The sequence below is a fragment of the Panicum virgatum genome, chromosome 5K (genome assembly GCF_016808335.1).
Source record: "Panicum virgatum strain AP13 chromosome 5K, P.virgatum_v5, whole genome shotgun sequence".
Classification (NCBI taxonomy): Eukaryota; Viridiplantae; Streptophyta; class Magnoliopsida; order Poales; family Poaceae; genus Panicum; species Panicum virgatum.
Genome location: NC_053140.1, coordinates 44950196 through 45067666, shown reverse-complemented (window position 1 = coordinate 45067666; position 117471 = coordinate 44950196). Strand labels below are relative to the sequence as shown.

The 117471-nt window shown below is 46.0% G+C and overlaps 7 protein-coding genes, 1 long non-coding RNA gene and 1 pseudogene across 17 annotated transcripts; 5 read left to right on the top strand and 4 right to left on the bottom strand.

Annotated features, from left to right (window-relative positions):
• Positions 1-23774: 23774 nt before the first annotated feature.
• Positions 23775-25846, top strand: LOC120707727 (UDP-glycosyltransferase 88A1-like). Its single transcript, XM_039992724.1, has one exon. It carries the CDS (start codon positions 24104-24106, stop codon positions 25547-25549), a length of 1446 nt encoding a protein of 481 aa, XP_039848658.1. The 5' UTR covers positions 23775-24103; the 3' UTR covers positions 25550-25846.
• An 11882-nt stretch (positions 25847-37728) lies between these two features.
• LOC120707728 lies at positions 37729-44996 on the top strand. 3 transcript variants are annotated; one of them, XR_005689073.1, is made up of 6 exons: positions 37729-38196; positions 39188-39248; positions 39350-39563; positions 39634-39708; positions 39892-40052; positions 43750-44996. It is a non-coding gene; the product is annotated as an uncharacterized LOC120707728 (long non-coding RNA). The 3 variants fall into 3 exon arrangements; XR_005689072.1 differs by having other exon boundaries at positions 39188-39563; XR_005689071.1 differs by having other exon boundaries at positions 37729-39248.
• LOC120707726 (ABC transporter B family member 9-like) lies at positions 40038-46733 on the bottom strand. Of its 2 annotated transcripts, none has more exons than XM_039992723.1 (12): positions 46364-46733; positions 45227-45281; positions 44564-44739; positions 44233-44454; positions 43887-44125; positions 43274-43799; positions 42908-43181; positions 42167-42806; positions 41842-42070; positions 41513-41659; positions 41050-41313; positions 40038-40941 (listed from the first exon to the last, which is right to left on the bottom strand). In XM_039992723.1, the coding sequence occupies exons 1-12, from the start codon at positions 46655-46657 to the stop codon at positions 40297-40299; spliced, it is 3711 nt and encodes a 1236-aa protein (XP_039848657.1). In that variant the 5' UTR covers positions 46658-46733; the 3' UTR covers positions 40038-40296. The 2 variants fall into 2 exon arrangements, with proteins under 2 accessions (XP_039848657.1, XP_039848656.1); XM_039992722.1 differs by having other exon boundaries at positions 40297-40941; positions 41393-41659; positions 46364-46657.
• Positions 46734-53818: 7085 nt separating this feature from the next.
• On the bottom strand, positions 53819-92426 carry LOC120707723. 4 transcript variants are annotated; one of them, XM_039992719.1, is made up of 5 exons: positions 92129-92426; positions 91603-91802; positions 57375-57875; positions 57177-57287; positions 53819-54424 (listed from the first exon to the last, which is right to left on the bottom strand). In XM_039992719.1, exons 1-4 carry the CDS (start codon positions 92334-92336, stop codon positions 57249-57251), a joined length of 948 nt encoding a protein of 315 aa, XP_039848653.1. In that variant the 5' UTR covers positions 92337-92426; the 3' UTR covers positions 53819-54424; positions 57177-57248. The 4 variants fall into 4 exon arrangements, with proteins under 4 accessions (XP_039848653.1, XP_039848654.1, XP_039848651.1 ...); XM_039992720.1 differs by having other exon boundaries at positions 57409-57875; positions 92129-92419; XM_039992717.1 differs by lacking the exons at positions 91603-91802; positions 92129-92426 and adding exons at positions 58164-58363; positions 64571-64876.
• LOC120707722 (two pore potassium channel c-like) lies at positions 54423-56946 on the top strand. 3 transcript variants are annotated; one of them, XM_039992716.1, is made up of 3 exons: positions 54423-54955; positions 55793-55882; positions 56648-56946. In XM_039992716.1, exons 1-3 carry the CDS (start codon positions 54807-54809, stop codon positions 56790-56792), a joined length of 384 nt encoding a protein of 127 aa, XP_039848650.1. In that variant the 5' UTR covers positions 54423-54806; the 3' UTR covers positions 56793-56946. The 3 variants fall into 3 exon arrangements, with proteins under 3 accessions (XP_039848650.1, XP_039848648.1, XP_039848649.1); XM_039992715.1 differs by having other exon boundaries at positions 54819-54955; positions 55446-55882; XM_039992714.1 differs by having other exon boundaries at positions 54423-55882.
• On the bottom strand, positions 83725-84681 carry LOC120707725 (transcription repressor MYB5-like). Its single transcript, XM_039992721.1, has 2 exons — positions 84479-84681; positions 83725-84365 (listed from the first exon to the last, which is right to left on the bottom strand). Exons 1-2 carry the CDS (start codon positions 84568-84570, stop codon positions 83840-83842), a joined length of 618 nt encoding a protein of 205 aa, XP_039848655.1. The 5' UTR covers positions 84571-84681; the 3' UTR covers positions 83725-83839.
• LOC120707721 lies at positions 89041-91603 on the top strand (annotated as a pseudogene).
• A 1217-nt stretch (positions 92427-93643) lies between the features above and the next one.
• Positions 93644-95159, bottom strand: LOC120710146 (myb-related protein Zm38-like). The gene is made up of 4 exons (XM_039995808.1): positions 94882-95159; positions 94312-94759; positions 93800-93847; positions 93644-93667 (listed from the first exon to the last, which is right to left on the bottom strand). Exons 1-4 carry the CDS (start codon positions 95157-95159, stop codon positions 93644-93646), a joined length of 798 nt encoding a protein of 265 aa, XP_039851742.1.
• A 9489-nt stretch (positions 95160-104648) lies between these two features.
• Positions 104649-115690, top strand: LOC120707720 (ABC transporter B family member 4-like). 2 transcript variants are annotated; one of them, XR_005689070.1, is made up of 13 exons: positions 104649-104941; positions 105026-105080; positions 105356-105531; positions 105764-105985; positions 106076-106314; positions 106523-107048; positions 107142-107415; positions 107512-108145; positions 108238-108466; positions 108571-108837; positions 108925-109188; positions 113069-115033; positions 115309-115690. XR_005689070.1 is itself a non-coding variant. In XM_039992713.1 (12 exons), exons 1-12 carry the CDS (start codon positions 104705-104707, stop codon positions 110017-110019), a joined length of 3765 nt encoding a protein of 1254 aa, XP_039848647.1. In that variant the 5' UTR covers positions 104651-104704; the 3' UTR covers positions 110020-110102. The 2 variants fall into 2 exon arrangements, 1 of the variants encoding a protein (XP_039848647.1); XM_039992713.1 differs by lacking the exons at positions 113069-115033; positions 115309-115690 and adding an exon at positions 109378-110102 and having other exon boundaries at positions 104651-104941.
• Positions 115691-117471: the final 1781 nt, after the last annotated feature.

Below are 117471 nucleotides of genomic sequence, written 5' to 3'. Positions count from 1 at the left end.
TTGGCCATAGGGGCAAGTATTGGGGGACTTGTAATGTTGAATTTAGAGGCCACATGTCCCGCGTCCACTTGTTTCCGTACAAACCTTGCTGCACCACCAGTTTTGAATTATTATGATTTCTTTCAGATTTGTAAGGTTTGTTGACTCTTGTATTTCGGGGATCACCGGATCAGTAATTGATATTGACAGAGCCACATAGGTACAGTGCAAATCATCATGGCTACTTTTCGTATCTACATGGAGTCCACCGTTCAAAATGTCAACCGAATGCTTACAGTGATGCGGAGAGAAGTTTACTCTCGAAAATTCTTCGGTAAATTCCAAAGAATTCATAGCACACCAGAACTATAAAATAAATAGAAGAATCAAAGAAGATGTACAATGCCTAGTGATCAAAACAAAATTCTTAACCTAGGTACTATAATGAAGCTGAACGAAGTTCAGCTAACGAAGCATAGAGTCCATCTTTGATATTCATCAGCGTCTCATGTCTTCCTTTCTCCACTATCACACCATCCTTGAGAACTGCAATAATATCTGTATTTTTTATCGTTGAGAGGCGGTGCCCCACAATAATTGTGGTCTCGCCAACTATGACATTATTTTTCGAATCGAAAACTGACCAACTCCATTCCTAGTCACAAACAATGGACGTGTTTGGAGAACTAGCTCTTAGCTATTTGAGCTAAAGCTATTTAGTCCAACCAAATAATTGTTTAATAAAATAGCCCTCACATGTTTGGATCCAAGTGCTATTTGGCTTATAAAGTATTTTTTTCAATTATTTGGCTGCTAGTTTTTCAAGAGAGAGTGAGAGAATTAGTGGGGCTCATCCGAAATGGCCCAAATAATCACTCTTTGGATGTGAAATAATTTTTTGAGGTGGACTATTTGCCAACTAGCCCTCATGCTTGTAAAATTTAGGCTATTTTGGGCTAAAAAGAGGCGTTTTTTCTATTTTTATATTTTTTTAAAAACGCTTTTTCAGAAATATATTTTTGGTTTCACAATTTACAGTTTTATACCCAGGGGGCGGCAGGGGGCCTACCGCCCGTCTGTGGGGCGGCCGCCCCCCTGCTGGGCGGTAGGGACCTATATGTAATTAAAATTTAAGTTTTATCGCATGGAGATCCCTACCGCCCGGTGGAGGGGCGGCAGGCAGGCCGACCGCCCGGCAGGGGGGCGGCAGGCTCCCCCAGTATAAAAGCTGAGGTCCCTCCCCCACCTGCATTTGTAGCAAACAACATCCATAGAGGGAAAAATGAGAGACGTGGGGTGAGGGAGGGAGTTGCAACAGCGAAGCCCTGCCGGATTTTAAATCCGAACCGCAGGTAACCAATATTTCTCAATTTTGTCATTTTAAATTTTTTATATTTTTAATTCTGTGATTAGTGTTTTTTATAATTGTAACCGCTTAGGGTTCGGATTAGTGGTTATAATTGAAGCCGTACTATGGTTTTAGAAACTGGTTTAATTAAAATTAAGTCTTTGAATGGCCAGATATGTCGAGTAAGGTGACGTTTCAAATTCATTACGGTGATTTCTATAGAATTACTCATGATTCCTATGGAGTAAATCTATCAGCATTGGAACGAAGATAGTGCAGTCTAGATAAACCCCTAGAGGGGAGTTTTGGTTCCGTACGCAAATTTTGACAACACCATCTCTATCGTACCATCCACTAATACATCCAACTTCTTACTAATTACAAGATGTATCATGATCTCAAGTATTATACTAGATTTTTCTTCGGTCCATGAAAATCCTCCAAATTTGGAGGCAGCCATTGCCTTATGCTGCAATATTTAGAAACAAGTTTAATACTATATTTCACTATCCAAAACTTAATTCTATTTTAATTTATAATTAATTTAGAAACAAGTCTGTATTACTGAAATGAAATTTTAATACTATAGCATTAATTAAATTAAATTGCTTTACAATATTAATGGATTCATACGTAACTTACCTGCAGATCACAAGTGCGAAATCCGGCAGGACTTCGCTGTTGCAACTCCCTCCCTCACACCACGTCTCTCCTTTTTCCCTCTATGGATGTTGTTTGCTGCAAATGCAGGTGTGGGGGAACCTCAGCTTTTATATTGGGGGAGCCTGCTTGCCGCCCCTCCACCAGGCGGTAGGGGCCTCTATGCGATAGAACTCAAATTTTAATTACAAATAGGTCCCTACCGCCCGGCAGGGGGGCGGCAGGGGGCCGGCCGCCCCGCGGATGGTAGGGGTACAAAACTGTAAATTGTGAAACTAAAAATATATTTCTGTAAAAAATATTTTTAAAAAATATAAAAATAGAAAAAACACCTAAAAAGTGGTGAGCTAAAAATAATCTCTATGATCCATATGCCCAATGTCTCTCGTACATATTGGGCCGCGCTATTCTTGCGCTGAGCCCAAAAGGCGGTGCTGTCCAACTGTCGGGCTCTCTTACCCAGTCTAGAAACGCCTGGTATATTGTTCATGGAGTGGCGTGGTAGTGATATTTTTTATTTTTATATTTTTGTAATCTAGTTTTTTTAACAGCTCACCTCCACTCCGTGTTAGTCCACACAATAGTAGAAATGATAAAGAAGGGAAAAACATTTTTTTTGTCACGGGACTGTTTTTTTAATTATTATTATTATTATTATTATTATTATTATTATTATTATTATTATTATTATTATTATTATTATTATTATTATTATCAGCTTCACTAGCAAGGTGGCGCTTTGCTTGCGCGGGTAGTTAGTTTTTTGTTTGCATTTTTTATCTTTTAACTTTAACTGAAGAGATGTATTAGGCGTTAAAATTGCCATCTGTGAGGAACCGCCCAAATTATCTCGATTAAACTAGGTTATTGTCCATTGATCAATCCCAGCTTTAGCGAGATAATCCCGGAAGTCCCCGGTATGCGCCTTGAGCAACGCCCAGGATCAACCCGCATACCGTTTGTTCACATCATAGCAACCATCATAAGAATACATATGAGAGCAAAATTTTAAACTTTTGATTACAAGTCTTAATCATCTTACAAAAATGCATAAAGTTAACTATAGCATAAGTAATTAAACACAAGAATTTTCAGCATCTAAAGGTTCTTTACAAACTAAGATGTATCTTAGGTCTAAGTGGATAACCTACCATGTTTTTCTTATGATTCAGAGTCTAAACGCAGCGGATATTTAGAGAGTATTAAGTAGCAATAATGATGTCCTTGCCCAAGACACCACTTGCATTAAACTTTGAGCGAGTTCCACCGTTCATCCACTTTGCCGGCTCTGGCGGGATGAATGTGGCGGTTACTCCTTAGGAGAGAACCTGCAAAACAACTTAACAGGAGCACCGTAAGTACATTTCGTACTTGCAGGACTTATACATAATACTATATATTTGGTGGATGCAGAAGGCTAGTCAAGTTTTAACATTGATATATAAAATGCGAGCATAGTTGTCAAGTGTAAGAAAAAAAACATGGCATCTAATAATTCTATATCAAGCACCAATACAGCTGCATAAGTAAAATTATCATGTAATCATGAGCTCAATCTTCCATGAACTCCATCACGAGACTCTACATTGGAGCGAACCTCAGAGAGCGTGCTCCATGACCGAGAGCGCGGCTATTGCAATAGATTAATACCCTGCAGGGGTGTACAACTTTTCCCATACGACACGAGACCATAGGCCATACTACACGTCGGTCCGTAAGCAATGATTCACGTGTGAAAGGATCTTAAGATGCCTAGAGGAGGGGGTGAATAGGCAATCTACAATTTAAAAACACTTAACAAAAATGTCAGACACAGACTAGCCCGGATACTCCGGGTAAGAGCCCGGATACTCCGGGTTTTGTGATCCGGAGTATCCGGAGATATATCCGGAGTCTCCGGGTATGAACGACCTGAAAGAAAACTGCAAGAATCTATATATGAAAAGTAGATCGAGCTAAAGTAAGAGTACCAGGGGTTCCTTAGGATTGATATTCAACAAACAGAACTTACTAGCAACTCATGAGTGAGTAGATCGAGCTCAAACCCTAGAAAATAAGTCTCACAAGCAACTAGCAATGAAATCAAGTAAACTAGCACAAAGGAGACAAGGATTTGTTTCCCGAAGTTCACACCCAAAGGTGCTACGTCTCCGTTGAGGAAGGATTCAAGAGACGGTGCTCAAGAACCCCTATGCTCCTCTTCCAAGGGCGAGATCACCTCTCAAGCCCAAGGTTACTTACTATGGATTCCTCGGCGAGGAATGGAGCTTACAAACTTCTTGTGCAGCTCACAATCTTGATTGAGCAATCACAAGCATGCCTAGCCGTCTAGAAGCACAAGGCTCCAAGAGTAACAAACTTGAATCCGCGGGCTTGACCAAAACCAAATGCTCAAGAGATGGGAATGAGGCTCACTTGCACTAATCCTTGCTCTTGCTTGCTTCTTACTCAAATCCCTCAAGGGAATCACTCAAGAATGGAGAAAAGGGAGTGAGAGAGCTCTTTCTTGGCTTAGGTTTGAGTTCAGCTCGTCAAAGTGGCAAGAGAGAGGGCTGAAGGGGTATGGTGGGGGTATTTATAGTCTTCGGCCAAAAAATAGCCGTTGGGCGAAAGGGTACCCGGAGACTCCGGGTATATGCCCGGAGACTCCGGGCAACACAAGTTTTTCAGCCCGGGAACAGCACCCGGACACTCCGGGCAAAGGGGTCCGGAGTATCCGGCCCTATACCCGGAGTATCCGGGTTAGGCAGGGAAACTTCGATTTTTGCTCTCTTGAATTGTTTTGTGGCTCACAAGTATTTGTCTAGGTTCTCTTGAGCACTAGTTTCAAGTCAACACCTTTGAATTAAGTCCCCCCTTGATAGTACGGCGTCCCCATACTCAAATTTCAAAAATAAAATCTAATTCCATGAGTATGCTTGAACACCGCCTTTTTCATTTCCTTTTTGAGGGGCCATACGCCATCACTTGATTCACCTATACATATTCATCACCTGCACACATGCTTAATTACACAATTAAATATACATGTGTTTTGTCATTATTCACCAAAACCCACTTAGGGGCCTATATCACTTTCAATCTCCCCCTTTTTGGTGATTGATGACAACCCACATGTAGCTCATTTGATTAACATAAAATGATAAACCTCTAGCATATAAGAGCTCCCCCTTAATGTATGCCATGAACTTTGAATTTCAATTTTGACTTTACATGTCAACAATTTTGGCATAAATAACAAGAGAACCACAAAAGCTCTTATATGTTTTACAGTGGGGTGAACAGGTGAGTGCAAAAACAAGTGTGATGCATATGATATGTTATCCACTCAATCCACTTCAATAAAAAGTGTGTCTGCCAGCAAGACCCGGAGACTCCGGGCAGGGAATCCAGAGAATCCGGCATGTAGCCCGGAGTATCCGGCCCTTCTGAACCAGAACACAGAAAAACAGTCGCCAATCAGGGAATGAATTTTCACCCTAGCACAACTTCCTTAAAACAGAGATAAACAACACATCTAGGCACAAAGTAGTATACATTACAAATGTTCTCACACCACATAGTCCTTACGCACAATCGAGGAAGTTTGAAATGGAATGGAAACGACATAAGTTCGATACAAAGGCAACACAGGCCCAAATGAGTACATAAATGACAGTTTCACTCCCCCTTTGTCATCAAGTGCCAAAAAGGGAATGAAAAGAAGCATGAAGTCCATCTACTCATCATCTTCATCTTGGGCGGCATCCTCGGAGGTATCCTCATCTTCATCGGAGTCGGGGTGCTCACGGTAGTCTATGGGCGCGTCTTCCTCGGTCTCCTCCTCCTCATCAAAGATTTCTTGGCCACTTGGAGGAGCACGGCGAGAGGAAGTAGAGGCACGACGACGAGGAGAACGGGCTTGGCGACGAGCACGAGGAAATGGGGCATGAGCAGCAACAACAGCAGCCTCATCGGCGGCATCCCACTCAGCAAAAGGATCATCAAAGTCCGGGAGCTCGCGGTGAGAATCCAAAGGAAGCCCCAAGTGACCCCGAATTTCATTGATCGACCTTGTGTTCTCATGAACATCTTGTGCAATGTTCCTGCACATTCCAAACAAGCTGCGGAGGGCCCTCTTCACAAAAGAGTCATGGTGACAGTGATGAGACAATGAAGAGGCACCCACAGAAGATGGAGCAGGATCATGCCTTGGGTTTCTTGTTGCATCGGCATGAGATGGAGGAAGAGGTGGTGCATCACCAGAGCGGGCACGCAGGTGAAGAGGTTCATACTTGACTGTCTTTGGAAATGTAACCTTTGTCACCCTCTTTATCATGTACATAATGTATGGTGCTGCAGGAAGTGACTTTTTGGCCTCAATCATAGTCCTTCTTAGCTCATTCAAAATGAAGTCCATGATGCAAAAAGGTCTTTCACTGGGCAAAGTACGGGCTAGAAGGTTTACTGCATAGTATCTCAGTGCCACGAAGTCACCATCCTTTGCATCAATGGTAGCTCTGAAGAATTGATTCATTGCATAGTATACCGATAGAAGATGGTTAGCCTTTCCTTCTTGAGCACAAATAAGATTGTAGAACAAGGTAGGTACTTGATATGGCTTTAGTTGTTCCTCAACATGAATGTGATCTCTTTTCTCATCCTCAGTGCCAAGTCCAAGTAACCTAGAGAAGGTCATGTAATCCACTCCATATTTGGCTCCCTCGGTGGTCCAATAGAATGCAATCTCCATTTCATCATAGTACAAAGAGGAGTGAAATTGAGCTAGGATCTCCTCATTCCAATCATAGCGAAAACCCATGATATCATAAAGACCCATCTCCTTGCACTTTTCCATAGCCTCATTAAAGAATGGATCCTTCATATTTTCATAATATTTCCAATCCACGTACTTGCATGGGACAATGGGAGCACGAGACTTACGCATCACTACTGAGGAGTAGAAGTCTTCATGAAGCTTGCACCAAAAGTGCCTCTCAAGACCTTCACACTTGTCATATTTGTAGACTTCCTCCTTGCGTGCCTCCCTAAGTGCCACATCTTGCTTGTAGTAGTTTCTTTCCATCTCAACCACAAAGCCAGGAACAATTCTAGGACGATGAAGCCTTGGAACTCTTGGATAGTTGCGCTGCTCAGAGGAGTACTCAACTCACAAGCGAGGAGGGGTTTTAGGACAAATGTCATGAGCAATACCCTTGCTTGTTGGAGTTGGACGGGATTGAGGAGCTGCGGGTCGGCTTTGCATAATGTAAGGAGCTTTCCTTGGCTCCTTTCCTGAACTGCTGCCAGCGGGTTCCTTGACCGCACGATGATGTGGACGCAGCTCCCTTGGAGGATTTCGAGGGGGATCCTCCATTTGAGTGCGAGGATCATGACGCCGCTTTTGCCTTCTTTGTTCCGCGTCCTCCAAGGACTCACCAGCACGTGGCCTCACCATGCCTAAAGAACAGTTAACTGAGATCAAGACCAAGGTGGATAGAATCAGGAAGAAGAAGATGTGCCAGTGGTGACCTAGTCCGGAGACTCCGGGTATATCCCCGGAAACTCCGGGCCAGAAGGTCCGGAGTATCCGGATGTATATCCAGAGTATCCGGACTTGAGCACCTGAAACCCTAAGTTTCAAAAAATCTAAAGATTTGACCATGGGATTTGAATGAAACTTGAGCCAAAGATTCCTACACATGCTAGGAAGAGATGCCCTAAAGATCTTTCAAAGAAACCAACGGCATTTGGAGATCAGGCGATCCGAAGTTCAAAATACCTTTGAGACTGTTGAGAGCGCGGGAACTTCAAATCCAAAGCCTCCCCGGAGTTTCCGGAGGGGAGGAGAGCCTTCCTTCAAAGATTGACGAGTTCGTGATGCTTGGAAGGTAGAAATCGCTCCTAGGGTGAGAGAGAGGGAGAGGAGAAGGGAGAGGGTGGCGTCGGCAGTGAAAAAAGAGGAGTTACAGAGTTACCCCCGACCCCCCTCGCGGTATATATAGGAACATTTTACTACCCGGAGTATTCGGTCTTAGGGCCGGAGTATCCGGACAGTCCGGAGTATCCGGGCCCTGAGCTGGAGACTCCGGCTCCCCCTGAGACTGAGCAAAAATATGTTCAAAAGACCTTGATCTAGATGGATTTGGTATAGATAGATTTTGAAGATCTAATGGTGTGAGAGAAATTACTCAACTCGAGATCAGCCAACAGTCAATCAAAGAGAACAATGATCTCAAGTGAGTAAAGTGAAGAACCAAGCCTTTTATAAAACAAAAGTCACCCAAATTTTGAATGTTTTTCAAGATCTTTTCATTTTGGAGAACCACTTAATCTAAGATCATTCAAGTGTATGCAGTAATTCAAGCTAGGTTACGGGAATTCAAGATGTTTAGTTCACTTCTCAAAGCACAAAACCTTGACTCATCTAGAGGCTTAGTGAAGATATCGGCAAGTTGCCCGTCGGTGCTTACATGTTGTAAAGCAATATATCCCTTAGCCTCATGATCCCTTAAGAAGTGATGAAGGATATCTATGTGCTTTGTTCGGGAGTGTTGTACTGGGTTGTTTGCTAACTTGATTGCACTCTCATTGTCACAAAATAGAGGAATTGCATCAAAATGACAACCAAAGTCACTCAACGTTTGTCTCATCCACAAGAGTTGTGCACAACACGCACCGGCGGCGACATACTCGGCCTCCGCCATGGACAAGGCAACCGAATTTTGCTTCTTAGAGCTCCAAGCTACTAAGGACCGGCCAAGAAATTGACAAATCCCCGTAGTGCTCTTTCGATCCACTTTGCAACCGGCATAATCCGAATCGGAATAGCCAAGTAAGTCGAAAGATGAGCCCTTGGGATACCATAAACCAAGGTTAGGAGTGAAGACCAAATATCTTAGGATTCTCTTAACCGCCATCAAATGACATTCTTTCGGATTAGCTTGAAATCTTGCACACATGCACACACTAAGCATAATATCGGGACTAGATGCACAAAGATAAAGAAGGGATCCAATCATGGAGTGATATACCTTTTGATCCATGGCCTTTCCATCTTCATTGAGGTCGAGATGCCCATTGGTTGGCATGGGAGTTTTGATAGGCTTGGCATTTTCCATGTCATACTTCTTGAGCATATCCTTGATGTACTTGGTTTGACTAATGAAAGTGCCATCCTTGAGTTGCTTGATTTGAAATCCGAGGAAGAATGTCAACTCACCCATCATAGACATCTCAAATCTCTTTGTCATAATCCTACTAAAATCATCGCACCAAGTTTTGTTAGTAGAGCCAAATATAATGTCATCGACATATATTTGGCACACAAAGATATATCTATCAACTTTGCGAGTGAAAAGAGTAGGATCAGCTTTGCCTATTTCAAAGCCTTTCCTTCAGAGAAAGTCCTTAAGACATTCATACTATGCTCTAGGGGCTTGCTTGAGCCCATAGAGCGCCTTATGGAGCAAGTAGACGTGGTTTGGGAATTTGGGATCTTCAAAACCCGGTGGTTGCTCAACATATACTAATTCAGAGATTGGACCATTAAGTAAAGCACTCAAAATCCAAACCTTCGATTTGTGTGTAGCCTTGAGCAACCAACTTTGCTTTGTTTCTTGTCACCACGCCATGTTCATCTTGTTTGTTTCAAAAAACCCCACTTGGTTCCAATTATATTTTGCTTGGGTCTTTCTACTAAGGACCAGACTTCATTCCGAGTGAAGTTGTTCAATTCCTCTTGCATAACCATCACCCAATCCGTATCATCTAATGCTTCCTCCACCTTAAGAGGTTCCAAGGAAGAAACAAACGAGTAATGTTCACAAAAAGTAGCCAAATGAGATCGAGTGGTTACCCCTTTACTTATGCTTCCAAGGATATTATCCACGGGATGATCCTTTTGAATTATGTGATGAACTCTTGGATGTGGAATGGAGGATTGATGTTGGATTAGTTCAGCTTCTCTATCATCTTGAGACTAATCTTGATGTTGAGTTGATGCCTCGGCTTGAGTAGCCCGAATACTCCGGTTTGAAGTCCGGATACTCCGGTCAGTATGTCCGGAGTCTCCGGCTTCATATCCGGAGTTTTCGGGTTTTGCAGCGGATGTAGAGGTAGATGGTCCTTGAAACATCATCTCGTCATCATCATCATTATTCATTTGTTCTTGAGGCTTTATTTCACCAATCGCCAACTTCTTGATGGCTTGACTTGATGATTCTTCCATTCCTACAACATTATCAACTTGCTCCCCTTGAGAGCCATTAGATTCATCAAATGTCACATCACACGCTATTTCAACACAACCGGAGGTTTTGTTGAAAACACGATAGCCATGAGCATTTGAGGCATAACCAAGAAGAAATCCTTCATCAACTTTAGGTGCAAATTTAGAGTTCTTGGGCTTCTTGTTAAGAATGAAGCACTTACTTTCAAAAACTCTAAAGTAAGACACATTAGGCTTTTTACCAAGTAGAAGCTCATATGCCGTCTTGTTCAAGATCTTGTGAAGATATAGATGGTTGATTGTATGACATGCCGTGTTGATTGCTTCCGCCCAAAATTGATCCGAGATCTTGTACTCATCAAGCATTGTTCTTGCGGCCTCAATGAGAGTTCTATTTTTTCTCTCAACAATTCCATTTTGTTGAGGAGTGTATGGAACCGAGAATTCATGACCAATGACCTCTTCATCTAAAAACTCTTCTACGTTAGTGTTCTTGAATTCGGTGCCGTTGTCACTTCTCACTTTCTTGATCTTAGTCTCAAATTCATTTTGAGCTCTTTTTGCAAACTTCTTGAAGGTCTCTTGCACTACACTTTTGTCATGCAAAAAGAATACCTAAGTGAAACGAGAATAATCATCAACAATGACAAGACCATATTTGTTACCACCAATGCTAATGTACGCCACCGGACCAAAGGGATCCATATGTAGAAGTTCAAATGGCTTGACGGTGGTGACAATACTCTTCGATGGATGTGGAACACCAACTTGCTTCCCGGCTTGGTATGCACTACAAACACGATCTTTCTCAAAAGAAACATTTGTTAGTCCTAGGATGTGATCCCCCTTTAGAAGCTTGTTGAGATTTCTCATCCCAACATGAGCTAGTCGGCGATGCCATAACCAACCCAAGCTAGACTTTGCTATCAAGCAAGCGTCAAGTTGAGCCCTCTCTTGAGAGAAATCCACAAGATAGAGCTTTCCCTTGAGCACCCCCTTGAAAGCAACGGAGTCATCGCTTCTTCTAATGACGGTTACACCCTCGTTAGTGAACAAACAATTGAAGCCCGAATCACAAAGTTGTGAGATGGACAACAAATTATAACCAAGTGACTCAACTAAAAGAACTTTTGAGAGAGTGAACTTTGAGTTTAAGTTAATGTTACCAGTACCAAGCACTCTTCCCTTTTGATTTCCCGCAAAAGTAATGAAATGATCTCCACTTGATGTGGTTATAGTTTCGAACATGCTCCTTTCTCCGGTCATATGATTTGTGCACCCACTATCAATCACCCAAGTTGATCCACCGGAGGAGTATCCCTACAAAACAAAGTTACTCTTTTCTTTTAGGTACCCAACAATACTTGGGTCCTTTAATGTTAGTCACAAGAATTTTGGGCACCCAAACATGACTTTTTACTTTTGTGTTCCATGTACGATGTCCTACAAACTTGGCAACCACTTTACCACGGTGGTTCCTTGTCAAAACATAATCGGCGTAAAATGATACATGAGATGATTCTTGTGCCTTGATCTTGGTTGAGTTAGAGGCCTTGAACTTGTCTTCTTTGAATGAAGATGCAACAATCTTCGCACCCTCATCACATGTTGTGCCTCTCTTGATGAATTTGACATGACCACTTTCTTGAATCACATCATTTGTCTTGTGAACGGGAGTGGTCATGTTTACTAGACCTCCTTGAGCACCCAAGGCGGTCTTGTCCTTGTTCTTGGTAAATGGAATGGCATGTGGAGTACCTTGCCCATTCCTACCAAGTCCCTTACCTTTTTTGAACCCAAACTTGCTCATGTATCTTGACCCAAATCCCTTGGTGTGTTTCTCAAACTCACCTACCCTTGTTGAGGGATTTTTCTTTGGGACTTGAGTGTGTGGTGAAGCTTCTTCTTGCAACAAATGAGTAAGTCTAGAAATTTCTTTCTTCATTGCATTCATCTCAACAAGGTTAGCAGCACAAGTTTGAATATCAATATTAAAGCACCGTGCACATCCATTACTAGTAGAAGGACTAGATGAATTAGATGTCTCTCTAGTCTTAGAAGTACTTTCCCAAAGAGTATTAAATTGAACTTCAAGTGCCGTGTGATTAGCTTGTAAGCTTGTCATGCTCTCTTGAAGTTTCTCATTATCCTTCCTGTCGGTACCCTGCAGTTGGGGTACCCACTCCTACTGTGCCAAGACTCGCGTAGTTATCTGTACCTACGCCTTAAGGAGCTGAGCAGCCGGACCCCTGGGGTCCAACTCCATCTCACCGGACCAACGGTCCCGGACCCGCTTCCCTCCCGGGGACGGGTCCGGTGTCACCACGTGTCCTAGAGGTGGAAATGCTCAGTACCTGTGGCCGCGGACCCGGACCCCCGCAGCTGGGTCCGGGACCTCCACGTGCCATCCGAACTGCCGCAGATGGGTCCGGGACCTCCACGTGCCTATCCGGACCCCCGTGAGCTCTCGGCTCAGCTAGCTGCTCGGGAGGGGTCCGGAGTCGCCAGGGGTCCGGAGCCGCCACGTGTCACGCAGACGCGGGCGCGGGCGCAAGCCTTCCGCTGGAAGCTCCCTCACCCACCCGCATTAAGTGCGAGTGGTCGAGGCAGGCTCTGCTGCCTCTGGGCACGGGGTAGCTTTTGTCAGTCCACATTGTGGATCGCCAGTTACCGAGGTGGCTTGTCAGTTACCAAGGCAAGCATTAAAAACTCAGCGCCGCGCGCATGGGCGACGAGTCATGATGACCAGCTACTGACTGGAGCAACAGTGCACGCTGCTACAGTGGACTGAGTCAGTAGTTCGGCGCTTCATCATGACCTCGACGCGCGGCTGCAGAGGCTAGACTCTACTCCGACAGGACAGCTCACGATCATCCCTGGTCAGAAGCTACGCACGAAAGCCGACGACAAGATCTCCGGATCTGAGGCATTGAAGGCCAAAATGTAGTTTATAATACATCGCCTGGTCCACATGTCGGGGCCCCGCTCAGTGTACGTGCTCCCCTTGGACATATAAAAGGGAGAGCACGCCCTCCTTCTAGTGGAGAGATCTCAGACAGACTCTAAGCTCTCCAGACACACAAGCTCTCGCGAACTCTCTCTCGAGGGAAGGCAATACAACACACAGTGGACGTAGGGTATTACGCTCCGGCGGCCCGAACCACTCTAGTCCCGCTGTGTTCATCGTGTTCTTGAGAGAGATCGAACTAGGACTAGCTAACCCCCGAGTACACACCCTCTGGGCTTAGGCGGGTGCCTTCCTCCACCTGACTGTGGTTTGCCACACCACGACATTTGGCGCGCCAGGTAGGGGGAAGTTAGCTTGTCGTAGTTCATCTCTTCCTCGTCTCCATGGTTCGTGTGGACGACGTGGAGATGACAGAGGGGGTGGTATCATCCGCGCCACATTCCTCTCGCCTTCCTGCTCCAGGGGCAACCGTGCCTGTGGAGCAGCCACCGTCGGCGGCGGCGCGTGCTGCTCACCGGCAAGAGTCAGGGCACCCATCAAGGGCCCCCTCACAAGCTGCGAGCGGCGGAGCGACAAATCCCAGCTCGCAGCATACCTCACTCATGTGAGGAAGCCCACTCCGGCGGAAAGCCGACTCCGGTCGCACCAAGCCCGCTCCGGCGGAAAGCCCGCTCCGGCGGAAAGCCCACTCCGGTCACACTAAGCCGACTCTGGTGGCTCTCTCCGACGTTAAGCCGACTCCGGTCGCACCCCCGACTCTACATCTCTATAAGTCCTACCCTTAGAGGCCCAGCAGGGAATAAAACATTTTCCTTTGTAACTAGGTAGTACTTCCGTGTGGTCCAGTCCGGTGAGCCTCCCCCGTGGAGGGGTCCGGACCTCTGCAAACCAGGTTCAGGGAAGCGTACTCACCCTCCGGGGAGGTCCGGAGCCGTGTAGCCGCTTAGCCTGGTTCCGTACCCTAAGCCTGCATGCTCTACCTCCCTAGGGCGAGTACCGTAGTACCTAAGACTGGGGACCCGGAGGTTCGGACAGCTCCGGCCTCATAAACCCGTGTTCTGGCTTACATCGTACATCTCATGTACATCTAGTTATAAAGGAAAAGTTTATTCTCAGTTCGCCTCTAAGGATATTATATTCCAATTTCAATCTACGCATTCTGTTTGCGCTAACCCCCACGTGGCTTCTTACTCTTGTGTGGTGATTGTGGTCCGAATTGAGTTGGCTAGTTAGTGACTTAGCTCGAGACCCCTCATGGAAGAGAGGGGTTCGGACCCCTGGGAACCTGCAGGTTCAGGGAAGCGCACTCATTCTCCGGGGAGGTCCGGAGCCGTGTAGCCGCTTAGCCTGGTTCCATACCCTAAGCCTGCACGCACCACCTCCTGTGAATGAGTGCCGTAGTACCTAGGACTAGGAACCTGGAGGTCCGGATTTTCTCTTAACCTAAAGGCCGGCCCGTTGAGCTCCGTTCACTGAACCTAGCTGTCTACCTCAAAGGATTACAGCCAACATGATTTGGGACCCGTGGGCACGCTACTAAGCATCTACCTTGAGTCATGTGCAGGTCCAAACGTGATGATGCAGCAGGTGACCCAAAGGATGGACGACGCAGGACAAAACCCTTGCGGCGCGCACCGCTGGCCGCCAGAAGCAGCCAAGTTGCTCACAATAGTGGCCCACCTGTGGGTTCGTTGCCTCTCCCGAGGCGGGCCCGGGGCCCTCTGTCGGTACCCTGCAGTTGGGGTACCCACTCCTACTGTGCTAAGACTCGCGTAGTTATCTGTAACTATGCCTTAAGGAGCTGAGCAGCCGGACCCCTGGGGTCCAACTCCATCTCACCGGACCAACGGTCCCGGACCCGCTTCCCGCTCGGGGACGGGTCCGGTGTCACCACGTGTCCTAGAGGTGGAAATGCTCAGTACCTGTGGCCGCGGACCCGGACCCCACAGCTGAGTCCGGGACCTCCACGTGCCATCCGGACTGCCGCAGATGGGTCCGGGACCTCCACGTGCCTATCCGGACCCCCGTGAGCTCTCGGCTCAGCTAGCTGCTCGGGAGGGGTCCGGAGTCACCAGGGGTCCAGAGCCGCCACGTGTCACGCAGACGCGGGCGCGGGTGCAAGCCTTCCGCTGGAAGCTCCCTCACCCACCCGCATTAAGTGCGAGTGGTCGAGGCAGGCTCTGCTGCCTCTGGGCACGGGGCAGCTTTTGTCAGTCCACACTGTGGATCACCAGTTACCGAGGCGGCTCGTCAGTTACCAAGGCAAGCATTAAAAACTCAGCGCCGCGCGCATGGGCGATGAGTCATGATGACCAGCTACTGACTGGAGCAACAGTGCACGCTGCTACAGTGGACTGAGTCAGTAGTTCGGTGCTTCATCATGACCTCGACGCGCGGCTGCAGAGGCTAGACTCTACTCCGATAGGACAGCTCACGATCATCCCTGGTCAGAAGCTACGCACAAAAGCCGACGACAAGATCTCCGGATCTGAGGCATTGAAGGCCAAAATGTAGTTTATAATACATCACCGGGTCCACATGTCGGGGCCCCGCTCAGTGTACGTGCTCCCCTTGGACATATAAAAGGGAGAGCACGCCCTCCTTCTAGTGGAGAGATCTCAGACAGACTCTAAGCTCTCCAGACACACAAGCTCTCGCGAACTCTCTCTCGAGGGAAGGCAATACAACACACTGGACGTAGGGTATTACGCTCCGGCGGCCCGAACCACTCTAGTCCCGCTGTGTTCATCGTGTTCTTGAGAGAGATCGAACTAGGACTAGCTAACCCCCGAGTACACACCCTTTGGGCTTAGGCGGGTGCCTTCCGCCACCCGGCTGTGGTTTGCCACACCACGACACTTCCTTAGGAAAGTGTTAGTGTCATTGAGAAAAGAAAATTTTCTAATCAAATCATCCACTATTTCTTTTTCGCTAGAGAGTGACTCTTTTAAGTCAAAAAGAGTGCCATCCTTGACTTTGATTGAGTTCACAAGCATCTTGTTTTCCTCCCTTTCACAGGCGAGGTCCTTTTCAAGAGCTTTGAATTTTTCTCTCTCAAGTCTAAGCAATTCTTCTTGTGTTTCAAGAGTCTCATCCGCTTCGTCTAGTTTCATAACTAATTTCATCATTTTAGTTGCGGCCCTTTTACCATATTTCTTGACTAGTTTAGCAACTTCTACTTCATTATCCATTTCATCATCCGATGAGTTTGGAGGTGTTACCTTGGAGTTTTTAGCCATGAGGCACATGATAGGATCTTCATCCTCATCGTCGATGAGATCTTCAAACAAACTTGTAGGATGTGGAGATGATGCCTTGAAAGCCATGGTTGCAACATCTTCTTTCTCGGACTCACTTTCTTGTTGTGAATCCCATTCTTGGCCAAGATGAGCTTTTCCGGCTTGCTTCTTGTATCTTGATCTATCTCTCTTGGATGAGCTTTCTTTGGTGTCTTTTTTCTTTTTCTTTTCTTCCGGGCAATCGGCAATGAAATGCCCAACTTTGTTACACCCGAAACATGGCTTATTAGATCTTCTACTTGGCTCATACTTCTTGTTCTTCCCAAAGTTTCTAAAGTTGCTCTTCTTCATTACTCTTGTGAAGTTCTTGATAAAGAAGGCCATTTGCTCATCATCAAGCTCATTATCATCATCACTACTAGTGCCTTCAATTTTTGAGGATTGGTTTGCCTTTTCTTTTCCTTTTGACTTAGCTTGAAGTGCCAACCCACTATTCTTGGCTGCTTGTTCTTGAAGCTCGGCTAGATCTTGGTTAATCTTGACTCTCTTCAATTGATCATGGTGAGCCTCAATTCTTCTAAGAACATTCTCGACGGTGAAGTGCTTGAATCCTCTTTCGGCTCTAATCAAACTAGGTAGAGTAACATCCCTAGCCATATATACGGTCAAGAGCTTGTCCACGATCTCACGGTCACCCCACTTGTCACCAACAAGAGATTTGATTTGATTTGTGATTTTCTTCATGCGGTTATACATCTCTTTCACACCTTCATCCTTCTTCATGGAGAATAAGCTCAATTCATCTTCCAAAGTTTTGATTCTTGATTCACGTACTTTTCTTGACCCTTGATGATTCACTAGGAGAGTGTCCCAAGCATCTTTGGCGGTTTGTGCATACTCTATCTTGTCAAACTCTTCGGGACTCACGGATGTGTGCAGGATGTTTAATGCTTAAAAGTTCCTTTGTAGCACATATGCTTGAATCGGTGTTGGAGTTTCATCTTCATCCGGAATTCCACATCCAACCTCCACAACTTTCCAAAGATCCTTGTGAATTGCATTCATGTAACCGAACATCTTAGTCTTCCATTGGTTATATCCAGTGCCATCAAAGAAAGGTGGCTTGCCCATATGAATTGATGCATTGTGCTCACTAGGTAGTGAAAATGTGTAGTCATGAGCAACTCTTCGATAGTCACCTTTGCCTTTTGACCTTGATGAGCTGCCCTTGTTTGAAGAGCGTGAGGCTCTTCTCTTGGGATCGGTATCGGAGTCATCACTAGAATCTATGATAACTCGGGAGCTAGACTTTTTCTTCCTTTGCTCCTTCTTCTTTTTCCTCCATGCCTTCCACTCCTCATAAGACATCTCATCATCGGATGTCTCTTCTTCACTTTCTTCTCCACCATTCTTATACTTTCCCTTCTTATTGTTGTTGGATGGCTCTACATTTTTGTCTTTGTCTCTTTTATCACTAGGATCACCTTTTTCACCTTCATTAACCGAATTCTCTGGATTCTTCTCATCATCCGACATCTTGACCTCTCCGGACGGTTAAGTCCCTTGAATGGAGAGCCTTGCTCTGATACCAATTGAAAGGATCTTAAGATGCCTAGAGGGGGGTGAATAGGCAATCTGCAATTTAAAACACTTAACAAAAATGTCAGACACAGACCAGCCCGGATACTCCGGGTTTTGTGATCCGGAGTATCCGGAGATATATCCGGAGTCTCCGGGTATGAACGACCTGAAAGAAAACTGCAAGAATCTATATATGAAAAGTAGATCGAGCTAAAGTAAGAGTACCAGGGGTTCCTTAGGATTGATATTCAACAAACAGAACTTACTAGAAACTCATGAGTGAGTAGATCGAGCTCAAACCCTAGAAAATAAGTCTCACAAGCAACTAGCAATGAAATCAAGTAAACTAGCACAAAGGAGACAGGGATTTGTTTCCCGAAGTTCACACCCAAAGGTGCTACGCCTCCGTTGAGGAAGGATTCAGGAGACGGTGCTCAAGAACCCCTATGCTCCTCTTCCAAGGGCGAGATCACCTCTCAAGCCCAAGGTTACTTACTATGGATTCCTCGGCAAGGAATGGAGCTTACAAACTTCTTGTGCAGCTCACAATCTTGATTGAGCAATCACAAGCACGCCTAGCCGTCTAGAAGCACAAGGCTCCAAGAGTAACAAACTTGAATCCGCGGGCTTGACCAAAACCAAATGCTCAAGAGATGGGAATGAGGCTCACTTGCACTAATCCTTGCTCTTGCTTGCTTCTTACTCAAATCCCTCAAGGGAATCACTCAAGAATGGAGAAAAGGGAGTGAGAGAGCTCTTTCTTGGCTTAGGTTTGAGTTCAGCTCGTCAAAGTGGCAAGAGAGAGGGTTGAAGGGGTATGGTGGGGGTATTTATAGTCTTCGGCCCAAAAATAGCCGTTGGGCGAAAGGGTACCCGGAGACTCCGGGTATATGCCCGGAGACTCCGGGCAACACAAGTTTTTCAGTCCGGGAACAGCACCCGGACACTCCAGGCAAAAGGGGTCCGGAGTATCCGGCCCTATACCCGGAGTATCCGGGTTAGGCAGGGAAACTTCGATTTTTGCTCTCTTGAATTGTTTTGTGGCTCACAAGTATTTGTCTAGGTTCTTTTGAGCACTAGTTTCAAGTCAACACCTTTGAATTAAGTCCCCCTTGATAGTACGGCGTCCCTATACTCAAATTTCAAAAATAAAATCTAATTCCATGAGTATGCTTGAACACCGCCTTTTTCATTTCCTTTTTGAGGGGCCATACGCCATCACTTGATTCACCTATATGTATTCATCACCTGCACACATGCTTAATTACACAATTAAATATACATGTGTTTTGTCATTATTTACCAAAACCCACTTAGGGGCCTAGATCACTTTAAACGTGTCAACCGTTCGCATACCCACTCCCAACGCTGAGACGAACGGACGGGATGGACAGGTGCAACGGGAACCGCCGACTACACCCCATCACAAATCGCGCCGAATCCGCTCAGTGAAGGGTGCGCGTATGGTATTGAACTTACCATTCCATTATAAAGCATGTGGTTTGTACGAAAAAGTGCTCAAGAAACCGGCATCCAAAGAGACGGTCCTTAACCAATTCAAGCAAGCCTAAACCATTTGGATTCCACTTCCAACATGGCCCTACCACACTTGCTCAAGTCTCGATCCATCATTCATACCTTGTTCATGTTTTAATCTTTCTCATCTACTCAAGTATATTTAAGCAAACATCCTATAGCTCGCGAGTGATAGTGACCTTGCCATCTCTCGACTTCTACCGTAAGCTAAGCATGGCTAAGTAAATTAATTCGAGAAGTCTAAACATACATACTTTACCTAGTATAAGTTGTTCTAGAGCTATAAGGGAAACATGCCGAGTGGGTTCTACTCAAATCACATGACTAGATAGGGTTAAGCCCATGCACAAGCAATACTTTATACTAGCAATTTAAGAATTCAAAAGTAGGGTTTGAGATACATAGGTGCCTGCCTTGGTACTCCGCAACCGCGACACTCTGGAACGTCATCCTCTAAGAAAGTAGAAAATGCATGAATTAGAAAAGATGCCAATGCATATGCTCATGATAAATTAGAAAAGATGCCATGAATGCATATGCTTATGAGATGCAATGACTTAGGAGAGATAAAGGTTAACATGATTCAAGTTCATGAAGTAAGCAAGTCAATGAGGTAAGTTAGGGTACACAAACATTGCATAGGGTGGTGCAAAATAATTATTCATACAAGCACACGCTCTACAAGACAAATTGTAACGTTAGGATGCCATCAACACTAGTTGTGCTATTACTAGTTGTCACATAAATTCAGAATAAACAACTCACACAACATCAAGCATCAGCCATGGAAGTTAGTTCATGATTGCTATCAACATAGAGTGCTAGAGTCTAGAGTAAGCTCATACAAGTTAATAATGTTATTTAACTAAATTTAGGCAATCAAGACTTAATGGGTAGCTGCTAACAACATCACATCTTGGTTAAGGTAAGATCATCATTATATAGGAGAGAAGCTAGCAAATCATGTTCTATTTAATTAAGACAGCATCATTACTCAAGTTATTTCATGGAGGTTACTAACCACAAAAGCATATCATATTTATTTTTCATTATGAGAGAAAGTTTGATAGCTCACATGAGCACAAGTGATTCACTAGGCATTTTGCAAGTAAATTAATCCTAGAACAACATATATTCAAATTTTTATCCATCTACAAACATCTAATGAAAGCTAATATTTACAACAACTTATCAGGGTTATAGGTAATTAACAAGAGTGTTTCATGATTTTAGAAGAGCATCATGAAATAACTAACCATGCAATCAACTAGGGAATAAGCTCTTAATTAATAAATTAGAAACTATATGAACATACAACCATTTTATAGATGTTATCATTTTTTGACAGTAGATAAAGGTTGAGCATAGTAAATAAAATTGGATTCACAATTTTTGAGGCACATATGCACTTGTTGTGGAATTTACTAGTTAACTAGGTTTAAATAGATATAGATTAAACTGTACCAATCTAGAAAATTCACACAAAACAACATGTCTAATGGATAGTACACATCATAAGGAAGCTAGCAAAATTGGTTTCATAATTTTTGGACTGACAGGGAATTAATTATGCAATTAATAAGATAAACACATATTTAATTAAACTGGAAAATAATATAATTATTTTGGGAGCAAACATATTTTTAAAAGGTAGAGGACATCAAGACGAAACTAACAAAATTTGTTTCACATCAATCGGAGTTATATTCAATTTTATATGAATTATACAAGATGATGCATGCTTATGCACTTAAACAAACAGGGCTGCTATTGCGCTGCTACAGTACAAGCCCGAGATGAGTTCCAGAAACACATCGGTTCTGTGTGGAATTGGGAAGTGAACTGCGAACCGTCCGGGGGTGAATGACAGACTGTCCGCCGTAGAAAATTCTGGGGACGTGTTTTTGTGCAGAGGCTCGGTGTTGGAGGCCACGACTCGCGGACTGTCCGGCCGTAGGTCGCGGACCGTCCGCTCGTCGGCCGAGGTTCACCGGCGAGGTCGCCGGCGGCATCTCGGCATCGGTTTTGAGTGTGGTTTGTTTCTATAGGTTTCTAAGGACATGGGGAATTTATTTTGGCTAGAAGATTTAACATGCATAGAGTTTCTAAAGCTCTAGGTCATCAATGGTGAAGGACCATGAATGGGCTAGGGAGCTCGATTTAGGGCAAAGGAAGGGAGATGATTGACAAGGGGAGCTCACCGGCGACGAGTAGAGCACGAGCAAGGGGCCACTTGTTGGAGTAGAGCGGCGTTAGTGTAGATCGGGTCGAATTCATCCTTGAGGGCTTGGGGAAGATGAAGAAGAAGTTTGGGGATGTCCTTCTCCTTGGTCTCTGGCGAGGAAGTGGTGGCCGAGGTGGTGGAGGAGCTCGTCGGCGTCGTCCTTCTCTAGTCCTCCGTCGATCTCCAGTGAGGGTGGGGTGGATTTGGTGGGAGGGTGTGAGTTCTTCCTCCATGGCTTGGTTGGGGGAAGAGAAGGGAGAGGAGATAGGTGTTTTGTGGGGAAGAGAGGCAACGGGAAGGGGAGGGGGCGCTGGTGGTGGTGGGGCACAAGTGGGGCCGATGAGGATACGTGGCATAGCTTCTCTGTGCAGGCGACACGCAGGCATGGGTCTCTCACGGACCGTCTGCGGTAGAGGAGTGGACCGTCCGGAGGGGAGGGTTACGGACCGTCTGCGGTAGAGGAGTGGACCGTCCGGAGGGGAGGGTTACGTTATAGGCTGGTTCTGTACAGAAACTTATTCCTTTACTTCAACTCCCAAAACTGATCTTCCAAGTCTCCAAAAATTCCACCAAATTTTGTGTTGATACTAGAAATCAAGAGCAACCCATTTTTCTTAGAATTGGTAGAAAAACTATTGTGGATTTGAAATGAAAATTCTTCCCGAAATGCTATTTTTGGGTTTCCGGCTAAGCTGTTTGGCTTCGAGATGGTTTCCTAAAATCCGGAAAAAATCACCTAAATTCAAGTTTTTCAAAATAGTATTTTATCAAAGTAATTCCCAACATAAGTCATATAATGAAAATGCAATTTGCTTCACAAAGCATGAGTTCAAGATGCATTAATAATTCAAAATTAAATTCAAATGCATTCAAATGAAGTACAAAATTTTTATAACACTAACAAGAATGTTCATGATGCAATGCTTAACATGATAATTACATTTGGGTAGTTACACCATCTCTTTAGATGGTTCACATCTTTTTACCGTGCCCACGAGGCAACGATGAGGGCCACCTACAAACGCCAATGGCATCCCAAAGGTTCTCCAAATTAAGATGGAAAGTATCATTTGCGTGCCAGCACCTAAAACGGATTCTATTGCCGGATGAACAAAGCAATGACATAAAACATAATGCGCACAAAGTCACAAACCGTGCAAAAGCACTGTTGATCTTTTTTACGGGTATGTTCGACATCCGCCGCCACCAAACCTCACCAGCTGGGTATCCCAGTGCACGTTTGGATCCGGATCCACTCAGGTTATAAAAAGCTAGCATATTTAGAATATAAGCTGGACTAAAAGCTGGCTTATTTACAATATCTAGCACTCTTTTAAAAGCATGAAATGGTAATAAAAAGGTAAGAAGAGACAACTTGTGGGATTTGCAAAAACTGGATTGTAAAGCTAGACTGTTTTGGTCAGCAGGAGCATTTCAAATATACATTTCTCGCAAAAAGATTAAATCCAAATTTCTCGCAAAAAATCTTTCCTACTAATTCTAGTGCATTCTCTTGCACCGGAGGGTGGCCACGTCAACCCAAATCGATGACCGTCGATCAACCAATCCGAATGCCAGAAACAGCTGGAGATGTAAATTTTGCAACTCTCCGAACTTTGATGAAATTAACCCGCAGTCCATGGACAATAATTTTGTAAAAAAGCACTCAAACTTTGTGAATATCAATTTTACAAAAAAACCCCTAAACTTTGAAAAAATCAACCTACTAAATTTCACCAAAAAATTAAACCTAAATTTCTTGATAAAAAAACTAAATTTCTCATAATTTGGGTGGACCCAAATGTACCCCTTACCTGAGCTGGGGGAACATATGACACGTGAGACATACCGCGATCCCATTTTGTCATCGATGACGAATGGTGCGCGTCGCTCTCGCTACGCTCTCTTGACTTCCCCGCGCGACCCGTCTGTGCCCATCATAGGACAGGAATTATTATGCTGGCCAGAGCATGCGTGATCGGGTCGTTCAACTGCTGACGTTCAAAATGCTGTGGGGATGCATGCCATCGAAAGGCAAAGGCTGGCATGCTGTAGTTCCACTTCATGTGGCTCGCTCTGTGCTACAAGCTCTACCAACTCCAGCGGTCGCTGGACCAGCCCGCGCCCACCGCTCGATGGATCCGGCGAGGTAGCTGCCGCGGACGAGGGCCCGGTAGGTAGCTGCCCGGTCGCAGCCAAGGGCTAGCTCCCATGCTGCGGGAACAGGGTCCACTGGCCAGCGGCTGCGTCGCGGTCGCGCGCTCCTTTACAAAGTGTCCAGCCAGCCAGTGTCCAGCGCGCCGGGCCGCACTTGCCAAAGCGAGCGCGCGGATCTTCCGGGCCTCCGGGGCGAAACTAGATGGAGGAGGGCGCCGCCGCAGCTGCGGTCGGGGGGCGGCCGGTGGTGCTGTACCCGTCGCCGGGGATGGGCCACCTGGTCTCCATGATCGAGCTCGGCAAGAACCTCGGCGCACGGGGCCTGCCCGTCACCATACTCGTCATCGACCCGCCCTACGACGCGGGTGCCACGGGCCCCTTCCTCGCGGGCGTCTCCGCGGCCAGCCCCTCCATCTCCTTCCACCGCCTGCCCAAGGTGGAGCGGCTCGCCCCGGTCAGGACCAAGCACCACGAGGGGCTCACCTTCCAGGCCATCCGCGCCTCCAACCCGGGCCTCCGGGAGTTCCTGGCCGCCGCGTCCCCGGCGCCGGCGGCCCTCGTCGTCGACTTCTTCTGCAGCGTCGCGCTCGGGGTCGCCAGGGACCTCGGCGTGCCGGGGTACTTCTTCTTCACCTCGGGCGCCCAGGTCCTGGCCTTCTTCCTGTACCTCCCGGTGCTCCACGCGCGGGCCGCGAAGGACTTCCGGGACATGGGGGAGGAGCCCGTGCGCGTCCCGGGCATCGCGCCGTTCCCGGCGACGCACGGCATCCTGCCGCTCATGGCGCGGGACGACGCGGCCTACGAGGGCTTCCTCAGCTCCAGCGCCGAGCTCTCCCGCTGCGACGGCGTCATCGTCAACACGTTCCGCCTGCTCGAGCCGCGCGCCGTCGAGGCCGTGGTCGCGGGCCGCTGCACGCCCCCCGGCCTCCCGACGGCGCCCGTCCACTGCATCGGCCCGCTGATCAAGTCGCAGGAGGTGCTGGGCGAGGGCGGCGAGGCGTGCCTGGCGTGGCTGGACGCACAGCCGGAGGCGAGCGTGGTATTCCTCTGCTTCGGCAGCATCGGCCGGTTCGGCGCGGAGCAGATCAGGGAGGTGGCGGCGGGGCTGGAGGCCTGCGGGCAGCGGTTCCTGTGGGTGGTCCGCGCCCCGCCCATCGACGACCCGGCGAGGAAGTACGACAAGCCGCCGGAGCCGGACCTGGGCGCGCTGCTCCCTGAGGGGTTCCTGGCCCGGACCAAGGACAGGGGCCTCGTCGTCAAGTCGTGGGCGCCGCAGCGGGACGTGCTGGCGCACGCGGCCGTCGGCGGCTTCGTCACGCACTGCGGCTGGAACTCGGTGCTGGAGGCCGTGATGGCGGGAGTGCCCATGCTGGCGTGGCCGCTCTACGCGGAGCAGCGGATGAACCGGGTGTTCCTGGAGGAGGAGATGCGCCTGGCCGTGGCCGTGGAAGGGTACGACAGCGAGAGCGGGCTCGTGGCGGCCGGGGAGGTGGCGGCCAAGGTGCGGTGGCTCATGGAGTCCGACAGCGGGAGGGCGCTCCGGGAGCGCACGCTCGCGGCCATGCGGCAGGCGCACGACGCCCTGCGCCAGGGCGGCGAGTCAGAGGCCGCACTGGCCGGGCTCGTGGACGAGTGGAGACGCGCTTGACGAGGTAAAGGTGCGAGATGGTTCTGATTCTACGGCGACGGGCGTTCAGCAGGCATCTATCAGACGATCACGACATGGTCGTCACTGTGGCGTTGCGTGCGTGTGTGTTTGTGTGTGTGTTTGGGGGTCAAGACTCGAGTGTGTTCCTTTATTTGGCTGCGACTGTGGAAATGAAGAGTATAAGCGTGAGTCTCTTACCTGTCTACTATTCAGATGTAAGCAGGATGGATTCTTATATGAGCCCGCAAACCCGCCCTGCAAAACTGCTATTTACAACGGATATTATCTAACTGCAAACTCTTTGTACAAGCCTGCAAAAGCCCTCAAACAAGAGGACAAACCCACGATAATCTGCAAAAAAAAAGAACCACAGCTTCTCCCGGCCGCTGCCGTAACCACCGTCGACGTCCACCTCCTCCACCATCGACGTCTACCTCCTCTCATTTTTTACAGAGGCGACTGATCCCTTGTGGTGGAGTGCACCAAGACCAGTTCCCGTAACCTGCAGTTCTTGAGGTAAACTCTCCTCTCTTCATCTCTTTTTTATTGTCTTGTGATCGTCCTCTGTTTTCCAACATGACTGAGGATTGCTATGGCTATCTAGAACACATTTTTATGAGGGTTTGGTTTGAATGAATCATGTTGAATATCTAGCTGTTCATTTTCATTGGACTGGTGATCTTATGAATAGTGGTGGCAGTGGCAGATATATTCAAGGTGTCACTGTGTCGGACGTTAGAATCGCTTGCTCTGAACTTGATTGATCTCAGGCTACCCGCACCGGCGCCCTGGATAGCATCCTGCAGTACCGGGATAGAGGAAATATCCCTGTAGCGGGGTACAGAGCATCCGGTACCCTCGCGTCCCTCCCCATTTCCTCCAAATTTCTACGTATCATTCCCCACGGCTCCGTGGCCTCTCAGTGTGTCCACGTCGTCCCGAATTTATGTGGCCGCTTGATTTTACATCCACGATGTTCATATACCTAGCTGATCTCTCGTATTTCCTCCTACCGGTCTTCTTTTCACATGGCCTTTTCAGTTTTTTGTCAGCGCCGCCTTCCGTTCTCGCCGGTTCACACCACTGCCCCCGCCGTTTCGTCTTCGGCCCTGTTCACTTGTCTTTTCCCGGCTTATTTCGGCTTGTTTTGGCTTATTTCTTCTCACATGGTACTATTAAATCAGCTGAAATCAGCCGGCTTTCCAACCAGCCGAACAGCCCTGAGCTCCCTTTCCCATTGGTACTTCCAGGAAGCTTCCTACCCATATATTAGAAAAATCTCGCTGCATCCTCACGGTCTTCCACCGGGTCGCCCTGCCCCGCCCCCACCCCCGCCCCTCTCTCCCGCACCGAGGTGGAGCTCGGCCACGGCCTCCACCGACGGGAGGCGCTCGCCCGCTGCTCCCGGCGGCACGCCGGGCGGAGCTCGGACCGGACCGGTCCCCCCCCCTCGCGCGGCCGTTGCTCCTGGCGGCGCGGCAGGAGAACGGGCCCGGTGGCAGCAGCTGCCTGATCCGCGGCCCTCCTCCTTCTGGCTGCGCCGTGCTCCTGCGGCCGCGGTTACTGCTCCGACCGGCCCTCTCCAGCGGCCGATCGGGAGCACGAGCTCCACGGCCTCCCTCGTCGGCGCTCAAGCTCGATCGGCCTCGAGCTCCGTGGCGGCTCGGCGGCGACGGCGGGCTCAGCCGGCCTCCCTCCTCAGTCCTCCTCACTTCACTCGGCGGCTCCCCCTGGGCGTGCCTCCTTGCCGCGCCACCTCGCCGCGCTTCCCTGCTTCGCCCTAGCCGTACGTCCTTGCGCACCTCCTCGCCGCATCTCTCTCGCGGTCGCGCGGCGAGCGGGCGGTCCCCGCGCCACGCCGTTCTGCAGCGGATCCCGTGGCGGTGCGCGTGGCGCTTGAGTGGGCGCCGGCCACGCTACTGCTCCTCCAACTACGGCTCTCCACATCCTGCTCCATGCTCCTCCGACCCCTGGCCATGGATCTGCCAGGCACCAGATCCGGCTGCCGCGGACCCACATCCTGCGGCACGGGCGCACCGCGCACGGTCAGGCAGTTTGGTGTGGCAGCCCCCCACGGCGGTGATGGAGCTTGGAGACCATGGCCACGGCAGTCGAGTCCGTGCGACACAAGGAGCGGGCGACGAGCGGGAGGGCGTCGCGGCGAGCGAGACTGCCGGAACTGCTCCTGTGACCGCGGCCGCATCTCCCCTCATCATCCGCCCGCGATGCCTGCAGCGCCTGTGTCCAGGTTCTCGGCCTCCATTCAAACTCTGCATCGTGGAGACGACGACGGCCAGGAATAGGTCCATGCATAGCATCAGCTTCTAATTAGTGGTGACCTCTTCTCTTTTGGTCCTCTGCTCTTTTGATACCCGATTCAGATTCGGTGTTCGCCTGTGTCCAGGTTCTCGGCCTCCATTCAAGCTCTGCATCGTGGAGACGGCGACGGCCAGGAATAGGTCCACGCATAGCATCAGCGTCTGGCATCAGCTTCTGATTACTGGTGACCTCTTCTCTTTTGGTCCTCTGCTCTTTTGATACACGATTCAGATTCTGTGTTCTGATTTTTTTGATTTGGCCCAAATGATACAATTAGCGATGGTATATTTTGTATGCTTGTCTGACCAGTTAAAGAGGTGTAACCAATTTTGCGAGTAGAGTGCAAACTGTCTTTGTGTTTACGCTTCTGATGCTTGACAATGTAGGTTCACCAAGAACATGAACATGAACCCTTGGAAAAACAAGCTTGTGTGAAGGATATGTGCAATAATTAAAAATGTGTTAACCAATGTCGAAAAACCTCCTGCATATTGTGCATAAGTTTCTTCTGTCAACCCTTTTTTTTTTATCTAAACTTCAAATAGTAATAAGTAACTCTGTTTCAAATTTCATTGTAGTCTAACCATGTCATTTCCTAAACAATATTCCTTCAACAGGTCAACACCAGATCCTATGAGAACCCAAAAGTAGCAAGATCAACTGAAGCTCCACTAGCTAGCCATCAAACAAGCTACGGTACGCGCACAGTCATTCCTCAATGGCTGACAGGTTGGCTTTCCCTAATCTCTCCTCCTCCGTTGTTGCCTTTTAGAATTTTACCACTGTTTAGATAGAAGTTTTGATGCTCCCTGTGGATATTTGATTTATCATAGCGCCAACTCATGAAAGGAATCCTCATGCTATTACTTTTTCTCCTGAACAAACTAATTAAGTTGGTCTATTAGGTTCTTAGATTTGCTGTCACTAAACAGTATGTATATCTCTTGCAGGTCATTTCGACTTCGTTTAAATATTTTCTCTATTTTGAATATTGATATTTGCACCTGTTTCAATGATCCTGAGCTATCCATGTCTTGAAGGCATATGATACAATGACAGTAAGCTGAGTGGGTTACATTAGTATCTAGATAAAAAATGTGGTTCCTATCTATTCTAGGCAATAATATTGAATGGTATGTTTTAATTAAATACTCAAAATACAGAGTAAACATGCTACTGATTGAGTAGATGGCAGCAACATTGCTTTGCCTGTGAGATAATCTTTCAATATTAATTATAATGCAACAATGGTACTTTTACCTCTTATGTCCGCAGGCCACCTATTTTTCCTCCTGATCTTGCAAGTTGGTAGCTTTGTTGTTCTACAAGCTTACACTGATAAGGATGTAAGAAAGACAATGCCTGATGCCTGTTGTTGATAATCTAAGTTCGATATAATGTGCTTTCTCTAATGCTCCTGCTGTCTATTTTAAATTACAGAAGGATGAATATTCTGCACTCTAAGTTGGGCTCCAGATCATGTTAATGGCTCACCTTAGCAGCATCAAACAATGGGATCGTTCGGTCCATCAATTATTACATCCTGGAGCTTGTGAATCTGAATTTTTTTTCTTGTGTTTATACATAGATTGGACCTTGACAGGACATGAACAAGTACATTTTGTTTTCTTCATGTTCACATTTCGATCAATGAATAAGGATAGTTGTTTTCTACATGTTCACACGTTGGCCAGTATATATGAAAGGCAGGAAGAAATGAAACCATTTTACCATTTGTAATTGTAAAATGGTTTTCCCAGCTGTTATAAAGTAGAACCATCATGACAACCACTTCAGGTACGTTAATTTGGTTATTGATATTTTGGAAATGTATGCCAACCACTAGAGGCTCAGTACATGATAACTGGAAAAAAAAATAAGCATCCTAGGATTGAACTGTGAGTCCCTATACTTGGTTCTGCACTGAGCCTTGTAGCTTCACTACCTGTTAAAGAATGCATAAAGCAACTGTTTGTACAAAAACAGCACTAGCTGTACAAAGCCATGACCAAGGATCACCAATAGCACTTGGAGTGCCTTAGTAAGAATTAATAGTTATGAGAACTAAACCTCTAGCTAATGCATATTAAGTATTTAAGTTCTTTGTTCCATATTAGAACTGCTTGTTTAATTTTGCGCAGCATTTTGAAAATAAAGCAATGGTGCATGTCTGTATGGCCAACAAGAGAGCACAATTCCATTGCAAATATTTTGCATCTTGCTACCTTAACCAAATGTGATTGATCGGGCTATTTCAGCAAAATTATCCTCGAACTATTGGAATGCTAATCTGTATGGACCATTTAGTTACTTTGCCCATCTTATGACAATGATAACTCTACTAAATCTTTAATTAAACAGTTATCGCGCTTTCTGAAACAAAAAGGCAATCACCTAACTCTTTAACGACCAAAAATGCTCCTTGTGCTGCCTGAACACCTTACACTATCATACATGCACTCCTTAATACTTGGGCTATACATCAGCTACCTGGGATGTTTTGCACAAACTGAGACCCGTTATGATCTTATTTGGTTACACCTGGAAAAAAAATAGAATTTTCTAAAACTTTAACTCACTTCTTGTTTCTCTTTTCCCCGTTAGATCTTATAAAAAAAGATGTACATACCATTTTCATAAATGTACATTCCCCTGCAAATGAAAATATCTTTTACTACCATGATAATTACCTCTAAGATTAAAAGGGAATTATGCGCGCAACTCTTTTCAGACCATCCCAAAACAGCTGCAACTACAGCTCGAATTTAGATTATGTACTTGGTAGTTTCTAGCCTTTTACTAGAGCACCAAATGTGTTTTGTTGTACATATAAAAAAAGTGTTTTGTTGTAACATAAATGTAATCTATTGTCTATTATAATTCCCTACAAATAATGTATAATATTAATATTATAGTTACCTACTGTGAGTTCGTACCTATATGCATTTTGTAGCACAAAAGCTTAATTAATTACATTAGCTATTTATAAAACTCTAAAAAAAGAAACAAATACACGATAAATATAAATGCGCGCACATATCTTCTCCAACCATATTGATTATTGATTTAATATAAAGAAATTATGAGCGCGCGCAACGCGCGCGCAATCCACTAGTCTACTAGGATAGAGCACCTCCACTATATGCCTACATCAGCTCATGAGGCCCGGCAGCCCGCCCGCCGCTGTCGTCCTGCCTATGTGCTCCACCCTGCCCTCGCGCCCGAGCTCGGACAGCACGACGGCACCGCGCCCGCGTCACCGCAGCTCGCCGGCGGAGAGGCCAGAGGAGGGGCGGCGTGGCTGGAGTAGGGAGGAGGGGCGCGGCATGGCCGTCGCGGAGGCGTGCTCGGACCCGCCATGGCTGCCCGGGGAGCACCCGCCATGACTGCCGGCCAAGAAGGGGGAGGGAGAGGGGCGCCAAATCCGGCCGTGGTGGAGCTCGAGGAAGGCGACGGGGAGAGATGGGGAAGGAGGGACGAGGCCAGGAGGGGAGGGAGGAAGGTCAGGCGCCTGCTCTGCCGCGACCGGCGAGCGCGAGTGCAGTTCCTCCGCGGCCGGCGAGCGCGAGTGCAGCTCCGCCGCGGCTGGCACGACAAGGAGGTGGAGGCCGGTGGAGGGGCGTGGGGAAGAGGAGTGGCGAGCTAGCACCGGCGGAGGAGGGAGGGAGAGAGGAAGGGACCCGGGAAGTAAAAAAATCTCACATGTGGGTCCCATTTGTGGTGGTTGGTATAAAAGGAGATATAGAGTATGGATAGATACGGAAGAACTGAATATAGAGAAGAGAATCTCGATGGCCAGAACAGAATATTTCTTTGAGAGGATGAATATAGAGGATGGTGCCTAAATTTTGTCAGTGTTTGCTTGAAATTTGGGCTCAATCTAATTAATTTTGGCCCGGACATCAGAATCTTGATTGGATTAATTTAACCTGGAACTATATCCTGGTAGCAAAACTTTAATAACTCTTTTAATTTTCTTGTTACGATATAGTCAACTCACGGTTGCATCTAAAAATCCATATAAATAAGTAATAGCTACAAACCACATAAATCATATGGAGCACAGGAAAATTTAGATGGTTTGTCATCTACGACCCGATCATTCTAGACTCCGCTCAAGGTATATGAGATGGGATGACTAGCGTACAGGTTTCATTAGTTAAGTGGTCGGTTTGTATCAAGTAAAACTTAAGGGATAAAAATCACATTTTTGTAATACTTGAAGCAGATGAAAAATACACTTTTCCCCGGATTGAAATGGGGTCGCGAAGCATCAAGCAAAATGGACAAGTTCATCGGAGAGGAGATAGTAGCGCGCGGTCGGAGAGGAACTAGGTAGTGTTGTGACCAGGGTTTTTTCCCGACCGGAACCGGTCTGCAAACCGCAGTAACCGGTCAAACCGTTCCGAACCGGTTCCGATACCGGTCGGTTTTAAACCGGCCCAAATTTAAAATTTGAATTTGAATTTAAAAAAATGAAAAAATTCCTAAAAATACTTCAAGTTGCGACGAATTTAATGATGTCAAATTTTTTTAAATATTCGTTCATTTAGTATACTTTGCGGGCATTTGAAGTTAAACAAAAAAACGTGCATACAAAAATATACAAATATAATGTAAAACATGTTATCCGTTGTATTAATGTAAAAGTAGTATAAAAGAGAGTTGGATGGTTCATTTAGACTAAAACATGTTATACAACACATTCAAATTTTGAACTAAAGTGGATTTTCCATCGGTTTTTTTCAACTCCCGATTCCCACTCAAACCGGACCAGTTTACCGGTCAGCTAACCGGTGGAAACCGATTGAACTGCCATCTAGAGTTTGAAATTTGAATTTGACCGGTTTTTATCAGTTTCCGGTCAAATCGGACCGATTTACCGGAACCGGAGAGCGGCGGTTTCGTCGTTCCGGTCGGTAAAGAAAACATTGGTCGTGAGTCGTGAGTCGTGACTCGTGAGCGCCTGTGGCACTGCACGGTGCTGCTGTCGTCGCTGCAGGGATGCAAGCACTGCACGGTGCTGCTGTCGTCGCTGGAGGGATGCAAGTATGTAACGGCGAGTCCTCCGCATCCCCACTAGAACATAAAGCGCACAACGCGCTCTATCATGATCAAAATAACAGAAATTATAAAAAAATTATATCTACCCAGCATCATATGCATCAAATAGAATTATGTAACTTTGTAACATGATTGAACATAATATTTAGCATGATGCTATGCGCAAAACCACACAACCTACTATTGTGTGAGCTACTGAATTCAAACTTATTAATCTGCTCATAAAAACAGCAGAATGCATTTATTAATCTGCTCATGAACTCGTTTGAGTTCATATATTGGCATCTCAAGTAAAATGCTCTGATTTAATTAGATAGTATAATGACTTCGTCATTAAACACATCATCATTGTTACAAACGGGAAAAACTTCATCGCATCTTCTTGTCCCATAGACAAGCACCAAGATATTTCAGATCTAAATTGCCATCGAGTGTAGGAAAATATTGTTGGTCTGCAGAGTCTGTAAGGGCAATTTATACACTTAGATAGCAGTAATAGAAAAGAAGTCAGTATGAAAAAAAAAGGAAAGCAGAAGGAGCTTTCTTTTTGACAATAGTATGAAGTTTATGTGTGAAATCATTCTAATGAGATTCTGTATGAAATCATTCGTGGATATTAGCCAATGATGCCATCCATCAGAAAGTGCCATGGCTACACTTTAATGTTTTCAACCATCTGAAACCAGGACATATCGTGAAGGAGTAGAGAGATCAGAAACAAATAACGTAGAAGGATCTAGAAGCTGATTTACTTTCAGAAGGAAGATCATGTTCAGTACTGAATGGTGAATGCAATCGGCCAGTCTGCAGTAATTCCCGTGCCACAACCCAAAAGGTATGTGCATGAATGCATTCTTGCTTGCAATGCAAATGTAAAGGTAAAACTTACCAGAAACATGTACAACGAAGTATGAGGATCTAGGCAGCAAGTAAAATGGTGCAAGGAAAAACCTAGAACATCTAGCATGCTTCACCAGTCGTACCAGGCATAAACATTAATTGGAAATAATATACTCATCATTTGCCAAACTCCCACATTTGCAGGAAAATCATATGCAATTTAGAACAACTGCGCAAAACTACATTCATATTTCAGATAAGCTCTCGAGCTTCAAATGCCAAGTTGAGAAACAATAATTGGTGCCATGCCTTTCAGCTTTGTAACCACAGCATCAACAACCATTGTGGTTCTTACAAACAAAAGGTAAAAAAAATGAAAGTCTGTCAAAAGCTGTTTTTTTAAGACAGGAAACAAATTTGTCTTCTACAGTTGGCCCACAACATAAAGAACAACAAACGAGAAGCTAGCTAATTATGCCTCAGGGTGGATAAATCGGAATGAAGAACTCATACACAACAAAGATAGATATTCCATCATTGCTTCCTGTGCTTGCTTCCATGATCATATCACAGAAGGTGTCTTTTCTTTAGGGGAATTTACTTGAATTACCAGTTGTCAAATTGATTACCATAGCCTGTGCAACATAGGCGACGCAGGCATGAACACATGCAACACTCTAGCACACAAACAGTGGTAAAAAAAATCATCAAAGTAGCTAGCTACGCTCGTCGACTTGCCTCATGCTGTCCGCCTGTCCGTGGGGATGAGTTCTGGCGCGTCGCGCCCATCGCCCTGGTGCCGCTCCTAGACGCAGCCGAAGTGTCCTGCCCCTTGAACGCCAGCAGCCGATTGCACATGGCCTGCTGGGAGGAGCTGACTGGGAGCACGGGGCATCCTCAGATGCAGACCCGCTCTCACTGGCTCCGAGGGGATGCCTCGTATGAGACTGTGAAGGAACTCTGGCCATCACTCATTGCAAGGAGGGAGGGAGACCGCCGCTACGCATCGTGGTCGCCAGCACTGCATAGCTGCCTCTCCCTACCTCAGGAACCACCACAGATGCTGCCGGAGGAGGCTAGGAGGGAGCTCGTCGTGTTCAGTTGCAGACGAGCCGCTGCTTGAGGGTGCTAGATCTCCAGCAGGCAACGCCGCGTTGACTGGATCTAGAGGGATTGGGCAGCCGCTTGTTCACGGGAGCGCTGTCGGTGGCGAGCAGATCGGGTGGAGCTTGCGGCAGGGAGGTCTGGTCCAGCCGCCACACCTCACAGGCCTTGAGCTTCAGCCATTGGCCGACTGGCGGACCGTATGCAGCCCCTGCGGCACCAGATCCAATCGAGCTCACTGTCGCCGCAGCTTGTGCTCCACTTTTCGTTACCGCAACACCGGAATGCCGCTCGACAAGAACACAAGGAGTTATGGTGGTGTTGTGCCTGGGTGGGGTGGGGAGTCGGCGAGAGATGCACGCGGCGACCAGCGGCGGCAGGAGGGAGAGAGAGAGAGGAGAGGAAAGAGAGACGAATGAGGGCTGTGTTCAGTTACAAAATCTTTCTCTCCAAACTTCACTATTCACATATCACATCAAATCTTTTGTCTCATGCATGTAGTACTAAATATAAATATATGTAAATAAAAAAACTAATTGCATAGTTTTGATGTACATTGCGAGACGAATTGTCAGTGCCCTGACCCGGGGGTCCGGATCCAAAATAGTAAATGCTGCGTGTTTCGTCGTCCCAGATGTTGATGCAAGAGGCAACACAGTAACGCACGGGTTTATCCTGGTTCCGGCCGCGGGGCCGTACGTCCAGCAAAGAGGGTGTGCGAGGGCACTGTATTATCTTGCACCCGGAGTGCTTGTAGTAGGGGGTACAAGCGAGGCGAGAGAGGGAGGGAGACTCCCAAGTCTCTGCTAGAAGAGAAGTTGAGCGTGGCGAGTAGCGATGTTGGGGCTAGAAGCGAGTGTGTGCTCTATGAGCGGTGTAATGCCTATAGAGCCGACCAACCCCCTTAAGGGAAGCCCGCCTCCTCCTTTTATAGACACAAGGAGGGATGGGTACATGTCTAGGGGATCGCGGAAGTCGTCGTTTCTCCCCGAGCTGTGGGGATACAACAGTCGAGTACTGTGGGAAGTACACTGTGGGGAATGGCGTCGGGCGTGGTGGTCGTCCTGGGCATCGTCCTTGACCTTGCGAAGATTGCGCCGGCGTCCTGCCAACCCCAGCAGGCGGCGTGGTCGTTGCTGTAGGGTGTACAATCCTCCAAATGTGGTGTGATGGCGTTCCGTGGGCCCTACAGGTCAGGGTCTTGCGTGCTCCAGCGGTAACGGGGCACGTGGCGATCCCGGTCCCCGCTGGACAAAGTGCCGGCGTGCGCACTAAGGAGGTCCGAAGGTCGCGTGGAGGTCCCGGACTCCTCGAGGGGGGAGGTTCGGGCCTCCGGCTGCTAGCGCTGGGCGCCCCTCTCCGAGGGGCTCGTGGTGACACCGGACCCCTTCTCGAGCAGGGGGCGGGTCCAGGGCCATACGTGTGATGAGGTGGAGTCCGGACGGTCGGAGTTGGTAGAATAGTAATGGAACTGTGCCGAGCGCGCTTCGTCCCGCGTTGCAGGTCCCACAGTGTTGCCACAGCGTCCGGAATGGCGGAGCAGGGACTAGAGTTGGCGGATGGGACTCCGGTCACAGCCACTGTGGGGAATGGCGGCCTGACGCCGTCTGTCCTGGGTGCTGTGGAGGAGTGGTTGGCACTTAATGCCTTCGTACGGCGGGTAGGTGAGCGGCAGGGCCGTTTGTCCGTTACGCCGAGGGGTGGCCTCGAGCGAGGCGGAGATGAGGTGCCCGCTCGAGGGTAGGTCCGCTACCTTCGAGCGAGGCGGAGATGATTTGTCCACTCGAGGGTAGATTCGCTACCCTCGAGCGAGGCGGAGATGCGGGGCGCAGTCGAGGCCATCGAGCGAGACGGAGATCGCCCCGCGGGTCCGAGGGGGGTGCGAATGGGCCGCATGCTGGGCTTCTTTGAGTTCTTTCATTTCTTCCAGATTGGAAGGAGGCCGTGGGCCTTCGTGGGCCCAGTTGCCCTAACATGTATTTACGTTTTTTAGGGTGATCTTAGTATCCCGATTAGGGTATCCCTAATCGTAGTACCCGACACAAATTTTTTGAGCCTAGTTAGTTTATGGTAGGATAATATTTACCACAAACAAACGAAAAGTGTTACAGTATACTACAGAATTCGATGTGACTTTTTTAACCAATTTTTGCCGATCTAAACACAGCCGAGGATTATGGGGAGTTTTTTCTCCGGCCAGTAGCAGCCTTATCGCTGCATGTGGGGCTAAATTCGGCCCAAGACCCACTGTGCAGCTAGCTTGATGTAGCCCAGTTGCTTTTTTTGGCGTGCAACAAGAGCGTCTGCGCGTGCAGCAGAGCCACGACGTGGCGCACTTTGAAGAATTATAGTTCTCGCTCGGGTGTGGGTTCCGCGTGCATTTAATGCACGGCAGTGAGAATGGCGTGCCTCTCAACCAGCTCTGAGCGGACAGATAGCGAGACGTCCACTCGCCTCTCTCTCCACTGTCACGCAGGATCCTGCCGGCTCTCCGCTCGCCCACAATGGTCTTGGGTATGCTAGAAAACTAGTACGTACGCATTTCGAAAAAAAAATCTCGCATGCATGAAGCACTAAATGAAATTTATTTGCAAAACCTTTTTAGGTATGTGTGTAACTTTTCGCGACGAATCTAATGGTGGTAATTAATCGATGATTTGCTACAGTGATACTACAGTAACTATCCTTTAATCGCGCGGTTAAAGGCTTCATTAGATTCTTCATGACCACTAGCGCATGAGTTCTGAAGTTGGTTTTGTAAACTGACTTTGTTTGACACCGTAATTAACGGTCCAAGTTGTTACTATTCACTAGCGCTATAATTGGAGCACAAACCAAACAAGCCGTATCTGTGAAATCGTACATGCCGTACATGTGAAATGCTCTCAAGCGCCGAGGAGGCACCTATCTTTAAGAAACCCGATGTGCCAAACATCTCCCCCGGCCACGCCGCCGTCCCCGACGAAGCCCCGCACCATCCAGTTCTTGTCCTTCTCCCTTGCCTCCTCTCCCTGCGGGACGCCACCGTAGCCGAGCCCAAGCCGAGGCGGTAGGGCGGGATCTGCGCGGGAGACGGGTGGAAGCTCCTCGCGGGCACCGTACGGTTGAGTCGGCAGCTTTGTGCTTGGTGCAAGCAGGGCTGCGCAAGGGGTGGCCTTGGAGGACCTGGGACGCATTGCGTAACTGGAGCACAAGGAGGGTGCAGCTCGGGTCGTCGCCAGCGTGGCCGACATTCCCGTCGAGGGCTCCGCTGGCCCATTTTCTCCTCCGACCATCACCGATGCTACTGTAGATCCGGCATCTATGTACCCGCTGTCCAGGTACATCCGCTTTGACCCTAACATCTCTCTCCCTCGCATGGTGTATCAGTGAAATAAGGTCGAAATCGTTAAATTGTCTTTCCCTTTTGTAAATCCTTCTATACTCCACACATTCCTTCCAATTTCCTCTGCAGCTTCTTCAGGTTCTGTATCAATTATCTAGGTGCAAACTTCTTGCAGTTTAGTTAGCCTAATTGATTGAATTAGAATATCCAGAGATCATTTATTTTATTTTGCAGATTTGCCTTGCAGGTTGCTCAAGGAATGCTACATTTTTGTATCAAGCCACTGTTGTTACTTGTTAGAATGTACAATGGTTTTCAGCACAAGAATGAAGAAAAATTATGCTGATATAAAAGAATCTGAACTAGACATATAGTTATTGTAATCTGTCCCTTGGTTGTATTAAACTGGGTCTGGGTCTCTATTTCCTCATTTTTTTAAAAACAAAACTACACAGAAACAATAGTAATTGTTGTGGTTTCATATCATGCAAAATTCGTCTTCACCTATAGAAATTCTAAAGGAAAGTACAGACACAGTACAGCCTGAAAGGCATGAGTTTTTGTGCGTCCAGGTAAGTGTTCCCATGCCTGAAGAACTAAGTTCAGCTGCATCACAAGATTGAAAGATCAGTTCAACTCTGGCTGGCCAGTTCTTGAAATCTTTGAGTTTTTCCTGTTGCTCACTAAGTCTATTTAAAATACCAATTGATGCTCTTATGTAAAGTATCAACATTGTTTATGTGATATTTGATTTCAAACATTATACGGAAAGATTTGTCCAGCTATGCATTTGATGTGCTGAATTAGTCACTATTTGAGGCATTAACACATACATAATAACCTCTGCTTAAACTTTGTTAAGTAGTAGCATGTCTGCTTATCTAAAGCAATCTTAGGATACAGACTCATTATTTTCCAGTTTTGTGTAGTTTCGTAAGAGATTTTAGTTTCAGCATGCAGACTCATTATTTTTCACTTTGGTGCAGGTTCACAATAGATTTTCTTTCGATATGAACTACTGGAATATTACTAACCAACTTGAATATGGTGAGGTGTACCTTTTTCCTTCTCATTCTCATCACACATGGTAAAGTAGATGTAAGTTTCCCCTCACCTCATCCTTTCACTATTCACATGTTATTGAATAGGTACGAGTTACAAATGATGCCCCTCTCCATCCGATGTCCCTGCACACCATTGTTACTATTTTGTATTTCAGCAAGAAATCGATTGTACTTCTGTAGACTTTTTAAATTCACCGATGAATTCTGACAAAGTTCCTGAGGAGCTTTAGATCATGGAAAGACAAAAGCTGAGGAGCCAAGGAGCTCTGCTAAGACATGTGCTCCCAGTTCTGATTGGGTAAGCTACAATTCATTCATAATTGTATTATTTAACTTTGCTCTACCTCTAATTGACCTTTTTGGCACAGAATTATGCTTAGAAGCTACAAGTAGAATCAGACTTCTGGAATTAGCCTCTTCGATCCAGTTCAGACATTAATTAGGTATACAAAGCAAAAAAAAAAAAAAAAATGCTCGATCTTCTATATTCAAATCCTGATTAAAGATAGGATGCGCAGAATTATGCTTAGAAGCCACAAGTTTAGAATTGAATGATACTCAAAATATTCGTGACACCTTAATATTTAAATATTTATCTTACAGCCAAAAGTTTGATCATTTAACAGGCCGCCTCATAGGATTTGGATTGTGGATAGCATATCCACAAGCACAACTGATATATTTGGAGTCTGAACTATGGTTTCATGTGCTATGAAAAACAGTGGACACAATATTAGATTTGGAGATAAATTGCTTCTGATGAAAGAGGACATAAGCATCTAAGCAAGTTTCCTACCCGGTCCATGGGATTGTTATTACTGATAGTCTCTCTGATAAACTTTTGTTGAAGAGGTCCAAACTGTAAAGTCTCTATAATCATCAAGTAATTGCTCCACTAATTAGCTTTAAATCTTCACTCAGATCCTGGTGCACGTGCATCAGGAAAAATGACTCTGGCGTCGCCCTTGCAGAGAAGAATCTAGGAAGATGTACAATGCCTAGTGATCGGAACAAAATTCTTAACCTAGGTACTACGATGAAGATGAACGAAGTTCAACTAGCGAAGCATAGAATCCATCTTTGATGTTCATCAACGTCTCATGTCTTCCTTTCTCCACTATCGCGCCATCCTTGAGAACTGCAATAATATCAGCACTTTTGATCGTTGAGAGGCGGTGTGCCACAATAATTGTGGTCCTGCCAACCATGACATTATCCAAGGCATCTTGCACAATGCGCTCAGACTCAGCATCCAAGGCGCTTGTTGCCTCATCAAGAAGAAGAATCCTAGGATCTTTTAGTATAGCCCGTGCAATGGCCACCCGTTGCTTCTGGCCACCGGATAGCTGAACCCCCCTCTCTCCAACGGTAGTGTCATACCCCTGGGGAAGACTTGATATGAACTCATGCGCATTGGCCGCTTTTGCGACCTTGATGAGCTCCTCCTCAGTGACCTCCCCATGCTTCCCATATGCTATGTTGGCGCGGATTGTGTCGTTGAAGAGCACAGGCTCTTGGCCCACCAACCCCATTTGGTCCCTTAGCCAATTGACTTTTAAGCTCTTGATTTCTACCCCGTCCAATGAGATTGTACCAGAGTCAGGATTGTAGAATCGTTCCAGCAAAGAAATTATTGTTGATTTTCCACTGCCACTCTCTCCCACAAGTGCTACAGTCTGTATAAAACCATCAAGGTTCAAGAGAGTAACCGAGTAAGCAGTTGATTATATCACTATTAGAAGACATGGAGAAGACATGGTGTTGCAAAGAGATGTTAGGCTAACCTTTCCAGAGGGAATGTGCAGGGTAAAATCACTGAAGATTTGAACATCTGGACGACTTGGATACTTGAAGCTAACATGTCGGAAATCGATGTCACCCTTGACCTCATCTAATGTCAAACCTTCATCACTGCCTGAATCGATTTTTGACTTTCGGTCCAATAAAGCAAATATGGAGATAGATGAATCCTTCGCCTTTGTAGAATCAGAAGCCAATGCACTTGTTTGAGATATGCCAATTGTTGCCATCATCAGTGCAAAGAAAACCTGCAAGACGTGTGTTAAACTCAAATCTTCAATAAGAAGTTGAAGGAAAAAATACTATTGACATGATGCATTTTCTAACCCTGAAAACGTCTCCAAAACTAGACTTGTTATGACGCACGAATTGCCCACCAACATAGAAACAGAGACCATATGTAAGGTACATCATCATGAATGAGAAACCAAAACCAAGGCCACCGACCATTCCTGTTCTGACCCCTTGATTCTTGGAAGCTTCACATTTATGATCATAGATTGTCATGACTCTTTTCTCAGCACAAAAAGAAGCTACAGTCCTGATACTACTGATTGCATCAGTAGCCACTTGACTTGCATCTTCATACAGCATCTGCAGAAACAACAATACGTTGTCTTTTAGCATGTATTGAAAAAATAATATCTAGGGTGATCATTATTCTTATGTAATTCGAAAACCTCAATGATATGTCATAAATTTTATGAGTTCAAGTATTTCAATATTTTGTAAAGTGACAAGAACAACCTAAAGGCTTTTTTTTTTACATATATTACCTTGGCATCTTGACTGAATCCCTTCAAGAACTTTATTTGTGCATAACCTTGAGCACCCGATAGTGGCATTGCACAAAGGATGATCAATGTGAGCTTCCAGTCTGCCACAAAAGCAATGACAAATCCAGTGATTAGTGTTGAGATGACCTGAGTCAACAAGGCCAAGTTATCACCCACTAATCGTCGAACATTCAGAGCATCAACTGACAACTTTGCACCAAGCGCTCCACTGTAAGATACAATTTGACCATTAGTACACCAATTTCAAAATCCCTTAAGTAGAAATAAAGAAAATAATACATTGAACACAGTGATGGTAGTTAACCTGGAGTTTTTGGGATCATCAAACCAAGCAACTTCTTGGTGCACAATGCTCTGAAATGACAAGGTACGAATACGCTCGATAAGCTTTCCCCCGGCTACTCCAAATAAGAAATACTCCACTGGTACTGATACTATCGATATAATACCCAACACAACACACATCAAACCCCAAAAGCTTGAATGCTTTCTTAGTTCATGAGGCGGCTCAAAGAAAGTGTTGATGGCATTAGAAAGCATTAGACCAAACATTGGAAAAATTGTTCCATGGACTCCAGCTGCTATTGCTCCTAACAAAAGAATTGGTAGCTCTGGCTTGTTAAGACAAGCTAGCCGTCCCATAGGAGCTTTCTTAGGGGCCTCACTATCATCAGCCCGCTCTTTCTGATTCTCCCTGTTTGCATCATCTCCTTCAAGCAACTCAAATGAACCAGGCATACCAAATGGGAGCGTCAAAGAATGGCGACTGCTGTTTCCTGTGGAACCTCTGCTTATTGATCGCTTCAGTGAGAGGCTTCTACTTTTAGACCTTGGATCAGACATGCGCCGATCTAATTGCTTATCTTCCTCTTCTTGGCTTTCTTGCAGACGAATAAGTTGAGAATAAGCACCATCAGAATTCATTATCAACTTGTCATGGGGACCTGTGAAATATTTATTGATGCAAGGAATTGATAGCTTAGTTGAAACATGGTGTGCATGTAATAAATGCAAATGAACTATGCACAATGGAAGGGATCTTAACCTTGTTCAACTATTTTCCCTTGTTGAACAACTGATATGCAATCAGCATTCCTCACAGTAGTCAGACGATGTGCAACCACTAGTGTTGTTCTATTCACCATGATCCTATTAAGCGCTTCCTGAACAATCCGCTCTGACTCCACATCCAATGCACTAGTTGCCTCATCTAACAAAAGAATTCTGGGGTCTTTAATTATTGCTCTTGCAATAGCGATCCTTTGCTTTTGGCCCCCAGAGAGCTGAGCACCACGTTGGCCAACCATTGTGTCATAGCCCTGATACGAGAGAAACAAAAAGATATCAGCACTGAGCTAACAATATAAGGTATAGGATGTACAGAAGTTAATTCATTGGATTTGTGGCATACGTTGGGCAATTTATCGATGAAATTTGCTGCATTAGCAAGCTCAGCTGCTCTTTTGATCTCTTCAATTGTGGCATCCTCTTTGCCATATGATATGTTATCTTTGATAGAAGTCATAAAAAGCAACGGCTCTTGGTTAACAAGGCCGATCTCCCCTCTTATCCAATCAAGTCGCAAACTCTTAATGTTCATTCCATCAATTAAAACCTCACCAGCCTGTGGATCATAGAATCTCTCTACAAGACTTATCACAGTTGATTTGCCACTTCCACTCTCCCCAACTATAGCCATTGTAGTGCCGCTAGACACATGTAATGAGAATCCATCAAATATTAGTTGCTCTGGTCTTGCTGGGTAGCTGAAGTACACTTCCTTTAGGTCAACATCACCCTTGATGTCTTCTAACTGCTTACCAGTTGGGTCATCAGGGTCAATTTCTGGTTTCCTTTTGATTGTCGCGAACAATCTATATGCTGCAGATTGTCCTTCTGCAAAGGCTGCCATGCAGGGTGTTGCATTACCTAAAGACCTGCACAAAAAGTTGGAAATCAACACTGCTAGTTGTGCAACATGGATCATCGTAAGAATTCCTTTATCATGATTTAAAGAAACTCACATTGCACCAGTCATTATAGCAAACAAGATGTTGATGACGTCTCCTCCTGAGTAACCTTTGCTAAGAATCAACTTGCCGCCGTACCATATGGCTAATCCATAGCTTGAGAAAAATATAAAGAAAACAGAACCCATGCCAAAACCATTTGTAATTCCTTCCTCAACAGCTGCCTTATATGCCTTGTGTATGAGTTTATTGTAGGTTGCAATAGCCTGCTTCTCACCGTTGAAGGAGACCACCTGTTTTGCAGATGTAGCCACAGGAAAACTGGTGAGTGCATGCCACATTGAAACAAAATGTAGAGGTTTCTCCTTCACAATTCAATCTCTGAGTGCATTGAACTCACTGTCTTAATGTTACCAAGCGTCTGTTCAACTACATTCCCTGCATCGCCATATGATGTTTGCCCCTTGCTAGAGATTCTAGAGAGCATTTTTGAGACAATTCCTCCAGCAACGACAACGGGAGGTATGCTTGCCAACATGACAAGAGATAAAAGCCATCCTTTTACGAATGCTATTACAAAGCCACCTATGAAGGTAGCAATAAGTTGTTGGAACTTGCCGACCTGTAGAGTTTTGTAAGAGTTAGATTGTGGAAGTTTTGATATAATAAGCTGGTGAGGCAACAGAAAGTTTGATTTTGCGGTCTTCATTTTCATAGCGGGGAGCTATTACCTTTTCACCAATGGCATCCTGAACCAACACGGTATCTCCAGACATCCTTGAAACAATTTGCCCAGTTGTCATTTCTACATCAAAGAATGCTATTTCTTGCCTCAAGACAGATTTGAGGTACAGAGATCGAATGTGTGTTGCCTGTCTTTCTCCTGTCATTGTCCAGCATGACACCTCTGCACAAACAACGCAATGGATTCAATTCTATTGGTAAAAACACCATATAAATGCCTTAAACATGTAGTAGAACTCTGTTTCAGATTTTTCTAAATTTAGTTTGCTGATGAAGCAATGTTTTAATCATACACTTTTCTTGTATCTCTTTCCGTGGAAGTTCAAAACACGTTGGTTATGTAACCACTATTATGAACTGCTGAGCACAAACTTTCTATACCCTTCTTTGAAAGTATATAACAAAGTTAAAGTTGGACTCTGCTCCGTGATGGCAACTAGCATGTTTGAAAGTTGAACCACTGGTATGAGCGAGCTGGTATATACGGCAAGCTTCCTTTTGTTAAGCTTATCATCTCTTATCATTGTACGTGATGCAAGATTCTCTTTTACTATCGATGGTCATCGTTAGCAGTAGCAATGACAGCTTGTGATGCAAACTGCATGCGGTCATGAAGATTGAAAGTGATAGCAAAGTCTACTCGTACTTACGGAGAAAGGAAACAACAGCTGTTGCAATGCCCAGGTAGACAAAATTCAGAACTGCCTGAAAAGAAAGTAAGGTGGAGCAGAAGGGGTGAGAAATGTACTCGTATCTCAAAAAAATAATGTAAGGAAATGAATTTTAGTGAATTATTAGATCAAAGTTTGGCCATAATTTTATTTTATTCAGGAACCGTAAACAAAAACTGCTGACAAAGAACATGCAACTGACAAATTTGACGGTGTGGATGATCTTTGATCAGGAAAGATTCCAGCCATTATCTGTGGTGGTTAGTTATTATATTATGCAAGTTGCAATCAACTAGAATAGCCTACAAGTTACTATCTTTAGCTAATTGATTCAGAAAGGTAGCTTTGGGGGGGGGGGGGGGGGGGGGGGATTGTAGAGGGACACGCCATTTTATCTTCATATACAAGTGAGCTCGCATGTGAGGAAAGGAAAAAAAAGTTACAATGTGCTCAAGGAAAAAAAAAATTAAACGTGAGAAATATTCTAGTTGGTCCCTAAATGTTTGCTGTCCTGAAATAGTTTTTTTTAAAAGTGTTTTACTTAGCTAGTAACTCGGAAGACTCTGTTTCATGCTTTTAAACGTGGCAAGTTTGATCCCTTGGTCTGAAAATACTAAAACTTAGTTCAAACTCATAGCTGATCAGATGAGAACAATTTAGTCCATGAATAGAGAAAGAGCAGTGCAATATTTTGCACGCAAAGAATTTTCTGCAGTTGAATTAAAAGACATCTTGTTGATATTGGACATCACTAATTAAGTTCATGTCAAAACAGGCCTGGAATCATTTTGAATTCTAAAGAAGTGTCATTCCATCTATCTCAAGATTGAAGAACAAGAAAAGGACAGAAAATTTTGGTAGAAGTTAATAGATGAATAGAGAACAAATGGCGCCAAAAGTCAAGATACGCGCCCATCGTTCTCCCGGGGCGGTACAAGCACAAACGCCAAGATTGAACAGAGCTTTCTATCTCGGTCAGATCAGAGCGACGTCATGAGACACGGGACTTGACATCGGCGCGGATGCGGCTGTCTCCACGGCCATACATGTGTTACGGAGAATGGCAAGCACCGAGCGAGCCTAGCTAGCGCGGCGGAGGTGCTCCGGCAAGCTCACCTTGTTGACGCGCTGGAGGACGTCGCCCGTGTCGACGGAGCCGCCGAAGGCGTTGATGACCTGTCCGAAGATGACCGTCATGATGGGCTGCGTGACGCCGTTGGCCAGCGCCCCCGCCGTGCCGAGGAGCATCAGCAGGACGTCCGTGCCGTCGGCGTACCGGAACAGCGCCGTGAACGGCACCCTCTTGTCGCCGGCGTCGCCGGCGCCGCCGGCGCCGCTCCCCTTCTTCTTTGCTTCTTCCTTCTTCTCCTCGCCATCCCTCCCTCCCGCAGCAGCTGCCGCGGCGTCCATCGCTCGCGGTTGGGTGTGTATACGGGGTACGCGCCTGCCTTTGGGGCGGCGGCTTCCTACAGCTCTCCGCGCCTACTTCGCAAGGGTATTTATGGGCGGGCTCCTTGGTGGCAGTAGCCAAGAAGCCTGCCCAACCTCTGTTGCAAAATGGGGGGTGTCCATTCCATTGAGGCATTGACTCTGGCTGAGCAGCAACTCCAGCAGCGGGCCCGCATGCCGGTGACAGTACACTACCTGGCGCCCTCGAGTAGCCACGAGTTCGATTTCAGCGACGCGACGCTTGTTTATGCTAGGATCGCGGCGCGTGACGTCAGCCGGTCAAACGGGACGGAGCGGCGATCGAGATCCGAGAGCGCGCCTCGGGGTGTGTTCGCGCGAGCTGCGAGCCACGACGGCCCACACCGCCGCACACGGACGGAGACATGCCGGCTCCAGCATCCTCCGAGCCGAGCCCTGCGAGGGCAAGGTCAACCCGCCCGCCGTTCTCCCGTCCCGTCCCTTTCTCCGTTTTGATTTTAAATAATGCATTATACGACTCGGGTAACGTCGTTGAGGGAAAGTAGGTTGCAGCATCCGCCGTTACCCCCGTCGTTGTCAGTTCCTCAACTTTCCACGGGCACAGCTTGCTGCCGGCGACCCCACTGCAGATCCACTTCGACAACACCTTCCTTTTTTTGTCGATCAGTTGTCTCTCAAGTACAGTACTTTGCAAGAGAACAAGTATAACCGCATATTTCCACCTCTTTTAAAATTTCTTAAAAAAATATAATTTTTAGTTTCATTCTATGTCAAACTTGATTCATTGTGATCGAATTTATACAAAACATACGGAAATATCTACATCATTAAATTGGTTTAACTAAATCCATCATAACATATGTGTTAATAGTGTATTTATTATTCATGTATATTTGACCAAAATTTAGAAAGTTTGGGTTTGGACAAAAGTAGATTAAAACAATCTACATTTTGTAGTGGATGAAATGATATAGCTGTATGATTTGACTAGCTCGACTTGTTCATTACCACCCACTCGGTCATGTAGGAATTAAAACTTAACTTAGTACTTAGTTAACCTAGATCTAACACCTAAGAATACGAGTACAAACTTGAATAACATGAACAAAACCTAGAATAATATGACCGGAAGTAATCATGGATGTGGATCAACCTATCTTGGTTGGTGAAGGGGAGGACATAGTCGTTTTCGGAGTCATAGACGAACGTAGATCTAATCATCCTTCGAGGCTTCGCCTCGATTGCCTAGGGATGTGGGTGGCGAGTCGGCGGCGGCCTTCAAGTCGCTCCAGTGCGCTACAGATCGAACGGTTGTAAGGTTGCTAGTTTTTTTTTTGCTAGGTTTTCAACTACATCCAAAAAGTGTGGTACCCCTATTTATTTTGGCCCTGGGCAACCTGGGCCATAACTATGGTTGGTTGCGCCTCCGATCAAGACATGAAAATGGCTCTCGTTCTTATTTATACTATTTTATCTTATTTTCTTATTTTTGGCCTTTTGACAATCGAAATTTTCCAACATGCACCCTTACTATCTTTTCCACTACCCAACGACCGGACTTATTATCTGCAGGTTGTAGATTGACGAGATTGAAAGAACATCAATGTAGTTATTATAAAATGTATTTAAATATGAGTTCCCTTGAGACATCGCTCCATCAACTGAAGAAGGTGGGTGTTTCGATAAATTAAATTAAATGCAGCAAGACTCGACTAGATTCTTGCAAGCAATGATCAGAAACTGTATTTTTCCTTGTGCAAAAAAGCCCGAAGATATGTATTTTATTTGCATGTATAGTCAATAGCTGAACCAAAATCTATTTTCAACCGAAGCTTAGCTCTGAATAATCTAACAAAATACTAGGAAATACTAGGAATGGACGTGTATGAGTTGTATGGTCAAGATGAAGCACATACAGTGTTTCTACAAGCGTGATGTAGCCGTGAAGCTTCCCTCGCCCAATCCTAGCTAGCTAATTGAGTGCACATGCTTTAACAGCGTTGTGACGTGTGCGTGGTGGATTAGGTGAACTAACCTCTTTTGTCATTTAGTAGTCGCCAGCTGGTACTAGATAGGCAAGCTATATATTTTGATCTTTCAGGGTGCCGGCAAGAGAAGGTACAAAAACGTACTGATCATCTTATCACTTGATGGGTCAGAAACAGAGTGATGGCTAAGGCATATAGCCTTATAGAATAGTCAAGAAGAAGGTTAATTACTTGAGCGCTGGTTTCTACTATGGAATTAGACCTCTATTTTCTAGTATAAAAAATGTCACTTTCTCGTTGCACGTATCTGGGACCCGCATGCTATAGACACAGGCCGCACATTGAAAATTTTTGCAGGGGCCGGGCAGCATGTGAGTCCACAACCGCTAGTTTATTCCAGCAGCAGTCAAGATGAGGTGATAGTAGCTTGCGCGGCAAGGAGAAGAGAAGAACACGACTGAGCATGCTTACAAACGTCAGAGGAAATGAGGTGGTAGCTCGATATATAGCAGAAAGGGGAATGAAACAGCGGGTAGTATATGCCGAGGAGGCGACGACGACGACTTATCGGCGCGCTAACAGGCGCAGAGAATAATGCTTGACCGCCAATGTTAATCAGTTTAGCCAGGTCAAATACGACACGTATATGAGCGCTTGGTTATAAATTTTTATCTTGCTATAATGTCTTAGTCCATTATGGGCTTGACTTCTTGGCCGATGGAGGGGAAAAAAAATCGAAGATGCTTTCTCACCAAGCAACTTCAAGAGGACAAAAGGCGTGGCCGGACGGTAACGGTATGGTGAGGACATGCCCGCTGGTTCTTGAATACTATTGAGATATGCGTTTCCTTTAATACTAATTTGCAGGAACGCTCGCTGCATAATTTGTTCTCATGTTGAGCTCGAGAAGGAGCAAACCTAACAATTTACTGAAGTTTGTTTTTTAACAATTAAAGATGGAAACCAGTTAAGCTAGCTAGATCCGCTCGGCAAACACAACGTGATATCGATCGAAAAGACAACGCGATCGACGCCGAGTTATTAATTCGTTATTATTATTCGGCAGAAACACAAAATTACTAGGCACACCCGTCACTGCCGTGGAGGCAGCCGATCGGAGGCCGTCGGCCGTCGCTGTCAGGTGACATCTATCGGCGCCGTAGGAATGGTGCCCGGCCGCCGCCACGTGCGTATATATTCCTGTCAGTGGTGCTGACGACGTTGATGCTTTCTGTTAGTCATTTAGTTTCGATTTTTTTCAACAAAAAAAAGCTTCCTTGGCATCCAAGGAATGCGCAGCTCGACGCCCCCCGGGGCATGCTGGTCATTGGTTCCCCTCGCTGGATTCTGGTCAAATATAAACACTGCAAGTACTAGTATATTACTGGTGAGATAAGTAATAACTAATAATCGCCTGCGTCCTGTATGCTACAATGGCCATGAACCATTGATGATTTCTCTATATGAGTATAATAAACTACTAATCAATGGACTAGCGAGGGAGACGAAGCAAGCGCGCGCATGGATTTTGCCCCATGCGCCCGGCGCTCCCCTTTCTGATCATCGGGGCATCTGAAGATGCTACTATATCAAGCTTGACCGTCAAGGCTCATGCTTGGCTCCCAAGGCGCGGACCGGCCAAAAGTGGGGAGCTCAACTCGATTAAACTAACCCTAGTGGCTATCTGCTACAATACTGATATCAATCTTTAGCGTCATTCCCCATCTTTTTAAAATTGTTAATTACACTTAGCGGCGATAAATGTGTTTGTGCGGTTCAACGGACCACAGCAGCTAGCAGAGTAGCGAACTTTGAGCCGCCGCCGGCTGTACAGTTATTTGTTCTCAAATAAAACGCGCAGCCTTTTTGGTCCATCACAAATTCATCTCACAAAGTTTACGCGTTCCGAGCACTAAGGTTTGTTAGGTTGCATATAGGAGTATATCATTTAGCTTTCTCGCAAAAAAAAACATAAAGTATATCATTTAGCTCATGATGGAATGGTTGAAACTAGATGGTGTGTTTTGTTTGGTTATGCAAAAACTTTACCCCATAAATGTTGGAACCAGATCCTCTGCAGTGGGGCCTTTCGACGTCGCTCTGCAGTCACAGCAATCCGACCGCCCAAACAGGATCCAACGATAATGGCTCACTCGCCCAGCCCTCATGCCCGATGGTGGCTCGTTCCACGGCTGCAGCGCTCCTGCACGTCTTGGCTAGCTAACTAGCTCGGCTGGCTCCTGCACCACGCTGGGTCTCGGCCCAACAGGAATAGAACATTTTGGTGGCACACCTCGTGTTTTACCGCGTACAGGACCTTTTGGCGGCACGCCTCGCGTTTTTGGCGCGAGGACGACCGTGGGCGGTGGCGTAGCTGGAGGACGAGCCGTGGGCAGCGCCGCGGCGGCGATCAGACTGGTTGGAGCGTTGATCAAGCACAGTCGGTTAATCTCGTTTTTCATCTTCGTGACTTGATTATTTCCAGCAAACTCTGCTATGTGAATTGATTTCCACCTATGCCGGCACATATTTGAAGTATTAAATACATAAACTAATTATAAAATAAATTATAGATTTCGTCTATAAACTATGAGACGAATCTAATGAGCCTAATGAATCTGTCATTAAAATATTGTTACTGTAGCAATTTAGTATTTAATCATGATTTAATTATACTCATTAATTAGATTTGTCTCGTAATTTACAAGCAAACTGCGCAATTAATTTTTTGTTTTGTCTAGATTTAATACTCCATGCATATACTGCAATAATAGAATTTCAGAATCAAACGTATACAGTATGCCCCTGCGTGCTTGCCCGAAATCCTATAAATCTGACCTGATGCCAGTGATCGAGCAGATTTATTATTAGGCCATGATGGCATCTCGAGGGCTCGTCGTCTCTTCCTTTCTTTCTTTCCCTGGCTGATAAATACCGATACGGCGATACCTTCTCGAAGGAACTGTGGCTATAGCCTATCGCTGTCTGCGGCTCTGCGCTGTGTCCATTAAGCGATAGATGCTGGTCATGCTGCTGGCAATCGTGGTGGTTGGAAACCGGACCTCTTTTTGGTAAGCCTGGCCCGGGAACACGGACGCACGTCACATGTTATACTAGCACAAGTTGCCGCATCAAAGATCGCACAGCCACAACTTTGGTTTATGGGGATGTCATGACTGTAATCAGGGGCGGAGCTAGAGAAAAATAGAGGAAGTGCTACACTTCATAGTATATATATGATATTAAAATTAATATGGTGAAAATTTAGAAGTGATAAAGGATCATGGATTTTTTATGGGTGCGGCCGCACCCATAGCTGACTACCTAGCTCCGCCCCTGACGGTAATAGTTTTAATTTCTCTATCTACACAAAGCTGTAGTATAGCGCAGATTCATGGCGGGTCCGCGCAGCTCGATCCAAAAGATCCACCGACGGAAATGGAAATTCAATTTTATTTTTTCCAAACTAATTTTATATTATGGAGTATTCCTAAAAAAACTGCAGTGTACAACGGGGAAATAGCTTTCCCACGTGTATCATGCATACTGGCGTTGCCGGTCTATATCACGATCGCAGTGGCACCGTACTCATCCGGAGGCTATTGCATGCAGTTGTAGATGCGATTGGGAGTAGAAGCCTCGCAAAAGGCTCCCTACCTGCCTCCACCGCAATGGATCATACATTGGCTGGCGGCGCTGCTCCCCATCTCTACTCATCTTCTTCCTCCCAACGACCCTATCTTCGCCCCTCTCATTCATAGCCCCCGCCGACAGCTGACGCTGCCACGCCGCTTGCCCACCCATCACCGTGCCGCCGGCCTTCTTCTTGCCCTCGCCGCTGGCCACCGCCCACCGGAGATCTAGTCCTGTACGGCCGCCTCACCTCTCCCGCTAGTTGAACCACCACCTTTGTCCCCCCCCCCCCCCCGCGCCCCTGGACCCCCCTATAGCGGTGTTAATGCAAGTCCCCACCCCCAAAATTAGAAACCCTAATCCTTATAGCAGCCTCGACCACAACCCCTGCCGGCGGCCTCCTCCGCCGCCGATCACTCCCCCCACCTCCCACCCCCTCATCACCAACCGCTCCCCCCGAAACCTAACTCCGGCGGCGCGGCAAGCGGCGGAGGTGTCAGGATGTCACCATCCACGGTGGACTGTACCTGGGCCTTGTGCAACGTGTCACGTTGCACCCATGCGCGTGACCCAAACATTAGCGATCTCTGGTAGTTCTTGTTGCCAACACGCCGGTGCACCCCAGGGGCGAAGCTATAATGTAATTAAGGGGTGAAAATGCAAACCCCCCCCCTAAAAAAAAGAAAACAGTGATCATGTCTAATTTTTTATCATATTTGTATCCCCACGACTCAACTTTATGCACCCACGAGGCAAATGCACCCCCTCCAATTTGCTCTAGCTTCGCCACTGGGTGCACCCGTACCTTTTTACCGTTCCATTCACCTCCTCGGTTTTTTCTTCTTTTTTTTCTCTTTTCTTTTTTAGGAGGGAACTTAAAATTTCATTCGCCTTTGTTTTTTTTTTGAGATTGCCTTTGTTAAATAAACAGGAAGCTATTGGCCAGGAGGCCTTGTGATTTCACTCCCTCACGGGCCACGGCAAACCACAAGTCATGGACTATGGCCCATGTTCCACCCTTTTCCCAGCGTACCGGGCCGTCTCCCTGCTGACTCCCTGTCTCTTGATGCTTTTCATGTTCCTCCTGGTAAGTAGAACAGTTTGCATAAGGTCAATCTCAGTGGGAGTGTGATAAGAGTATCATGGATATTAAATTTGTTAATATGTACCAATAGTATGATAAGAGAAAAAAAATGAGTGTCATGAAATGTGTCCACTAGCATAGTTCTTAAGATTTCAGTCTAGATAATTGTGTCAATCTCACTGAGACTGGCCTAACATCCAGAAAACAAGTTTGGACTGAGAATGTACAATGATCTCATTTCAGCCGAAGCAGGAATTGACCATCCAAGATTTTCCTCAAGATCTCCTCGGAAGGGTGGCAATGTCACAATCCCTGCGTGCGCAATCTGATCTTCCAACACATTCAGAACAAAAAAAAATGATCTTCCAACATTTCGCACTCGATGAATTGCTGAATCTGCGTACATGCTGGAAAGTGGATTCAGAAACTCATGTCAAATTTCACCATCTTCATCCGTCAGAAAGCTTAAAAAATAAGACTACTGCTGTGAAGGCTGAATTTGTATCGTTTAATGGGTATGGGACAGGGCACTGATGCCTCTATTTCTTATTAAAGAAAGAAAGAAAGAAAGAATTGCCTGGACCTCTAAATTCTTCAGTTTTCGGGCTAAATCTAGACAGAGTATTACAATTTTGAGTTTTTGACTTCATCATTCTCTTCATACGTATGCACGCAGAGACAGTTCGTCAAGAACAAGGTTGCCTTCAATCAAAGGTCCATATACACCTATACAGATAACGACTACTAACAGAAACGGAGATGATCAGCAACCAAGTTCCTTCGATCAAGATCTTTCAGCTTGAGAAGCTTTTCAGTCAGTGCAATCTGTACTGTACATCCAATCCTCCATCACCGACAAGATCTCAGTACAGCAAACAAATCTAAATGTTTCTGTGATTCTGTCCACAAATGAAGGCAACCCCGCTGGCTGTAGGTGGAGTCCCGCTTAATATGGCACTGCCTTAAATCCAATGAATCATCCCAAGGGTGGAAACCAACTTGCAAGATCAGACTGCTGATAAGCGCCATTGCCCACTTGGACACCTGCACCAAAACATAACACCTTAAATTCACGGTAACATATTTAGTGCATGTGCAGGGATCCAAGTAGTGACTCGGTGATATTCCAGCCACTACATGGGGAATGACAAGATAAAACCAACAGTGCTGTTTTGGAGTTCAAACAAAAGAATATGCCCATCATTTCCCTTTCATCAGTTGCCTCTTGCATCAGCTACTATGCAAGATACTAGAAACTACACGATATAAAGTGTTGCAATAAATAAGAAAGATATGTTTCCAGATATGATGTGCTCCAGCCCTTTCATCCCAGAAACGTCAGGGAAGTGAACATTGTTGTTTGAATGCCTGATGTTCAACAGTTCCATCCTCAAGATCTCAGCAGAACCACCATGCATATAAAGTGATGATCCAGCCTAAGAACTGCAAGCTGCAACAAAGTGATCCAAGCTCCAATATGTCTTCCATGGAAGAACCTCTGCTACCTTTGGTCCAGCGTGACCAAAAGTACACTTCCAAGAAAGACAGAAGAAGATCCTGTGATGTTCCAAGCAGGTGCGCAATTTCCTTTTGCCCAAACAGTAATTGCAAAGCCAACTCCAATACTCCCAATCATCTTCCACCCACTAATGAAAATAGCAATATGGTATCCCCATCAAATATCCAGCGGGCGCACTCTTCACCTTCTATATTCACATCAAGCAAAGAAACACCCTGTGCAGATGAGATTCATGACCAAAGCCATGCTACCGCTGCACAATATGCACCATCAATTGCAAGGCAGGCTATTGTCAGTGTCATCTTATACATCTCAATAGGGGTCCTTGTGTACATAACAAATGTTGAAGGCTTCAAGGGAGAATCCACGTTCAAGTTAGTGGACGCCCTTTACTTCACCATCATTAGTTTGTGCACAATAGGATATGGTGACATAGTCCCTTGCACTAACTTCACAAAGGTGTTCACATGCTTGTTCCTATTAGTTGGTGTTCGTTTTGTCGACCTTATGCTAAATGGGCTGTTGACAAATGTACTGGATAAGCAGAGGACGGTTCTACTCAGCACAATGGATGACAACAAGCTCAACAAGGTGTTTGACACCTATATGGTTGATGCTAAAAAGAAAAGGTCAAGAGGGAGGATGAAAGTAATGCTTGCATTAGCGGTTGTAGTGGGCACAATCTCATTTTGCACAATAATTGTACATGAAGTGGAGGGCCTAAGCTGGATCGATAGTTTCTATTTGTCAGTCATTTCTGTTACAACAGTTGGATATGGGGACAAAAGCTTCTCAACAACAGCAGGAAGGCTCACTGCCACTGTGTGCCTTTTGGTAAGCACTTTGGCATTTGCAAAGGCCTTTTTATTCCTAACAGAGCTAAGGATGGACAGAAGAAACCGCCGGACTACAAAGTGGATCCTCCAGAAGAAAATGGACAATGAGCCACTTGTCGCAGAACTAGACAACAGTCCTTCTGTAAGGTATGGTACATTTTTTCATGAAAATTTATGATTTGAAGTTGCCTTTCAACAATGAACACCTGAAAGTTCTAAAAAAATTAATACCTGAAAAGGAAACAACTTTTCAGAGCAACTAAACTGCTAATCTGTTTTTATGTTTAATAATTCAATGATTGCATTATGATCTTTTTCTTACTATAAAGATTGTTTGTTTAAAGATATGTGCTTTATTAATTTCTTACGTGACAAAGAGCCAACAGGAAGTTATATTTTTCTCAAACACGCAGGAGAGCTGTGTATCATTATATCAAGAAGAAACGCACTGAAGTTATATATATAACAAAAAAGGAAGGTTATAATATTATTGTGGATGATAAGACTTTCTAAGAAAAAAAGAAACTAAAAGCCAGTATGCAGTAGTAAACAAAAGAATCTTGATACCAAACTATGCTTCCTGAAAACCACCTGTACAAACTAACCTTTTCTTTTCTTGTTTTTAATGAAACTAGGCCCAAAGTATCTTAATTTCGTAAAAAAATTGTCTGCAGTAGAAACAGTGGACCTAGTTTCATGTCTGTGATGAACATGACATGAACACCAACACCTCAATACCTCACTGCCCTAAATAAATTTACTTTCTTTGCTGTCAGCTCCTATATTCATATAAATCTGAAGAAAGTATGCCATACTTACGCTTTTTATAGTTACTGTGTAAGTGTGCATTTCATATTCAATTTATATAGTTGTCAATGGTCACTCATTAGTAATCTGCTTCCTCTGTGACAGCAAATCAGACTTTGTTATCTACAAGCTCAAGGAGATGGGGAAGATTGACGAGAAAGACATCGCAATGATCTCCGACCAGTTCGATCAGCTAGAGTTTGGAAATTGTGAAAGGATCCCTCTCATGGATATAATTGGAAAACTATGAATCTAGTATCAGTAACTAAGGAAATATCCCATATCACAATGATACTCATACACTTTGTTAAGTAGGATGCGCATGTATGTGACATATTTAATACCCTTGCCTTTGCCTATCATGAGTATTCAAATACATTATCTGTTGCAGTTTAACCTCAAAACTGAAAATTGTGTATTGTTGTATTACGGCTGAACTAAAAGTTCAAGAGCTGGTGGACTGCATTTATTTCCAGAATGGAAAAACAAATTGTAAGATGTATAGGTATACAGGAATAAACACAATGAATAACAGACAATATACATTGAAGACACTTAAGATAGTTTCATACAGGGCAGTACTGGATTCCTGAGTTTCCTAAGTATAGCTGAAGCAACAGAGAGGCAAACGTACCCATGAAAGAGATAAGGGTGGATGCCACGAATTCACTGTTTTGTGGTTTGCTATCATCTCAAGTCTCCAGATTCAGTCTCGTTTACTGTCATATCTAAAATCCTTGCAATCCTGAAATGGATAGTTACCGTAATGAATCTCAAACGTAACTTGTGCAAATGAAATAACAGCGTAATTAGAATAGAAAAGTTTACACACTTTGAATTTATCTGGTTCTGCATCAAAGACCCACCTTTCCCTAGTTTCCTTTACAAGCATATATATGTCTGATAATCTTTGCCACTTGTCATTTCTCAGCTCCTCACTGCCCACCTCTTCGGCTGATTGAGAACTGATGAACTGTTCAATTTCATATTCTAGTGATTTCATCTGTAAATCAATATGCTCTAGAAATCCATCATATGCAGAAGGATTCTTTATGCTGTTTGCTGGATCAGGACCATCCAAAAATGAGAAGCCATCTTCTATCTGAAATGCACTTTGCTCATGGTGGCCAGCCATGCTTGCATGTGCCTCATTTCTCAACTGAAAAGATTCCTTATCAACTGATTTTGGACGAGTATTGGCACTCTCAGCCCCATTGACTCCATCACTGACTGTACTGGAGAAAATCCTTATCTTTTCATCGGAGATTTCACCATTAGACATCCCTGGATGCAATGCATACTCGATTAACATGTTCTGCTTTATCGAAATTGCCTGTTACCAAAAAAATGATCATTGTAGGATTGTGCATGGCATAACATAGATCATAGAAATTTAAAAAATCAGTTCCCGAGCATTGCACATGTCATATATGGGTTATATGCCATAGTTGAAGCAAACGCTTGGTTAATTTCAGATGTCATCAACAGAATCACAGCATGAAGAGTGTGAGATATAAATGGTAAATAATGGCTTGGGAAGTAAGTTTGAGTTACTGGCATGAAGTTAGAGAATACACAGCCACACCAATCTTTACATGATAATGAAAGACCATGTCATCACCTCACTAATCTTTGCCAAAAGCTTGTCAAGCACCTCAATGCGCTCTTTAATGTTCTCCAGGGCTTTGGTCAATTTCTTCTTCTGCACAAGTAAATCCACAGCCTCGTTCTCTTTGCCCATTCGGACACTGGTTGCGGCTCTTTTCTTAAGATTCTCAGCAGCCTCGGTCAATCGCACAAGCCTCACCCTCGCGCTATTTGCTATGATAAGAAAACACAAAAGTTGTTATAGGAATGGTGTGCAGTCAAGCAGATGGTACAGCATGCATATCAGCACAATGTATTCATACCCACAACCACAAACCGTCAAGTCTCATCCTCTGATTATACATCTACATCAGGTCCATCCATCTATGACGGCTAGGTCGAAAACATAAGTTGCTAGAGATAAACCAGACTGCAATTTTGGGAGCCATACTTGTTGTAGTTGGAAGTAGAAGAAAATTTGGGCCGTAAAATAGTACTGGGCATACAGCCTGTGGGGCGTCAGCAGCAAGGAGCTCCGCCTATTCGACCCCCTCCCCAAAAGTTCCAACGCAAACCTCAGAAGCTTCAGCAAGAGCAGGGAGGGTCTGGAGATGTTCCACCTACCATTGATGCGAGGTATCGCTCACTTACTTGCTTTAACTGTGGTGAGCCGGGTCATTTTGTGGGTATCTGTGGGAAGCCCAAAGTCTGCTTCATTTGCGCAATTCCAGGCCATCACATGGATGCTTGCCCCCGCTGGTCACAATCCCACCCCATTGCAGAAGTGTATGGTAGTGCTAGTCAGGGCTTGGGTTTCTATCATGTTGAAGTTGCTGAAACTAGCCCCAGTCAGTGGCTCAATTTATCCAATTGTGGTGTGGTTAGAGTCTTGGCTGGTCAGATTTCTTTGATTGAGTTGGAGAAGGAATTAGCTGATATATACTGTAAGGAGTGGCCTTGGCAGATCAGGGAACTGGAACCTGGGAATTTCTTAGTCAGATTTCCACCTCACAAAAAAATATCAGACATCAAGAACTATCCTTCAGTTGGTTTGAGGAAACCTGGTGTTCAGATTGAGGTTCTAGAATGGGTGGGGGAAACAATTCCTTTTGAAGAATTACAAGATGTTTGGGTGCAAATCAGGGGTATCCCCCCCAAATGGTGTGATTGGAGTGTCTTTGCACAGATCACCTCTGGCTTTGGACTGCTCTTAGATGTGGATTGGCCTACAATTTTCAAATCCTTCTACGAGGTTGTAAGAGTAAAACTGGCTTGCAGAAATCCGGCAAAGATACCTATGGAGAGACTCTTTGAAATGATGAAGAAACTCTATCTCATATCTTTTGTAGTGGAAGGTGAGATCAAACAGAGCTCGATGGGTGACAACCCTGATGACCATGATAATGATGAGGATAAAAAAGATAAGGATGATGAGGCCGATGATTTGGGTGGCGATCCTACTGAAGACAGCAACATGAATACGGACAGAAGGACACAACAGACACCAAATAGCCGCGAGTCAGGTGCTGCTGGTTCAATAGCTACCGATGGCAGTCATAAGACTAAAAAAGTGCCTTGCTTCCATGAGAGTCAGGAAGATCTCATTCAGAAACAACAACTGCAATGCGATATGAGTCTGGGAGAAAAAAGTATTGCTACTACCTCTGATCCTTACCTGCTACAGTCTGAGAGTGAGTTTAAACTTCCAGAGCCAGACCAGTCAATCAATGTCTCCGCTGCTATAAATTCGGAACAGCAATCCCAGTGGGAACAGCTCAGAAAGTTGGCTATAAAATTCACTGCTCCAGATGGTGCTAAGCTTCTAAAGGACATGGAAATGGAGGTTGATAGTGAATCGGATGATGATGAACTAGTGATAGAGAAGGAAAAGGTACTTCTCTATGCTTCCACCAAGAGAAACTTACTGGATGAGTTGGAGAGATGTGCTACCCCTGAGGACAATTTGCAGCAGAAAAGTCAAACCAAAATGAAAAAGTAAAAATGGGCCCCGGAGATCCAAATGGAAAGACCGAGAAGAAACGCTGGAGATAGTAGAACAATCCTTCAAAAAGCTGCTGATCTCAAGAAAGCCAAAAACCTGGAGGGCCCCAATAGGGGAGCAGGTAAATCTTTCGATGCTTTTGAACATGATTATCTTGCCTTTATTGCTGATAAAGTTGATCTTTCTTTGGGTGTTAGTGCCCAAAATATGCATTTGAACATTGCACAAATAATTGAAGAGGAGATAGAAAAAAGTACAAAATTTGAGAATGACAATCCTGAGGTTTTGTTGCCTACTGTTTTAGAAATTGAAAAGGAGATGACTCCTAACCCCTCTATTAATAGAGAACATGTGGATGATCATACTAATCATCACCCACAAATTAAGACCAAGGATACCTGGTCTCAAGTAGTCCAAAGAAGCATTGATGCTGATAATACTAAAGCAATCATTAAATGATAGGTGCTTTTTGGAATATTCGTGGCCTGAATAAAACAGGCAGATTGGACTGTTTAAAAGATTTCATTGACTTTAACTCCTTAGATTTTGTTGGTATCCAGGAAACTAAGAAAGACTCCTTTCACCCTTCTTTTTTTGCTGATATAGGCAGAAATTTTACTTGGAACTTCTTACCTGCTGTGGGTACCGCTGGAGGTATCCTTGTAGGGATTAAAACTCATAAGTTTGACATCCTACATTGGGAGTTGAACCATTACTGTGTTTCTGTTCGTGTTAAAAACAGTTGTGATGATTTCATCTGGAGACTGGTTACAGTTTATGGTTCAGCTTATGATGAACATAAACAAGAATTTATTACTGAACTACATAGCGTTATGGACAATTGGGATGGCCCCACTTTACTGGGCAGAGATTTCAAGCTAACCCGCTCTAGTGCTGACAAAAATAATGGTAATATTAATTACCACTGGTCAGACTCCTTTAATGACTGGATTAATCATTGGGGCCTGATTGAGTTAAAAAATCCAACTAGATCTTACACCTGGACTAACAACCAAGACCAACCAATTATGGCCCTCTTGGACAGAGTCCTTGCTACAACTAATTTTGAGGCCAAGTATCCTCATACTGGGGTCAAAAGTACCCCAAGACTAGGTAGTGATCATGTCCCACTGGTTATTAATTTTGGCATTAGCCATAACCTGAAACCTTACCTCTTTCGCTTTGAGAAATGGTGGTTCACTCAGGATGGTTTCGATGACCTGGTTAGGAAAAACTGGGAAAACCCCTGCTCTACCTCCAATCCTTTAGAGGTTTGGCAGTGTAAGCTAAGGAGGCTTAGGAAAAAGCTAAAAGGGTGGTCTCTAAATGTTAATGCAGAAATAAAAAACAAAAAAAGGACCTGATCCAGGAATTTGACATCTTGGACGTCTTCTCTGAAGAAAACAATTTAGAAAATGCTGAGAAAGAGAGAATGAAAGAGATACAAAAAGAACTTGAGCTCATTTGGAGTATAGAAGAAATCAAAGCCAAACAAAGATCCAGGGACAGAAATATCGGTGAGGGGGACAAGAACACGGCTTACTTCCAAGCCATCGCCAACCAAAGAAAGAGAAAGAAAAACATTACGGCTCTTAATGGCCCCCTGGGTGTAAAAACTGATACTCAGGATATGCTGCATATAGCTACTGAGTTTTATAAAAACCTCTTTAGATACGAAAAAAAGCCAGATATTCATCTGGGTGAAACCTTTTGGAAGGAGGATGAGAGAGTGGCTTGGGAAGAGAATGAGCTGCTGACTGCTCCTCTCTCTGAAGAAGAGATCAAACATGCCATCTTTGATTCATATGCTGATGGGGCTCGTGGCCCTGATGGCTTTCCATTTCTGTTTTATCAGAAGTTTTGGGACTTGATTAAACCTGAGTTATGGCTTTAGTCAGAGACTTTGAAGGCGGGGGTCTAGATATAGCTAGACTTAATTACGTCATGCTGACCCTGACCCAAAAGAAGCGGAGGCTCCTGAAATGAAAAAGTTTAGGCCCATTGCCTTGATTAACTGTAGCTTTAAAATTTTTAGTAAAGCCTTGAATAATAGATTGATTAAGATTATTGACAGACTGATCTCCCCTAACCAGACAGCCTTCATTAAAGGAAGGTACATTCTAGAAAGTGTGGTTGCTGCACATGAAATTATTCATGAAGTGGCCAGAAAAAAGGATTCGGGAATTATCCTTAAAATTGACTACGAAAAAGCATATGATAGAGTCAACTGGGATTTTCTTTTGGAAGTTCTTAGGTCTAGAGGTTTTGATGATAAATGGATCTCTTGGATCACTAAACTTACACAAGGGGGGTCTGTTTGTGTGAGGCTCAACGATGAGAATGGTCCTTATTTTGCTGTTGGTAAAGGTTTGAGGCAGGGTGACCCTATGTCCCCCCCTCCTCTTCAACCTAGTGGTCGATGTGTTTACAAAAATGCTAATTAAAGCTGCAAATCAGGGGATTATTAGTGGTTTGCTGACTGATGTGTGAAGGAGGCATTGTTAGTCTGCAGTATGCAAATGATACAATTTTATTCCTACAAAATAACCTCCCTCAAGCTACCCACTTTAAATGGTTGTTAGCTTGCTTTGAAAAACTCTCAGGAATGAAGATTAACTACAATAAGAGCGATCTTATTACTATGGGGGCCTCGGAAGAGGAAAAAACTGCCCTAGCAAGGCTTTTTTGCTGTAATATTGGTGATTTCCCTATTAAATATCTTGGTGTCCCTCTGCACTTCACTAAACTCAAGAGAGAGGATATTCAACCGGTGGTGGACAAAATGATGAACAGAATAGCCGGCTGGAAAGGCAGATTGCTTTCTAGTGCTGGGAAGCTTACTCTTCTCAAATCTTGCTTAGCCAATATCCCTATCTATCTCCTTTCTGTAATTAAATTCCCCAAATGGGCCATAGAGAATATTAATTCCCACATGGCCAATTTCCTTTGGAATGACCAGGAAGGTAATCATAAGTACCACTTGGCAAATTTTCAAAGTCTAGCCCAGAGAAAGGACTTTGGAGGATGGGGGATTCCAGACCTTAGTTGCCTAAACATGTGTCTCTTATCTGCTTGGATTAATAGATACCACCTCAGTGGCAATGTTATCTGGAAACAAATCATTGATCATAAATATAACACCTCAGATCCTAATGTTTTCTGCTGCTGTGAAGTGGGTGTCTCTCCTTTTTGGAAAGGCGTCCTCTGGGCCAGCAAGGCTGCCAAATTAGGTGTGTCTTGGAAGATTGGAAATGGTCATTCGGTTAGATTCTGGGAGGATCACTGGTTCGGGAATTGTGGTCTAGCAATCCAATATTGGGATCTCTACATGATAGCTGACCAAAAAAATAAAAGTGTAGCAGAGCTCTGGGATGGAGAGCACTTGAAAATCTCCTTTAGGAGGCGTGTCTCGCCCAGGCTGATGCGAATGTGGCACGATTTAACTGCTATAGTAGAATCTGTCAATTTTACTGATGATTGTGATTCTATCATTTGGGCCTTCGATGGGAGTAGCAAGTTTTCAGTGCGGGCTGTTTATAAAACCATTAGCTTTAGGGGTATTCAACCAGTCTTTACTCCTAGCATTCGGAGCATTGTTGTGCCCCCCAGGATTCATATCTTCCTTTGGCTCCTTTCAAACAACAAGATTCTCACTAGAGATAACCTGGCCAAGAGGAGGAATGTTGAGGACTACTCCTGTTTATTTTGCTCTCAACAGGAGTCGGTCTGTCACCTGTTTTTTGACGGCGTGGTGGCAAAAACTTGCTGGTCGTATCTGGTGGATATTTTTCATGTCGATTTGGGTAGTAACTTTGAATCTGTAGCCCGTTGGTGGGTTAGCAATAATAGATATAAAGTTATGAACTGCTGCTCGGCTGCTTTAATGTGGTGCTTATGGAAAACTCGAAACGAAATTTGTTTTCAGGGCAAAGTGTGGTTGGGGGAGAAGCTGGTGATAAGAAGACTGGCCAACACATTGAAGAACTGGCGAATTCTGTTCGCGGCTGGAGATTGGGAATTGCTGGACCATGTATTGGCATCCCTGCATGCCAAACTGGTACAGCCGCTAGCTATCCTGGGGCCAAGCCTGATGGGCTCTCTTCGATCGAGCTCCCTGGAGGCGAGCACGTCTCCTTCGGCTCCATCACTTGGAAGTATAATCTCCAACGTTGTGCTACCGGTGACTTCTGAAGCAGCTGCTAGAGTAGTTCTGCCTTTTGCTGAAGTTGGTGAGGGTGTATTAGCTAATCTTGCTACGGCGTTGAACTTTGATCCCCCTTGACCCAGCGAGTGCGCTGTGGAACAATGTAAATGCTGAATCTGGATGCTAAACTTGTGATGCTTTGTTTCCTTGAAATAAAGCGGGGAAACCTTTTCTCTAAAAAAACTGTCGCATGAAGTGAACAGAGCAACGAACATTCCAGTGATAGCTACGTTACCTTTGGACTGGGTGAGGTCGGCCTCGGCGTGGAGCTGTAGGAGCTCCTCCCGCAGCCGCCCGAACGTCGGCGGGGCCCGCTCGCCGCCAACCCCGCTAGACGCCGCCAGGACGACCGCGAACCGCGGAGGAGGAGTCGCCCCTGGACTCCTCCTCCATCCGGCCAGGGAATCAGGTGGCCGAAGCGGCGGCGACACTGGCAGCGGCGCCACGGCGAAGGCCATCTCCCTCCTCCGCCGCCGTGGCAGGTTGCAATTGCAATCTTGCAGGGGCTCGCGGGCTGCGCCGCTACGTCTGGAAGCGGAAACCTTGGTTTACGTAAAGTCCTTTTGAAGACGTATCGTTGTGTGTTGACGTCATTACCCAGCAATCTCTCGCTGTACGTTGCATTTCATCTCCGGAAAAAAAAAAGTCTAGTAGTTTGAAGTTGCCGGTAGGTGCGAATGCAAGATAACAAGACAAGAACGATGGATGATGCTTTGCAAGCTTTTTTTTTTTTTGACCAGATGCTTTGCAAGCTTGGACGGCTATCTCGCGAGTGCTAGCTTTGGAGTTTTGACCGTTTGGTCGCTTGGTCTCATCCAATCCACGGTCAGACAGGTTCAGTTCGCTGAATTCTCAGACTCTCAACTGCCAACAAAAATTCACAGCTACCAGTCAATCGGAGCGGTGCAAAATACACTTGAAATCGTCTGGGATTGGGAAATGGGAATACTGTCACTGGTCCGCGTTCGTTTCCTCGGTCTTCCAGTCCAACCTGACAGTCCCGCCTCCCACGGCGCACGACTCGCGTCACGCTATATAGCCGGCGTGGATTGTCTAACTTGCTGAAGGCAAGTCACAGGTAACGTGCCCCCTCTCCGATGCCGTTCATTTGCCATCCTATGGTTGAGAATATAGTACCTTCCCACTTCCAAAATCACATCCCAATAGCGTTTTGTGGCCCAGTAAGGCCCAGCTTGGATTCCCCAAATCAGCTACGGTGTCTAAGTTGCTCTGTGGCTACCGGAGAAAATGGTGCGATACGGACGACGCACATGGTAATTTTGGGCGGGATTGGCGCGCCGCCGCCGCGGTCGAGCATCGCGCCATCGCTGTCCCAGCTGCGGCCGTGTCCGCGCGGTCTGCTGAGCTTCGCCTGCATCCGCGACGCCGCCTTCGCCCGCATCCGTGCCGCTCCCATCCACGACGCCGCCTTCGCCTACATCCGCGCCGCCACCGCCTTCGGAGCTTTTCTGCGCCACTGCCGCCGTAGCTCTGGCCACATCAGCCATTGACCTTGCTTCACCCGCGTCTACGACGCCGCGTGCCCAACTACGTGTATGTTCGTGGTCTGCTTCACCTTCGGCCGCTTCGGTCCGCTTCATGCTGTTGGTTCGTAATGGCACAAGCACAACCCAACAAGTAAGTTATGTTCACATTCCACACTTCATTCTTGTATTTGTCTGTACTTAGATACGAGCAATGAGAATGCATTTTTTCATGTACAGAGAAAATGTGAATCCTAGCTGGGTACCTCAAGTTGGTCAGAAATTTAGTAACTTGGACGATGTTTGGTCATTTTGGGTAAACTATGGAGGCCGCGTTGGTTTTGAGGTTAGAAAAAGGTACACAAATGAAAGCAAATTTGATGGGAAGGTAACCTCAAGTAGATATGTGTGTGCCAAGGAGGGTTTTCGAGCACTGAGACAAGAGAGATCACACCACAAAAAAATCCTCGAGCAGAAACAAGAACAGGTTGTCCGGTTCGTATGACTCTTATATTAGATCGAGTTTCAGAGAACTACGAAGTCCTTGATCTGGTTATTGTGCACAATCATGTTCTTCACTTGCCACAAACCTGTCACCTGATGCTATCGCAAAGAAAGATTTCAGAAGTGCGAGCTTTTGACACTACTTTTGGCACAAACAAAGAATACAGGCCTTTTGGTGTTTTTGTTGGATTCAATCAATTTAGAGAGACTGTTATTTTTAGAGCTGCTCTTTTATTTGATGAAACCTGTGCATCTTTTGCATGGCTATTTGAAGCTTTTCTAGCTGCACACAATGGGAAACAACCTAGAGCAATATTTACTGACCAAGACACAGCAATGTGAAATGCTGTTAAGGAGGTATTCACAGCAGCTTGGCATGGACTGTGCACTCATCACATAATACAAAATGCTGTCAAGCACTTATGCAAAAAAAAAAGATGAAGTTGAAGATGAAGAATCACATATTTTGACAGATTTTAGTGCTTGCATGTATAGCATTGAGGACAAGGTAGCCTTTGAAGAAGCATTTAACATCATGAGGAGTAAGATTGACAATAAGTGGGTGTCATGGCTTGATAGCATCTACAAATTCAAGGAAAAATGGGCTGAATGTTACATGAGAGATGTTTTCACTTTGGGTATGAGAAGCACACAATTAAGTGAGAGTTTCAATAGTGACTTGAAAAATCATCTGAAATCAGATTTTGACATCATTCGGTTCTTAAAGCATTTTGAAAGAGCGGTGCAAGGAAAAAGAAACAAAGAACTAGAAGAATTTGAAGCTAGGAAAAAACTACCTAGAATAAGAATGAGGACACCTATGCTAGTGCAAGCAAGCAAACTTTACAGCCCTCAAATATTTGAAGCATTCCAAGCTGAATACGAGAGATCCATGGCAGCATGCACTAGAGCATTGGTTGAAAATAACAAGTATGCTGTTTCTATTATGAGGTCTAATGGTGATTTAAGTTCTGAACAAGAGCGCATAGTTGTTGGTGATCCTCAGAAGCAAACAGCTTCATGCAACTGTGAGCAGTTTACAAGAACCGGTGTTTTGTGTGGCCATGCTTTGAAAGTTCTTGACTTGATGAATATCAAGTTATTGCCCAACCATTACATTCTGAAGCGTTGGACAAGGGAAGCCAGGTATGGAACTATACAAGACAACAAAGGAAGGATCATCATTGAAAATCCAAAACTAGATGCTATGCTCCGCTACAGGTCTATGTCTCATAAATTTCTAAACTTGGCATATCAGGCTGCAAGCTCAATAGAGTGTTGCCTTTTGGTAGATAATGCACTTGATTGTCTTAGTAATCAACTGAAGGACAAACTCAGTGTATCTACAAGTATTTTGTCTGATTCATACAATGTCCAGCCTAATATTCCACAAGATGAAGACATGCTCAGTGCTGCACGCTTAAAGAAAAAATACATTCAACCAAAAAAATCCAAAGAGACATAGAAGTTGGCTTGACAAGACTCGAAAGTTCACAAAGAAAGTACCAAATGAGTCTAATGTATGTTGCTGAAAACCCTTGCAATGTATTGTAACTATTTATCACTTTGCTAACAAACAAAATTGGATGCTTAATGCAGCATGAAGAAAATGCTGGTGGTGTACAAACTCAAGAATCCATGGATAATGCTCAAAACAGCCATAATACCTTGCTCTTCGACAGCCTCACAGATTTGCTAATGGTAGTTCCAATAACTCTCTTGTTCAGTTGTGTAGAATTAACTATTAATTTTTCTCCTATTTTAACTTTTCCCTTTGTCTTTACAGGGTTCTAGCACAATTGACTATATGTCTATTCCAGATCTTCTTTAGGCTCCTACCCCATGGAAGGATATTTTGTTTTTTTGGGCAAATTTGTCAAGCACATGTGCGCTGAGCCGCTGACAGATGGCTTTTGATGAAAATTATTTTTTTAGCCCTAACAGTTATGTGGCTAAATTTATATATATATATATATATATATATATATATATATATATATATATATATATGATATAGTGGTCCATTCGGTGGAGCTTATTTTGATTATTTGGAGCATGTATCTATTGAAAAATGTTTATTAAAATGCTTGTGTGTGACAGTGTACAGTGCTCATGTGCTTATTCTACCGTCAGAATATAAAATAGTGAGAGGACATGTGTGCATTGATCATGTAATTCCGAACTAGGCTTTATTTGGGCCAAAAGTGCAACTGAGCTATCCTATTTGAAGTGAAAAAGTTACTTGTTTTATTAGCCATAGGATGACAAATGGAGGGCATCCGGCAGGTGGTAAGTCACCTGTGACTTGCCTTCAGCAAGTTAGACAATCCATGCCGCTATATAGCAAGCACGCACGCACGGCTCCTCGTGCTGCGCCGGTGTGCCTTTCTTCTCCACCGGGGCACCGCCCCTTCGGCGACGAGTTGGGATCGGAAGCTAGCTGAAGCCTCGTCTTGGCCACGGAGGTTGGAATGGGCAATGCAGGGCGGCAGGGCCATTCAGAGCGCACCTGGAGCCTGGAAAGAAAAAAAAACTCCCACTCGGTCCGATCCACAGGTCGCCGTTTCTTCTTGTTGGAATACTTTCGCATTGGTTTTCGCAGATTGCTCTGTTAGGCTGTAGCTTACATGCTGATTACTGAAGTTTCAGACATCCGATCCAGCATGAATGTCACTCAGCCGTACTGTTCCGTATCTAGCACTCTAAGATACGTTCCCATTGTGCTCTCTCCTCAGTGTTATTCCTTATTATTAGTCATACTAACAATACTGTCCTACGCGTGTCTTGTCAGCATGCAGGATTACTTGGATGAAGCCATGGTCCATGGCAGATCAAATTTATCTCATCCAATGGTAAGTTCAAATGGTTCAAATCTTTGGTGTCCGTATATTTGGACGTTCTGAGTTTTAGTGGTTGTATGCATTCCTAACTGTCCGTATACTTGCTTCGTCCAAAAAAGAATTAGTGACTCTAAAAGAGTGCCAGATATTTCCCCAGCTCCGGTTGTGACAGAACCGCCAAATTAAAACTCAAATTAAGCTAAATGGCCATCATTTGAACACATCAGGCACATTTGGCTTAACGGTTTAATTTGACAGTCCTTTCGAAACCGACATTCCGATCGAAACAAACACCAGTAGTCCCACACGAAGGTGAGCGCAGGCAGTACAACATGATGAGTACATATGAATACGATTACAATACTGAGTAGTGTACAATGAGTTCTACAAACCCGGTTTGAATACATAAATAATATACAAGAGCCACTTTATTTTAAAACAAAATCCGATCTAGAAAACCTGGCGTCTATGATACATGAAGCGCCGTATCGAATCACACACTCAGCCCACGGGTGTGTGATTTTGTAACTAGCAAGGACTAAACATCTGGTCCTGACACCTCCCAACCATCCGCGCCAAGCTGGATGAACTTAGCACAACAAGGGCAGAAGTCTATCTCATCTTGACCTGAAATAGTTTGAGCCACAACCCTGAGTATACTAATACTCCGCAAGGCTTACCCGACCAGTGGATATAACTTAGCCCACGTAACTAGACATGCAAGGCTTTTGGCTGTTGGTTACTTTTGCAGAAAAAGTTCTAGAAATGAGTCCTTATTCTCCCTCTTTTAGCTCCAAATTCTATATTCGTAAATCAATAACTATTATTTGCACCTGCTAAGCAATCATAACAACATGGAGTAATAATTTCTGGTAGACTCTACTAATCATCACTTAAAATCCATATAGCATCACTACGATGTGGTGCCGTGATCAAGGTGCTCATATCCGAGATGCGACGTACGGCGGATCGATCCGATTTAACCTTGCAAGGTGGACCTAACCAACACGTCACGTATTTGCCCCGTCGGACTATACATGCCAACCATTCCCCTCCCCGCCTCGAACTACAGAACCGCCCCACCTACATATAGTCAGCCGGGCTCAACGAGAGACCACCAAAAGTAAACATAGGCATCCCAATTCTCCGCGACTACCCGACTCGCCCTAAGGGGTGGTGATGAAGTTCTGTACTTTCGAAACAAGGCAGTACTCGGCTTACCGGTTTCGACTACCTCCTACTCCCGGCATGCGGTTAGTACAATTCAAACTCGATCACAGGGCCAGGCAACGAACGGTCCTTAACCGACACAGGCGGGGCTAACCTTTCCCCGCCCGGTCTCCATTTTCTTTTCCTTATCCAACCTATTCCAATATTCCATATACTCAAAATAACGAGATAACCTATATCTCGCGAGTGACCCGAAATCACTCGTCTTCTACCGAGTTCTATTAAGCATAGCATTTCTATCGTCCTCTATATACTAGTATAACTCGAGGAGACCTAGGGATCATGCAACTAGGGTTTCAAATAATTCCTGAACCTAATGCACAAGTAATAGAAACATAATATAGGTGTCATAGTTTGAAATAAACGGATGTGCACCGGGGCTTGCCTGTGGGCTGCTGCTTAGAGCTAGTGTCCACTGGGCCTTGGGCCGGGTCGTCACGAAACGCCTGCGGGGCTGGCTCCGTCTGCTCCTGCGGCTCCGCGATCACCTCGTATACGACTTCCTCGGTCGCGGATTCTATATGTATGCATATGAAACAATGAGTAAATGTCATGCATAAGAGACAACGAGTAAATGCCAACATGACTTTGCCATTAGATGATAAACATTAAACAAATTAATAATTTACATAAAAGGATGCAAGTATGGTGATAAATAACTTTAACCCTAAGTGCTAGGAACAACTAGAGGCCAAATTATCAATTAGAGCATGATTTACTATAAAATAAAATATGACTCGCAAAGACATTATTAATTGCCTCTTATAATTTGTATAAAAATCTACATGTAGAATAAATATTATTATACCTATACACATATTTAAGTTTGGTTCCATATTATATTCATATACTAAACTAGGTCCTATGAGTATGAAAATTTTATGGTGGATCACTCATGTTTAAAGTAAGCTACTGCAAAAATTTCATAATCTTTAGATTAACAGATCTATAGAAATTAATTAAACAAGACTAAACACAATCTAAATTATTGCAGGGGTAAAAAGGTCATTTTTCCACTGTGGATATTTTTCCTCCATAGATCCTACTCTAAAAAAATCCAACAAAATTTATTTCATATTTTTCACATTTTTCCTTGAATTTATATGGAATTTACAATCTACAGCCGAAATAAATCACAAAATAAATAAATCCCTTTAACCCCTGACCCGTGGGCCCCTTTTGCCAGTGACCCAAAACAGAGAGGGGGGGCAACGCGACCAGGCGCGCGGCTCGCGGCGGCGCTGGGGCGAGGCCGCGGCGGCGGCGCCGGCCGACGGCGAGCAGGGCGGCGGCGGGGCCCTTGGCTCGCGCGCCCAGTCCCGCGGTGGCGGTACGGCGCGGGGGGCGGCGCAGAGGCGGTGGCGGCGGCGCGCAGTCGCGCCAGCGGCGGCGCTAGGGCAGGGGAGGCGGCGGCGCGCTTGCGCCGGCGGCGGCGGGGTCAGGCGGCGGCGGTGCGACGCGGGTTGAGCAGCAGAGGGCTCGGGCGGGCCTGGTGCGCGCGCAAACTGGGCGGGAGGCGGCGCGAGCGGGGCGCTCAGCGTGCGGCGGCGGCGACGCAGTTCGGCCGACGGCGGCGTGGTCGAGAACGAGCGTGGAAACCTTGCGAACGCGGAGGAACGTGGAGAGCATGAGCACCAGTGGCTCACCTAGGGTCGATTTGAGCCGTCAAGCAACGAAAACGATGATCGGACGAGGGATTTCGACGGCGACCAGAGCTCCGAGCGGCTTTAATGGCTGGCGGCCGGGAAACCTCCGATTTCCGATGAAGCAGGGGTCGTGGCTAGGATTGAAGGGGTTGGGAAGGTCGCTAGAGAGGTGGAGGAACTTCGGGTGAAGTGGATTTGGAATTCGTGGAGCGGAGCTCGCGAATCGGTCCGACGAACGCGAGGAGCTTCAAGAGCCGTTCATGGCGAACGCAGGGAGGAGAAAGAGAGGAACGGGAGCGTGAACGAGAGTGAAGGCAGGTGGCGAGCTCGGGAGACGTCGTGGGCGACTTGGCGGCGTCACCGACGGCCGGGAAACCGGGATCGGGCTCCACGACGGCAAGCACAGCGGGGAGCTTCGGGAGAGCTCGGGCCATTACTGCGACGTGCAGAACAGGAAGAAGTATGGGAGAGGGAAGGGAGAGACTGACATGTGGGGGCCACGTGTAAGAAAGTTTGTTTATTTGAATTCTAATTTTTGGATTGTTACAATCCTTCCCCCTAAAAGAAATCTCGTCCCGAGATTTAGGAGAAAAGTGCCGAATTGAAAGGACGTCGGAAAATCATATACCTTGGTATAATTGGAGCAACTCAGGACATTTGGATTGAACAAATTCCTCCGTTTCCCAGGTAGCTTCTCGCTCTGAGTGATTACTCCACTGTACCTTATAGAAATTGCTAGTTTGATTTCGAGTGACCCGAGTCTTGTGATCAACAATTTTTACCGGATGCTCTGGATAGACCAGATCGGGCTCCACTTGTAATTTCTCTATGTCCATTATCTTGTTTGGAACACGGAGGCATTTCCTGAGCTGGGAGACATGGAATATATTATGAACTGCGGATAATTGGGCAGGAAGTTCCAGACGATATGCTACCGGCCCACATCGCTCAATGATAGGAAAAGGCCCAACATAGCGAGGGGCGAGCTTTCCCTTCACACCAAACCGTTGGACTCCTCTCATTGGAGATACCCGTAAATAGACATGATCTCCCACTTGGAACGAGACCGGTTGACGTTTCTTGTCCGCATAGCTTTTCTGTCGGGATTGGGCTATTTTCAAGTTCTCCTGTATAACCCGGACTTGTTCTTCTGCCTCACCGACCATATCAGGGCCGAATACATTTCTTTCACCGGCTTCTGACCAATTCAATGGAGTTCTACACCTTCGTCCATATAATGCCTCAAAAGGAGCCATTTTGATGCTTTCCTGATAGCTGTTGTTATAGGAGAATTCAGCTAAAGGTAGACACTCATCCCATTTATGACTATAGGTGAGTGCACAGGCTCTAAGCATATCTTCGAGAATCTGATTTATTCTTTCCGTCTGACCATCGGTCTGAGGATGATAAGCCGAACTGCGAATGAGTTGAGTACCAAGGGCTGCATGGAAGTGTTCCCAAAAACGTGCAACGAATTGGGTACCACGGTCGGAAATGATAGTCTTGGGTACTCCATGCAAACTCAGGATACGACTGATATATAGCTCAGCATAATGTTGTGCCCTATAGATGGTTTTTACGGGAAGGAAATGAGCTGACTTCGTCAGACGGTCCACAATAACCCAAATAGAATCATATCCTTTAGAAGTCTTGGGAAGTCCAACAATGAAATCCATACTAATATCTTCCCATTTTCCTGATGGAATAGCCAGCGGTTGAAGAAGACCAGCTGATCTCAAGTGGCTTGCTTTAACTCTTTTACAAATGTCACACTCAGACACATATTTGGCAATTTCCCGCTTCATTCTTGTCCACCAAAATCGCTGCTTCAAATCTTGATACATTTTATTGCTGCCCGGGTGGATAGAATACCTAGAGAGATGAGCTTCATCAAGGATTTGTTTTCGGAGCTCTAAATCTTTAGGTACCACCAACCGATCCTTGAACCATAGAATTCCAGCCTCATCTAAATAAAAACACTTCACCCCCGGGTCATTTTCCGCAAGTCTTTGGCGAATCTTTTCCATCCCGACATTATGTTGTTGGGCAGAAATAATCCGATCTCGAAGAGTAGATGAAAGGACCAAATTATCAAGACTGCCATGTGTGATGATCCCCAAGTTTAATTTTTCCAGTTCATAACAAAGGGTCTCATTGAAAGGCACAATAGACAGGCAGTTGCACTGAGCCTTACGGCTTAAAGCATCTGCTACCACATTGGCCTTACCCGGGTGATAGTGAATCTCCAAATCATAATCCTTAATCAATTCCAACCATCGCCTTTGGCGTAGATTTAGCTCATTCTGGGTGAAAATATACTTGAGACTTTTATGGTCCGTATATATGTGAACAGGATTGCCCAGAAGATAATGACGCCAGATCTTCAAAGCATGAACCACTGCTGCTAGTTCTAAATCATGAGTGGCATAATTTTCCTCATGTCGCCGGAGTGCTCGTGAAGCATAAGCAATTACTCGACGGTCTTGCATGAGGACACAACCTAAACCCGTACCTGATGCATCACAATATACATCAAAGGGTCGAGTAATATCAGGTTGGGCTAAAACAGGGGCAGATGTCAATAGTTTCCTCAAGGTCAGAAAAGCCTGATCACATTTATCGTTCCAATTAAATTTCACCCCTTTCTTGAGCAACTCAGTCATGGGCTTAGCAATTTTTGAAAAATCCGGAACAAACCGCCGGTAATATCCTGCTAGCCCAAGAAAACTCCGAATTTCCGGAACAGATGTAGGTGCTTCCCAATTCAAAACATCTTGGATTTTACTAGGGTCAACAGAAATTCCATCTTCTGATATAACATGACCCAGGAATGGAACCTTCTTCAGCCAGAACTCACACTTAGTGAATTTGGCATACAACTCGTGTTCCCGAAGACGCTGGAGAACAATGCGAAGATGCTCAGCATGTTCTTCTTCATTCTTGGAATATATAAGAATGTCGTCAATGAAAACCACGACAAACTTATCTAACTCGGGCATAAACACCGAGTTCATGAGATACATGAAATGAGCAGGGGCATTCGTCAATCCAAATGACATAACGAGATATTCATAAAGCCCATATCGTGTGGAGAAAGCCGTCTTTGGGATATCTTCGAGCCTAATTTTTATTTGATGATAGCCCGATCGAAGATCAATTTTGGAGAATACCTTAGCCCGACTAACTGATCAAACAAAATATCAATTCGCGGAAGTGGATATTTGTTTTTGATAGTGACAGCATTCAAAGGCCGATAGTCCACACACAACCTGAGGCTTTGATCTTTCTTTTTAACAAAGAGCGCTGGACAGCCCCAAGGTGAAGTGCTAGGACGGATATAACCCTTATCAAGCAACTCCTGCAATTGCTTCTTTAGTTCTGCTAACTCATTGGGTGGCATACGATAAGGTCTTCTGGAAATTGGTGCCGTTCCCGGTTGCAATTCAATGGCAAACTCTATCTTACGGTCAGGTGGCATGCCTGGTAAGTCATCCGGAAAAACATCCGGATATTCACACACCACTGGTATTTCAGCCAGACTTTTGGCCTCAACCTGATTCACTGTGGGTGTTGAAGGTATATGGTCCATCAGATTCAAAATCATAGAACCATGCAGAGGAGAATTAATGTGTACAGTTTGCGAAAGAGTGTCCAAGAGAACTCCGTGTATTTTCATCCAATTCATGCCAAGTATAATATCCACTCTCTGAGCTGGTAACAAGATCAAATGAGTGGCAAAAACTTTTTCTTAGAGCTGCAAAGGTACTTGTTTAGCAGTTTGATTCGTTATTAATTGCCCCCCGGGTGAATGAATATTGTATGATATCGCCATGCTTTCTATCTCCAACCCAAGTCTACTGGCACATTCATTGCTAATGAAAGTGTGTGAGGCACCAGAATCAAACAATACAGTAACAGGGAGATTGTTAACTGAAAACATACCCGCCATCACTTGAGCTCCCTCAGGAACATTCTCTAGCGTGGTATAATGCACGCGTCCAGGCTTGAAATGAGCCACTTTCGGCTTCTGATTGTGCTGATTAGAACCCTGAACTTGTTTAGGTGGCATAGGGCATTCACGTGCAAAATGACCAACTTGACCACAGTTGAAACAGGGAGGAAGATTAGGGCGTACAGCCTGTGGCTGCACCCACGTCTTCTGCATATTTTGCTGAGGCACCGGAGATCTGGTTACCCCTTGAGGTTGTGGGTACTGCTGTGGTCTATATCCCGACTGGTACTGTGTTGGCCTATAACCTGATTGCTGTTGTGGAGGCCGATATGTGGCCTGATACTGTACTGGTCGGTACACCGGCCGATGCTGATAAGGTGCACGAGGGGGTCCGGCCTGAATCAGACGAAACCTCTGATTAGCCTGACTAGAAGACCCACCCATTGGTGCCTTCCTCTTTTTCTCTGCCTGGTGAGCTACACGGGCGTCCTCTTGAGTGATAGCCCCAATGACCAGCTCACTAAAGGTGTTGAATTTGAACATAATCAAGCGTTCCTGGAGCTTGCTGCTAAGCCCCTGCCTGAAGCACGCTTGTTTCTTTTCATCTGTTTCCACATGATACCCAGCATATTGAGACAAGGTGTTAAAAGCTTGAGCATATTGTGTCACATTATTATTGCCTTGTTTCAGAGCCAAGAACTCATTGAGCTTCCTGCGAATCACCCCTGCAGGGATATGATGTGCTCTGAAAGCTTCCTTGAACTCATCCCAAGAAAACCGAGTGCCAGCAGGGAACATAGCTACGTGATTATCCCACCACGTACGTGCAGGACCTCTGAGTTGTTGAGCTGCAAATGATGCCTTGTCATTGTCATTATACTGGTATAGAGTGAACTTGGACTCAATGGTCCGGAGCCAACTGTCAGCTTCCAGTGGCTCATCCGCCTTATGGAAAAGCGGTGGCTGAGTACCCAAGAACTCCTGATACCCAGGGACAGGCGGCTGGTGATGATTATGATTTCCATGCCGCGGTGCAGCACCCTGATGAACGAGCTGACGGAGTAGTTCCGTCTGTTCATCGCGCCCAGTCAACATGGCCGCGATTGCCTCAACCAAATTGGGAGGCGGTGGCAGCGCATTAGCGCTATTGGGCGCAGAGGAGTCATTATCGGTGTTCGGCATTCTGCAATTAATCATGAATTGATTAGTTCCAATATCTGATTAAATTAAATAATCATGATAGCAACTAATATTCAATTCATGAAAAATGCTGAATTTAGAACACTGATTAAATAACTCAATAATTGTATCACCACTTTTATGCCCCATAATTGCAACAAGAATGACTGGATCATGTATGAGGGAGGTACAACCATTTTTGCATCAACTAGTGAAGACACCATAGGCCCCAACTAAATCTCAATATCACAAATCTTCGCGGTATAGATTTGATAGTATCTCCCAAACTATACGTCCAAAAATTCATAACTTTTGCAAGTGAGTGGTTATCGAAATACTTTACAACTTTTGTATAACGCGCGTTTACCGCATGGACTATCTTCTCGAATTTTTACGTACTAAACCTCGGGATTACCATAAGTCGAACACTAAGATGATATTTCACAATGGGATCACACACCTACAAACTCAGTCCAAACATATACAAACTCAGTCCAAACATATACAAACCACAGTCCTATCTTACATCAGAGTTATTCTAGTCATACTACAAGATCTAGTTGTCCCTAGGACATTTACCAAACTACAATACTATGTCCGCCCTTCCTACGTCTAAAGTCTAGCTCCTCAACGCGGCGGCTGGTACTCGAAGACACGCTCCACCTCGATCCCACGCGCACGTAACTCCTCCTGCAGGCGTCCCACGTTCTGCTCGTTCACTAAGATGGCTGTGGACCCTGCCTGAGGTGGAACGTCGTTCTGACCGACGGAACTCGCTGCATCAGACATCTCCTGAGGCCCGACTCCTGACTCAACACCTGACACCTGAGGTGGTGGCTCAGGTGGGGCTGCGGCCTGCTGCTGCTGAAGCTGCAACTGGTGCACATTCCCTAGTGCAACCTGAAGCGCGTCCTGTAAGTGGTCAGCTAGAGCCTCCTGGTCGTCCACCTGCTCAGTCAACTCCTCAATCTGCTGAGCCTGCTCCGCTAGCTGCTGCGTCTGCTCCGCTAGCTGCTGTGACTGCTCCTCTAGCTGCTGTGACTGCTCCAAAATCTGCTGAGCCTGCTCAACTATCCTCTGCTCCTGCTCCCAGAACTGCTGTGCCAACCCCACTACCTGCTGACTCTGCTCTGCGAGCTGCTGGCTCTGTCCTAAGATCTGCTGAGTCTGCTCCTGTGCTGTGGCGTGAGCTGTCCGAAGTCCTTGCCGGTAGAGTGTGTTCTCACTCCTAAACTGATCACACACACCCAACATACCGGCGGCGTAGCGGGCGATCCTAGCCAAAGCTGGGACGTGGCCTGGAAGAGTAGAGTCCAACAGAAGAGAAAACCGCTGCCTCGAGTACTCCGAAGTCACTCTGACAGGAAAACCAACCGTCGAAGCAGAGTAACTCGCAAAAATGGGCTCCTGCTCACAAAACTGGGTAATAGCCATCGCAGCTGCACGATCCCAGACGCTCAAAATCTCAGCACCCTCAGTGTGCACCTCCCAAGGGTCTGACGGAAAGAGACCGAGGCGTGCTGGAACTCGCAGGCGAGCCTCCCAACCAGAGATGGCCCCCTCGGAAGACACGCGACCGTAGTACTGGGGAGGCTCGGTGTGGCCAAACTCCTGGAGCACCTCCCACAGCAACACGGGAAGGCCCTCACGGTGAAGACAAGTGGAACGCACCCACCCGTCCTCGTCAAAGTGGAAGTCCGACAAGGCTGCCATCTGCGAAAAACGCCGACAGCGGTAAGGAACATTCCCAAAAGAAAATACGAACTCATAATTTATAAAACGGTAAATACTTACAACACTCTGGAAAAACAAAACTCTTTTAATTTCGAACTTCCAACAAAATTCACAACCCAAATCACTCGCTAACCCACTCTTATAATGCAATGAATGGTATTATGCATGATCGTCCTACGTCATCCTTCCAACAAAATTTGCCGACAATAATAGGGCAATATACGTGGTCTTTCGGTGGCAACATACGCTCTCAATTATATAATCGATTTCTACACGCCTTAACTTACGAGTTCGTTTGTTAGTGTACCTGCAGAAATCACATGATATACAGATATATGCATATATCCACGACTGGACCCTTCGTGCCAGCACACACGAACGGCCCCCATGTGTCCTACGCCACATGGGTAACGCATATGCAGTTGCCCACATATTCACACATACATCACCATCCACTATAGAGATGGCGCCCATGCGTTCCACACTGCATGGACAGCGCTGCATACGTTACCGAGGCAACGTATTCACTTCCCGTACAAATCGCCTTACGGGACACCCAAGGGTAAACGTGTCCCAAGGTACACGGTCATAACCAATCGCATGACAGATTTACATCTCGTAACATTGCCTTACGAGATGGCCGTGATTGCAATCACACGGTGGGAAGTCCGCGCTCCATATCAGGCGGCAGATAGCGACAGGCTCATTTGAATGGAGCCTTATCACCTCCTCGTATGCTCATCATACGGGACCCGCGCACGTATGAAACACGTGGGCTATTCTAAAGACTACCAAGAATTGCTCACCTTGCTTACCTCAGCGTAGGTGCGTCGTTACAATATTAAGTAAGGGTTGTGCAAGAAATTAAGGTTTAACAGAAAGAAATGTGCTGGAAGTCAGTGAATATAAATATTGCCACCAATTTATAAATAACCAAGTACTATATAGGGCTTAGTACGGATTTAATCGTAAAGCGTGACTGAAACGATTTTCCTCATACCCCAGAAATTAGTTTTCACTTTTAAAAATCTATAAAATAGTCACATCCATACCACCCCTGGTGTATTTCGGCTCTGATACCAGCTGTGACAGAACCGCCAAATTAAAACTCAAATTAAGCTAAATGGCCATCATTTGAACACATCAGGCACATTTGGCTTAACGGTTTAATTTGACAGTCCTTTCGAAACCGACATTCCGATCGAAACAAACACCAGTAGTCCCACACGAAGGTGAGCGCAGGCAGTACAACATGACGAGTACATATGAATACGATTACAATACTGAGTAGTGTACAATGAGTTCTACAAACCCGGTTTGAATACATAAATAATATACAAGAGCCACTTTATTTTAAAACAAAGTCCGATCTAGAAAACCTGGCGTCTATGATACATGAAGCGCCGTATCGAATCACACACTCAGCCCACGGGTGTGTGATTTTGTAACTAGCAAGGACTAAACATCTGGTCCTGACACCTCCCAACCATCCGCGCCAAGCTGGATGAACTTAGCACAACAAGGGCAGAAGTCTATCTCATCTTGACCTGAAATAGTTTGAGCCACAACCCTGAGTATACTAATACTCCGCAAGGCTTACCCGACCAGTGGATATAACTTAGCCCACGTAACTAGACATGCAAGGCTTTTGGCTGTTGGTTACTTTTGCAGAAAAAGTTCTAGAAATGAGTCCTTATTCTCCCTCTTTTAGCTCCAAATTCTATATTCGTAAATCAATAACTATTATTTGCACCTGCTAAGCAATCATAACAACATGGAGTAATAATTTCTGGTAGACTCTACTAATCATCACTTAAAATCCATATAGCATCACTACGATGTGGTGCCGTGATCAAGGTGCTCATATCCGAGATGCGACGTACGGCGGATCGATCCGATTTAACCTTGCAAGGTGGACCTAACCAACACGGCACGTATTTGCCCCGTCGGACTATACATGCCAACCATTCCCCTCCCCGCCTCGAACTACAGAACCGCCCCACCTACATATAGTCAGCCGGGCTCAACGAGAGACCACCAAAAGTAAACATAGGCATCCCAATTCTCCGCGACTACCCGACTCGCCCTAAGGGGTGGTGATGAAGTTCTGTACTTTCAAAACAAGGCAGTACTCGGCTTACCGGTTTCGACTACCTCCTACTCCCGGCATGCGGTTAGTACAATTCAAACTCGATCACAGGGCCAGGCAACGAACGGTCCTTAACCGACACAGGCGGGGCTAACCTTTCCCCGCCCGGTCTCCATTTTCTTTTCCTTATCCAACCTATTCCAATATTCCATATACTCAAAATAACGAGATAACCTATATCTCGCGAGTGACCCGAAATCACTCGTCTTCTACCGAGTTCTATTAAGCATAGCATTTCTATCGTCCTCTATATACTAGTATAACTCGAGGAGACCTAGGGATCATGCAACTAGGGTTTCAAATAATTCCTGAACCTAATGCACAAGTAATAGAAACATAATATAGGTGTCATAGTTTGAAATAAACGGATGTGCACCGGGGCTTGCCTGTGGGCTGCTGCTTAGAGCTAGTGTCCACTGGGCCTTGGGCCGGGTCGTCACGAAACGCCTGCGGGGCTGGCTCCGTCTGCTCCTGCGGCTCCGCGATCACCTCGTATACGACTTCCTCGGTCGCGGATTCTATATGTATGCATATGAAACAATGAGTAAATGTCATGCATAAGAGACAACGAGTAAATGCCAACATGACTTTGCCATTAGATGATAAACATTAAACAAATTAATAATTTACATAAAAGGATGCAAGTATGGTGATAAATAACTTTAACCCTAAGTGCTAGGAACAACTAGAGGCCAAATTATCAATTAGAGCATGATTTACTATAAAATAAAATATGACTCGCAAAGACATTATTAATTGCCTCTTATAATTTGTATAAAAATCTACATGTAGAATAAATATTATTATACCTATACACATATTTAAGTTTGGTTCCATATTATATTCATATACTAAACTAGGTCCTATGAGTATGAAAATTTTATGGTGGATCACTCATGTTTAAAGTAAGCTACTGCAAAAATTTCATAATCTTTAGATTAACAGATCTATAGAAATTAATTAAACAAGACTAAACACAATCTAAATTATTGCAGGGGTAAAAAGGTCATTTTGCCACTGTGGATATTTTTCCTCCATAGATCCTACTATAAAAAAATCCAACAAAATTTATTTCATATTTTTCACATTTTTCCTTGAATTTATATGGAATTTACAATCTACAGCCGAAATAAATCACAAAATAAATAAATCCCTTTAACCCCTGACCCGTGGGCCCCTTTTGCCAGTGACCCAAAACAGAGAGGGGGGGGCAACGCGACCAGGCGCGCGGCTCGCGGCGGCGCTGGGGCGAGGCCGCGGCGGCGGCGCCGGCCGACGGCGAGCAGGGCGGCGGCGGGGCCCTTGGCTCGCGCGCCCAGTCCCGCGGTGGCGGTACGGCGCGGGGGGCGGCGCAGAGGCGGTGGCGGCGGCGCGCAGTCGCGCCAGCGGCGGCGCTAGGGCAGGGGAGGCGGCGGCGCGCTTGCGCCGGCGGCGGCGGGGTCAGGCGGCGGCGGTGCGACGCGGGTTGAGCAGCAGAGGGCTCGGGCGGGCCTGGTGCGCGCGCAAACTGGGCGGGAGGCGGCGCGAGCGGGGCGCTCAGCGTGCGGCGGCGGCGACGCAGTTCGGCCGACGGCGGCGTGGTCGAGAACGAGCGTGGAAACCTTGCGAACGCGGAGGAACGTGGAGAGCATGAGCACCAGTGGCTCACCTAGGGTCGATTTGAGCCGTCAAGCAACGAAAACGATGATCGGACGAGGGATTTCGACGGCGACCAGAGCTCCGAGCGGCTTTAATGGCTGGCGGCCGGGAAACCTCCGATTTCCGATGAAGCAGGGGTCGTGGCTAGGATTGAAGGGGTTGGGAAGGTCGCTAGAGAGGTGGAGGAACTTCGGGTGAAGTGGATTTGGAATTCGTGGAGCGGAGCTCGCGAATCGGTCCGACGAACGCGAGGAGCTTCAAGAGCCGTTCATGGCGAACGCAGGGAGGAGAAAGAGAGGAACGGGAGCGTGAACGAGAGTGAAGGCAGGTGGCGAGCTCGGGAGACGTCGTGGGCGACTTGGCGGCGTCACCGACGGCCGGGAAACCGGGATCGGGCTCCACGACGGCAAGCACAGCGGGGAGCTTCGGGAGAGCTCGGGCCATTACTGCGACGTGCAGAACAGGAAGAAGTATGGGAGAGGGAAGGGAGAGACTGACATGTGGGGGCCACGTGTAAGAAAGTTTGTTTATTTGAATTCTAATTTTTGGATTGTTACACCGGTCAACAACCGTGCGATTTCAGACAGTCCAGTATCAGCATGGATGTGGCAAAAACATACAAATCGAGTCCCGACTGTTTATTGCAACGGGTAGCATTGTCGAATCCTCTGTGCGTGCACATATAGAGGGGCAGACCTGCAGGTTTGTTGCCTGCAGGTGCTCAAACTGCCCACTAGACACATACTAATGCACACACATGAGCAGTAGGTGCAGACATTAAACCAGACCTTACAGCACCAATGCAGTAGTTCTTTGCAATCCATACATGTTCTTGCTATCTCACATGTTTTCCCATCATTTCATCACATACAGCAGACATTAAACCAGATACTGCAGTACCAATGCAGTAGCTCTTTGGAATCCATACATGATGTTCTTGTTATCTCACATGTTTTCCCATGATTTCATCACAGTATCACACACATATATAAAACACTAGTACACTGTACACCACCACCACCACCAAAGAGACTAAGAGAAGCAGTACTTGTATACATGCATAGCTGCTCATGCATGATTAGCCAAATGCACTGAACAGTTGAGGACTAAAATGCAGATGAAGTTACTGTATAACCGTGTACTATCAGCTAAGTTCCAGCCTGATCGTTGCCACCACCAGTCTCCTTGTGATCGCCGAAGTAATCGGCCAATTGGTTCTCGCTGACCAACGAGTCCAGGAACGAATAGAAGGTGCCGTCGTCGATCATGGGGCAGCCAATGTCGAAGCCGCCACGGCCTGCGGCGTCCAGGGCGCAGAACGGATCGCCCAATCCTTCGAAGACCTCAGCGCCGAGGCCCGTCATGGCGGGGAAGTCGCCGCCTCCAACGCCGGCGCCGGACGAGGAGCTCGGCTGCTCTGTCAGCGGCGGCGGCGGCGCCACCACCGGAGGCTCCAGCACCGGCAGCGGCGGTGGGGTCTTGTCGGGAGCAGCAGCTGCTGCTACTGGGTCGCGGTTGGAGTGGGAGGTAGCACTAGCAGCCGCTGCGGCCAGCGGCATGTGCGTCCGCGGATCGATGCCCCGCTTGATGAGCTTCTTGCTGAGGTGGGAGTTCCAGTAGTTTTTGATCTCGTTGTCCGTGCGCCCCGGCAGCCGGCCGGCGATCAGCGACCACCTGCAGGCGGCGAGCGCGCACGATGGTGTACTGAATGATAAAGCATGGCGGCGGGAGCCCGCTCGATTGCTACACTACACTAATTAACACCGCAGCGCATAGTGTACACGCACCGGTTGCCGAGCAGGCGGTGGAGGCGGACGATGAGGTCCTCCTCGTCGGCGGCGATGGGCCCGCGCTTGATGTCCGGCCTGAGGTAGTTCATCCAGCGGAGGCGGCAGCTCTTTCCGCAGCGCAGCAGGCCCGCGCGCCGCGGCAGCGTGCGCCACTGGCCCTCCCCCTCCCGCGCCACGGCCCGCGCCAGCAGCTCGTCCTCCTCCGGCGTCCACGCCCCCCCGCCTCAGCGCCGGCCTTGTCGTCGCCCCCGCGCCCGCCGCTCCCCCGGCCCCGCCCCGCTGCTGCTGCCGCGCCGCCGCCGCTGGCTGCTTCCGCGTCATGATGACTGCCCCTAGCTACTTGCGCGGCTACTGACTACCTACCGAGCCGAGCGGCCGAGCCCTGCCGGCTGCTCAGCAGCTGACGCCGTCGCAGGATCGAGGTCGGGTCGGGTCGCTCTCGTGCTGCTCCGATCCTCCGGAGTTGCGTCGTGCCGAGGCGCTCGGCTTTTGCGCGCGGTGCACGGCGTCGTTGCGGGGCTCGCTCCGCCCCCAGGCCCCAGCCCAGCCACCACCACCCCCCGGAGAGGAAAGGGTCGGTGGGGGTGGTTGGTTCCTTGCGCGCGGCGGTCTGTTGCGTTCCGGGAAACGGGAGGGATTCCGCGGCGATCTCGGCGGATTCACAGCCGCGCCCCTGCCGTCGCGTCGCGTCGCATCGTGTCGTGTCACGGGCTCGCGTCAGAGGCGCCGGCCTTCCGAGTGGGTTGCTTCTCTTCTGGCTTCTGGGCCACGATCTGTTGGGCCGGGTCATGAATCAGTCACAACGGCAGAAGCCCGTGCTGCTGAATCTCTGTACTGGGCCAAGCCGAGCAGGCCGGGGCGCCGGAGACAAACGGGGAAGAAGGTGCACGAGCACGTCGACGACCGAAGTCAGCAGCGGGCTCTCGTGTCCTGTCCCGTTCCCGTGGCATATCAGAATCTCGTGACCTGAGCACACCTCGTGCGGCCAGGCTCCCAGATTCCAGCTTCCAACTCTACCTAGCTAGGCTAATGCATACAGGCCGTGTTTGGATTGTACTACTCCATTCTAGAACGCGTTTTTTGAAAAAATAATCTCACGTGCATAGAATATTAAATGAAGTCTATTTAAAAAAAATTTCGGGATGAGTATAACTTTTCGTGACGAATCTAACGACGGTAATTAATCGATGATTGGCTACAGTAATGCTACAGTAATCATCCTCTAATCACGCTGTCAAATATCTCATTAGATTCTTTAGAGTTCCTAGTGTAGAGGTTCTGAAATTGATTTTGTAAACTGGCCTTGTTTGATATCGTAATTAATGATCAAAGTTGTGCTAAGGCCGTGTTTAGTTCTAACGCAAAAAAAAATTTGCGATGGAATTTTCCTAATTTGAAGTACTAAATGAAGTCTATTTACAAAATTTTTTGCACAGATGGGTTGTAAATCGCGAGACGAATCTAATGATGCTAATTAATCCATGATTAATCCATAATTAGCGGATAGTTACTGTAGCATCACTGTTGCAAATCATGGATTAAGTAGGCTCATTAGATTCGTCTCGCGATTTACAGCCCATCCATACAAAAAGTTTTGTAAATAGACTTCATTTAGTACTCCATGCATGTGTCAAAACATTCGATGTGATGTTTTTTTGTGTTTACGGGTTTACGGGTAAAAATCTAAACAGCGCCTAAAATTTGTTTTAACACAAACCAAACTGTCGGTGTCCCGACCCGGGGGCTCGGATGCCAACTAGTAAATGCTGTGTGTTTTCTCGTCCCAGATGATGATGCAGGAGACAACACAGTAACGCACGGTTTATCCTGGTTCCGGCCGCGGGGCCGTACGTCCAGCAAAGGGGGTGTGCGAGGGCACTGTATTATCTTGCACCCGGAGCGCTTGTAGTAGGGGGTACAAGCGAGGCGAGAGAGGGAGGAAGGCTCCCAAGTCTCTGCTAGAAGAAGGGTTGAACGTAGCGAATAGGGATGCCTGAGCGTAAGTGATGATGGATCTCGTCTGGAGCGTCGTCCCGTCTAAAGGAGGCATGCCTCCTCCTTTTATAGTCACAAGGAGGGGCGGCGCACATGAGTGGGGGCGTGGAAGTCGTCGTTTTCCCCCGAATCGCGGGGTACAGTAGTCGGATACTGTAGAAAGTACACTGTGAGGCATGGCGTTGGGCGTGGCAGCTGTCGTGGATATCGTCCTTGGTCTTGCGGAGATCGTGCCGGCGCCCCTGCCAGTCCTTGCGGGCGGCGTGGTCGTCGCTGTTGGAGGTACGGTCTTCCAAATGTGGCGCGGTGGCGTTCGGTGGGCCCCGCAGGTCAAAGTCTTGCGTGCACTAGCGGGGGTGGGGCACGCGGCGGTCCTGAACCCCCTCGACGGAGTGCAGGCGCGCGCACCAGGAAGTCTGGGAGACATATGGAGGTCCCGGACCCCTCGAGGGGGGTCCGGGACTCCGGCTGCGGGTGATGGGCATCCCTCTTCGAGGGGCCCTATGGCGACACCGGACCTCCTCCCGAGCAGGAGGTGGGCCCGGGGCCATGCGTATGATGAGGTAGAGTCCGGACGGCCGGAGTTGGCAGAATAGTGACGGGAACAGCGCCAAGCCTATCTTGTCCCACGTTGCAGGTTCCACAGTGCCGCCACAGTGTCCGGGATGGCGAAGCAGTGACCGGAGGTGACGGATGGGACTCCTGTCACAGCTACTGTGGGAATGGCGGTCTGACGCCGCCTGTCCTGAGCACTTGTGGAAGAGTGATGGGCATTCAATGCCTTCGTACGGTGAGCGGTTGGGAAGCGGGGTCGTTCGTCCCTTGTGCCGAAGGGTGGCCTCGAGCGAGGCGGAGATGACTTACCCGCTCGAGGGTAGATTCGCTACCCTCGAGCGAGGTGGAGATGAGTTACCTGCTCGAGGGTGGGTTCGCTACCCTCGAGCGAGGCGGAGGTGAGTTACCCGCCCGAGGATAAATTCGCTACCCTCGAGCGAGGCGGAGTTGCGGGGCGCAGTCGAGGGGTCTCGACGGGGACCCTCGAGCGAGGCGGAGATCGTCCTGCGGGTTCGAGGGGATGCGAATGGGCCGCACGCTGGATTTCTTTGAGTCCTTTCCTTTCCTCCAGATTTGGAAGAAGGCCGTGGGCCTTCGTGGGCTCAATCGCTAAACACATGTTTGCGCTTTTAAAGCGGTCGAGTACCCCAATTAGAATGTCCTTAATTATGGTACCCGACACAAACAGAGCCACTAGTACTTGACTACTTGGCATGCAAGGAACGCCTGCCGCTCCTGTCCGTCCAGCCGCGCCGGAGACAAGTCAACGAGAGGCTCAACTCCACCAATCAGGCCCCGCCCGTTCTTGACTCTAGCCGTGTTTGGTTCCCTAGCATAACTTGTATTAGGAAATTTTGATCGTTAATTATTAGTATTAAATAAAAGCAATTTGTAAAATTAATTTCACAACTCATGTGCTAGGAACTCTGAAGAATCTAATGAGGTCTTTGACCGCGTGTTTAGAGGATGGTTACTGTAGCATCACTGTAGACAATCATAAATTAATTAACATTATTAGATTCGTCGCGAAAGGTTACGCCCATTTCTAAAAGGGTTTTATAAATAAATTTTATTTAGTACTCCATGCATGTGAGATTTTTTTCAGAAGAATGTGCGTGGTAGGAAATAGGATGATCCAAACAGCCTCTCTCCTTCCTTTTGGTAGCCAAAGTTTGACAAGTGCTACCACTCGGCCCAACAGCTACATACTTGGCGATGAAGCCACAGTGAAAAAGCACTCAGCAATCATACAACAACACATGAGCACGCGGTCAAAATGTGTTTTAACACCACGCGTGGACCGTGATGCCGAGCGATGCCGTGGACGTCGCTGGCTGGCTAAGCTTTATTTTATCTTTATACTTTCCGGATTTTTAATGTTCGAGCCCAAAAAATGAATCTGTTACAAGCAGAGAAATTAAATAAATGTTTTAGAGAATTAGCGCATCTGGTTTGCAGTAACTTGTGGCCGTGTGGCACAAAAGTCGTGCCGGCCGGTCCAACCGCGATCTGCGAGGAAAGAGAGGACATCGAGAAGATTGCACACAATTCACTCTGTTCGCGCTTTAATCAGCGAACAATGTTTTTTTCTCACACCAAACCAGCGCCAGCCACTAGCCAACCAATAATATTTTTCTTTTACAACAAATCAACACCAGCCACCAGCAATAATACAACGAACAGAGTGAAATATGTTCCCCGACTGAACAAACTCTCTGCAAGTAGCGTTTTCTGCGGTGCAAACTGACTGTACACTAGCAAATGGAAATCGATTACCGCAGCCACAGCACAGGATGCAAGCACGAGTGCACGACCCGATGCTTCGTGTGCATTTTCTCCGTCCTATCTTCCCGTGATCCAGCGATCGTTCCGGGTCGCTTCCGATCTCCATTACCGCAGCGACAAGTCAAATTGACCCGTGCACCAGACTTATATTGTGCGGACCCTCCACTGTGGACTCAAGCACAGAGAGAGATTCCAGCAAGGCGGCATGCCGACTGCCGAGCTAGTAGGCGTGCGCCACCATGGACGCGACGGCTAGCGGCGGCGGCGGCGGCGGCGATCAGAATGGGATTGGCAGAGACGCCGGAGAGAAGAAGGATGCCACGGCGGCGGCCAAGAAGGTGTCGCTGCTTGGCATGTTCCGGTACGCCGACCGCCAGGACGTGCTGCTGATGGTGGTCGGCGCGGCAGGGGCAGTGGCCAACGGGGTGGCGGAGCCCCTCATGACCATCCTCTTCGGCAACGTCATCGACTCCTTCGGCGACAGCACCGCGCAGAGCGTCATCCGCAGCGTCCGCAAGGTGGGTGCGCCTTTGTGGTTTCGAGGCCGCGCGTCAGCTTCGTCCTCAGCTGGTGGCACCGCTTGATGAGCAGCCGATTCTAACAAGTGGGCTTCTTCCTCCAGGTTGTTCTCAACTTCATATATTTGGGCATCGGAGCAGCTGTTGTCTCCTTCCTTCGTAAGTGGAGTGTTACTCTGTTTTCAGATTCACTTATATCTCTGTGACTGAACCTATTGGGTATGAAGAAGCTATACAGGGGAAAAAGTTATCAATACTGCGCGAACTAAACTAGAATTACCCAATATATACAACCGATTTCTCAAGTATCACTGTGCTCACGGCATTCAGTAGTCTCAAAGGAACTAGCTACGTATCATTCACCTAGCTATCTCTTTGTTAGAGTTTACTTCTACTTTTTTTTTTTTTGCGAAAGAGTTTACTTCTACTTGTATGGTTCAAATACTAATACAGGGTTCGCCTTTCACTTGTCCCAGAGGTGTCGTGCTGGACGATGGCTGGAGAAAGGCAGTCAGCCCGCATCCGTTCTCTATACCTCAACGCTGTCCTGAGGCAAGATATTGCATTCTTCGATACAGAGTTGACAACAGGCCAAGCAGTTTCCAGGATGTCCAGCGATACCCTCGTGATTCAGGGCGCTCTTGGCGAGAAGGTATTAGATTCATTTTCCTCACCGCATGCCACAAACACAAGCGCGAAGACCTGCAGAAACGCGAGATAACACATACATTATTATCTGTATACATTTTCAGCAAAATAGATGAATGACATTAATTTTCTTTTTGTGTTAGCTAACCGCACTTTCATACTCTGAATCTAAGTCCAACATTGTGCTCTTGGTGCTGAGCTATTCACGAATCTACTACCTTTATCATTTACAGGCAGGGAAGCTTCTACAACTCGCATCTGCCTTTTTTGGTGGTTTTGTAATAGCATTCACAAGAGGCTGGCTCCTCAGTCTTGTCATGCTAACATCACTACCACTAATTGCTATTGCTGGTGCAGTTTCTGCGCAGTTCCTAACCAAGGTTTCTAGCAAGAAACTGACATCATATGGGGATGCTGGTGACCAGACCATTGGAGCTATACGGACAGTGAGTTCAAACTTCAAACCATGTCAATTATTTCACAGTATATCAACTACTTTGTAGATAGACAGTAAGTAAGATATCTTTGATTCAATACACAGGTAGTTTCATTCAATGGAGAGAACAAAGCTGTTGCAATGTACAAAAAGTTTTATCAAGAAGGCATACAGGACTGATATTCTGGAAGGCCTTATTAATGGTTTCGGCATGGGATCTGTCTTATGCATTTTGTTCTGCAGCTACGGCCTAGCTTTCTGGTATGGTGGAAAGCTAATCGTTGACAAAGGCTATACCGGAGGGAAGATTATCACAGTTTTGTTTGCTGTGTTAGTCGGTGCTTCGTGAGTTTCTGAAACCTTAACATAAGAAATACAAACTTACAGTATAAGAAATACAAAACCTTATTGTACTTGCATGATCCTCCTACCTTCATGATCTCTCTTTATGTTTCCTCAACAAAGTGCACATACATGCAGGTCATGAACCGTAGTTATGCAACTATTAACTCATATCCAGAAATGAATAAAGTCAATTTGATCATTGCATCTAGCACAATAATGTACTGAAGATGCCACAATTCAATTCTTTGCAACAGTTCTTTAGGTAACGCAACACCATCTTTTTCTGCAATTGCGGAGGGTCAATCTGCAGCATACAGATTGTTTGAAACCATTGAACGGAAACCAGAGATAGATTCAAGTGATACCAGCAGCATGGTCTTACAAGATATCAAGGGTGATGTTGAGCTAAAAGATGTTCACTTCCGCTACCCTTCAAGACCTGATCAATTGATATTAGATGGACTGTCATTGCAAGTAGCCAGTGGGACAACAATGGCCATAGTTGGAGAGAGTGGAAGTGGCAAGTCAACTGTTATCAGCCTAGTTGAACGATTCTATGATCCACAAGCTGGTGAAGTTTTGATAGATGGCATAACATAGATCATAGAAATTTAAAAAATCAGTTCCCGAGCATTGCACATGCCATATATGGGTTATATGCCATAGTTGAAGCAAACCCTTGGTTAATTTCAGATGTCATCAACAGAATCACTGCATGAAGAGTGTGAGATATAAATGGTAAATAATGGCTTGGGAAGTAAGTTTGAGTTACTGGCATGAAGTTAGAGAATACACAGGCACACCAATCTTTACATGATAATGAAAGACCATGTCATCACCTCACTAATCTTTGCCGAAAGCTTGTCAAGCACCTCAATGCGCTCTTTAATGTTCTCCAGGGCTTTGGTCAATTTCTTCTTCTGCACAAGTAAATCCACAGCCTCGTTCTCTTTGCCCATTCGGACACTGGTTGCGGCTCTTTTCTTAAGATTCTCAGCAGCCTCGGTCAATCGCACAAGCCTCACCCTCGCGCTATTTGCTATGATAAGAAAACACAAAAGTTGTTATAGGAATGGTGTGCAGTCAAGCAGATGGTACAGCATGCATATCAGCACAATGTATTCATACCCACAACCACAAACCGTCAAGTCTCATCCTCTGATTATACATCTACATCAGGTCCATCCATCTATGACGGCTAGGTCGAAGACATAAGTTGCTAGAGATAAACCAGACTGCAATTTTGGGAGCCATACTTGTTGTAGTTGGAAGTAGAAGAAAATTTGGGCCGTAAAATAGTACTGGGCATACAACTGTCGCATGAAGTGAACAGAGCAACGAACATTCCAGTGATAGCTACGTTACCTTTGGACTGGGTGAGGTCGGCCTCAGCGTGGAGCTGTAGGAGCTCCTCCCGCAGCCGCCCGAATGTCGGCGGGGCCCGCTCGCCGCCAACCCCGCTAGACGCCGCCAGGACGACCGCGAACCGCGGAGGAGGAGTCGCCCCTGGGCTTCTCCTCCATCCGGCCAGGGAATCAGGCGGCCGAAGCGGCGGCGCCACAGCGAAGGCCATCTCCCTCGTTCGCCGCCGTGGCTGGTCTCACACACACCGGTGGGCTGCGCCGGTTTGCAATCTTGCAGGGCTCGCGTCGCGGGCTGCGCCGCTACGGTCTGGAAGCGGAAACCTTGGATTACGTAAAGTCCTTCTGAAGACGTATCGTTGTGTGTTGACGTCATTATCCAGCAATCTCTCGCTGTACGTTGCATTTCATCTCCGGAAAAACTTCTAGCTTGAAGTTGCCGGTAGGAGCGAATGCAAGATAACTAGACAAGAACTCTGGATGCTTTGCAAGCTTGGACGGCTATCTCGCGAGTGCTAGCTTTGGAGTTTTGACCGTTTGGTCGCTTGGCCTCATCCGATCCACGGCTACATTTTACAAACAGTGAGTGCAGACAGGTTCAGTTCACTGAATTCTCAGGCTCACAACTGCCAACAAAAATTCACAGCTGCCAGTCAATCGGAGCGGTGCAAAATACACTTGAAATCGTCTGGGATTGGGAATACTGTCGCTGGACCAGTGGACCTCTTTCTCTCTGTGCAAACCAGGCACCACAGGAGAAGAAAGAAGCTCGCCGCGTTCATTTCCTCGGTCGTCCGGTCCAACCTGACAGTCCCGCCTCCCACGGTGCACGACTCGCGTCACGCTATATAGCGAGCACGCACGCACGGCTCCTCGTGCTGCGCCGGTGCCTTTCTTCTCCACCGCGGCACCGCCCCTGCGGCGACGAGTTGGGATCGGAAGCTAGCTGAAGCCTCGTCTTGGCCATGGAGGCTGGAATGGGCAATGCAGGGCGGCAGGGCCGCACGGCATCAGCCTCAGCGCACCTGGAGCCTGGAAACTCTCGCTCGGTCCGATCCACAGGTCGCCGTCTCTTCTTGTTGGGATACTTTCGCATTGGTTTCGTAGATTGCTCTGTGGCTCTAGCTTACATGCTGATTACTCAAGTTTCAGACATCCGATCCTGCATGAATGTCACTCAGCCGTACTGTTCCCTATATGTAGCACTCTCTGATACGTTCCCATTGTACTCTCTCTTCGATATTATTCCTTATTGTCCTACCCGTCTCTTGTCAGCATGCAGGATAACATGGATGAAACCACGGTCCATGGCAGATCAAATTTATCTCATCCAATGGTAAGTTTTAGTGGTTCAATCTTGGTGTCCGTATATTTATTTGGACGTTCCGAGTTTTAGTGGTTGTATGCATTCCTAACTGTCCTTGTACTCCCTTCGTCCAAAAAAATAAAAAATAAAAGAAATTGGCGACTCTAAAAAGTGCCAGGTATTTCCCCAGCTCCGGTTGACAACCGTGTGATTTCAGACATCCCAGTATCTTTTCTTCTGAAAGACACAGACAGTCCAGTATCAGCATGGATGTGGCAAAAACATACAAACCGAGTCGCGACTGTTTATTGCAGCGGGTAGCATTGTCGAATCATCTGTGCCTGTGCGTGCACATATAGATGGGCAGACCTGCAGGTTTGTTGCCTGCAGGTGCTCAAACTGCTCACTAGACACATACTAATGCACACACATGAGCAGTAGGTGCAGACATTAAACCAGACCTTACAGCACCAATTCAGTAGTTCTTTGCAATAATCCATACATGCTCTTGTTATCTCACATGTTTTTCCATGATTTCATCACATACTGCAGACATTAAACCAGATATTGCAGTATCAATGCAGTAGCTCTTTGGAATCCATATATGTTCTTGTTATCTCACATGTTTTCCCATGATTTCATCACAGTATCACACATATAAACACAGTACACCACCACAACCAAAGAGAAGCAGTACTTGTATATATGCATAGCTGCTCATGCATGATTAGCCTAATAATGCAATGAACAGTCATGACTAAAATGCAGATGAAGTTACTGTTGCATAGCCGTGTATCAGCTAAGCTCCAGGCTGATCTTTGCCACCATCAGTGTCCATGCATGTGATCGCCGAAGTAATCGGCCAATTGGTTCTCGCTGACCAACGCGTCCAGGAACGAGGAGAAGGTGCCGTCGTCGATCATGGGGCAGCCAATGTCGAAGCCGCCACGGCCTGCGGCGTCCAGGGCGCAGAACGGATCGCCCAATCCTTCGAAGAAATCGGCGCCGAGGCCCGTCATGGCGGGGAAGTCGCCGCCTCCAACGCCGGCGCCGGAGGACGAGCTCGGCTGCTCTGTCAGCGGTGGCGGCGGCGCCGCCACCGTAGGCTTCAGCACCGGCAGCGGCGGTGGGGTCTTGTCGGGAGCAGCAGCTGCTGCTGCTGCGTCGCGGTTGTTGGAGTAGTGGGAGGTAGCAGCCGCTGCGGCCAGCGGCATGTGCGTCCGCGGGTCGATGCCCCGCCTGATGAGCTTCTTGCTGAGGTGGGAGTTCCAGTAGTTCTTGATCTCGTTGTCCGTGCGCCCCGGCAGCCGCCCGGCGATCAGCGACCACCTGCAGGCGGCGAGCGCGCACGATCACATCGATGTAGTGAGTGATTAAGCATGGCGGCGGGAGCTCGCCTGATCGCTACACTAATTAACACCGCAGCGCACAGTGTTGGCGCACGCACGCACCGGTTGCCGAGCAGGCGGTGGAGGCGGACGATGAGGTCCTCCTCGTCGGCGGCGATGGGCCCGCGCTTGATGTCCGGCCTGAGGTAGTTCATCCAGCGGAGGCGGCAGCTCTTGCCGCAGCGCAGCAGGCCCGCGCGCCGCGGCAGCGTGCGCCACTGGCCCTCCCCCTCCCGCGCCACGGCCCGCGCCAGGAGCTCGTCCTCCTCCGGCGTCCACGCCCCCCGCCTCAGCGCCGCCCTCGTCGCCCCCGCGCCAGCCGCTGGCTGCTTCCGCGTCATGATGACCCCTACTTGCGCGGCTACTGAGTACTGACTACCTACCGAGCCGAGCCCTGCAGGCTGCTCAGCAGTCAGCAGATGACGCCCTCGCCGCAGGATCGAGGTCGGGTCGCTTTCGTGTTGCTCGGGTTTTGCGCGCGGTGCACGGCGTCGTTGCGGGGGGCTCGCTCCGCCAGCCACCACCCCCGGAGGGGAAAGGGTCGGTGGGGGTGGTTGGTTCCTTGCGCGCGGCGGTCTGTTGCGTTTCGGGAAACGGAGGGATTCCGCGGCGATCTCGGTGGATTCACCGCCGCGCCCCTGCCGTCGCGTCGCATCACATCGTTTCGCTTCGCGTCTCACGGCCGGCATCGGGGCGCTCATGCCTTGCGCCCACGCTTTCTTATTACCCCAGCCGGAGGCCGGAGCGGAACAGAGGCGCCCTATTTACTGGGCCACGATCTATTGGGCCGGGTCATGAATCAGTCACAACGGCAAAGCCCGTGCTACTGGTACTCACTAATCTTTGTACTGGGCCAAGCCGACCAGACCGAGTGTCCATCAGGAGCATGTCGGAGACAAACGGGGCGGCTTTTTTATTTTTATATTTTTTAAAAATGTTTTTTACAGAAATATATTTTTGATTTCATAATTTACAGTTTTATACCCCTACCGCCCAGCTGCGGGGCGACCGGCCCCTGCCGCCCTGTAGCCGGGCTGTAGCCGGGCGGTAAGGACTTATATGTAAATAAAATTAGTTTTTCATGCAAAGAGATCCCTGGCCGGAGCCGGCCACCCGCTGGCCGGGCGGCAGGCGCCCCCCTCAAATAGGCTGGGTACAGCAGTGACGTGTGCAGAGAATGTTCATCAGAAGGTCCCAGTGAGATGGTCACGTTAAGGACTCCAATTGGATCGAGCTTGACAGGCTACCAAGGTGGCTAGTAGGAGAAGTAGGCTCTATACACATGACGGGGCTAAGCGTAGCAGTTCTGTCTCTGAAATTATCTCGTGGGTGTGGAAAACACCGTGGGCCCTTCCTTGATATGATCATTACAAGCAACGATTTGTTTCAGAAATGATCTGAAAGAAAATCATAGCCGTGTGGAGGAGAACCATCTTGATGGGCTGTCTACTGCGTTGCATCTGATTAGTCGGTAAGTTACCCAGGGTATAGCCCTCTAGTCCTGGCTGTCTCCACTCCGCAGCCTGCACTGTCCAGCGAACTCGACTCATCATAGGATAGGCTGGCCTGCACTATCCAATGAACTCGACTCATCATAGGATAGGCTGTACTTGAAATGGCTGGGCGCCCTGCCTGACGCCCGGCCGGCTTCGGTCAGGGATCGTTATGCAGGAAAAACTAAAATTTATTTACATATAAGTCCCTACCGCCGGGCGGCAAGGGGCCGGCCGCCCTGCAACCGGGCGGTAGGGGTATAAAACTGTAAATTATGAAACCAAAAATATATTTTTGTAAAAAATATTTTTAAAAATATAAAAATAAAAAAGCCGCGACAAACGGGATGGTGCACGAGCACGTTGACCCGCAGATTCCATTCTGGCCATCGCTCGCTACTTGCGATTTTTTCTTTTTTATATTTAAAAAATCAAAATTTCAAAAATATATGGCCATTCCAGGAAATTACGAAAATGGGCCCCTGTCACCCATGCGTGGCGCACCAGGAAATTGCGAAAATGCAGGCACACCAGGCGAGGCCTCAGGATGGCTATGCCCGGCACCACGTGGAGGCACTAGCTGGCGCGGTGAGTCTCTTGATCATATTTGCATATATATTAATATTAATAAGATAATTCATGTGTTACTAACTGTTCCTTTACTCAATGGATGTGGTTTCACCTTTGCAATATGATGGAGACGGACTGCTCGACTTACCTAACGAGGGTACGTGCCGGATCCCCCAATGACCCAGTTTGAGCAGACAGAGGCATGGTCGAGTCAGCGTGACCAGTTGCGTTCAGTATTGCACAACTTGGGAAGCCGTGTGCAGTATGAAGACAGCCACAGGTCGTCTCAGGCCTCGTCGTCGTTTCCGTGTCCGGCGACTGCGCACCAGCCGATGTCTCAGTACTACACAACTGCAGGTAACGTAGATATCTCTTTAAAATTATATCAAGTGTTGTTACATATTTACTAATATCACAAACATGATACGATCTAACTACTGCGTTCGGCCATACTGGAATGTTTAGATGGGCACCACCAGTTGGCGGACCGTATCCAGGGATGGTACCGGGGCCACAGATACCGGCCTACACAGGTTAGTTTATGTTTCGTATTTCGGTTTCTACATGTCATGACGAAAGACACGAGCGTACGCTAACATCCGCATTTTATGCATAGGATTCTACCCCCATGCGGGTGCCGGACCTTCTTCCTCCTTTCGACCTGGTACAAAACACTCTCTCAATACACTCACTAATTTACCACGCAACATATGTTGGTTTACGTTTATATGTTACGCAGGGTTTGTTTCGAGTACGTTTGTTCTAGATAATGAGGGCATCACCTTAGACGAACTCGACAACTTGACTCCAGACTCACCTGGCGCGCACGGTGACCCCGATGTCTTGGTGTATTCACAGCTAGGAGGAGCACCACTTGGGATCTCTCAGCAGCAGACACCGCAGCCCCCTTTGCGTCCTGAGCGACAGGTGAGGTCTCTGGATCGTCACACCTACTCCGAGGGCCATGTCCGTGCCCAGCAGAGGGCTAAGAGGGTCCGACACCCTAGGGGTGGTTAGATATATCCGATGATTGTATCTTTGATGTTTATTTGTAATGAGATCGCTGTGGATGCTTATTTGTACACTTCAACGTTCGCCTCTGTTCGCTCTCGTATTTTCCATTACATACGTAGATGGTATGTTTATGTTTCGATGCTCCATTAGGACTAACTACGATTCAAACTCGACATTATGTACATGTCCAGTGAATGCAAGTTAGGTACGAGACATACATACAAGCATAATACAATATTAACAATACTAAATCCGAATACATTTTAAACTGATGAACATCATATGTTATAGATCATGGCATGAAATCATCTAGGTCGTCATCCCAGTTGACAGATGGTGATGCTGCAGGTGGTGTAGTATGGCTCGACGAACCTCTTGCCTTTCCCTTTCTCTCTTTTCTGGATCTACGTTCATGTACAGGGGGAGGAACATCATGTGTTGGAGGCCATGGTTTGGGGGGCATGAAGTCATCCATGTCGTCATCCCAGTTAACACAAGTTTGTCCTGCAAGTGGTGCAGCATGACTAGACGAACCTCTTGCCTTTCCCTTTGTCTCTTTTCTGGTTCTAGGTTCATGTACATGGGGAGGAACATCATGTGTTGGAGGCCATGGTTTGGGGGCATAAAGTCATCCATGTCGTCATCCCAATTAACACAAGTTGGTGCTTGATGTGCTGCAGCATGACTCGATGAACTTCCGGTCATCTGTTCTTACGGAGACCAAGTACTATCACTCGAAGATCTTATCCACCTCCTTCGTCTAGTTTGCGGCATAAGTCCACCGAAGATACATACCAATTTACGGAAATTTGGTATCGATTTGTTAATCAACTCCGTGTCCTCGGGGTAATCCTAGCATATAATTAAACAATAATTTAACTATTTCATAAATATGGATTCCAAATGACAGACAGGATTAGAACTGAATGAGAGTTACCATAATGTGCATCTCATACACCTCTGGCCGCATCCATATCTTACAAGAACTTTGTAAGAATCCAATGATATTAGAATGATTCGCTAGTTCACATACCCTCATGTATATCTTCCGACGTTCTAGCAGGTGTCCCTTTACATCTTGTGTTGTAATACCTCGAAATAATGTGAAATCTTTAAACTCTACTACTTTGGACAACACTATCTCTATCGTACCATCCGCTAACAGATCCAACTTCTTATTGATAACAAGATGAGTCATGATATCAAGTATTATACTAGATTTTTCTTCGGTCCATGAAAATCCGCCACAATTGGAGGCAGTCATTGCCTTATGCTGCAATATCAATAAGGTAATGTATTAATTCTATTCTAATTCATAAGTAATTTAAAAACAAGTCTGTAATAGTACTGAAATTGTAATACTAAACGAGTGTTCTAAAACACCAAATCTAATTCAGCTAATCTGCTAATTAAATTAAATTGTTATACAATATCAATGGATTCATACGGAAGTTACCGGTAGATCACAAGTGCACAATCTGGCAGAGCTTCGCCGCTTCCCTTCTCCTCACCCCTCTCTTTTTTTCTGAATTTTTGGTGGAATTTTTGGGCTCAAATTTGAAGGGAATGGGGGAATGTGGGTGGAGGCCTTATATAGAGGGGGGACCCTGTCGCCCGAGGGGGGGGGGGCGACCGGCCCCCTGCCACCGAGCCCCGCGCTGCGCTACCAGGGACCTGCTTGTAAATTTTTTTTACAAAAAAGGCCTGTCGCCCAGACAGGGGGCCTGTCGCCCTCTCCATGGGCGACAGGGGCCTATTTTCGCATTTTTCAGAAACGACCATATATTTTTGAAATTTTGATTTTTTTAATATAAAAAAGAAAAAATCGCTCGCTACTTCTCCTTCCAACAAACGATCCGACAGCCGCTGCGACCCCACAGGCGCGGGCCGGCATCCGGCGCGGGAGCGCATTTTCCTTCCCTTTCCTGCTGTTCCGTTTTTGTCTAGCCCAGTTCGCATGTGGTTTATTTTTTTGGTCCAGTTTGTTGCTGCTGGCGTGGCCCGTTATGTGTGTCATTAGTTCATTTTTTACAGCCCGGATTTTTGGGATATTGGAAATTGGAAATATGTGGGGTCCACAAATATCAAGCTCTCCAAACCACAGACAGGGACAGCGGTGGATTTTTAAAATCTGTGCCTTCTTTTCCCTCTCCCTCATCTGGCCTTTTCGTTTTCCCTCTCATCTCATCTGTTTCGTCTCCCTCTCTCCTTCACCAGTTAGGGTGTTCTAGAATTTATTTAGGTTCGACTCCATGACTATATACTTTTGTGCAATGGGTTTTTACTATATACTAAGAATGACCTACCATATTGATTAGGGTCAGTCACGTAATACTGGCATTCTTGTCCTAACTGGTTAGGGTCAGTCACGTCATACTATCACACTCGGCCCAACGAGTTAGGGTGCTCTGGATTTTTAAGGGTTCTACTCCATGACCATATATTTTTGTATAATGGGTTTTTAACTATATACTAATAGTGACATGCTATACTGATCAGGGTCAGTCACGTAATACTGGCATTCTAGTCCTAACTGGTTAGGGTCAGTCACGTAATACTACCATTCTCGTCGTAACTAGTTAGGGTCAGTCACGTCATACTATCATACTCGGCCCAACGAGTTAGGGTGCTCTGAATTTTTAAGGGTTCTACTCCATGACCATATACTTTTTGTATAATAGGTTTTAACTATATACTAATGATGACATGCTATACTGATTAGGGTCAGTCACGTAGTACTGCCATTCTCGTCCTAACTGGTTAGGTTCAGTCACGCAATACTGCCATTCTCGTCCTAACTGGTTAGGGTCAGTCACGTCATACTGTCATACTCGGCCCAACGAGTTAGGGTGCTCTGAATTTTTAAGGGTTCTACTCTATGACCATATACTTTTTGTAGTATAATGGGTTTTAACTATATACTAATATACTAATAGTGACATGCTATAATGATTAGGGTCAATCACGTAGTACTGCCATTTTCGTCCTAACTGGTTAGGGTCAGTCACGCCATACTGTCATACTCGGCCCAACGAGTTAGGGTGCTCTGGATTTTTAAGGGTTCTACTCAATGACCATATACTTTTGTATAATTGATTTTTTTCCTATATACTAAGGATGACCTGCCATACTGATTAGGGTCAGTCACGTAATACTGGCATTCTCATCCTAACTGGTTAGGGTCAGTCACGTCATGCTGTCATACTCGGCCCAACGAGTTAGGACCTGTGTGGGGAGTGGTTGGTGCAGATACACCTGGATCTTTTCTCCCATTAAATGTTTTAGGAATGTGATGGATCTATTTTTTTCCCCAAAACGCAAATTATATGCTATTTTGTTACACCAAAAAATGCAAAATTTATTATTTATTCATACAAATTATAACGACTAAATTTTTTGAAAATAAATATATCTCATTTAAAGATTTACACCTAAGTTCATAAAAATTGGTCACATAACTTATACATATAGCACAAATCCACTAAAGTTTTACCATCATATATATAAACAAGTTATTTACCTAAGTTATTTGCCTTATTTTTTTGCAAAGTTTTCTTATTCAAACTTTTTTACTGTAAAAACTTGCGTACCTAATTTTCGCTTTTTACAAAATAATTATACACATAAGTTTTGTAATTACTTTGTAAAAACTTGTGTACCTATTTTTCTCTACGCACTTATATATGATAATGCTTATGTCAGCCAGCACGTTGTTTCAATATCATCAGTGTTATCATTTTATATATTAAACTTATGCGAAAAGGATGTAATAACTTATCCAGAAAGAAAAACTTTGTATATAACTTTTATTCGAACATATTTAGATATATAACTTTATGCTAGATACGCAGAACAGTGAACGATTGATATAAAAAATTGTATGCACAACTTTTTTCTTATAACCCACATTAACTTTTGCTAGTGCATCCAAGAAAAAATAGAAATTTATGTATATAACTTTTTTTGAACATATTTAGATATATAACTTATGCTAGATACGCAGAACATCGAACAATTAATATAAATATTTGTATACATAACTTTTTGTTATATCCCATATTTAACTTTTTGCAGTGCATCCATGAAAAAATAAAAAACTTATGTATATAACTTTTTGTTCGAACATATTTAGATATATAACTTATGCTACATACGCAGAACAATGAACGATTTATATAAAAATTTGTCTACCCAACTTTTTCCTATAACCTATATATGTAACTTTCTACTGATCTTGGAAAAATGGAAAATAACATTTTTACTAAAATTATTGTTTTTCTTATTTTTCTAAAAATAATTTTTCGGTTTGAATCTAACTTTTATTTCACTTCCCCCACCCGAAATACTACTCCCTCTTTCGCACGCTCCCGAAAAAAAAATTATGTGACCTGAAAGATAATTGTGCTCACGGCCCAACAAAGAGAAGGACTCGTGCAGTGAGAAGAGAAGAAAAATGGTGTGGACGTTTGCGGCCAGTCTGAAAAGCGAAAGGGAATTTTGAGTGGATGCCCAAAATAAAATATATTAGGTTGTCCGATCGTGTGCTAGCTTTCCTAGTGGCGCGTTGCCCCGTCGACCCAAGTCAGCAGCGGGGCTCCCGTGTCCTGTCCCGTTCCTCTTGTGGGGGCCTGGGGGGTGGGGGGTATCAGATCATGTGACGTGAGCGCACCTCGTGCGGCCAGGCTCCCAGATTCCAGCTTCCAACTCTAGCTAGGCTGCATACTAGTACTATACTTGGCATGCAAGGAATCGCCTGCTGCTCCTGTCCGTCCAGCCGCGCCGGAGAGAAGTCAAAGAAGGCTCCACCCACCCAACGGGCCGTTCTTGACTCTCTTTCCTCTTGGTAGTCAAAGATTGACAAGTGCTACCACTCGCCCGAGCAGCAGCTTGGATCCAGCCGCGCCGGAGAGAAGTCAAAGAAGGCTCCACCCACCCAACGGGCCGTTCTTGACTCTCTTTCCTCTTGGTAGTCAAAGATTGACAAGTGCTACCACTCGCCCGAGCAGCAGCTTGGACATGAAGGCACGAAGCCACAGGGTGTGTTTAGATCCTTGAAAAAGTGGGAGAAAAAGTCACATCGAACACTGTAGTATATTGTAGCATTTTTTGTTTGTTTGTGGTAAATATTGTTCTACCATGACCTAACTAGGCTCAAAAGATTCGTCTCGCAACGTACATCAAAACTATGCAATTCGTTTTTTTATTTAACTACATTTAGTACTCTATGCATGAGTCATTTACTATATTTAATGTTTCGATGTTATTTCGATGTGATGGAAAATTTGGAAAGTTTGAAAAAGTTTGAGATCTAAACACACCCACAGTAGAAAACCAATCAGCAATCATGCAACACATATGCACGTGGTCAAAATGTGTCTTGACACCACGTGTGGACCGTGATGCCAAGCGAGGCCGAGGACGTTGCTCGGTCTGTCCCCTAGCTGCCCCGGCGTCCATGCTCCGATGGCTAAAGCTTTATCTTCATAATTTCTGGATTTGTAATGTTCGAGCTCAAGCAAGCAGTGGCGGATCTAGGATTTGCTCTTTGGGGGCTCATCTCCCTTCTTCTTCCTCCCTCATTTCTTTCCCTTTCTTCTTACTCCTTCTTGCCTATACTTTCCATGGAGTTTCTAGGGGTAGGGGTGCTTAAGCCCCCCCTGCCCCCACGCTAGATCCGCCTCTGAGCTCAAGAAATGAATCTGTCGCGAGAAGAGAAATTAAATAAATTTTTCAGAGAAATCGTATTTTTATAGATATTTCACTCACTTTTTCTGCCCATGACAAGAGTGAAGGATGATGGAGCGCATCTGGTTTTGCAGTAGCTTGTGGCACGAAGTCGTGCCGGCCGGTCCAACCGCGATCTGCGAGGAAAGAGGACATCGAAAGGATTGGACGATCGCATTACTGCACCTAATATGATCCCCATTAAACGAACTCCCTGCAAATAACCTTTTCTGCGGACCATGCCGTTGTCCAAATTGACTGTACACAAGCAAATGGGAATGGATTATTAGTATGTCAACGAGAAAAAAACGCAATCCTTTACTTTTCAGAAATGAGAAAAAAAATCAGTGCATTTGTTCCGACAAAGAAGGCACTGCTAGACGTTAAGTGCACCGCAAGCAAGTCAGCTGATCTCACGCTGAACGAAACTATACATCACTGCAGGAAAGAAGCACTCTAGTTTGCACCCATTTTATGGAACCGAGGTCTTGTTTAGTTGCAGATGTAAAGTTTTTGAAATGCAATCTTTTTTACATTTGAAATATTAAACATATATTAACTATAAAACTAATTACAGAACTCGTTTGTAAATTTCGAGATGAATTTATTAAGACTAATTAATTCGTCATTAGCATATGGTTACTGTAGCAATTTAGTATCTAATCATAGTCTAATTAGGCTCATTAGATTCGTCTCGTCTCGTAATTTACAAGTAAACTATATAATTAGTTTTTTTATTTTGTTTAGATTTAATACTACATATATGTGCCGCGATATTCGATATGATAGTTTTAGAATGTAAACTTTATGCATCTAAATATGACCCGACACTGATGTTTTGCATGATAGCCACAGGATGCAAGCACGACCTGATGCTTCGCGTGCATTTTCTCCGTCCTATCTTCCCGTGATCCAGTGATCGTTCCGGGTCGCTTCCTAGCTCCATAACCGCGGCGACAAGTCTAATTAACCCCGGCACCAGGCATGATGCGGCGCCATATATTGTGCCGTGCTTCCACTAGACCTTCGTACTCCACAGAGAGAGATTCCAGCAGGGCGGCAAGCCGAGTTAGGCGTGCGCCACCATGGACGGCGGGGAGAAGAAGGATGCCACGGCGGCGGCGGCGGCGGCGGCCAAGAAGGTGTCGCTGCTCGGCATGTTCCGGTACGCCGACCGCCTGGACGTGCTGCTGATGGTGGTCGGCGCGGTGGGCGCGGTGGCCAACGGCGTGACGGAGCCCCTCATGACCATCCTCTTCGGCAACGTCATCGACTCCTTTGGCGACAGCACCGCGCAGAGCATCATCCGCAGCGTCAGAAAGGTGGGTGCACCTTCGTCGTAATTAAACCGGCGGCCGTGTGGCTTGATGAGCAGCCGGTTCTAACAGTGGGCTTTCTTCCTCCAGGTTGTTCTCAACTTCATATATCTGGGCATCGGAGCAGCAGTTGTCTCCTTCCTTCGTAAGTGGAATTTTACTCGGTTCTCAGATTCAATGATAGTTCTGTCACTAAAACTATGGGTGTGAAGAAGTTATACAAGGAAAAAAACTGTTAACAGTGTGCAACTAAACTAAAACTACCATTTCTCAAGTATCATTGATTCATTGTGCTCACAGCATTTAATGATCTCAAAGGAACTAGCTACGTATCATTCGCCGAGCTCTCTCTTTGCTAGAATTTACTTCTCCTTGTATGGTTCAAATGCTAATACAGGGCTCACCTTTCACTTGTCCCAGAGGTCTCGTGCTGGACGATGGCTGGAGAAAGGCAGTCAGCCCGCATCCGTTCTTTATACCTCAACGCTGTCCTGAGACAAGATATTGCATTCTTCGATACAGAGTTGACAACAGGCCAAGCAGTTTCCAGGATGTCCAGCGATACCCTCGTGATTCAGGACGCTCTTGGCGAGAAGGTATTAGATTCATTTTTCCCGCCACATACCAAGAACACAAGCTCGCAGACCTGCAGAAAAGCGAGATAACACATACAGTATTATTTGTTTTACATTTTCAGCAAAATAGATGAATGACTTGTTTTGTGTGTGTTATAGCAAACTGCGCTTTTTTTTCATACTCTGCATCAAGACTCACCTTGAGCTGCTGTTGCTGAGCTATTCATGAATCTATTACCTTTATCATTTACAGGCAGGAAAGCTTCTACAACTCGCATCTGCCTTTTTTGGTGGTTTTGTAATAGCATTTACAAGAGGCTGGCTCCTCACTCTTGTCATGCTAACATCATTACCGCTAATTGCTATTGCCGGTGCAGTTTCTGCACAGTTTCTAACCAAGGTTTCTAGCAAGAAACTAACATCTTATGGGGATGCTGGGGACACAGTTGAGCAGACCATCGGAGCTATACGCACGGTGTGTTCAAATTATGTCAATTATTTCACAGTATATCAATTACTTTGCCAATAGAGGACAGTAAGTAAAATATCTTATTTTAATATACAGGTAGTTTCGTTCAATGGTGAGAAAAAAGCTATTGCAATGTACAAAAATTTGATCAAGAAGGCATACAAGACTGATATTTTGGAAGGCCTCATCAATGGTTTTGGCATGGGATCTGTCTTTTGCATTTTGTTCAGCAGCTATGGGCTAGCTTTCTGGTATGGTGGAAAGCTAATCGTTGACAAAGGCTACACTGGAGGGAAAATTATAACAGTTTTGTTTGCTGTGTTAACTGGCGCTACGTGAGTTTCTGGAACCCTAACAGTAGAAATACGAAACTACACAGTTGCAGCTCTGTAGATATGTACTTGTTTTCTCATGATCCTGCCTTCATGATATCTCTTATATGTTTCCTCAACAACATGCACGACATGAACAGTGCTTATGAACCTATTAGTTCATATCCATAATAATGTCCTGAACATCACACAATTCAATTCTTTGCAACAGTTCTTTAGGTAATGCAACACCTTCTTTATCTGCAATTGCCGAGGGTCAGTCTGCAGCATACAGATTGTTTGAAACCATTGAAAGGAAACCAGAAATAGATTCAGGTGATACAAGCGGCATGGTCTTAGAAGATATCAAGGGTGATGTCGAGCTAAAAGATGTTCACTTTCGCTACCCTTCAAGACCTGATCAATTGATATTAGATGGATTGTCATTACAAGTAGCCAGTGGGACAACAATGGCCATAGTTGGAGAGAGTGGAAGTGGCAAGTCAACTGTTATCAGCCTAGTTGAACGGTTCTATGATCCACAGGCTGGTGAAGTTCTGATAGACGGTATTAACATCAAGAACATTAGGCTCAGTTGGATAAGAGAGAAGATTGGTCTGGTCAGCCAAGAACCGGTGCTCTTTATGACCTCCATTAAAGATAACATCATGTACGGTAAAGAAGATGCGACACTTGAAGAGATCAAGAGAGCAGCTGAGCTTGCAAATGCAGCAAACTTCATCGACAAGTTGCCGAATGTATGGAAAGGAAAAATGGAATATTTGCAAAAACTTTTTGACACTTAATATTATTTTAATAAGCAATTAACAGTGTTTTCCATGATATACCAGGGCTATGATACATTGGTTGGGCAGCGTGGCACACAGCTTTCTGGAGGACAGAAGCAAAGAATTGCAATAGCAAGAGCCATCCTTAAAGATCCAAAAATACTTTTGCTTGATGAAGCAACAAGTGCATTGGATGTGGAATCTGAGCGGATAGTTCAGGAGGCACTGAATAGGATAATGGTGGAAAGGACCACACTTGTTGTTGCTCATCGTTTAAGCACTGTAAGGAATGTTGACTGCATAACAGTTGTTCGTCAAGGGAAAATAGTTGAACAAGGTTTGATTATTTTTTATACTTATTTTTATTTTCCAGAGATTTTCCCTTGTCAAGCTGTGTTAATCCATTTGTCACAAAAATATATTTTATATACAGGCCCTCATGATGCATTGGTGAAGGATCCTAATGGAGCCTACTCCCAGCTTATTAGGCTACAAGAGAGTCGTGCCGATGAAAGGCGTAAACATGCAGACTCTGGGGTACCAGACTCCAGATCAAAAAGCACCAGTTTGTCATTTAGACAGTCAATGAATAAAGATTCTTTTGGTAATAGCAACAGATATTCCTTCAAGAACCCCTTAGTATTGTCAGCTGAACTACATGAAGATAGGATCATGGGTGGACAGAAAACAGAAGAGCTCTCTGATGTTGTGGCACATAAGAAAGCATCAATAGGACGTCTTTTCAAGCTAAACATACCAGAAGTTCCAGTTCTTCTATTAGGTTCTATAGCAGCAGCAGTACATGGAGTCATTTTCCCATTGTTTGGTATATTAATGTCTGGTGTTATAAAATCGTTCTATGAACCACCAGATAAGCTGAAAAAGGATACTAGCTTTTGGGCTCTGATATCTGTTGTTATGGGGGTTGCAAGTTTGATTTCAATCCCAGCAGAATATTCTTTGTTTGCGATTGCTGGTGGCAAACTTATAGAGCGTATACGTACTTTGTCATTTCAAAGCATTGTGCACCAAGAAGTTGGTTGGTTTGACAATGCCTCGAATTCCAGGTATAATTTTCAATTGACCTTTTACTTATTCTATCTCTTCCAAACATATTTAGATTTATATCAATATTATGAGTTCTCTTTACTACTTGCAGTGGGGCGCTTGGTACAAAGCTCTCAGTTGACGCCTTAAATGTCCGACGCTTAGCAGGAGATAATTTGGCCCTTATAGTGCAGTCCATAGCTTCCTTAACAACTGGATTTGTCATAGCCTTTGCTGCAGACTGGAGGCTTGCACTGATCATCACATGTGTGATTCCTTTGGTAGGGGTACAAGGTTATGCTCAAGTAAAGTTCTTGAAGGGGTTTAATGAAGATGCTAAGGTGATACATGACAACTGTAAAACATCATATCCTGCTTTATTGAGCATGAGCTCTTCTAATTATACCTGAGTTTCTTATCATGACAAAGTGTTCCTATTATGCAGGAGATGTATGAAAATGCAAGTCAAATTGCAACTGATGCTGTCGGTAGTATCAGAACAGTAGTATCTTTCTGTGCTGAGAAAAGAGTGGTTGCAACATACAACGAGAACTGTGAAGCTCTAAGGAAACAGGGCATTCGAAGTGGAATTGTTGGAGGGCTTGGTTATGGCTTCTCATTCTTAATGTTGTATCTCACATATGGTCTTTGTTTCTATGTTGGTGCACAGTTTGTACGTCAGGGAAAAACTACTTTTCCAGATGTTTTCAAGGTAAGATATGTACTAATTTGTACCTACCATTTAGTGCAGAAGTATTAATTTTATGAATCATTCACCAACTGATTGGAAGTTTTCCAGGTTTTCTTCGCCTTAGTTTTGGCATCTATTGGGGTTTCACAGGCTAGTGCACTGGCTTCTGATGCAACAAAGGCAAGGGATTCTGCTATATCCATTTTCAGTATTCTGGATAGGAAGTCAAAAATCGACTCAAGTAGCGATGATGGGATGACACTGGATAATGTCACTGGCAATATTAATTTTAACAATGTCGGTTTCAAGTACCCGCAACGCCCTGATGTCCAGATATTCAGTGACTTTACCTTGCACATTCCTTCTGGAAAGGTACAATTGAACTTGCAACTATGTATCACCTTTTTTTTTTCATTTCTTGCAGTAGGGTAGCCCCAAATAATTGGATGCGATGTATCTAGTTCCAGAGGCATTACATATGGAACCCTGCTTTATTCGAAGTCTGATAATTCCAAAGCACTGGAACAGTATGATTCAACCCTTTCCTTCCTTTTTTTACAGACAGTAGCACTTGTTGGAGAGAGTGGTAGCGGCAAGTCCACCATAATTGCTTTACTGGAGCGTTTCTATGATCCTGATTCTGGTGGAATCTCACTAGATGGTGTTGAAATTAAAAGCCTAAAAGTTAGGTGGCTAAGGGATCAAATGGGGCTGGTAGGCCAGGAGCCGGTGCTTTTCAATGACACACTCCGTGCCAACATAACATATGGGAAACACGGTGAGGTTACAGAGGAAGAGGTTATGGCTGTGGCCAAGGCAGCCAATGCCCATGAGTTCATATCAGGCTTGCCACAAGGATATGACACCATGGTGGGAGAGAAAGGAATTCAGCTATCTGGTGGGCAGAAACAACGGGTAGCTATTGCAAGGGCCATAATCAAGGATCCTAAGATACTACTACTTGATGAAGCAACCAGCGCATTGGATGCTGAATCCGAGCGCATCGTTCAAGATGCATTGGACCGAGTCATGGTCAGCCGAACCACCATTGTGGTGGCACACCGCCTCTCCACGATCAAAGGGGCTGATATGATTGCGGTCCTAAAGGAAGGCAAGATTGCAGAGAAGGGAAGGCATGAAGCCTTGATGCGCATCAAGGGTGGAGCCTACGCTTCATTAGTAGAGCTCCGCTCGAAATCATGATAGAATAATGTATCTTTATATCATTTGCGCATTTGTACAAGACTTACAAGTACTATTTGGTCATAGAGTCCGATTGTTCGTTATTTTTTTGAAGTTATGTAACGAACATGGCACCATTGATGCCATTTCGAGTGATTTTGGTGATCGAATGACAACACAACACTTAGACTAATATGATTGTTAAGATGATCATTCTCAGGCTTTTAGGTTCAAGTGATGACAAAGAGGAAGAGAAGATAGGCGTAGGAAGGCCCGAAGGACCGCCCCTACAAGGGTTCCGCTACCCGGTTAGCGGACGGGGGTCGAGGGGGAGCCGCCCCTCGCGGGTCTCAGGGCAGCACCCTGAAAGCTCTTCAGATCAGGAGCACCGGAAGAACCGATGCCTAAGCATCGGTGCATCCGATGCTTGTCGGAAGAACCGGCGCTATGAAGTTTGGTGCAGAAGGGAATCGAAGCCAAGTCAGCCTATAGACACCGGTTGAACCGACAGGTCAAAAAGGGGGCATCGGTGCATTGGGCGTCCTATGTTCCAGAGACGATGTCAAGAGCCTAGGAGAAGATTCTTCAGCACCGGTTGAACCGGTGAAGCATCGGTGCATACCATCGGTGTAATGACGTCAGCTGTCAGGAGAAGATTCTTAAGCACCGGATGAACCGGTGATGCATCGGAACAAAGCATCGGTTCAACTGGTGGTCACTGCATCAGCTGTTAGGACTTCAACGGCTACTTCGGTTTATGAGTGACCGGAAGAACTGATGCTACCTCTGCCAGAGGCATCGGTTCTTCCGGTGGTACGTAGATTTTCAGCTAACCGTTGGAGCAACGGCTACAAGACTTGGTGGCCTATATATACGCCTCACCCCGGCCATTTGAAGATTGTTGGAGTTGCTGGACATCCCACATGCACCCAAGAACATCTCCAAGCCATACAAAAGCATCAAGATCATATCCTTAGCCCTTAGCACACTTTGAGAGTGTTGTGTAAAGGATTAGCTCTTAGTGAGTGTGATTGCAAGGCTTAGAGCATTTGTGCCGTGGTTCATTAGCGAACCAAAACAAGAGCTTGGTGCGCCGGCAGCTTGGAGCGTGAAGCTCGCCGGCAACGTCATCGACCCTCCGACTTGGTGTGGAGCGGCGACGACATCTTTGTGCGGGGGACGTGGAGACCCCCATCCTTTGTGGAGAAGCTCCTTAGTGGAACCCGGGGCCAAGGTGACCGTGATTGTGTTCACGGAAGAGACTTGGTGGCCGAGTAGCAATACTCTTAGTGAGTGCTACAACAACGTGGATATAGGTGTGCCTTTGTGGCTAACCGAACCACGGGATAAACACCCGCGTCAAGAGTTTGCTATCTCCTATCCCGCTCTTTAAGCTTCCGCATTTTATACTAGCAATTTGTGTGCCTTTACTTTCATAGAATAGTTTCTTGATAGGAAAGGCTATAGGTTGCTAAACTCTTTTGGGATAGAGGTTTCACACTAGAACAACCTAGTTGCACATCTAGATAGCATGTTTTAGTTTAAGTTTTGTACAAACTAGTTGGAGCCATAGGTCTAAGTTTTTAGAGTACCTAATTCATCCCCTCCCCCTTTTAGGTTAGAGCACCCGATCACTTTCAAGTTAAAGTAAGAAGTTTGAGCTCAAGATACTGGCAGATTAAGGAAGCATATTAAGGTTTTTCAAAAAAAAAGGAAGCAAAGTTTGTCTCTGTGTACGCACTTTCTGAATAAACCAGCAGATTGCGCCTCTGAAGTCTGGACAGTATGCGTTCTCTATTTAATTCAAATCCTAAACCCCACAGCTAGTATTGCTTTACCAAAACAAAATACACCAGATGGGCACCACGCAATGATTCACCAACCAGTAAGTTTCACCCATAAAATAGTACGCCGTGATGAGGTATTTGTCGTCTTGACTCTTGAGCACCCACCCTCCACACAAAAAAAAAAAACAAATAGGCTAGTACTACGAACAGCTACGCGTCGGGTATGCGTCAACTGAAGTGAGAAGCGCGAGCGAATTTCAGAACATGGCATACCTTTGGGCTAGCGAGGTCATCCCCACCCACGATTGCTCCGCCGCCGCCCCGCAGGTATCTGTCGCCGATTATCTCCTTTTTTTAAAAAAACTATTATCTCTATATATATATAGAGTAGTATTATATTATACCCTAGGTACTAAATATTATTGAGTACCCGACCACCCCGGACCGCGCCGGCGCCCAGCTGGGTTTCCACCGCGCTGCACCGTTTTTTTTTTCCTTCCCCGTCCCCGGGCCCCCAGCGGTTTCTTCTCCCACCCCCACCCCAGCTCGCGATCCCTTTCCCGTTCCTCCCGTCGCCCCCAGCTCCCGATCCGTTTCCCGATGCCGCTCCTCTCATCGCCGGAGACTAGCGCCGCCCGACGCCAGCTGCTGCTCCTCCCGAAACCGCTCCTCCCGTCACCGTTCCGGTGACTGGCGCCTCTCGCCGCCGCCGATCCGTTCCCGACACCGCACCTCATCCCGACGCCGCACCTCCTCCCGTCGCCGCACCCCTCCTCCGACGGCGCTCCCTCCTCCCGACGCCATTCCGCGAGACCGTCCTCCCGTCGTCGTCACCCCCAAGAGATCCTACTATGCCCGCCGACGAGATCATCCCCTGGCCTGCCTCCAGGTCATGGATGAATAGATGGCACGGCATGGATGAATCGCCTGCGTATCCCCCCATTCAAGGTGACGCTCTCCCGTCGCTGTCGATCCTCCTACTGCCTGCCCTGTGATTCCCCCTCATCTTTTGTTGTTCCTACGTTTAATTCCGTGCAAGCTCTATATTTGTCTGCCAAGTACAAGATGCTCCTCTATCCTCACTCCATTCGATTCCCCTTGATTTTGGTCAAATTTGTTCATTCGTACCGGTGATTCGTCCAGGTTTAGTTCAAATTAGGTCATAATTTGTTGCAATCGGTAGCTGCGTCATCCTTTTCCCTGTTTTCTTGGTGCATCATTCTTCAGTTTTCCCTTCCGTATTCATTTCAATGGGTATTTCACCTGACACTGTCGATTTGCAGGATGGATTCTCGGCAGAGATTGGTCCACAGATGCATATCTACCTGAGGTCCTGAGCAGGGTGGTGTTCGAGCAGCTTCCGATTTGGTCGTCAATCGCGTGCCCTGGTTCCGATCGATTCAGCCTTGTGGATTGGCGACGACGGCCACCAGGGATCCAATCTCCTCTGCTATAGCTTGGTGTTCCTTCCATGGAGCGGCAGGTTTGTTTGGATGAGCATTCATTGATGCCTACGGTGAGTCTGATGCTCCTTTTTTTTCTCACATTAATTCGATTCTCCTGCTGTTGCCTGATTACTCCTGTTGGTGGCGACAATTGTTTGTGATAATGATGATTGGGTTGAAGAATTGATGATGATTGATTGTCCGCATTGTTGGTGACGATTTGTGATTGGATCCCTGGTGTTATTTGGAGTAGTAAGCGTACCTATTAGCAATCCCAAATTTAGTGACAGCTGGTGCAGGAGCAACCAGTTCAGCTTTGTTCTATTTTGGTGACCTGAGCAGTTTGAAGTATTTCTGGCATATTCTGTTGTGCCTCGTCGCCTCCTGTCCTGGTCACATACATCATCGTAGGTTGTGGCGACGAGTTGCTGTTTTGGATCTGACCAAATCTCCTTTAATTGCCCATTCAGTCAAGGCTCCGTAGCTTCTTCTCCACATAGTGAACTTTGGATGCCTCGTATAATTTTGTTGTTAAATGTTGATGTACCTAATTTGAACAGTTCGTTACTTGAGTTTCTTCATGAGATATCCTACTGCCTACGCATGTCCCTGACTGGCAAGCTATGGGCAATGAGCACCCCCAGCCTCAACCAGCTCCGATCTGAATACAGCTAGTAGAACACCCTCTGTTGAGAAGCTGAGCGCCAACACAATCCTTTCAACCTTGCTCTGTGGTGGGAATTATAACAATTACCTTGCCATGTCCGTTCTAGTTCAGTTAAACAATTACCCTACTCTATAGTGAGCTTGGCAATGACCTGTGAATTAATTGTTTCTTGGGATTAATATTTTTTTATTTATTACTAGTTCATGGTATTTTTTTTTCAAAATACCATAAATGATTTCCCTGTTCTCAGTTTGTCTCCCTCACTTGTGGATAGTCTGAGGACACAAGGAGCATATTCTACTGGGTCTCCTGTCCAGGACTAGTTCAGATGCTCCTGTGCTCCTTGAGAAGCTCAGCTTTAGGCATGAGAGGTGAGCTCTTACCTATTGCTGCTTGATCACTTTATGTATTCTTGATCTTTCCTTAGACAGAGGCATGCTTAACCTTTTTAATTGATTTAACTTTCAATAGTTTTATATTAAATAATTCATGCTTTGTATGTCTTATATGGAGAAAGAATATGCAGAAATGAAGCACTTCCTTTGTGCTGATCATAGCTTTTTTACTTAGTATATTCAGTCCTTTCCTTTGCCATTAAATTATGAAATCTCTGGTGCATGTATACCTTTGGACCTTGCTTGATCTAAATATTTACATGTTCAGTGCAGCTGATTAATACTCTACTGTTCATGGATCCTATTTACAGGATGATGTTAAAGTTTTAAGGTTGCCGACTTTTACTTTGGTTAGCACAGATTGTAGGTTAGATGACATCTAGTAATCTCTGTTGCTTTGTTTTAGTTTTGATGCTACTGTTAATATTGAGTCCCTGTATACAGTGTCAGCATGATTGCATAGGTGGAATAATTATGGCTAAACTGAAATGGCTCACGGAATCTAGGAATAAATTAAACAAAAGATCTGGAAAACTTAAAACCATAAGACTGGATTGGAGAAATCTTTTCTTAAAAATACACAGGTGCATTGCTGCTGCGATTCGGATGAAGGATATGGTTGGACAATCAGAAGCAGGTTGTTGAACTTAGACATGGCTGGAAGCACACAAGCCTAAGATCCAGCAGCACAATCTGAACTGCAGCTGTTTTTAGCTGCCAAGTTCCCCTTGACATCAGATGGTGCGGCCTACCTCCTCAGAATCACTAACTAGACAGCTAGAACAAGTTGAAATTGAGCTTGCTACACCCAATCTATGGAATGTTCTTCCTCCGATTCTGCTAATGATTTAATTCACACTCCTAATTATCATTGTGTATGCGAGTCAGTGACCCTCTGCTTGTAATTGGACTCTGTCGCTTAATCTGTAATATGTTCATTCAAATGGTTTTTTTTCAGGAAACCAATCTATAAAATGACAATGACGCCAGTATATTAAAATGATTTTTTTTTGCAGGTGTAGTGGACACCACGATCTCCATTATTGACAGTGTCATCTTTCAGCGCTACCCATCATCACAATTAGGTGTTTAGGGACAGTTCCCCTTCATCATTTGATGGATTTTGTGCAGAAAGCATTTGTTGTACAGTAGATATATTCTGAGTTTCATGTTAGGATGGTATATTTAGAGTCTATGTGTATAGTTTCTTATAAAAATATATGTTCGTAGTGGCAGGTGATAGAAATAATGATGCGATTACGAGTTCATCTGTGTTTATGGTATTTATGAACCGGCTCAGAAAAAATGTGTGGTGTTCGTAGATAATGAGATTTTATTTATGAACCGGCTCAGAAAAAATGTGTGGTGTTCGTAGATAATGATATTTTAGCATCAACATGATTTTGGTATATGTGATTAGAAAAGGCATCAACATGAGTGTTATTCGGGATAGGGTCGGGGTGGCACCAATTGAGGAGAAACTTACTCAGCATCGGCTGAGATGGTTTGGACATGTCCAACGAAGGCCTCCTGAGGCGCCGGTGCGTAATGGGATCCTCGAGCTAGTCGATAATGTAAAGAGGGGTAGAGGTAGACCTAAACTGACGTGGGATGAGTCGGTTAAGAGAGACCTTAAGGATTGGAACATCTCTAAAGAGATAGCTTTAGATAGGAGCGCTTGGAGACTAGCTATCAAGGTGCCTGAACCTTGAACTTATTTCTTTCGGGTTTCATCTCTAGCCTACCCCAACTTGCTTGGGAAAAAAGGCTATGTTGTTGTTGTTGTTGTTGTGATTAGAAAATTAACATTACTATCTGACTGTATGTCGCGCAACTACAACACATTTTGTTTTTTTTTGGAGCATAAAACCTTTGTTTTCCGCTGCTCTGGGCATACGAATCAATTTCTATCCTAGCGCTTATTTGCTCTTAAAAACCTTTTTTTCCATTCCCTAGAAATTTGTTTGGTGGCTTCTTGTATGAATAACGTTGCCATTTATGCAGCCCGGAGAGAAAACGGGCGAATCCCTGGCTTTACCTTATTTCCGTAGGCCGGAGAGAGGACGCTTGGTCAAACTGGCACCACACCAGCGCGCGCCTGAAAAAAAAAGCGGCAAAAGCGAGCGTGGGAAAAGCGAGGACGACGTGGTGCGGGGATTCCCTGACTTCACCACGGCAAAGTCAGGGCTGACTTTACTAGCTGCTGATGCCGTTCCTTCTCCATCGTATGGCCGATGAATCTTGCAGCGTATATTACTCAGCCCAAGTAAAGCCCAACTCGAGAACAGAGTAGGAGAACGAAAAACTTTCTTGCTCTGCAGCCGTCGCCAGACGCAGTTTTGGCGCGGGAATAAGCAGCGCACAACGCTGTTTTGGCGGGGAACCCGCAGCGGGCGACGGAGTTTGGCGGAGTGTCGCCCGGGGAACTGGCGGCGAGCACAAGAGACGGACAGCTCGAGCGCGGCGCCGCTGCTCGAGGACCTCGGCTAGCTACGCGAACGGCGTGGCTGCGCAGGGACCTCGGCTAGCTGCGCGAGTGCGGCGCGGGTGGTTTACAGGTATTCGCCGCCATCTTCCCTCCCTATCCTGCTGCATTTAAAAGATATCTGAAAGAACTCCATCTTTCTCTTGCATTTGTTTAGAATAATTCACTCATATGTATTCATGTTTTTTAGTACGTAATGAGTGTCTAAATTCGACTGAGCACTGATAGATATTCAATGGCAGAACCTAACAAGTGAGTTTGGTTTACATTCAAAATTTCTTTGCTTTATTTGTATCTTTATGTCTACCTATATGTATATGTTTACTTTCGGTGTAGGGAAAATATGAATCCAGTTTGGGTACCTCGGGCTGGTCAGACATTTAGAAACTTGGATGATGCTTAGTCATTTTGGGTAGATTATGGAGGTCATGCAGGATTCGTGGTCAGAAAAAGATACATAAGCATAAGTAAATTTGTTGGAAAGCCAACTTCATGCAGATATGTGTGTGCCAAGGAGGGGCGTCGAACAGAGGATAAGAGGGATAATGGGATAAAAAATCCTCGAGCTGAAACAAGGACGGGTTGTCAAGTCCGGATGGGTCTTACATTAGACCGAGTGGAAGGAAACTATAAGGTGATTGATTTGGTGCTTGAACACAACCATATTCTTTATTTGCCAGAAACTTTCCATTTG

Excerpts from the sequence above, each read along its gene's own strand:
- LOC120707727 (XM_039992724.1), top strand. The coding sequence starts at position 24,104 with ATGGAGGAGGGCGCCGCCGCAGCTGCGGTCGGGGGGCGGCCGGTGGTG.
- LOC120707726 (XM_039992722.1), bottom strand. The coding sequence starts at position 46,657 with ATGGACGCCGCGGCAGCTGCTGCGGGAGGGAGGGATGGCGAGGAGAAG. Across the intron at positions 42,807-42,907 it reads AGGGAAAATAGTTGAACAAG|GTCCCCATGACAAGTTGATA; the intron begins GTTAAGATCCCT and ends AATATTTCACAG. Across the intron at positions 40,942-41,049 it reads TGCACATTCCCTCTGGAAAG|ACTGTAGCACTTGTGGGAGA; the intron begins GTTAGCCTAACA and ends GGTTTTATACAG.
- LOC120707722 (XM_039992714.1), top strand. The coding sequence starts at position 54,807 with ATGATCCAGCCTAAGAACTGCAAGCTGCAACAAAGTGATCCAAGCTCC. Across the intron at positions 55,883-56,647 it reads GACAACAGTCCTTCTGTAAG|CAAATCAGACTTTGTTATCT; the intron begins GTATGGTACATT and ends CCTCTGTGACAG.
- LOC120707723 (XM_039992717.1), bottom strand. The coding sequence starts at position 64,793 with ATGGCCTTCGCCGTGGCGCCGCTGCCAGTGTCGCCGCCGCTTCGGCCA. Across the intron at positions 58,364-64,570 it reads CGACCTCACCCAGTCCAAAG|CAAATAGCGCGAGGGTGAGG; the intron begins GTAACGTAGCTA and ends TTCTTATCATAG. Across the intron at positions 57,288-57,374 it reads CAGAACCAGATAAATTCAAA|GATTGCAAGGATTTTAGATA; the intron begins GTGTGTAAACTT and ends TATCCATTTCAG.
- LOC120707725 (XM_039992721.1), bottom strand. The coding sequence starts at position 84,570 with ATGAACTACCTCAGGCCGGACATCAAGCGCGGGCCCATCGCCGCCGAC. Across the intron at positions 84,366-84,478 it reads CACCGCCTGCTCGGCAACCG|GTGGTCGCTGATCGCCGGCC; the intron begins GTGCGTGTACAC and ends CGCCGCCTGCAG.
- LOC120710146 (XM_039995808.1), bottom strand. The coding sequence starts at position 95,159 with ATGACGCGGAAGCAGCCAGCGGCTGGCGCGGGGGCGACGAGGGCGGCG. Across the intron at positions 94,760-94,881 it reads CACCGCCTGCTCGGCAACCG|GTGGTCGCTGATCGCCGGGC; the intron begins GTGCGTGCGTGC and ends CGCCGCCTGCAG. Across the intron at positions 93,848-94,311 it reads CCTCGTTCCTGGACGCGTTG|TATGTGTCTAGTGAGCAGTT; the intron begins GTCAGCGAGAAC and ends TGTGTGCATTAG.
- LOC120707720 (XM_039992713.1), top strand. The coding sequence starts at position 104,705 with ATGGACGGCGGGGAGAAGAAGGATGCCACGGCGGCGGCGGCGGCGGCG. Across the intron at positions 106,315-106,522 it reads GCTGTGTTAACTGGCGCTAC|TTCTTTAGGTAATGCAACAC; the intron begins GTGAGTTTCTGG and ends TCTTTGCAACAG. Across the intron at positions 107,416-107,511 it reads AGGGAAAATAGTTGAACAAG|GCCCTCATGATGCATTGGTG; the intron begins GTTTGATTATTT and ends TTTTATATACAG.